General features: G+C 50.2%; 1 protein-coding gene across 1 annotated transcript; it reads right to left on the bottom strand.

The window, feature by feature from the left end:
* Positions 1-35722: 35722 nt before the first annotated feature.
* Tmem132e (transmembrane protein 132E) lies at positions 35723-91756 on the bottom strand. The gene is made up of 9 exons (XM_036196750.1): positions 90255-91756; positions 47043-47973; positions 45421-45567; positions 45003-45195; positions 44141-44284; positions 41488-41693; positions 39309-39597; positions 38457-38648; positions 35723-37764 (listed from the first exon to the last, which is right to left on the bottom strand). Exons 1-9 carry the CDS (start codon positions 90319-90321, stop codon positions 36712-36714), a joined length of 3222 nt encoding a protein of 1073 aa, XP_036052643.1. The 5' UTR covers positions 90322-91756; the 3' UTR covers positions 35723-36711.
* Positions 91757-143125: the final 51369 nt, after the last annotated feature.

The raw sequence follows: 143125 nt of genomic DNA, 5'->3' as shown, positions 1-143125 counted from the left end.
GTGTTGCAGAACCAGGAAGAGTGAACCTATGAGTAGACCTGGCAGTCCCAGGCTGGTGGTCACTTCTGCTTTGGCCTGGATGTCTCATCTTTCCACACGAATAGAGAGAGCAACAGTGTGTGCAAGACCCCTGGCTGGCATGGAGGGCACATTGGTCAGCTGTAGACTAAGTCCTTGACAAGTCTCCAGAGGCTCACACTAAACCCAGCAGAGGGTAGAGTCGGCTGGGTCAATATTCTGCTGATTAGAGGTCAGGGGTGGCGTGTGAGGAGTGGGACTGAGTATTTGAAGTACATTTGCTGCTGGGCTGGGAGAATGCACCACAAAGGCAGGTAGAGAGAGAGAGAGAACACTGGAAATGAGGGCACTATAGGGAACTGGAGTTGAGAAATCAGATTTGGTACCAAATCCTGGACAGTCTTAAATGCTGTGAGGAACTATCAACAGCCTTGTGGGCAGCAGGAGGCAAAGGTCCCAAAGGAAAAACTTGCTCAAAGTCATGCTTCACTGGTCTCTCTGCAGGGTTTGGGGGTGAGGTGGGGCTGAGAAGGAGGCTGGCAGAGGAGCCCTAGAGACTCCTGGCTCTTGATATTATCTGTGGAATGGATAAGGACCCTATTTAAGGAGAGGGTAGATCTTTGGAAGCTGAGGCTACCACAGGGGTAGAGAGGTGCTGATCCCTGGGGCACACAGTTTCTCCTTGTTGGTGCCTTGGAAAGAATAGTCACCTCTATCACTCTGAAGTGGCTCCTGGAGTTTGGAATGGAACTCTAACAGTTCCCACATAGTATTGGAGCAATATGGGTACCCCAAAGAGGTCAAAGACAGCAAGGTGTGTGCCAATGGATGCCTCGTCTAACGAAGATCAGAATCTAGGTAGTCACTGTTGTTCCCCTGGTCTAGCTAAGGCAGTGGATTGTCACAGGCGCAGAGAGCATCTGCTGTACTCTGGGCCATGCTAGAAACTCTCCAGGGTCAAAGCCAGGCTGTAGACAGAGATGCGGGAGAAAAGGCAAGGCTGTGGAGATGGGACCATGGAGAGTGGGGTTTACCAGTAAGTCCAGGAAGGGGAAGAGAGTTAGGCCAGCACAGAGCCAGGGGACTAAGATTTCACAGGTCCTGAGGTCACACTTACAGTCTGAAAGCATCATGGAAGTGCATGTGTCAGCTAAAAAAGGAAGCAAGGAATATAGCCAGGTCAGTGGGGCCACAGGCCCTGGGAGTCATGGGGTCAGGTAATCACTGCAGGGAGCATCTTTCTAAGAACGAAGCTCAAAAACAGTGCCTTCATTTCTCACCAGACAGAGAGCCAAGACTACCTCCCCAGCGTCCACTCACCATTGTGTCTGCAGGGACCAGGTGCCTGCCTCCACCAGCTCGGGCCTGGACCCAGGTACACTATATGCACCTAGCTCCATTTTGATGCCAGGGCCACAACTACTACCCCAGGGTGTGATGCAGGTGGAATGTCCGGTCACCCTTGTCATACACACAGATCTGGGTGTGGTGGGCACCCACTGTAAGTTTCAAATTCTTGTGTCCCCGAATGAAGATTTGGAAAAAGACATGTGGCCAGTAACTGAAAAGGAGATGGTTTATGAAAGGAAACCACTTCTGAGCTTGGAAACAGGCCAGCTCTGGAAAGAAGCCAAGAACTTAAAGAGACAGAGCAGGGGGCAGGCTGGGAACATTAATTTTTTTATGGTTCATTTACATACAGTGTTCTCTTCCTGCACATGCTCTGTTCTGTTATATGGGGTGGTGCGTCCAGTCTTCCTCTGCCATTTGTTTCTTTCCAATTTTAATCTAGATGCCCCTGGATTCCCCCTCTCTACCCTGTTACCCTATTCTCCTGCCTCGCCCTGGCTGTCTGCTGATTTGCATGGCCAGTTTGCTTGGCTGTGGCTGACAGTCTTAACAGATAGCATTTGTTCTCATTCCCCTGTCCCTGTCCTTAACCCCTCTCCTCTTGGCCTCATCCTAAATCAGAGGAAGAGCTTGGGCTCTGTCTGGAGCTAGGCAGTTTCTAGGTCTGGATCCTTACACCTGTTGTGTGACTTAACAAATCCCTGGGTCCCTATGAACATCAGTTTCTATTGATACGTAGAGTGGGCCGACTGCCAGTGATGCCGATCTATGCAACAGCTGGAAGGCTGGGTGTAACAGGCTTGTAAAGGACTGAGATAAACTGGGGTTTTTATTATAGCAGCTGCCGAAATGATGAGGCCCTACTGGGAGCCTGCAATGCCATGGACATGGAGGCAAAGTCCTAGAACCATTAGGACTCAAGGCTCTGTTTAGAGACTGGGGTCTCTGAAGGCAGCTGTGGGCAGCTGTGGTCCCAGCACACCAGGCCAGGCCTCAGCTCTGTGAGCCACACAAGGACAGTCCTCATAACTAAGCCGGTCTCTGTGAGAGCCTGTCTGTCTTGGCGTTGGTTTTCTCCAAGGTGAGGCTGGTTGGTCCAGTCTCCTGCTTTTCCTCTTTAATGCAGAGTTTTGGCAGAGTATAGAAAATGACTTTATGGGGCAGAGTGGAGAGAGTCCAAACATAAGGATGCAGGGCATCCAGGTCCTCACCCCTAACCAGCCTGTTGCCCTTGGGCAATGGCTTCTCCTTCCTGAGTCTGAGCAATAATTTTTTTTTTTTTCCTGAAGCTCTATTCATGGCCCCGAGGACCGGGGGACTTTCTGATTGGAGAAAATCTATTCAGAGGATCAAAAAATAAATCAAAGCCAAATTCCAGTGCCCAAGTTGAAAGCTGCCCATCTGTGAAAGGAAGGTTGAAATTACCCCGTGTTTAAAAAAAGAAGGGGGCAGGGAAACATCAGAAAATCATGGGGCTGACACTAGGGAGCGCAAGCCCACAAAGTCAGCCTGAGAGAGCGGAGGTTGCCAGGAGTGGCAGCCAAGCATGTGGACTCTGTGATCCTACACTGAAAAGGTCTTCTGGGGAGGGATGAGGAGGAAGTGTCAGCAGGGGAGTGGTCTGATCTGAGGACAGGGGTTCTGTTGGAGGTTGGGATGGGAGGAGAAATGTCCTCAGTCTAAATAGAGTGTCAGCTTACAGTAGAAGAGCTGGATAACAAGGTCACCCTGTGAGGTGGTACCGCAGGCCATCCAGGTGCAGCAAGATTCACATTTGGACCCACTCCTCATTCAGTTACTTAGAGCATCCATGCTGGGCATTGGGTAGGGGTAGGAGACAAACTAGGGTGAAGAATGGTATACCAAAGCTAGTGGGGAGGTTTGCTGGTCAGATGGGGGAAAGGTAGGTGGGCACCACTGGATGTGGCCATCATAGTGTAAGGATATGGAAGGGGCCACTAAAAGATGCTTGGGGGTTGATACCCAACAGAGGAATGGAGAAATTACACTACTTGATTTGGGATCACAGAAGGCAGAAGTTTGTGGGGAGGTGTCCCAGGTTGAGGGGACAGAGGCTTTGCAGGCACAGGTGTGCATGAAGAATAAGAGGAGGTCCAGTGTCATCATTCATAAGTTCTAGGCCTGGTACCCACAGCTAGAGAGGCAGAGCCCCAAACAAGGGCAGCCCTAGCTCCATGGGGATCCATGCCTTAAGAGCATAGCCAAAAGTGTCTGGGCCAGAGACTGGGCCAGAAGTGAAGCTAGGCTATGCTAGGCCCATCAGAGCCCTGCATCTGGGAACTAGGGTTCATATCCTGACAATCAGGCAGTGCACAGGTGAGCTGACAGGAAGCTGGGGTGGGGAGGGGGAGCTAGAACCCATGCCAGATAAGGAAAAACTCTTACTAGCTCTGGGGATGAGGACAGGTGGTGTGCACACGGGAGGAAAAGATAGCAAAACTCAGGGACCCCATACCAGGAGTCCCATTGGGTCTTTGTTAGCCTGAGCAAGCTTATATCCTGGTTTGGTGAAGTCTGTGAGGTGGGATGGTCTTCAACATTCAGAAACAAGCCGGAGGAGTTTGGATCACAATCAGGCAGGCCTTGAGGGCCAATCAGGTGAAGTTCACGTGTAAGTTTGTAGGTTAGGGGGAGAGGTGGGGAGAGTCCAGTTGAAATTAGAGCAGCTCTATAAGCCCCAGTGTGGTGGAAAGGAATGGCTTGCCTCAGCTAGGGAGCCCTGAGGATGGGGGACAATTTTGTTATTCAGGGTGCTTCCTGCCAGATAGGGCTTTTTGGACATCTCTAGATTATAGTATGTTTCTTACTTGATGTTGTTCTTGTTGATTGTAGTTCCATTTTGTTTATGTCATTATTCATTATCTCTCCTAGACAATACTTGATAATTGTTCCTATTGTATATAGTTTTGTATTAGATTAGGACTTTCTTATTTAGATAAAAAGGGGAGACGTAGTAGATAGCTGTTTTGATTATGACCTTGAAGCACTGCCCCTAGAGAGGTAGCAGATAACTGTTACATCTGCCTATGACCTTGAAGTACATGCCCCTGGGGCATGGCCTCTTGGGACCCTTAAGATCTGAGATGCCCATATGTGGGCTCTCTTCGCTGCCTCATAGTCTGGATGCTGAGATGGACCAGGCAGATCTTGGATCAGGAAGAAGATTATTAGCATGGACCATAGCTTGGTTTCTCAGGCTGTAGTGAGTTTTATCTTCTAATAAATTCCTTTGCCTGTTATACAGACTCTGTGGATTTCTAGCAACAGGGGCAGACATCCTTTCCTCCAGTATGGTCATTCTTGACTGATGCCCTCATATATGTACCCCAATGCATACCCAGTGAGCACAGGCCATCCACAGGTTCATTCTTGCCCAGTCCAGGACCATAGGAACTCTCCAGCTCCCAACATGGGACATCAAGGGCCCACCATGCAGATCCCCACAGATCTGAAGCAAACTCTGCCTACCATTTATAGCTATGTGAATGAGCAAATCCTTCCAGCTTTTTAAGTTGAGAGTTCCTTATTCATCTACAGCCCATGGCTGGACAACAGTCCTTCCTGGCTCTTCTGTCCAGAATTTCCATGAGTGTTAAGCAAAGTATTGAGTGCCAGGGACCTAGCACATGCCCTGTACACCTCACAGACTTGGTTTACCCCTATAGGTTGGCCTAGCCTATACTGTTCTAAGGTCAGGAGAACAGTATTGAAGCATATCACAGTCACCCTCCTGGTTTCAATAATGTGCCTGGGACCCCATGGATGTTTAGTATGTGCTCAGTGGATAAATGAGAGTATGTGTTTCCCAGAGACCCACCTTCCTTCAGAGGCTGCAGCCTCTATGTACCTCTGAACCTCCAGGCTCCCATATGGAAAGAGTGGTCTGTTCTAGTAGCTGCAGATCTGGCTTCCTATCCTGTCCCATCCTAGTTCTGTGGCCCTAGACTAGTTCCTCAGAGTTTCCCTTACCCTGGTGGCTCCCACATACAGAGGTACAATAGATGTCCTGCTCGGGCCTCACCCAGCTGGCTGAGGGCACAGCTTTACCAACAGCAGTTTAAAGAGCCTGTGAATACCCAGCTGTCCTTGCCTCAAAAGCTCCCAAAGCCCTTGTCTTGGGCTTAGAGCTGGAGCAACCTCAGGGGTTCCACTTCCCTCCTGTTTAGGGTAACAGATGGGAAGGGACAGCAGGACCCTGTTGGGGAATGAGACAGCTCTGAGCAGCCAGCCTGGCCCATTCTCCAGCATCCGCCCCCTTTCTAAGAGAGAAAAAGAACAAAAACAAACCTTGCTGTCATCAAGCAATTAAGTGGCAATCAAATAATCCTGAGGACAGGCAAGCCAATTAATAAAGGAGCAATGAAAGCTAAAAGAACCACAGGGCTGTGTACAAAGGTGAGGGAAAACAAGCGGATGCAAGCAGAAGCAGATCTCAGGGCTGCTGGGTAACTCAAGCCTGCAAGGGGACCAGGCCCTAGCCAAAGGAATGGCATACCATTCTTCACCCTCGTTTACCCCTACGCCCACACCCAGTGCCCCGCATTGATGCACTGAGTAACTCAGTGATGGGGCAGAGCCGATGCAAATGTGAATGCTGCCACCCCTGTCTGGCACCGGTTTCCCCATCTACCCCTGGAAGATTGGGGACGTAAGCTATCTCGGTTTCTCTTCCTGTTGTGAGAAAACAACGACAACAAACGACAAAAAACCTTCACAAAAGCAACCTAAGGGACAAAGGACTTATTCCGGCTTTCAGAAGGACACAGTCCATCATGGCAGGGGAAGTCAATACTGTGGGAGTTTGAAGCAGCTGGTCACATCACACGCAGAGTCAGAAAGAAGAAGGTGATAAGGGAATGCTTGGCTTGCTTTCTCCATTTTGCATAGACCTGCCAGGGACTGGTCCTGCCCATAATTAAGATGGGTCTTCCCACATCATTTCACATAATCAAGAAAATCCCCCACAGGTATACCCAGAGGCCCATCTACTAGGTGATTCTAGACTCTGTCAAGTTGATGATACTCATCACGTGACTACCTCCCCACCCCATACTAGGAATTAACTACCGCAAGCTAGGCAAGTAGTGTTCCGCTGAACTACATCCCCAGCCCTCTTTTAATCTTTATTTTGAGACAAGGATTTGCTAAGTTATCTAGGCTGACCCTGAGTATTCAAACCTCCTGCCTCAGCCTCCCAAGTAGCTGGGATGACAGGTGTGAATTCATATGTATCGTCCATTCAGGTCCCTGAATAATAATAACTCATGTATTAGGAACAAAATCTTCAAGAAAGTCAAGGGACCCCAGAGGAAGCACCCAGAGTGCCAAGTACTCAAGAGTGCCCCACAATGCTCTATTGTACCCAGAGCTGCTGCTCAGAGGCAGAGGGGACAGTGAACAAGCTGGTGGTAGAATCCACATCCAAGGGGATCTCAGTTAATTTGACAGAGTTCAGAATCTGACCTGAGCAAACTTAACAGGGACAAAGAGCTGGTTCTACTTTGGGTGACTCAAGGACCAGGGCTGGGGCCGGAAGGAGTACGTAAATGGTCAGACAAATGGTCCCGTGCAGCTGTTGTTTGGCCAGGGGTTGGAAACCCACATAGTCAACATTGTCTTGGGCTCTGTTAACACAGAGCTAAAAATAATGGACAAGTCAGTCCCTCATCTAAGATTTAGAAAAAAAATTGGAAGAAAGCTAGCTGGGACCCTCAGAGTGGTCTTACTTGGAAAAAGGGTTTGGGGTTAATCCTGAACATCAGGGTATAGACACAGGGATGTGAAATGCCTTATTTAGAAAGCAGCCCAGTCTCCTCAGATCTCTGCAATGGGGGCAAACTGTCACGTCTAAAGGCTGGATGGCATAGAATAACATGGAGACTTAGGCAAGACACAAAGAAGAACTTCTTCATTCCTTAGGAGCACCAAAGGCTCATCTTCCATCAGGCTCGCACACGGGCAGACCATGCATGTGGCTGAGATGCCCAGAGTGTGTCCCTCTCCAGAAGAGAAGAGTGAAGTCCAGGAGGGATGAAGGGCTAGGGGACCCCAGCAGCCACAGCTGCTGTGCTTCCTTTTAATTACTCCTCAGTCTAATTGGTCTTCCAGCCCCCTCACTGCCAGGGAAGAGCTTTTGTCTGCTTCCTGCGTGTTTACTAAGCAAATGGGGTTTAAAAGCTTTCACAGACACAGAGAAGCCATTTAGAAGGCTCGGCGGGTAAAATTATTTATAGAGATGAATGGTTATGCTCTCGTGCCTTCGGGAGATCGGAAGCCATATGCCAGAGCCGCCCAAGCCTCCTCCCTGACCTGCAGAGGCCTGAATCTCTGGTCCCTCCTCCCAGTCCTGCATTCTATCCTTCCCCTTCTGCCCACCTGCCTCTGGGTCTCTCCTAGGGCCCTGTTTTCTCTCTGGCTCCTCACCAACCGTTGCCCACGCCCTTGCTGCTCTCCTCCTCGTGTTTCCTCAAGCTGTCCATGTGCGTTTGTGCACTTTCTGTCTCTGTGCCTTGTTTGCCGTCAGTGGGACTCTCTAACTCACCCCCCAGAAGCTCCCATCTCTATGACTCTCTGTCTCCCTCTCCCTGTCCCTGTCCCTGCTATTTATCTCTCCCCTGAATCATCATCTTAGTAGTACCATTTTTGTTTTGTTTTGTTTGTTTGTTTGTTTGTTTGTTTGTTTGTTTTTTTGAGCTGAGGATCGAACTCAGGGCCTTGTGCTTGCTAGGCAAGCGCTCTGCCACTGAGCTAAATCCCCAACCCTCTGAATCATCATCTTGTAGACATTGTTTTGGGCTCTGGGCTTTCAACCTGTGTCTCCTCTAGTGCCTGAGTGTTCTGGGACTGAGCCTTGGCTGCATCTCTGGATGAGGACACTTACGGACACAGATCCTTGAGGGAGGTCCCTCTGTATCCTCTGCAGAAGTTGAATCCGGAGTAGAGAAGCCTGCTGTTCCAGGCCACTCAGCACTGGAGTGGGGAATAGGAGACACTCCCCAGCTGAGAGCCACAGGACCAAGGGTTTCAGGAGACTCCCAAAAGTTAAGGATCACAGGGACGCTCTTGGGCCCTGGCTAGAATCTGGAGCTTCTCAGAGATCGGGCCCATCAAAGCCTCTCCTACCCTACCTCCTCCCAGCAACCAGCCAACCAAGTATCCCCAGCCCTAATTCAGACCTCTAGTGCAGCGTGGTACAGACCTCCAGAGACCTGAGACCCTTTTTGAGACCCCTGTGTATGAGTAAGCAGCTAGTCTTTATTAAGCAGAGCTGTCACAGGAAGGAGATGGGGACAGGGAGCTCAAAACTGGTAGACCTGGACTCGGGAGGACATGGCCTCCACACTGCTGGAGACCTGGTCCTGGTTAAGGTATTCCTGACTACCAGTGGAGTGCTCTGGCCTAGTCACATTGCCCTCTGGAGCCTTGGTTTCCTTCTCTGGAAAATGCAATTGGTGATAATATAGCTCTGTCTCTGAGTATGGGATTTGAATGCAATGTGACATAGTGATCAGGATCCCAGGCTTTGACAGAAATGCCTGTGGTTCATTTCATAGTACCCTGCTTTCTGGTTATGTGACCTCCTGAAACTTTCTTAACCTCTCTGAGCCAGCATCTTACCATCTAGATAATGATGATACAGAGTCCCTTAGAGTCAGATGTGGTGATACATGCCTATAATCCCAATATTTGGAGACGGAGGCAGAAGGATGGTGAATTTGAGACCTTGTCTTTAAAAAGTTCTTTATACTGTAGAGCTTTAGGAAGAATAATTCAGTGAGGTCTGGTATATGGAGTTCCCAGCTTGGACAAGCTAACTGCTTCACACTTGAGTTTGCTGTTTATAAGATACTGATCATAGGCTGTCTTGCAAGGATGGCTGAAGGGATTAAATGAACAGTGGATGCAAAGTGTGGGGACAAGATGACTGTCACTTGTTACTGTTAGCGAAGTGCCTGGCCTGCAACAGGCTGTAACCCACATCAGTCCCAACCCCTTGGGCTCTGACCCTCTGAGTGCTTCCTGATCCCAGCCAGTGACCCCAGACAGTCTCGAGCCTTCCTATTCTGGCTATCTTCCAGAACTACCTGGGCTGGTCCTATCAGGGAGGAAAGCTGAGGTCTCCTGGGAAGCTTGGTCTGCCCTTCTGTCTGTATATTTCTCCATTTGCTCTTGACCAAGGCTCCATGGAGCTCTCTGAATCCTTGCTTCTGTGCCCAGAGGGCAGACAGGCAAGCATTCTGAAGGGGGATCCCCCAGGAGAGTGCCTCTAAACTCTATACCCCAGGCAGCCTGGAGCCTCAAGCCTCAGCCACAGGAGTACTGGGCTCCCTCACTGTCCTTGTCACTACTCCAAGGTAGACACAAACTGGATACAGGACTCTGATGATGGAGGATGGGGAGGCCTTGGTCACTAGCCTCATCTTCCTGTCCCATCTGCTCATGAGTGATCCTGGCTTTTGTCTTCCATAGGAACTGCTTAGGGAACTTCAAACTCTCGGTAGTGGTGGGGTGGGGACCCCGTTCTTGGTTAGCACACATAAAATATTCGATAAATGCTGGATGTTATGCATGTGGCAGTCAATTAATAATCACACTCTCCCAAACACAAAGAGCTAAGTGAGGCCAGAGTTGTTATTCTCATTATAGACTGGCAAAGTAGGGTCCAGAATGGAAGGAGATTGAAATCATCTCTACATGTAAGGTCAAATACAAAGCCAGAAATCAAGAATGAGGGTCCCTACCTCTAGCCGTTTCTTATCCCCACTCCCCTCCCCTACTCCTACTGAAAGTTCTGAAGTTCCTTCCCTAAAGACAGGCCAGGTCCCCTGAGTTCTGTGGAAATCTTGTTCCCATGAGGAGATGTGTTGGGCAGGGCAGGAATTAGAACCCAAGGCTGTCTTAGTTAAGTTACTGTTGCTGTGTTAAAGACCATGGCCCAAAACAACTTGGAGAGGAAAGGGTCTATTTGGTGTACATGTTCCAATCACAGGGTATCATTGAGGAAAGCCAAGGCAGGAACTTGAGCAGGGCAGAATTTGGAGGCAGTAACTGAAGCAGAGGCAGTGGAATAGTGCTGCTTACTGGCTTGCTCTTCAGAGCTTGCTCAGCCTGCTTTATCCTACAACCCAGGACTACTTGCCCAGTGGTGCCATTGTTCCCAGTGGATTGCATCTTTCTACATCAATCACTAGTCAAGAAGATGCCCTGCAAGACAATCTGATGGGGCCATTTTCTCAACTGAGATTCCCCTTTCCCAGATGACCCTAGCTTGTCTCAGACCCACAAAATAAGCAGCACACAGGACTTCTACAGTTGCCACCTTAGTGACACCAGGGGGAAGGTCAACAGAAGGTGAGGGAGGAGCCTCATACAGTCCTCTACTCAGCAACAACACAGAGCAGATGCTCACTAAACCCCTTCTGATGAATGGCTGGCCAAGGAAGTCATCAGAAGATCTGGGGTCCCCACTGCTGACCTCCAGAGTCTGCTTTGGAGATCCAGGGGTTGCATGTAGCTGGGAAGACCAAGGGCCCTTTGTTCTCAGACTGTGGGTGAAACCCTTTAAGAGAAAACTGGGGAGTGTTTCAGAACAGCTTACAGAAGTACAGTCAAGCACTCCATACAGAAATACAGTGAACATGTGTCAATCAATGTCCTTAACTTGCCCGGTGGTGGTGGCAGCGCATGCCTTTAATCCCAGCACTTGGGAGGCAGAGCCAGGCGGATCTCTGTGAGTTCGAGGCCAGCCTGGTCACCAAAGCGAGTTCCAGGAAAGGTATAAAGCTATACAGAGAAACCCTGTCTTGAAAAACAAACAAATAAAAAGTACTTAACTCAGGAATTACTGAGAGGCCCTGTGGCATGTTACCCATTCAAAGGAGAATTCAGAGCACCTCCCCTAGATCAGCAAATAAGTGATGCTGACATGCACGTACACCCAGGTCCATAAATGGGTCATCTGGTCACTACCTGCAACACAAGGTGGTCGAATTCCCCCCAGAGCAGGTCACAGTTCTGTGGAATCATTTGCATTTGTGCAGTGCAGTTAGGAACTGAATGACAGCAGGGGAGGGGTGTGGGGAAGGGAGGGTCGATCAGAGAGGAGCTGGCGTTTTCTTCTCTACACTGGGGACGCTTCTTAGTGGCGATTCCCATCTTCGGGTGCGGAGGACTGTGCAACGGGGCACTAGTTCCTAGCAGGTTGAACTGGGTGGCTGTTCTGAGATCTGCAGTGGCCGGACCACTGTGTACAGGACACTGAAGTGAGCCTGGGGCCTCACACTGATGGAAGAGGTACCCTCTTTGTCGGGAGTAGAGGTGCTGGCGAGAGTAAGTGGAGGCAGGGCTAAGAAGGGCAGAGGGAGAAGGGGTGTGGGGGTGGGAGTGTGGAGTCCTGGGGTTGCCCAGGCTTGGCAGCATCTATCAGTGTCTTTATCAACAGGTGGGGAAAGGGGGGAAGACCCGTGAAAGACAGAAGAGGAGGTGAGGCAAAGGAACAGTGATCTCAGTGTGAGACTGCGGGCCCAGGCCAGCAATGACTCAGTCTCAGGTCACTGGGGAGGAGTGGGTCCTGTGTACCTCAGCCTCTCACTTGCAAAGAAGGGGTGACATCAGCAAGTTTGCACAGCCCCCCACCCCCCTGGCCCTAAAAGAATGGTGTCGCTGAACTTTATAGGCACTTCTGGACCTGGCTGCTTTGGCATGTGGCTCTCCTGGCTCCAAATGCTTTTCTTTCCAGCTAGTACACCTAGGCTCAAACTGGTCCAAAGCCACCTTCCTGTTAGCATTCCCAGTCACCACTGATGGCTCTTCCTCAGCAGTGGTCATGGGAGAGTGTGGCCAGCGAAGGACAGAAAGTTAGTCAGGTGGCCTGGAACTAACTAGCTCTGCCCCTACCAGCCATGCTCCTGCCTATGTCTAGCATGGTAAGGGGACCCTTTTACTCCAGTACACCAGACCATGATGGTTCTAGAAGTTGGGGCTTCTAAAGCCAAGCCCTGTCCCTGGCAACTGTCAGACTCAATGAAGTTAGCTTTTATTATATACCTGGAGGGAAGGTAACCTCTCATCTGAGAATGCCAGGGTTGGCTCTGCTCACCAGCTCCCGGGTTTGGGGCTCCGTCCCTGCAGACCATAGCAGGCTCTCAGGATCCCTACCAGAGTGTAACCAGAAGACCTAAGTGATGCTGAGATGTGCTTACAGACAGATCTACAAACCAGTCATCTGGACACTACTTGCAACACAAGATGATTGCACACACACACACACACCCCACCCCCGAGCAGATCACAGTTCTGTGGAATCACTTGCATTCACACAGTGCAATTGGGACCTGAATGCCAGTGGGGCAGGGGTATGGAGAAGGGAGGGTCGATTAGAGGGCACCTGGCATAAGTGTAGGGACAGGGAAGGAAAGTCAGGAGGGGAGGCAGGCTGGGCAAGATGTGCAAACCGGAGTTGTCAAGAGTGCAGGCCAGCAAAGGAAGAAGGCTAGGCCCAGTAAGGCCTGCTGCTGGGGGCGGAGCTGGTATCTGGTAGGGAGATTTATCTCTCAGGGCAGGGATACCCTCTAGGTGCAAGAACTCTCCCCAGACTCCCTGGGGGGGAGATGGGTGGGGATACAGGCTGGGCATTCTTTAAAGAGAAGCAAAGAAAATGTGGCATCCATTCCAAGCAGCACCCTCCAGAGCTACTCAATCCTGTTTCTCTGATGGGAATGGGCTTGGGGGAGGGTGGCAGTTGGGCATTATGTTAGTGTCTTCTTAATGTTGCCTAGGGCGCAGAGAGGAGTAACAATATGGCTGAAGTCACACAGCATGATGGCCACATGTGCAATGCATTTCTGGCATGGCCTCATTTACAATCACACAGCTGTGGGAGAGAGGAGAAAAACTTATTATTTTCATGTAATAGATGAGAACAAAGTCAAGCGCCAGCCTACATGGAAGGAGTCAATGATGAGCAGTAGGTTCAAGGTTAAGACTTGCTGGGTCTTAGGTGGGAACTTTATGCTAGGAGTGTTTGCAGTAAAACCTCAGAGCCAGGAGCTCTGTGATGGGATGGATAAGGGACTTCGCTGTCAGGGCTCGGGCAGGGACACCTCAGCCCACTGGTGGCTGGTTGGGCAACGTCCCAGGTTCCTGGGCTTCTCTGGATGTGGAGTTGCCAGAGGCTGCCAGGATGCTTGGCAGAGTGACGGCCACACTCTGGGAATCAGGAGAAGATGGGATTTGGGAAACAGCACTGGGCAGTGGTCCAGCACGCTGGATCTGTTCCTGGCAGGGCCCACCTGGATCCCAGCTGCTGTGAGCCTGTTCTGTCCCCATACATGATCACCATAGCAGCTCACTCCAAGCCTGGACGCTGCCAACAGCAGCCACCTCTTTCCCATCCTCAGCTACCTTGCAGATGGGAGCCACACAGGACCCCAGGCTTCAGCTTCCTCTGCCACTTCTCATCCCTGTCCTAGCTACTTCTTTATACTGAGGTCCCCCACCATCCCTGAACACAAGAAGCCGTGAATCCAGTGAAGGGTGGATAAGCCCCTTGTCAAGCAGTTAGTTCCCAGACTTCCCTAACAGAGGGGTAGAGAGAAAGCTATTGCTCAGCATCATCTGTCACCTGACACTACAGGTCGGCTCTCACTGGAAACCTCAGGAGATCCTTGCACTCTTCCCCTAGGCAAACAAGGCCACCAGCACTCAGGTGGCAGACTTCTTTGGACCCATAGTTAGGAGCTGTGAGTGGAGGTGGTGGAGCTGAGACTCAGGGGCAGTGTGGAGCACATCACCTCTTCCTTCCCCTCCACATTCCTCAGACTTCTTGGTGGGAGGAGGTACAGAGGCAGAGATGCCCACTCAAGAGGGTGCATGCAGGTAGTAAGGACAGATGGGCTCAGATTCAGAAGGGAGACTCCAGGAAAGGTGTGACATGGTAAGGGAGAAAGAGAGGGGGGAGGGGGAAGCATGTGCAGTGGCGGAGAGGCAGGTACAGGAATAACTGTCCCCAGGAGTCCAGGGCTGGCATCATGAGTATGCCTATTTCATTAATATCTGTCTCTTTTACCAGTCTGTGAGCTCCATGAGGTCAGAGGAGAAGGTATCTTGTTGACTCATTTATTTTTGTCACAGGGACTCTAAAATGCAGCATACTGGGCCCACATACTTGGTGCTTGAAAAAGGATTTGTAAAGGCCTGGATGTAGCTCTGTGGTAGAGTGTTTGCTTAGCCTGTATCAGGCTGTGAGTTCAAGCCCCAGCACAGAAACAAACAAACAAATAAGTAGGTAAGCAAATAAATAAGCAAACAAGCTGGGTGTGGTAGTACACATCTACAATCTTAGGCCTGAGGAACTGAGGCAGGAGGCTCACAATGAGTTTGAGACCACCTAAGGCTACAAAGAGATCAAAACAAACAAAGCTAAAGAACAAAACCCGAAACCAACCAGCAAAGGCGTGTTTGGTGTACTGCTGCTTGTCTTGCTGCTGTGGCGATACTCGATGAAAGCAACTGGGTCGGGGAAGGTTTACATTTTGTCTCACAGCTCCAGGATAAGAGGCATTTAGTTAGCTTTGCACCAATAATCAGGAAGCAGAGGGGTGAATGCTGGGGTCCAGCTCTTTTTTTCCTGTAAATTCAGTCCAGGATCCCAGCCCATGAAATGATGCCACCCACATGCAGGGTAGGTCTTCCCAGTCCATTTAACCCAATCTAGACAATCCTTCACAGGCATGCCCCTGTGTCTCTATGGTCATTCTAGATTCTATCACTTGATAATCAAAATTGGCCACCACACATGGATTTGCCAGTCACATAATCTACGCCTGTTTCAGCTGGCCCAGAAGACCCTTCCTTTGTCCTGTTTCATTGGTGTCCAGCTTCTTAGTCCACTCTTGGCTCCTCAGGCAGCTGGGAGGCATTGGCCAGGCTCCTGGGCTGAAACAGAGGCTCTGCTATAGCCCTGGGTTCTTTCCTTGTCCTTCTAGGGCATCCAAGTGTACACAGGTCAAGAGGCAGAGGCATGCAGGTCTCTGAGTTTGAGGCCAGCCTGGTCTACCGAGGGAGTTCCAGGACAGCCAGGACTACATAGAGAAATGCTGTCTTGAAAAACAAAGAACAAAATGGAAAAATCCAACCCAACCAACCAAAACAAAAGTAGAAGAGGTCTGGGGATGTAGCATGATGATAGACTCCTTTCCCAGTGCTCCTGAGACCCAAGGTTCAGGCCCTCATACTACAGACAGACAAACAAGCAAACAATAAAATCCCTCCACAACAATGGAAAACACCTGAAAATTAGTTGCCTGTGGAAATTCAGTTTAACTGCAAAGGATTATGAGGAGGTAGTCTGGGGTGGTGGGGTGTTCTTAACTAAACCGGAATGCTGTAGAATGTATTTGCACTCATCCAACATCCTAGAAGGAAAACATTTTACTATACACAAATTAAACCTCTCACACAGCCAAGCCAAATGATATCAGAATCATGAGAAATTTAGATCTAGTCATTGCTAGGAATCACCCAAGACAAACGTGCACACTGCTTAGATGATCATATACTGACTTCATAATATCAAGTCTGTAATTAAAATTGGAATTTTCATCTGCTTTGTGTTTCACTAATAGTATCTGATCATTCATTCTATAGTAAGCTTGTCCAATGGGACATGTCACAAATGAAGCTAGTTGTCAAGTTGAAATAGTCAAAAGGAACAGCTGACTTGGTTTTAGCAATGTCCTGAGTCAATCGGAAAATCTGAAATGTTATTTCTGCAAGTAATCAACTCAAAGATTATTATTGTTGTTATCATCATTATTTTGAGATAAGGCTCCATGTCTCCCAGACTGGTTTGGAATTTACTATGTAGCTGAGAATGACTTTGAACTCCTGATCCTCCTGCCTTTATCTCCTGAGTGTTAGGATTACTGGCATGCACCATGGTGCCCAGCCAATATGAAGATTATTATCTTTTGTGTGTGTGTGAGAGAGAGAATACAGGTGTGTGTGTGTGTGTGTGTGTGTGTGTGTGTGTGTGTGTGTGTGTGGTGTGTGTGTGTGTCAGAAAGAGAGAGAGAGGAGAGAGAGAGAGAGAGAAACACAGAGAGAAACAGAGAGAGAGAGACAGAGTCAGAGACAGACAGAAAGACAGAGAAGCAGGTGAGTGTGTGTAGTTCTGAGGAGTTCTGAATATTTGGACTTAGATCCTCATGCTTGTATAGCAAATACTTAATAAACCATCATGATAGTCCCAATATAAAAACTTTACTATTTTTAAAGATGTATTTTTATTTGTGTATGCCTATGTGCAGTTAAGCACTGGTGCCCATGGGAGTCAGAAGAGGGTGTCTGATCCCCTGGAGCTGGAATTACAAGTTTATTGTAAGCTACACTACTTGGGTGCTGGGAACTGAACTCTGGTCCTCTGCAAAAGCAGCAAGCTCTCTTAATTGCTGAGCCATCTCTCCAGCCTGAATGTCTTTTTTTAAGCACCAGATTTCTTGACTATGGTAATCCTTTATATTTACGGCATATCTCAGTGCAAACTAGACATATTTCAAATTCTTGATGGTCCATATACAGACAATAAAACCGCAGTGGGTCTCTCAAAGTATAAGAGAATAAAATATCATTTACCCTGTCTCTAAATTTGAATATATTTTTATTAAGTACTTAAGTTCAAGTAATGGTAAAAAAAAACCCACAACTCTCACATATGATTTCAAAACAGAATTCAAAATGAATTATTAAAATTAAAAGGCATAATTTATATTACAAGGAATTAATATAAACCAACTAAGTAAAAGTCATTTATATACAGCTGGCACTTTATTTAAAAAATTTAAAGACTTTTAAATATTATTAAATATTTTAGTAAGATGAAAATGTTCCTAACTCTTGCATTGAAAGTAGGATTTTTTTTTGGTTACTGTAGTAAATCCTGTTTTCTTACATCTAGACCTGTAGACCTAGGCACATCCTATATGATATATGAATTGCTAATGCTCCAAAATGTTCCTTGGCTGCCATGTCAAGGGAGCAGTGCTACAAATAATAATTTGATAACCTGTGAATACTTCCAGAACCACTCATTAGAGCAGGAAGGCAGCCAGAAAATGGACACTTGGCATTACTCGAAAATGATGCTTTGTTTTTCAAGACTGGATTGCATTCCTGCTATGAGCAAGCGAGGATTTGAAAAGCTAATTCATTACTCTTATTTCTTGCCTCTGGGCTTCTGCAGCTCAAACCCTCTCCACATGCTGGAGTGGATGTCACCAGCAGCAGGTCTCCGGAGTAGCTTTGTAGCTTTCTTTCTCTCTCTCTCTCTCTCTCTCTCTCTCTCTCTCTCTCTCTCTCTCTCTCTCTCTCTCTCTCTCTCCTCCCTCCCTCCCTCCCTCCCTCCCTCCCTCCCTCCCTCCCCTCTCTATTTCTCTTTTCCTTTCTGCATTTGAACTCAGTGGTCTTGACTTTAAGAACCTAGACCCAAAGATGGAGAGAACTGTTCCCTGGACTATAAGCAGTGTGAATCATGAGAGCAAACACTTAGGATACTGGATTATACCATGGTAGAGCTGGACCTAACAGCTCTGCATGTTACTGAGGGTGTGTGTGTGTGTGTGTGTGTGTGTGTGTGTGTGTGTGTGTGTGTGTGATGTACATATGTGTATGTAAGCATTCCAGCAGATGGCTGCCTCTTTACAAACAAAGCTCTAGTGGAATACACTCCCATTTCTTCAGGGCTGTGTAAGGCTGCTTTTGCCCTGAAAGGATGGAGAGACTTTAATAGAGACCATGTGACATATTAGCTTGTCCTTTAAGAATCTACTGACCCTGGCCGGGGTCCCTGTTTCCTGGGTCTCCTTTTAAGGGGGTTCTTTGAGTTGAGGCTTTCTGTAAATGGGATTTGGCCAAGCACCTACTTCTGCTGCAGTTGTTGGAAAGGCCTCAGAAGGGGCTGGCAAGGTTCCCTTGCAGGGCTGTGAATTTTGCTTGAAGGCTTCAGTCATTTTCTGTAATAAGTCTGTCTCTGTGGTCATTTGGATGAAATTATTCCCCATACACTCAGTTATTTCAACACAAGGTCCCTAGCTGGTGACACTGTTTGGGGAGGTGATGCAGCCCTGCTGGAGGAAATACCACAGGCTTTGAGAGTTCTTGCTTTTGGTCATGGTGTTTCATCACAGCAACAGGAAAATAACTAATACAGAAGTCAATCTGTATGAGTTCAGGTTCTAGAAATGAACAGAATGCATAGGATGAGAACACACACACACACACACACACACACACACACACACACACTCCCACACACAAAGAGGGAATTTATTAGATCACTTTACAGGATGTGGTCTGGGTAGCCAACAATTGCATTCTTTTACTGGAGAGGCTGAGATTCTGAGAACAGTTGCTCAGTCCATGAGGCAAGATATCTTAGCAGCTGTCTCAGCCTGGCATTGAAGGCCTGGAGGGTTCCTAGAGTTATTCTTGGAATACTGCGTAAGTTGATTTTATTATCAGTGGGAGAATGCTGCAGGATCAAGGTAGATGAACTTGACCACGAGAGTGAAGGCAAGTAGGCAAAAAGCGAAGCTTCCTTCTTTTGCATTCAGAAGATGGACTGCTGCTAGAAGATGCCACCCACATTTAGGATGAGTCTTCCTGCTTTAAATAATCAGATCAAGAAGATCCCTCATAGGGATGCCCAAGAACTCATGTTTCAGTTGTCATAGATGTGGTCAAGTTGACAACCAAGACTAGTCATCACAGTGTCGACATTATTGGGCAATAGTTTTTCACTAATGAATGCAAAGGGAGCAGGTGGTTATGAGAATGGTTCCATTTCCCCTTTCCCCTTATTGTTAGCCTTTCCTTCTCTATAGGAAGATGAAAACAAAAGCCAAAAGAGAATTTCCCACAATCCTCTTCTCTCCTCTCAAGGAGCAATGGTGGTACTGAGTCTTGATTTCCTCTGGTCCCAGTGCCCTGGATGATGATGGGAATGGGAAGGAGGCCAAGGGGAGCGAGGCCCCTTGTTGGTACAGTAGCTCGGCCCATCTGTGGTCAGTGTAGTGTAGATGCTAGGAGGAGATACTTACCCTGTATCCATAGTTACAGGGACAATTTTGTTTGTTTCTGTATCTGTGTGCTCCCTTAGCTACCTCCCTGAGGGCAACAGCCTCAGGGATGCATTCAAAATGAGGCTTCCCAGCTCAGCTTGGAACAATCTAGGGACCTCAATATAGAGGAGATAAAGCCAGCCACTTGTTGAATGAAAATGGAAACAAATGAGGCTCACACTCAGGCTGAGAACCTTAAAAAATGGGGGACGGGAATGTCCCTGAAGTTTTCAATTGAATCCCTGTAAAATGTCCCCCAGAGAAAGCAGGACAAGGGAAGTTAGTGGAGAGAGCAAGCAGGGGAGGACCCACTGAGGCCGGGGACAAATGCCTCCCACTTGCTGTTCCTGCAGAGAAAGCCTGAGCCATAGCCTAGGAAGGCTGCTGATCCGGAGCAGGAGCAAGCAAGATGAGCTGTCGCTGCTCGAGGACAAATCTCTTTTAATTTTGTTCTCTGGAGGAGAGAGTGGGGGTGGGTCAGCATCAGAGAAAGAGATTGGCTCAATAAGTAATGGCCCTGCTGGCTCCACTGACACCCCAGCTGAGGGATGAGAAAGAAGTGTCTCTACTCTTCACTGATGCTGGGCCTAGCCTCCCAGAACAGGAAAAGACCAGTTGCTTCCCCGCTTGGCCATTCCTGGGACACACACTCTGGAAAGGTCCTTAAGAACCTGTGAGTCACTACCCTTTTAGGCGGTTGACTGACCCTTTCACAGGGGTCACGTATCAGGTATCCTGCATATCAGATATTTACATTAGGATTCATAACAGTAGCAAAATTGCAGTTACGAAGTAGTAACAAAAATAATTTTATGGTTGGGGTCACCATGACATGAACTGTATTAAAGGGTCGCATTAGGAAGGTTTCAGACCACTACTGTAGGGAATGTCAATGTGGCCTCTGTGGAGCTTATGGACAGTTTATCTGGGAGGTCTCAGTGAGCCTAGACAAGGACAAGTGGAAGCTGTTTCACCTGAGGAACTAGCAAGGTGAGGAAACTGTGGCTTGTTCTCTGATCTTCCAGCATTCACCCCAATAACTGCCCTCGGGTTTGATTTTATTAATAAGAACCTTTAAGATTCCTACTACATCTGGCGCCCAATGTTTGTGGTACAAATTCATGAAAAAGCCTCTTGCCTGTGGCCTTGTGGGCCCCAGCTCAGGCCCGAGCTACACTTGGCTGGTTGTGGTGGCGCATGCCAGTAGGATTTACTGAAGAAGGCAGAGGCAGGAGGATCCCAAGTTTGAGGCCAGCCTAGGAGGCTTACTAAGGAGAAGCTGTGGCCAGACCAGCCACAAACGTTTGCAGTGGGACCATGGAGGCAGAGGCTGCTGCTCCGAGTTGGCAGCTTCTTCTCATCATGTTGGTGACTGTGGTGATGCTGCTACCTGGGACAAAGCGTTTACCACTGCTTGTTCAGAGAAGAATTGCCAGAACCATGTTACAAGAAAGCATCGACAAATGTCAGTTTGGAAAAGTTTGCCAAGACAAATGGTGGCGAGAAATTGCTGTTAAGATTTTCTTTTCTAGGGAAGAACATTCATGGTTCTGAGAGACAGACATTTATCAGACTCATTGCTCCAAACCACAGAGGAAAAAAAAAGTCTTCAGAGAACCATGACCATAGCTAACAGTGACTTTGAAATCTTCAAAGGGATGACAGGATCCCACAATGATGATTCCACATGTGGACTATGGTAAAGCCATTAGCGCCTTGGAAAGATCGACTTTGGACTACAGACTGCTCAGGACAATTTCGAGATGACTGGCTTAGAGGACACTGCCTGACAGACTACTTGAACAAGGACTCGAAACAAGCCCTGCACTTTCTCATTATGCAGCGGTGAGACAAATGATACAAGACTTGACAATTAACCCAAAAATAGAGTTTTTGTTTAAAAAAGAAAAAGGAGACTATAGATATGAGGTAGATCACTGAATCTACCCTCAGAAAAAAAGATAAAGAAATAATAGGATAAATGGGTAGATCATTGAATCTACACTAAAAAGAAAAAAGGAAAAATATAAAAATAACAAAAGGTAGATTACTAAAGTTATTATGAAAAGAAAAGAGAGAATATGGATATGACCAGGTAAAAAAGGTCAATTATCGGATCTACATTTAAAAAAGAACTACTTGTTTTAAAAAGGATAAGTAATGAAAATTTTTTGTCTGAGTCTATCAAATATTACTGGACTGGACATTGTTATATATTAATGGAGTTTATCTGAATCTGTCAAATGTTAATGGACTAGACATCATTAATGTAATCTTAACTGTGTATATTGTATATACTTATTGGATATAATTTTTCTTGTATTAGTTATAAGCCTTTTTTAAAATTTTTAGACGAAAACAGGGGAAATGTGGTATTGTGTTCCCAAAAATATTGTGCAGGTAATAAACTTATCTGGGGTCAGACAGCCATTAGATACAGAACCACAAATGGTGGCTAGAAAATGGGAAGAGTAAGCCATAGCAGAAGTTGGGCAGTGGTGGTGCACGCCTTTAATCTCAGCACTTGAGAGGCAGAGCCAGGTGGATCTCTATGTGTTCAAGGCCACTTTAGAAACAGCTAAGCAAGGTGACCCACACCTTTAATCCCAGAAACCCAGTCTTTAATCCCAGGGAGTGATGCAGAAAGTAGAAAGATGTATAAGACGAGAAAACCAGGCACCAGGGTTAGTTACGCATTTAGTTAGTTAAGTATTTTGCTGGATTAGCATTCAGGCTTTGGAGCAGAACAGTTCAGCTGAGAGCCATTGGAATGAGGACTCAGAAGCTTCCAGCCTGAGGAAACAGGATCACCTGAGGAACTAGCAAGGTGAGGAAACTGTGGCTTGTTCTGCTTCTCTGATCTTCCAGCATTCACCCCAGTAACTGCCCTCTGGTTTGATTTTATTAATAAGAACCTTGAAGATTCCTACTACAGCTGTTCCCTGGTGTTACCTGCCCAACTTGTAGATAGTTCCATGGTAGAGTCTCCTCCACCCCAAGCAAATGTTCACTGCTTATGTATCTTTGGAGAGAGGTGTAGCATGAATCCCAAATGGTCTTAATAGAAAACCAGAGCCAGATATCGGGTAAGTGCTGAAAGATCAGAGGGACAAAGGAACAAGCCACAGCTACCTCTCACGTCACCAACTCCTCAGCCAAAAAGGAGGAGCTCCTGTCTCCTCCCGCCTTATATTCCTTTCTTTGCCCAGCCACATCACTTCTATCTCAACCTCCCTAGTGTTGGGATTAAAGGTGTGTGTGTGTGCCTCCCAAGTACTGGGGTCAAAGGCATAATAAGATCCCAAGTGCTGGGATTAAAGGTGTGTGCCACCATTGCCTGGCCTCTATGGCTAACTAATGGCTGGCTTTGCCTCTGATTCTCAGACAAGCTTTGTTAGAGCATACATAAAATATCGCCACAGAGAGGCCTTGTGAATCCTTTAGGTTTCATTAGCTTATGGTTCTTATGACCCTCCCTTCCTCTTCTAGGAGTGAATTTTTTAATTCTGAGGAATATAAATACACAACAGCTACCACATAGAGTTGTCTTCCCTGTTCCCTAGAGTCTGCCAACTTAGCCTGATGTCTGAGGGAGCAGTCCCAGAGCTGTGCAAGGATCCTGTCCCTAGGTGGCAAATGCTGGATCTCTACTTAGTCCCCTCAGAAATGATGGGATCAGATCAGAAACAGGCTAGAAAGAGGCTGCAGTGCGGAAAGCCAAGCAGGGAGGACAGGTAGGAGGAGTCATGGATGCTCTGGTGAGCACAGGTGTAGGGAGACAGAGTGAGTGTTGGGGTAAGCCCTGACTTTGGAATGGAGTCAATCCTAGCCCCTCTTTTGACTTCTTGGTCAGGGCCAGGTTCATCTCTGCATCAGTTTCCCTATATGTTCAATGGTGGGGGAGGGGAACAGATTACAAACCTTCGTAAACAAGGCCTAAGGATAAGAGGGTGGGCACAAAAGCACACTGATGCTTGTAGACCACCAAAGGAAGGGCTAGTGATAAGGATTTGAGAAAGGTTCTACAGGGAAGAGATGGTGGTGGGGAGAGCCAAAAGGAGGAGCTGGCAAATGTAATTTGTAGGAAGCCATTGATTTGTAACCAAGCTCCTGTACTGGCCCAATAGACCAAACCAATATGGAGCTGCTCAGGCTAAAGCACGCTAAAGCACTTAGGAGTGCAGTCATGTAACAAACAGCCAGGTCTTGGTCCATTGTAGCAGTTGAGCGTCAGTTACTGCTGGAACTGGCTGATTCAAGTCGGGCTGAAGTCACACCAATTAAGCTTTCTATCTCCCATTTGGATCTCACTTTCTGTCCCCAGATTCTTCCTGACCACATGCAGTGTGGTGTTCTTTAAACCTGCTCTGGTTTCAAGGGCTACTCAACTCTAGAATCATGACTAGGAGATGAGAAAGAACTTTATGCCAAACTTGTTGTAACACTGACTTTGGATGAGTCAAACTCACTTGGTCTCTAAAGATAGTCCAATACTTCTGGTGGCTTGCCGTTCAGTGTCTTCTTGATAGTCTAGATGAGGTACAGATCTATTGGAAAAGCACTTCCTTTCTCTGTCTATGCCTCTGGCTCTCTCTGTCTCTTTCTGAAACAAGATCTCATGTATCCCAGGCTGGCCTTGAACTTACTCTATAGCTGAGGCTGGCCTTGGGCTCCTGATCCTCCTGCCTCACCTTCCAAGCGCTCAGAATATAGGTACGTGCTATGCACCTGACTTACCGGGTCTGGGGAACTAATCCAGACCTTGTACATGCTAGGCAAGTATCAACTGAGCTACAACCCCAACCTGAAACTGGTTTTTGAATTTTAATCTTCGCTCAATCCAGAGACATGACGTGGGACATATTGTCAAGATGATGAACAGAAGCAGTGGGCCAATGCTCCCAGTTAGTCAAGAGATCATCAGGGGACACTAGGCGCCCCCCCCCCCCCCATACGGTGTGCTGGTGTGCTGAGGCAGAACATTTGGTGGATTAAATGCATTTTCATTTTATGAGGTTTTCAGCTTGTGATGGGCTTAACACCACTGTAAATGGAGGATCACTTTCCTGGAAACACAATGCATTTGACATGTGTACTTGACAGTACCTGCTAGGGGGTAGTAGACTTGTGGTACACAAATAGGGAGTTTTATTGTTAGACATGTTCTATCTCAGTCCTGATTGCACTGGGTCCCTCCTTATTTGTGATACCGAGGGGATGGGGGTTCAGTGTGGCTAAGGACTAACGAGATAGCTCAGTGGTTGAGTGTGCTTGCTATTCTTCCAGAGGATCTGAGTTTGGTCCCTAGCACCCATGTCAGGTAGCTCACAACCATCCATCACTTCCAAGAACCCTTTTCTGGCCTCCAAGGCTACCTGAGGTCCACCTGAGTCCTGTCCATCCTGGGCAACCTCTCTGTCCCTGCCTGTTCTGAGACTGCTAAGCTAGGCTGGCTGTACTGCTCTCTGCAAGGCTGCTCTCCTGTTTGCCTGCCGAGCAGATGGATGGCTCGCAGGTCCCATTTTTCTCCCATAGCAGCAGGGAAAATGAATCTCGCCAAGTGTTGCCGACACCATCTTACCAGGTTGCACATCCATCGAAGACTGGGGCCACTGACAGAGCACAGGCCCATCCCTCAGCCCCACACTGAGGCCCAGGGGACAGGCTGGTGAACATTTAGCATCTCTCCCTGCTGCCGTGGCCCTCCCCCATCCTTGCTGACTGCCTGCATAGGCTGGAATGGCCACGATAATTTTGCAAAGAGCTTTTCCAACAAAGGGTAGGTGAAGCTGGGTCTGGCAGAATTGGAGGGATGGCAATGGTCCAGCCCAGCTCACCTCTGTAGACAGCATGGTGAAGGGTGACATCCACTGATTTCTTGAAAGCCAGGTCTGCATAGGGTAGTGGTCAGGAGCCCTAACTTTGAATCCCTGTTTCTTTATACTACCAGTCATTCCAGGCTCAGGGTTTTAGTTTTTTGTTTGTTTGTTTGTTTTGTTTTTTTTTCCAGTACTGGAATGGAATTTTTTCATTGCTTATTCCAGACTAACAGCATGTGGAACATTTAAAAGCAGGACACTGATGGTCCCACTTAGGCAGCATTTGCTGTGTCTGAACTTGTCTGTAAATGACCACTGTCCTCCATAACCACTTAGGGAAAAAGGAGAAAAATCAGCCCTGTTTTATAGATTGGGTACTATAATACAGATTCAAAGCAATGTGTGACAAACAGCAGAACCCAGTGTCAAAGTCCTTTCTTCCTGCTTGGTGACACAATTCTAGCCCTTAGGGAACCTTCCAAAGAGTGAAACATTGAGGCAGGGGACTGGGGAATCTTGAGAGAACCCCTTGGCCTTCTGTTCCCAGACTCAGTCAATACTACCGTGGCCTGGTTTCTAATCCACCCCAATCCTCAATCTTCCCTCCCCACCATGGCCAACTTCCTGAAATCCAGTGGGACACTCTGTTCAAGTGTGTTTAACAAACAGCCTCTGCTGGCACACACTAAGTCGGGATAAAAGCTAAAGTCTTGGTCCTTGCTGGTCTGCCCTGTATCCGGCTTCTGTGACTCTGGTTTGCTCAGTAGCAGAATCTTTGTCCCCTTCTGTAACTCCCCCACGGGCTCTTCTGCCTCTGTTTATTCTCCCCTCCAGGCTGTGAGTCTTCCCTCTGGTGCCTGCCTGTTATCCACAGGAAGTCTGAGCCTTACAATGGCCCTCCCTATACACGCATAGATTTCTTCCTTCCTGATCCGCATTCCTGGGAAGGGCTGCTGGAGAAAAGGTTTAGCTACAGACCAGGGGTGGGTTTTAGTTTTTTGTTTGTTTGTTTGTTTGTTGTTTTTTTTCCAGTACTGGAATGGAATTTTTTCATTGCTTATTCCAGACTAACAGCATGTGGAACATGTGCCTGCAAACCCAGAACTCTGGAAATGAGTCAGAGGATGGAGAGTTTGAAACAATCTGAATATACAATGAGTTTCAGGTCAGCGTCAGATCCATAGAAAGACCCTGACTCAACAAAACACAGCAGGTTAAGTTAATTTTTACAGGAGACAGATGTACAGGTTGTGAATGGCTCTGAGCCAGTTAGGGCAGGATTCAATGTGTGTGTGTGTGTGTGTTTTCACTTGTATGCGGGTGCTTGAGTGTAGGACAACCTAAACTGTCATTCCTCAAGTGTTGTCTACCCTGTTTATTGTTTATATTTGAGATAGAGTCTCTTATTTGCCTGAAACTCACCAAGGCGGCTAGTCTGGCTGGTCAGGGAGCCCCAGCGACCAGTCTCTCCCTCCCAGTGCTGGGATTACAAGTATGCACCACCATTCATGCACCATGCCTGACCTTATGTTTATTTATTTATTTTCATGGGGTAGAACTCAGGTCCTCATGGGTGCAAGTACTTTACTCCCAGCCTAGGGTTCTTTTAATACCCTCTACTGCCACGATGACCACCTAGTGACTGGATTATAGGGGCCAGGAGATCAAGTCCTCATGTCAGAGAGGTGCCTGCAGGAGGCCTTCCAGCCTGCACAGATCCCCCAGAAGAGGGTGCCTTCCTATCGGAAGGGTGGCATAAGTACTGTCTCCCACAGACTCAGCACTGTACCCCACATTGCATTTTATCTGGAGTGCACTGTGGGCTAGCTAGGGCTGGAGGTTTGATTTCATTTGAGATGAGTGGCTTTATTTACTCTTAAAAGAGGTCCCCTTCTTGTGTGACTTGGGATGGGGGGGGGGTTCCTGCTCAGGCCTGGAACTGAGAGGAGGGGGCAAAGGGAGCCTAGGATTTAAATGCTATCATCCCCCTACCTCAAGTTGATCTTTGTGCAGTCTGGACCATTTAAGAATGAAAGGAAGTCTATATGCAAATACTATATACTCCCTTTACAGACCATTTTGGGAGGCTGTGGACTTCTCAAAGCTCATCTCGAGCCTGCCTCGCTTCCCGATGATCTGACAGTGTGGGAGGACTCCTATGCGGTGGGTGATGGGCTGGCCTGGCCTGTTTTCCCAGGGTCCTAGAGCAGTTTAGCAGAAATGGGTTCGTGCTCTCATCTGGGTCTGGAGGAGACAAGCAGAAGACAACTTCCAGAACTGTCTCAGGGACCTTGGGGCTTTGTGGACAGCCTGTGCGCATCTATGGCTAAGGAGCCACAGGCCACTCGGAGGTTCATCCCCAGGAGGAAGGGTTTGTGGGTAACACATGCTCCCTGGTCAGGCCCTGTTTTAGGAAAGAAGCGCACCCCCATACCTACCAGCTCCAGAGCTTTTGGCTTCTGCTCTAGTTCCCTCTCTCCGGAAAGGCCTCTTCAGGAGGACTAAGATGGAGGCTTTGGGAAAGGAGGAGGACGGAAGGATGGAGTTGCAGCCAGCCATCAAGCTGAGTCCTCATCAGCCTGTGAACGTGGCCCAGAGAAAAGCTTGCCCTTATCTGCCCCTCACCCTGCAGTCATCGGTGCCCTTAGAGCTCTGTGCTAGGCTGGAGAGGAGGGGAGGGGAGCTGAGTGTGGTGCAGCATGGTAAACAGCAGCTGGCCTACTGTATCAGAGCACTCTGCTCTAAGCATCCCAGGCCTGCCCTCTCTAAGCACATTGTTTCCTGTGAGATAACCAGGGCTAGGAAGACTGACAGGCTGTCCCTGTTATGAGTTTGGTCCCCTTATTTTAGAGTAGTCCCAGAGGTTGGGGAGCTCAGGGTAAGTAAATCTTGAGGAATGCTTTGAAAGTAGACAACGTCACACCAGCTCATAGCTACCCTGTTGAGTTGCCTGTGATATTCATTACACATACAGACACACACACATACACACATACACACAGACGCACATACACACACACAGACACATGCACACACACACACACATACCTCAGTGTAGTAAAGTGAAATACCTGTGTCTCTCTTTTAGAGACTTCCAATGTCTTCACAGACTGTTCAAGTTCCCTAAGAGATGACACAGGTTAAGAAGGAAGACCTGTCTCAAAATGTCAAGAAAAAAAAAATCGGTAGCATTAGATGGATGTTGAGACTAGACCTCCATGTCACCTCACTTTAGAAAAGCATATTTCTTTGAAAGTTCATAAAATAATAGTTCATGTTTGCTGAGGTGATCTGGAGGCTTAGCCAATCTCTGTTACCCTGACACAGTGAATGACTCATTTAATTCCCATAAGGACCCTCTGAGATGGGTATTTTATCCCTGTTTTATGGATGGGGAACCATAGCTCAAGGAAGAATACGCCGTGCTCCTTCCATGGCCCAGTGAATTGAGCCATACCACCTGGCAGCCTTTCCTTCTGCCAGCCTCACCCGGGGCTCCTCCCAGAATCCTTTCTGACTGTTGTACAAAGGACCAGGCACCCTAAATGAGGGCTTCTGTCCCCAGGTTCCACCTCACCAGGCACCAGCCCTGAGTGAATCATTTCATTAGAGTTAATAACACAGTCCCTTTAACCGCAATGTTTCCAAATAGAGGGCCCTCTAGTCTCTTTAATGAACAGATAAGAATCTTTGTAATTAACTCAGTGATGGCTTGCATGTGAATGGCAGTCTTCTGAATGCTGAGAGAGCTTTTATTTACTGCTGTAAGTATGGGCTGCTTCCACAAGCTCAGCACACATTGGGGCCCCTGAAGGTTATTTACGAAGATGGGCTGCAGGCCCTGTCCACAGAGGAACCTTAGGGGGGCACTGGAGCTTCAAATGCTGCCCAATTCTACTCCACCTCCTCCATTAGGCCCAGGCTTGTACTTACAGCCCTAGTGGCCATTCCTGTGACCTGTACCTTCTCAATTTCAGCTCAGCCCTGATAAAGGGGGGAATAACCGCTGTCTCCTAGCCCTGCATGGGTGCTGTTAGGCTCCAGCTGCCTCCATGCACATGTGCAATTAAGAAGTGTGCGCATCAATAAAGCCAATCCTGTTGGCGGAGGTGTGGGTGAGCCAACTCTGAAGCTGTGAACATGGAAGAGATGTCCCCACTACTCACCTGTCATGTGGCAGCATGGGAGGGAGGGAGATGCCACCCTCCCCTGCCCATCAATTCCTGAAGCAGGTAGGAGAGCTGGCCCTGAGGTCATAAGACAGGACAATCTAGTCTTGTCTATCATATGCTACAGCACTTGGGAGAGTGGCCCCTATGCCATGCCTGGGCAACACAGTAGAGCTGGTCCTAAATGTGTAGGTGTGGGAGATGTGACCCTGAGGACAAGAAAGCAGGAGAACTGTGCCCCCTCCCCCTCCCCCAACACCACCTTGCTCACCCTTACAAAGGGTGAACTCTCCAAGGCAATGCAGGAGAGCTCACCCACGTGGTGAGGACTGGGGAGAGCTAGTGGGCTGACCAACTCTGCAATTACCCAGAACCAGGGTTATGGGTTGCCCCACCCCAATATCCACCCCATCTATGAACAGGTGAAGGGACCAGTCTTGCAGACCCAAAGCTGCAGGATCTCCACGACACAGGACAATATTAGGATAACCAAGAGGAGTCCCAGTGAGGGCCCAGCATTGATATAGTGTAGCAGAAACTGTAGGCCTCAAAACCAGACCAATGACTCTTTGCAATGAACACTTGCAAATAAAGATACATGGACAAAAGGCTTTACTGCATGACTCACTATGTCACAATACAGCTCCCATGACGAGATTTCCCCCCTTTTCTTTTTTCTCTTAAATTTTATGGTGGGGGGGCTGCAAGAGCAGAGGGCAGATACGCATGGACAGGAAATGAATGGGATTGAGATGCATGATGTGAAAGACACAAAGATTAAATAAAAAGAAAGCTTAAAAAAGTGTGCATGGGGGGATTTAGCTCAGTGGTAGAGCACTTGCCTAGCAAGCGCAAGGCCCTGGGTTTGATCCTTAGCTCCAAAAAAAAAAAAAGGTATGGGTACACATGAAGAGTGTGCTGGAGTGTATGAGCTGTGCACATGAGTGGAGCCTGTATAGTTGGCAAGAGGCCTGTATGCACGTGTGAGGGATGTGTACGCATGTCATACAGCAATTTCTGAAATATTGAAACATTTTCTCCTGAAAGGAACAGAGAATCTCAGGTGAGTTAGAAGGTTCTGGAAAACTCTGAGGATTACAAGATCCTCAAGGCTGATGGAAGCAGTAACTGTTATAAGCAAGAAAAGACTCTCCTGCCTGCTGGGCTGCAAGGGGACCTCTGGGGATGGAGCTTTTCAGGGTCGTCACCCACACTGAGGTGGGCTTTTCAGTGACACAGTTGCCTTTGAGCCACCCATGTTCCTGTAAGTAAGCCCATCGAGCTGGGTATGTCTGTTGCTGGTGCCCTGTTTGGGGTGAGTAGGTTATTGTTTACACCTCCCCAGGAAAAGTCACACAGCATCACAAGGGCACATGAGAAGTGTGTGCACCGTGCATAAATGGAATGTGTGTGCTTGTGCATGTGAGGAGCATGTTCACTTGTGGATGCACAAGGAACAGGCATCTGTTGGTGTATCTGCAACTTTGGCGGGTGCTCCGCACCTGTGCTCTGTTGACCAGCAGCCCGTGTGGGGCTGCTATCAAAAGTTGCAGTTTAATCACCTGAACTGGTGGCTTCAAAGTAGAGTTTGCTTAGAGTCATGCATTGCTGGAGATTTCCTGAAGGAGCTACATTGCTGGTATGTTCTCCTCTCTTCAGCCCCCCGGGAGACAGTCCCTGCACAGTGGACTAGCTACAGTCTCACCCTTACCCACTCCATGGCCAGCTCCAGAGGGCAATCTGGACCTGAACCTGGAGAGTATGGGGAAGATACAGTTTCTCTGGTGTGCAAGTGTGTGTCTGTGTGGGCAGAGGGCAGATCAGGGGAAATGGCATTCCAGATTCCTGTCAGCTCTGATGAACCGCATCTCTTCCCCATCTCTGTCTCCTGGAGAGTGGAGTCTGTGCCCAGCAAGGGGGTGGAACTTTCAAGGTAGATAGACGATGAGCTGTCTGGCTCCTCTTACTGAGAAGTGTAAACCTCCCAGGACTGGCTTGCTCTTCTTTCTCTGTTTTTGTCTCCAATCTCTCCAGCTGGCAGGTCCTTCCTATAGAAATAGCCCCAGAGTCCCTGCCCCAACGAATCCTCAGGAAGCCCATTGAGAATTTTTTTTTTTGAAGTAGGAGAATGGTGGTGCCTATCAGGAGGCCCCTCAAGGACATCCTGTCTCTCAGAGGTGGGCCAGACTGGGATGCCCAGGACAATGAAGTCAGGCCCCTGACCACTTCAAGTCTCCTAATGGGTCCTCCTCCAGCACCTTCTTCCATTGGTTTCTCCATCAGGCTGTGAGCCTAGAAGAGATGGGGCCACAACCTCCTCCTCACATCTCTAGAGTGGCATTTTAGCTATCTGTGGACCCTCAATGCTGTCTCCTCTGCTTCAGGCTGCCCTTCTGTGTCAACTGCCTGCCTTCTGTATTTGCTCTCTTCCTTTGCCCTGGGTGTGGAGTATGCACAACCATCCCCATGCACCTCTTCGGAGTCTGTGAAGGCAGGAGGCCATTTCCTTGGGGTGGGGGAAAAGGAAGCAGGGCTGGGTGGGACCTGGGCTTCAAACCTTGGAGCCTGGGGACCATGAAAGGCACTGGAGACCCATCTGGCCCCAGGATTTTAGGGGAGGGTCTTCTCTTTGTACATGTGAGGAGCACCAGTCTCATAAGCACATAGACATCAGTGAAATGTGGATTCCCATCACACCCAAGGACTTCAGTGTGACACTCTGGCCTCTGTCAAAATTACCAAGCTCACAGTTCCTACCCAGGAGGGCCAGTGAAGTAATTTCTCTGGGCCTCAGTTTGGTTATCTCTAAGATGGCTATAACAATACCTAGCTGACCCGGCAGCTGGAAAGTCAATGACACGAGAGCTCTAATGCAGTGAACAGGTAGTGAACCTTCAGGGAATGTCAGTGACAATTTCTTACTCTCATTTCCTCTGTGCCTGCACCATATGGGAGATGTAACAAGGTCTTATAAACACTCTGCACCATTGTGGCAGGGATGGGGGTCCTCAGGGATGCCTTCAACTTCAACCCCCACAGGTTCTCTTGCCTTGCCCCAGGGAAAGGACACATGCAGACCACCCTCAGCTACTTGCGCTGGTATCTATGCTGTGCCACCAGCTCCCCAAATGGGGCACCTGCTCAGGAAAGGCCCTGGGGTACTCTGCTCTGAGGGTTGTGTGGTTGCTGTATATGACAGCCAGCTGAAACTGGGGGCCCCCAGGGAGAGGGAGTATGTCCCCCAGATAGCAGTTCCAACACTTGTCTTCTACTTATGCTTCAAGTGAGGTCCTGCAGCCTTACCCCACTAATGAGCACAGAGGGGTCTTTATCCATCTTTCCCTCCGAGTCCCACCTCCTCCATTGCAATCCTCTCCAGCTTTAACCACTATGCCTGCCAATGCCATCAGTTGCCTCCAGGGGAGGGGTTGCAAAGCTCTCACTAGATCATATCTAAGCTGGAGACCTTGAGCAAATGCCTTGCTCTTCCTGACTCTGTGTCCTCACCTATGATGCAGGAGCAGGGGGTCTCTATTCCCCCATATTCTTGGTAGAAACTTGAGTGTTAGACTCACTGGCCACTTCAGGGAGGCCAGCGGCTACTGTCTGGTAGATACCCATGCTTTCATAAATGGGGAAATGAGGTGCCAGAGCTGGTGATACATTAGCTGAAGTTCACAGCACATGCACAGCTGAGCTGCAGGAGCCCCCAATATCCTGCCTTGGAAAGTTTGTCCCCTTTCAAAAGTTTTGATGTCTCCATTTTTTATGCTTAGTAGTTTCTCCATTTGGCTCCCAGATCAATCACCTTGCCTCCCTAACAGTGTCTAAAAGGGAGCAGATACAATCCAACTTTGCTAGTGAGCTGATTCCTGGGCCCAGCTCCCCAACATTCTTGAAGCATCCCTCTGTCAATAACCATTCTGTACATGATGTCTCCATTCATTTTGGGGGTTGAAGACAGGGTCATGCATAGTGGTTTCTAGTGATTGCTTCTGAGTTCTCCAATGTGGGCAGTGCCAGGGGTGAGGAGAAAGGGTCACAAATTACAGGACAGGATGTCAGGCACAGCTGGGGGCTCAGCTCCAAAGCCTGTGTGGCTTCAGCCTGCTTTGCTTCCATTGAGGACCCTAGTGTCTTGGCTGGCAAGAGTGTGAGCAAAGGCAGGCCTTCCTGCAGCACCCTCAGCTTGGGGAGCTGGGGGAATGAGGTCTCTACAACCAAGCAGCTGCTCATTCTTCTCCCCAATGTCTCTGCATGGGATGAAGCAGTTGGCAGGTCCTGCTTTCGCACACTGCTATGTGCACTGGTTCTGCTCTTCTTGCCTGACTCTGGGTTGTATTCTGTCTGCTGCAGGTATGGTATCATGGTCTGGTTGCCAGCCATCCTTCCTCTACCCAAGCAAAGGAAAACATCTAAATCCCATGTGGGATCATGATGCCCTAACCCATGGAACCCCACAACACTCCTCCTGCCCCCCACCAAACCCCTTTCACAGAGGCTTTTGTTTCCTTATTGTCAATGACTTAGGGCCAACAGGGGCAGAGTGTCTTCTACTGTCCTCTTCCTTTATCCACCCAACGTAAAACTCTATGGCTATCCCAGGTGGCAGTGGAGTCCATGAGGACTGGTCCACATTGCAGCCCAGACATCTGGCAGAGTCCAGTACACGGGAGGAAATGAATGTGTTAAGTAAGTTTAACACTAGTGACTTTCCACCCACAACTCCAACATATTCTTTCTGAGGATGCATCTGTCCCCCCCCCCATCTCTCTCCCTGGGGGCTCTAAGGAGATGCCTTGGACACCTCACTCAAAAAGGTGGTCCAGGAAATCCCAGACTGTTAATGCTGATGCTGGCTATAACACCAGCTACTCAGGAGGCTGAGGTAGGAGGCTTCCAAGTTCAAGGCCTGCTCAGCCTACAAAGTGAGTTCAAGGTCATTCTGGGCTACTTAGTACTTAGTGAGGACACTTTCTCAAAATAATCAAACAAAAAATAAAATAAAACAAAAAACAAAAGGATGAGTGGGTGGCTCGGTGGTGGACGACTGCCTAACATGTGCAAAGTCCTCAGTTCAGTCCCCAGTATGGAAAAAAAAAATCAAGCCCTGGATGAAGAACTGTCACTGAATTGACATTTGAACTTATTTAATTTAGTCAGCAAACATTTGCTGAGCACTTACCAACTCCAGGCACAATGTTAGGCACAAAGGGTTAAAAAAAGTGATGGAGACTCCCACACTCCTCCGAGAGCTAGATAAGGTAGACTGACACACCAAGTGTTTGTGTTCTGAAGAGGAACCCTGACCTGAACTTGAGCCCCACTCTCTGCCACTGGGCTCTGTTGTCAAACACATGATAAGCAAGGGGAACGTCAGTCTCCAGGCTCCCCATTCAGATCACACCTTCCTCAGAAGTTGGACTCTGGTCCTGGTAAACATCCACTCACTGAGACTCTCTCTCCGCTGTGATGTCTGCTAGATAAAGTGACTACCATGGGCACGAGACAGAGCCCTGCCCTGGTTGTGGGACAGGTGGCTATGAAAGCCAGCTGGCTTTCTATGGTGCGTTGAAAAATGTCCTGGCGGTTAGCGTATCCCCAGTTTGCAGCCATGGTCCCTTCCCTCTCCAGATGTGTACGGCTGGCCAGCTACCCTGGCAGCATCTTTTGAATTCAGTGACCACCCTGCCTGGCTTGCTGCCTATGCTAGGGGTAGTCTCTCAAGGACCTGAGGAGACCTGCCAGTGTTCCCAAGCCCAGAGGGGCTCTGCCCATTCCAAGTGAGACCCATATCCAACAGCACTTTCCCACCTGACCTCCAGGTAAGAAAGGCTATACTCCTGCCAAAGTGGATATAAGGAGAGACTTCCACCACATAGACAGAGGAACCTGGGAAGTTCTGGTGGGCATACCAAGTCACACATCTTTCCCTTCTGTCCCCTTCTACCCACAAGACCTCTCTCCTGAGCCAGTCTCGAGGCCAGCTCTTTCTTCCTGGGTTGATCACTGAAGACTCCTGGAGAAGACCCACTTTTTGAAGGCTACCTTTCCAGGGCAGTGGATCTTTTGTGATACAACGTGGGTGTCTCCATGGTACCCAAGTATCTTAAGAAACACTTCATGTAGGGAAGGAGGAGCAGGTCACCAGCCTTAGGTAGCCAGTGTTGCCCCATGTTGTCCTGTGATGAACATAACAGGACTAGACACGGCCGGCCTCTGTACACTGTCTGTTTGCAAGGGAGCTGTTGTCCCCAAGCTAGGCTGATGCCTTCCATTTATTTATGAAAAACTGACACAGTGGTGGGTAGAACCCAAGAGGTGAGGCTAGGGGGATGGGGAAGGCGCAGAGCAACAGCAGCTCCTCTCTGCCTTCACCCACCCAATGGGCCCTTGCAATACTCCCAGGTGGCCTCCTCCATCTCAGGGACGCTGGCTGTGGCTGCCTGCCCTTTGGTGTGGAGGGAAGCAGGAGTGAGCAGAGCCCAGGCTAAGGCGCAGTAGTGTTGACCTTGCTGTGGGGACAGGCTGCACATCACCCACTGCGCTTGCTATGTGGGTGCGAGATATGAAAACCCCTCTCACAGGCGAAAGGGCAGAGGAAGTCATGGGAAAGTGTCTACTTTGCATTGGACCCTCTGCAGTCAGCTCCAGGCTTGGGAGACACCCAGAAACCAGCAGACATCCCAACTGTCCCCCAATACCCACCCAAATGTTTTGTCTGCAGCAAGATCCTTGGCAAGGCAGGCAGCCACCACTTCCCACCCTGCAGGACAGAAATCCCTGAATATCGGTTTAAGAAAAAGTCTTTGTGCAGCCTATGACACAAGACCCCATTCGGGTCCCCTGCACAGGGGGGCACCATTGGGGATGTCAGAGGCATGGCAGGGCACAGTGTGGGCCCACCTGGCCCCAAGTTTGGCCTTGGTGCCTCAATCTTGGGGCGGTGGGGGATGTCTAAGATGGAATGAGGTTTGGAAAGAGTGAACAGGGCTGAACTGTCTCCCTGCTTCACGCTGGGTTTGGAAGGAGCCTTCTGCCTGCGGGGGGGCAGAAGATCAAGGTGGATCTGGCCACAACTGCTCAGACCAAAGCTGCGGTGGCAGGGACTACAAAATCCATTCAGCTGCCCCGAGTCCCTGTGAGCTGCGGGTCCATGCTGAGTCCCAGCAAGAGGTCATCGCGTGTGTGGGGATATCCTGCCACCCCAGGCCACCACTATGCAATATCTTTGATTCTGCGCATGTAATTGTGCAGGTCCGGGGGTGGAGTGGGCCGCGTGGTTCCGGCCACATCTGGACAACCCCAACCCAGGTCCTCTTCGTCCTCCTCTTCCTCTTCACCAGCAGGCACTGAGTCATAGGCCAGCTCCTCTGAGGGCAGTGTGGTAAAGGTTGTGAACTTGACCCTCTTGCGCTTGGAGGTGGGAGAGCTAGCAGGGTCCTCCGTCTGGTCCCTGGCCGAGCCCCCAGAGGAACCGTCCCCACGGCCGTGCACCTGGCTCTGGACGCTGGTCTGCGAACTGCCACTGCTGTGGTGATCACCGTGGCAGCAGGCAGGCACGGTTTCCAGTGCGCTCCCTGCGGGCGGCGACAGCTCACCTTGCACCCGCAGTGGCTGCCCATTGCCCAGAAACACCCAGTGGTGGGAGTGGTCCATGCTGGTCTGCCCCTCGGGAGGGATGCGCTTGTGCCGGTATCGCAGCACGAACACGATGCAGTTGATGAGGAAGACAAGGATGGCGAGGCAGAAGACCCCCAGCAGTGCGTACATACCAATCTCTAGGTCCGTCAGCCCCCGGGGCATCTGCAGGAAGCCGGTGGGCAGCGGTAAGTAGTCCTCTGTAGGTGGCACTGGGCCGGAAGTGCCCAATCCAGGAACCTCACCGGCGGGGATGGCAGTGCCTGGTGGACCAGCTCCTCGGGCCTCATCCTCGCCCCCACCAGGCCCAGGCTGGCTGGGACCCGGGTAGTCATACGTGGGATCCTCGTCTTCCCGCCCAAAGTGTACTCGCAGGCCCACATAGGTAGTGGCCAGCACACTCTTGCGCTTGGTTTTCTGGCAGCCCTCTGAGATGGTGAGCTCTGCACGGAGCAGATCTCCTGACCCCTCCGCCTCCGCCACCACCAGTGGGAAAGCCTTATCTTGGGTCACAGTGGCCACCCGCTCATCCAGGCTGCTCACCAGAAGCCCGTAGTCCCGGGGACTGTACAAAGAGAGTGGGGCTGTGGTTCCATCACTGTAGGAGAGCCACAGACTCAGCAGGGCTTCCTGAAAGTGGAGAGGAGACAGGAGTCAGGGCCAGCCTTACTGTCTTCTCTGATAGATACCACCAGCTCTGCCTGGCTCAGCACCCAAAATGCAAGGTGCTAGGTGGGACTCTAGACCACTCCTGGAGTACAGTGTGAGGCCCCTTGCACTGTGGGGACGGGGAACACAAGGTAGGGTTTCCAGGTCTCACCCACCACCCTGAAGATCCCCCTTCTTCTCTTGACCTGGGTGGATTTACCTTATCAGTCACCAAGGTAAGCCCAGACCTCTATGTCTGACCCTTGGCTAATGAAGCCCAGAGAAAAAAGAGGGATGTGGATCATAGATTAGGGGACAAGGGATCCCTATGGCCTGACACCACCCATCATCTTTCCACTCTGTCCTATAGCCAATACTTATACTATGTAGGTACTGATATACTACAAACTCCCCCAGAGATGAGTTTGGAGGGTGGTAGAGGAGAGAGCCCTCTGAGAATCCAGTAGAGGACCCTCAACGGGGCACTGGACCCCTGCCCAGCCCTGTGAAGGACGGGGTGATAAGATGCAGAGTTCCTTGTGTATCTAAAGGCCTCATCTGAAGATTGATGGCCCCGAGTGGGGCGGAGCCTCCAGGTCCTATTCCATACCTGACATGTTCGCCAGGGGTGGGGTGGGGGTGTTGGGGGGGGGGGGGTTCAGGGAGTCAGTTACCTGCTTGACAAAGCTGAGGGTGGGCTGTGCAGCTGTGGTGGCCAGGATGGTGTGGCTGCTCCCAGGGCTGGGTCGCAGCGACAAGGCGAGGCTGGCCACCACCTGGGCCTGCAGTTGTGTGACACTGACTTTCTCCTCTGTCACTGTCAGTTGAGTCTCCCCCAGCACAGCCTCAGTCAGGGGGGATACAACCTATGGCAGAGCAAAAGGTGGTGGGGGATGGCTGGGAGGCAGCTGCCTTGCTCAGGGCCCCCACCCAGGGAGAACTCCCAGCGTTGATGGGGAGAAGGGCCAGAGAGCACAGGACTCCTGGTTCTCCCACAGGTCTGTAAGGAGGAACAGTGGAGAGGCAGAGGCTCTCAGGGGCCAGGCAGAAACGCAGGTGCCGACGAGAGAACTGAGCAGTGGTCACAGGAACTGGTGTTCAGCTGCGGGATCAATTGTTTTATCAACAAAATACGTCTGTAGGCTGTGGTCATTTATTAGCTCATAGATGGCTGATTTCTACTCGGTCACCCCGCTGTCAGAGAGGAAGGCCAGAGGCTGAATTCTTAGACCACCCATAGGTTCCTTCTTGTGACTCAGCAGCCATTTTCTTTCCACATCCTGGTCCAACCTTCGCCACAGAGAGCTATGGAGGCTGCTGAGGCTTGGCTGAGAACTTCCCCAAGAAGTGGAAAAGAGCGTGATTTTGGAAGGTGCCACCTCAGGTAAGAGGGAAGAAAGTGTTTCAAGGGGGTCACTGGGGTGTCTTTCAGAAGTGAAGGTCCCGGGTACACCTGAATTCTCTATGTGTGGGTAATCCAGGTTCCCAGACTGACTGCTTTGTATCTGAATAGAGCCCTTTCTTACCTTAAAGGGGGTGGTGCCTGGCTCCAGTCCTGCCAGAGTGCTGCTGTCCACCAAGTGGGCCACTCGGGGGTCACCCACCCGCATGAAGTCACCGACCAGGTCGGTGACCTCCACCAGCCAGTCGGGACCTAGCATGGTGACCACCTGGTCAGTGCCCTCAGATGATGTCGTGTGAAATTGGGTGAAGACCTGCAGGGTGGCGTGCTGGTACTGCAGAGTGCAGCCTCGGCTGGCACTCTGTCTCCGTTCCTCTTCCTCTTCCTCCTCATCTTCGCTCTCCCGAGCTGACCTGGGGAATGTTGATGTCAGGACTTGGGGGGTCAATAGCACCCCACCCTGGGTCTCTCTGATTCACACACATCTCTCCCCCTGTAACTGTGCTGCACCTGGAGAGGTTCCTTCCTTCACCTTCCCAACTCATGGCTGCCAAGAGCTGGCATCCCATCCTAACGGTGATGGTGGCCTCTTCTTCAGCACTGAGCATGCACATGACACTGTGGTGAGCCTTAACCTGGAGCAAGAGGGGATCCCTGTAACAAGCTCAGCGGATGTGTCCTATGGTCATATGTGGAGCATGAGTGAGAAGTGATGGAGTCTGATGTTTGGCTGAGGAGATCTCTGAGCCAAGAGTAGGGGTGAAGCCAGTTTCTTCCTAGTGCTTTTATTTATTTGCCCTTTTCAAAAGGCAATGTCTTGCACAGCTCAGGCAAGCTCTCCCATGAACTTCCTGATACTTCTGCCTTAACTTCCCCAACTTCTAGGATTGTGCAGATATTCGCTATCACACCTGGTTTTATGGGGTACTGGGTACTGAGTGGGGATGGGGTTGAACCCAGGGCTTCATGCATGCTAGGCAAGCATTCTATTGCATGAATTACACCCTCAGCCCCCTCCTGTTGCTTAGACTAAGAGGAGGGAGGGAGGGAGGGAGGGAGGGAGGGAGGGAGGGAGGGAGGGAGGGAGGGAGGGAGGGAGAGAGAGAGGGAGGGAGGGAGGGAGGAGAGGAGAGACAGTAAGCAAAAGGGAACCTGAACTTAATGGTTTAGGAAATCCTTAGCCTATGCTGTTTGAAAAAGATGCTGAAATCAGGAGATTCCCTGGCAGGGGGGTGTGCACTAGATAATAAGCTTGCTAGTGCTTTGTTAGAATTAGCTAACTGAAACATCCATTCACATGAAGGCCTCTTTTTATGTGTGTTAACGAATTTATTCCTCACTGCTATCCAGTCAAGTATTCTATTGCCCATTTCTCAGATGAGAAAAATGAGTCAGAGATATGGAATATCATAGGGTTGGTTGCACTACTGGTAAATGACAAAGTCAGGATTTAAACTATGCTACCTGGCTAAAGGGCTTCCTATACCCTCAGCACTCAAAGCAGCATGGGCATTGCTCTGCAGCTGTTTGGCAAAGCAGAGTCCCAGGCTGTGTCCCAGCCCTGAAGCAGAGGCTGAATGTTAACAAAAGCCCCAGCAATGGAAAGGCACATTCAGGCTGGAGGGGCTCTGCTACATACATGCTTTACATGCAGCCTATCTCTTCTTTCCCTCCCTGCTTCTCTCCATATCCCTGGCTTCCCACCGAGCTCTGCTGGGCTCCACTGTGGCAGCTCTGAATGGGTGAGTAGAGCATGGTAAGTATACACACACATGGCCCACAGATGGGCACTGAGGTGTGGAAGCCTGCATCTTGGCCAGGGAGCTTGTGTGTACCTGTGTACTGTGGTAAATCTGTTCTTGGTGCTCAGCTGGGGCCTGAGGAAAGAGTTTGTGTGCTGATATTTGTGTGGGTATCCCTGGCTGGGGGACACAGGTGCAGTGTGTGCCACTGTGTTCAAGGGTGTGTCCAGCCCCCTGGATCCTATGGGTCCCCAGCTGACCCCTGTCCACTTGTACTTTAAGACTTAACTCATCTTTTCCAGGAAGCTTGGCTTTATTTCTGGAGAAAGAGGGACTCCCTCCTTCATGCTCTTTCATTTCCTGCCCACAGAGAGCTTCCCACCATGCTCTGGGATGTGTGCATGTCTTCTCACCCTGCTGGACTGAAAGCCTGGCTGGTCACACTATTTCCCCATCTCAAATACCTGCCAGTGTCTGCCCACAGACTGTGTCCACCAAGGGCCTTACACGCATGCAGATCAGACTACTGTCCCATCTTTGCACTATGTGCTGGGGCTGTACCTTCGGTCGGGAAGGATAGGTACCCTCCATCCCTTCACTTGGCTGAGGCGAGCATCTGAGAGCTCGATGTGCAGAGGTAGCTTGGGGACCCAGACTGTCATTTCCAGGGGGGCACTGAGGACATCATAGCGGAAGGTGACTCTGGCGTTCATGGACCCTCGAGACTCCTTCCCGCTCACAAACACATAGTCACAGCTGCTGGATACCTGGGGAAAGGCAGGAACATATAGCATGGGCATGGCTTGCCTTCCAGGTCCTCCTGCTGGGCGGTTCAGGGTCTGATGACAGGGCCAGCAAGCCTGCTGGAGAGCAAGTGGAGAGGCCTGCTAGCCGAGGGGCTTCCCAGGGCTGCTCTCTACTGCAGCATACTTAGGGCTCTGGAACTAGGTGTCTGCCAGATGGACTTCTCCAACCTGCAGGGGCTGTTTGACTGGGCAGGAGGAGACAGAGGAGCTGGAGTAAGGAACAGGTTCCTGCCTCCTCCATGCCACAGCAGCATGACTTGGTAGGTGTGTGGGCAGCTAGTTAATTCCAAATGGAATATGGAGGAGAGGGAATGGGGGAGAACAATTTGGGATCAGAGAAGCCTGAGCACAGGTGGGTGGCTGGTGGCCACCGATATGTATTATTTATGCAAATGTGTGCCCACCTGGCTAGCAACACTATGCCTAGAGGCTCCCTCACGGAACCCACACGCCTACTGAGGATATGTTGCTGGAAGCAGTGTTCGATTCTTCTCAGGGGGCCACTGCCAAGGCTTCAGGGTAGGTGCAGGTGTCTTGAGTGTGCTTTGGGTGTTCATGCACACACCTGACACACCCTAGGGTGGATCCCATGTAGACACACACCTGGACAATCTCTGCCAGAACAGAACACTTTGGGACACCTCCATGAGTCTTGGAGAAGTAACCATGTGACCAGTGAGCTGGACACACCCCAAAGCCTCTGTAGTGATGGGGGTGCTGGATTATACCTTGTGGTGGTGTGAATGAGAACGGCCCTCATAGACTCATGTATTTGAAAACTTGGTCCCCAGTTGGTGGCACTGTTTGGGAAGGACTAGGGGGTGTGTCAGTGGGGCAAGCTTTGAGGTATCAAAAGGCTACAACATTCCCAGTGTGCTCTCTCTGCCTCCTGCTTTGGATCATATGTGAGCTTTCTGCTACTGCTACAGCATCAGGCCGGCCTACCTGTTGCCATACTTACTACCATGGTGGTCATGGGCTAACCTTCTGCAACCTTAGTCCCAAATTAGATGTTTTTCTTTTTTTTAAGTATCCCTGGTTATCATGTTTTGTCATGGCAATAAAAAACTAGGGCATCTCCCAATAAATCCCAATAAACTCTTCTGTAAGTTGTCTTGGTCATGGTATGTGAGCACAGCAATAGAAGAGTAACATAGAAATGTGTCATCCACATATATGGACCCCTGGACTACCCCAAACCCTTGGCTGTTGGTTCCTTGTGTCCTCTTAAAGGTGAGGTGGAAGGAAACAGGAATGCACCTATCCCACCCAGGAAGGCATAGGCTGGCATGTTCTACTTGAAGGCTAGCAGCCTCCATTTAAAAAGCTGTATTTCACAGAGATTTACAGCAGTTCATTTAGAACCCTCTGAGTCCTGCTGGCATCTTAGCCATCACAGGATGGGAAAATGTGGCGGAGAAAGCACTACACGAAGGCTCTTGGGAGCAGCTGAATCTGGTCCCATCCCAGCCACAGGATTGGACAGAGGGAATGGAGGAGGGAGCCAAATTCTGTTCCATCTCCCTGAAAGACATGATGCCTGGGACAGGGGTGGACAACGTCTCCTCGGGCTCCCTAGACCCAGGGAAAACAGAGGCAGAGTGCAGACTGAGCAAGTGAGTGGTAGGATGGTACATCCAGCCCCCCACTCTTCTAAGTGGAGTAGCCAGGGAAGCAGGAGACAGACCCAGCTGTCCAGGCACTTGCTTCCATCTTACTAGAGGCTAGCCCACCCCATGGGCACCATGGCTGCGTCACATTGCCACCTGTCCACTGCCTCCTGTCCCATCTTTCCTCTTGAAAACCAGGGAAAGAACAAGCCAGGAATCTCCCGGGTGGGGTGGTGGCAATGTGGGCCATCAAGTCAGATGAATGCTCTGTGTCCTGGGCTAAGGAGGAGATGGATGGAGCTAGTCTCTGGAGAGCATCTGGGGGTGGGAGGGAGTCACAGCTGGGAGGGTCACAGGGAGTTTTAGGTGCTGGGGTGTGTCGGGATCCTCTATTCCTGAAGCTGCCTTCCTTAGCTCCAGTTTCTCCACCCTGTTCCCCTCCTGCCCAGGATTCAGGGAAAATCTATCCATCCTTCTGCCGTATTTGAGTCTGTCTTATACAGGGCTCAACAGTGACTTGCTGGGTTGGGGTTAAATTGTTAACACTGCCCATCCCCTTTGGCCTGCCTTACTCTGCCAGGACACCCATCAGGTCTGGATGGAGTAGTCCTTTGGACTAGCAGAGGGACTATGAGTCTGCATGGAGGTATCCACGCATGTGGGCCTGAGTTGTTCCAGACCTTGGGGTGCTGCTTAGGATGGCAGAGAGGAGGGGCAGCTGCTGGTCCACAGCAGGGCAGATGCATGCCCTCTTCAAGGACGACCTGGAAGAGCTTGGGGGCTCTCCCAAAGACCCACCTTGATGATGTCCTCATTGTCAGACTGGCACTCCACCAGGGCAGAAACATCCAGGACAAGGCCAGTCACCTCAATGGCTATGACCTTGACGGGAATGGCCACAGTCCTGCCTGTCAGGATGGCAGTGTTGATGATCTCTGTGTCCTGCAGGGAGACAGGGGTGGGTGGTAGGTGCTCTGCTGCATGCTTCTCTCCAGGGACATGTCTGTCACCCACTGCCCTGGTTCCTGGCTGCTGCCACTCCTCAGATATCCATTTCCTCTGGGGAAATGGCACATGTGTGCAGGGGCCTGCCTCTGCTCGGCCTCGGGCTCCTCCTCAGATGAAGTCCTTCCCTGCTTCCAAGGAACATCCTTTCCCCTGAGCCAAAGCTCTCAGAGTGACATCAGCACATTCTCATAGCCAATCACAGTGCTCTGGGTGGGTCACCAGCCCTCCACTCCAGTATGCTGGCTGCATCCACTGCCCCTTTGAAAAAGCACCCAAATTCCTCTCCATGTGCTTTTTCCTATGGGAGCTGGGTCCTTCTGGAGCACACTCCTCTCTTCGTCTCAGATGGGATGACTGCCTCCTCTCTGATGGCTTCCAAAAACTGAAGGAGACAGCCCTTTCTAGAAGAGCTCCCCTAAGCAGCCCCTTTCCAGAGAATTCGTCTATGGTGATTTCACCAGGGCCAGAGCTGTGCTTGCTTCCTGTGGGTGGGCACATGCCCAGGTCCACAGGCATCGTCTCAGAAGTGGTCCTTCTTCTCTGCTCCCCACACCACCCCATCCACATGTATAGATGCTCAGCCCTGCCCAGTCCCACTACACACATGTGAACTCATGGAGCGGGGTGGGGTGCTCGGACAAGGCCTGCTTACCATGGCCAAGGGCAGAATGGCCTGCACATCCCTCTGGATGACCGTCAGTTCGGTGACAACTCGCTCCAAGTCAGTCATGGCACTGTGGCCTCGGTAATCAATGTGCCACATGATTCTCCGCTTCACAGACTGGCTGGTGAAGTTCTCCATCTCAAAGTCCAGCTGCAAGATCTCCAGGGGTCCCTGACCCTCCCTTCAAGGTAAAACAGGAATGGGGGAGACAGAGATTGAGGGGGATGCAGGAATGCACCTCTTATTAATAGCTACTCTCCTCAGCCCACCTTAGTAACCCAACTCCAGAATCTCACTTCTGATTCCTGGAAATGGGACTGTCCCCCAGCACTCTGGAAATCTATCTTTCTCCATGGAAGCTAGCTACCCAGCCCCCAGGTACCTTATCTGCAGAAGGTGAACTCACCAGGGGGGTAGGGGTGTGCCCTGGGCCCAGGCCACATCCACAGTGGCTGTGGAATGCTTTGCCCCAGTCAGCAGCTCGGAGGTCACATGCCACAGGCCACTTCGAGACTTGGTGCCTAGGAGGGTCACTCCCTTCTTGGCCTTCACCCTGGAACAAAAGTGAGGAAGAAGAGGTGGAGGGTCAGGCTTTGATGCAAAACTTGTTCACCTGGCCACCAGCCCTAGGCTGGAGCTGGGGATGGGGGAAGTAAGTGATCTGAACTACCGTGGGTCTACACTTAACATCTGGGTGATCAGTTCTCTAAAGCTGAAGCTTTGGACACTGTCATCCCTTCTGTCTTGGCTCTGGCCTATCCTCTACTCAGTCTCTTCATACACTAGTAACACAATGTCTATACACCTCAGGTTCTTCTCAGGAAGCCCATTAAAACTCACAGAAGCCCATAGAACACACCCTCTGCCTTTTCTAACGACAGGATCTTATACAGCCCAGGCTGATCTCCAACTTTCTATGTAGCCACAGATGACCCTGTATGCAAGGTCATGGGTATGCCATGTATCACCCCTGATCTTCACTGTGACAGCTCTTGAGACAGCAAGAAGTGGAGGTCTCCTCTGAGTCTACAGCTCCAGACATTCCCATTGCTTTTTACCATGGCTTCAGATGGACTCACAGCCTCATCACCCTCTTCTGGATGTATGTGAGATGCATCCCTTAGTAAATAAGCTTCGGCTGTGCCTTAATTACTGCTGACTAAAAGCAGGTTGATGATCACCTCCCTTACATCTACGTGCTCTACTACTGTTAATGCAGCCCAAAACTCATTCACATTCAAGTCTCCATCACTGAATCAGGTAGACACCCTGTGGGAATTTGTGAGCTTTGTGGGTGTGTGCTTAGAGGAGTTTGGAAATAAGTTGCAAGGCTGATGGTGATAATTCAGTTTCTAGACATGTTGCTTGTGCAGGGAAGCAGTTTGGTGGGGCATATTTAATGTCCTCAGAATCCCTGGCCTGACTCAAACCATGATTTCCTACTGAAAAAAAAAAATATGTCAAGTAGGGATGGGATGATCTAGGCATCTGTGAGTGGCTGTGCTTTATACAGAAAGGGCCAGACATCCTTACTCCATGTTCTGGACTCATCTGTGAAATTTGGGTGAGCTACACCAGCTTGTGTCTAAGCACCTTCCCAGCCCAGATTCTGTCCTCACAGCCATGCTTGTAAAAAGGCTCATATTCACTCCTGTTGCAAATCTTTTTCTATGTGATACAAAGCAAGAGAAAGAGGCCGTGGTCGGAAACTGGAGGGATATGGTTCAGTGGGTAGAGGTCTTTGTCATCAAGCCTGACTTGAGTTGGATCCCTGGGATCTACATAATGAACAGAGAAAACCAACTCCTGAGAGTTGCCCTCTAACCTCCACAAGAGGGCCATACCAGGCAGGCCTCACTCATACAGAACAAAACAAACAAATGTAATTTTAAAAGAGAAATTGTGTAGACAGTCAGGACAAACAGTTGCTCTGGCAAAGTGTTCCTGGAGGAGGATGCTGAGGCCCTGAAGGGTCAGAGATGCACTTGACCTGGGCTAGGGAGCCCCTCGCATTCCCAGGTCTCTTACCTGAGTGTGAAGTGCTCCACGCTAGGGTTGGCAGCTGAGGAGGAGTTGGGTGCCAGGTAGAGGAGGATGCTGAGCACCTCGCCCGGCCTGAGCGGCCTGTCAGGCAGTCGGATCATCAGGTTGCTGTCCAGCCTATGCTCCTGAACCGCCCTACGCGGCGGCGGCCGGAACAGGCTGATGCTGCCTATGCGCAGCAGCGGGTGCTGCGTGGGACTTTCAGCGCGCGCGGCCGCTCCGGGCCCGGGGCCGCGCCGCGCGCTCCCGCAGCCGCCCGCTGCATCGGGGGCGTGCAGTGTGTAGTAGAGTTCTACCTGCTGGCTCTCAGCCGCCGCCTCCGGCTCCAGTCCGTCGGGGGACTTGCGGCGAGCGCTGGGCGGCGCGGCTGGGGCTGGGGGTCCGAACCAGGCCAGGGGCAGCTCCGCGCGCACCAAGCAGGTGGCTAAGCTCCCGCCAAGGCGACACGAGCTTCGCACCTCGCGTGCGTCGCGGAAAGCGTGCAGGCGGACACAGGGCAGCCGCTCGGTGACCCCGAAGTCGTCCCAGTCGCGGCCGGCCACATAGAAGAGCACCTGAGCCACAGGCTGCGAGACGGGCACGCGGGTGCGCACGATGAAGGCGCGCACCTTCCAGTTGACCGTCAGGCGCTCGGGGATGTCCAGGGTGCTGGACGGTTGCAGAAGCTCCCGCACCACCACTTGGCTGGTGCTGAAGGGTCCCAGGGACACGTTGAGGACCGGAAGCTCCTTGGTCTGGAACACCACGAAGGGCTCTGAGCGCTGCAGGGAGCCGTTGATTGCGGCTGGCGGCGGGGGCCGCGCCTCCTTCAGGAAGAAGGCTAGCCGAGTGTGCGACAGGCGGTAGCTGACCGGCAGCACAGGGCTGGCTTGGGGTCCTGGGGGGCTGGGGCTGGCCGGGTGGGAGCGGCTGGCAGCTATGGGCAGAAAACAGAGGTCCGGGACGGTCAGAAGAGGCCTCTGGGGACCTCATTGCACTGCCCCCCAACCCTCACTAATCCATCCATCCATCCCATCTCCGACAGAGAGCCTTCAGTGAAGTTGTCCTGGTGTCCTGAAAACCTGCAAAATGATGGGTTCTCAAGATGGCTCAGTGGATAAAGGCACTTAAGGCACAGCCTGACAACCTGAGTTGTGTCTCTTGGATCCACACGGTGGAAGGAGAGAACTGACTCCTGCAAATTGTCCTCTGACCCACAGCTTATGCTGTGGCATAAGCTCTCCCCTTACTCCCCCCCCCCCCAAAAAAAAACCCTGCAAAATGAGTAAAGGGTTGCTACCTTAAAGTGTGGATTTGAGGACCTGCCAAAGTCCTGTGCACAAAAGGTGATTGCTCAGGCTCTGCATCGGCACAGGAGGGCTGACTTAGGTGATCTTTGCCACAGTATGCTGGGCTAGCATTGGCACTTAGCAAGTTTTAAAGTGTTTGCTCTCCAGATCAGTTTTAGGAATGGAACTGTGATCTCTAAATAGTCAGTCACTTACATCTTACAGATGAAGGATTGAAGGCAAAGGGCACATATCACTGAAAAGCCCAGGAGAAAATTCAAATCCCAAATGGTATAGGATCCCACGAGTCCGTTATCCCAATTCCCTTTCACCACACACTCTATAACACAGAACTTTGTTCCCAGTCTCCTTATCCTAAATGCATTTCCTCCTACAAACCACCAAGGAAGCTTCTAACAATTTTGTCTCGATCACTGCTATATGTGGTGATATATTGTGTACCCCCAATATACTGTGTACCCTAATAGACTTATCTGGGGATCAGAGGACAGAGCCAGCCACTAGATTAGACATAGAGGCCAGAGAATGGTGACACACACCCTTAATCCTATCACTTGGAAGGCAGAGATCTGTCTGGATCTCTGTGAGTTCAAGGCCACACTGAGAACAGAGTCAGGCAGTGGTGGCACATGCCTTTAATCCCAGAATTTGAGATCTTTTGTGTTTGCTTGGAAAGCACATACAGCAGCAGTTCAGCTGAAACCCTCAGGGGTGAGGACTCAGAGGCTTTCAGTTTGAGGATTCATGGAAACAGGATCAGCTGAGAAGTTGGCAAGGTGAGGCTTGTTCTGTTTCTCTGATCTTTCATCGTTCACCCCAATATCTGGTTCTGGTTTTTTTGTTTGTTTGTTTTTGTTTTTGTTTTTGTTTTAGTATGACCTTTTAAAATTGGTGGTGTTACATTTGGCTTGTCCCCCTTTCCCAGTGCTGGCCTCATTTTGTACTGATAATGACCGACCTAAAACTGCTCAACTGGGTTCCCCTTCCTCCCCTCATCCTTTCTGACTTTACCCCTTCTCCTGGGCACAGATGAGACCTTCGTGTCCTTCCTTGCTCAACTCCTGGGACAAGGAAGGTCTGTGTAGATAAAGGCCTATGGTTGGAAGTCCTAATGTGTGTCTTTCTGCCAGCTTTCTGAGTCTTGTTCCTTTCAACTTGAATCCAAGTAGTAATAATGCCAATCCAGCCAGGTGCCATTTGCCATTTGTGTTTGAGAATTACATTTAAAAATAAACGGAATTTATGCAACATGACACAAACCTGTTTAGGTATTAAAGAGTCTCTCACCCGCTCTCACAATAAAATCCCAACCCATCAGGTACCTTACTGTGACATTCAGGGTCTCTGACATGTGGCATCAGGGGCCCCTTGGCCCTGAGACTCTTTCCTAGCCACACCTTGTAATGGGACATCTCACGGTCACCCCTCTCCCTTACTGCTCCTCTGTGTTCATGTTTTGCTCTTTCACCCAATTCTCTCTTTACACAAGCAGGGTCTAGCTTCAATGCCACCCTCTCCAGGAATCCTGCCAGGATGCACCCTCCACCCGGTGAGATTTTCCTTCTCCGAGGGGTGCTCTCATCTCTTGCCTTACGTGGTAGTTACTTATGGGGCCTAGCCTCAAGGGAGCCTCTAGCCAGTCCACGTACTCTATCATGGCAGTACTTGGCATTCCATGCATTCCACCTGTATTCATTATTTCATCAATGTCATTTAGACCTTGCCAGACTCACAAACATACATACTGATTCCTCACAAAGGCTGTGGAGTCCAAGTCCTCTGCTCTTGTGAGGTGCCAGTGTCTCTAACCTACTTAAAACCTGCAGTCTAATTCCCTAACTCAAAGGCTAGGGTGAGGCCGGGGAGGTGGCTCAGTAGCTAAAGTACTTGCCATGCAAGCATGAGGACCAGAGTTCGAATCCCCAGAACCCATACAAATGCTCAGTGGGCAGGCCAACCCACCTTAGAATTCCAATTCCAGCCTTGGAAGGTGAGGATGGGACCCTCAGAGCAAGCTGGCTAGTGAGACTAACCTTATGGGTGAGTTGTGGGTTTGACTGAGAGGATAAGGTGGACGTGTGAGGGACCCACTCTTCCACAAGTGTTTGCACACATGCAAACATGCATATACACACATGGATATCACACCCACGTGAAAATGGAAAAGGAAAAATTAAGGTAACTGAATCTGATGTGATGGCTATAATCCTAGCACATAGGAGAGGCTGAGGCTGGAGGATGGCAAGTTTGGGGTCAGCTTGGCCTACATAGGGACACTGATTCAAAGCAAACGAACTGGAAAACAAAACTTAAAGCAATGGATCCTTGTTGGGTCCCAGAATCCATTGTGGTATGAGGGGTACTTGATCTCACTTCATTGTTTTCTCTCCAGCAGCTCACGAGGTCTTCCAGGGATGCCATGGGTCCCTGGAGCCAGGGGTTTCCCCACCACGCTGCCTTCCTCTGCTCTCAGGGCTCTACTGCTCCCTACAAGAGGACCTGGTGAACACTGGAATGGAGAAGAACAAGATAGGGTCTGGAAGGTGTCTGTGGGGATGTAGAGAGCCCTTCTGCCTGGCCCGGTCCCCTCTCCTTTGTCCCCTCAAACAGAGCAGCTTCAGGGCTATCCTCTAAGCAGTGTGGAAACTCAGGGTGACAGCCCAATTCAGGAGGGCACAGCAGCCAGTCAGCTCTGAGAGTAAGCATCGGGAGGCCAGTGAGCAGATACCGGCTTAGACTCTACGCCAAGGCCTTCCCTTGCACAAATGGCTTCCTACTCTGAGCCTCTATTTCCACCTAAATTGCAGAGATGACATCAGCTGCAGCCCTTACAGGAATCCTGAGAGTAAGGAGAGCAGGCTTGGGAGTATGGACGCACTGCTGTCTGTGAAGGGCTGTGAATACTGTGGCTGTGGTGAGGATGCACCGTGCTTGTCCCTCTGGCTTGGAGAAGCAGCAGCGGTCAGTGGGCTGTGTTCTGTATGCAGACATGGAGAGTCAGGCAGGGCAGAAGGTCAAAATCCTGACCTTGCCCCTGCCCTCACCAACAGTCCCCAAGAGCCTCCTGGATGCTTCTTAGTGGCACTTAGCTCCATTTGCCCCTATACTCTCTTTATGGCTGACCATCTGGACCCTTTGGAGGCAGCCTGGGAGTGGAGGCCACCCAATGGGCATTGGATTCTAATAAGGGATGTGAAGGAAGTCACAGGGCCCCTCTGCCTCCTGGGGTAAGGCTAGCCTGAAAAAGTCAAACTATCAGATCTTCCATATCACCTTCTGTACCCCATTATCTGAGAAGCCCTTTCTGCCTGGGGCCACCTGGGCTGTTTCCTGGAGCCCTCTCCCCTGATAGCTCGCTTTCTTCCTCTTTCCTACAGTTGTGTAACACTTCCTCCCAAGTAAAAAACAAAACAAAACAAAACCCCCCAAAACCCGTTCCATCCTGCAGGGGAGCTCCTTAAGCAGGAGGTAAACAACTGAAATAAAACAAAAACCTTCAAGAACTCCCTGAAACTGACCAGATTCTCTAGGTCCCTCCCTGACAGAGTAAACAATAAAAGATGAGAGCCCCTCTTGGAGGAAAAAAAAGCTGCCCTGACAAGACTCAGACAGGCTAAGCTGCTAAGAAGATTCAGAGGAGAGCTGCAAAGACTGAGACCTAAGCCTGGAAGAAGCAGAAACCTGCTGAGCTGGGAAGAGGTTTAGACCAGAGTCACTTGGAAAGGACACTCTCCAACCTGTTGAGCTGCCAGCAGCCTGTGCACTGTGCCCCAGGTTCCCAGCTCTGTGAGCTGTCACCCATGCTGGGGTGGACACAGCTGTCTTTGAGTCATTTCTGCTCCTCTAAGTAACCCCTAACCTACATTCCTGTAAGTCACCCCAATGAAACTCAGGTTCACCAAGTTGGACTTGGGTGGTGTCTGTACTTTGATCTCTAGTGAGTTCCCTATGTGGAGTTGAGTCTCCCTAGGTAAAGTTTTATCACACAACACCTATGTTTGGTCAAGGGTATCTTCCCCGAGTGACCATGACATCAATGCCACCTCTCCAGTCATTCTAGGCTCCCCCCACCTTTTGAGGTTGGGGCTCATGTAGCCCTGATAGCTTAAGACTTGCTTTGCAGCAGAGGATGACCCTGAACTCTTGATCTTCCTGCCTCTAATTCTGGTGTGCTGGGATTGCAGGCCTGCAACAGATACCATTTCTGGGTTTTGTTTGTTTGTTTGAGGTACTGAGCATAGAATCAAAGGGCTTCCTGCATGCTAAGCAAACACTTCACTAATGGAGCTACAGAAAACTAGAGAGCCTGCCTTGTTCTAATTCCCTCAAGGGACTACCACTCAACTAGGTGCACTGTGCAGGAATCTGCGGTTTCTGCCCACCAGAACTTTGATCCCCCAGGACAACGACATCGACGAGTGTCCTGTATTACTCAAGCACTTAGGACATGGCTGACACACAGTAGACCCTCAACCAATATTCACTGAAAGGATGAAGTTCTCTGAGCGGTAATGAGCTTCTCCTTGGTGTGGCCTCCAGAGGAGCCTGGATGGGCCCTGGGGGAAGGCTTGTGGCTCTGAGCCTTGCAGTGGCTTTTATCCTCTTTCAGTGACCTTGCAGACAGGGACACTAAGCTTCTGAAAGGGAGTGCTTGCTCTAAGCAAACAGCCAGTATTCAAGCTGATTAGAGTACTGCCCCTTTTCCTGTTTGTGGGATGGTGGCCACAGCAGCCCTTCCCTCTCTGAATCTGTCTCTCTGTCTCTTTCTGTGTCTCTGTCTCTTTCTGTGTCTCTCTCTGTCTCTTTCTCTGTCTCTCTCTCTCTCTCTCTCACTCTCACACACACACACACACACACACACACACACCCCACACCCCACCAAGGGGAGACTCCAAGTCACTGTATCCTGCTGGGCCCTAAGGTCTCCTCCGTGATGAACAGGGTTGGTCTCTGGCTTGGATCCTGTGTCTTTAGCCAAAAGGAAGCTGCTTGGCCTCTAGAGGCTCTGAACATTTTCTTGGGTGGCTGGATAGTGCAGGAAGTAGGGCTGATAGGGTCAGTAGAGGTCACTCAGAGGCTGCGGTTTCAGAGCTAGTGGACACGTGCCTGAGTGTACATGCCCTGAGACTTTAGCACACAGCTGTGAACAATGAACTTGATCGAGCAAGGTGCAGTCCTAGGGATATGAAACATCTAGAAGTCTCAGTTTCTCTGTTGCTGTCTGTCTGCCTGTGTCTCTCTCTATGTGTATTTAAGACGGTCTCACTATGTAACCCAGGCTGGCTTTGAACTTGGGATCCTTCTGTCTCAGATACCCGAGTTCTGGGACCGCATACATTTGGACTCCTTTATCTGCTTTGGAAGGTTGCTGAATACAGACAAGTGTAGGGTAGTTGCAGGGGATCCACATGAAGATGGAGGTCAGGGCATGTCAGTGGTGGGAGCATAAGAAGTGTTTTAGGGGTGAGGCAGGGTGGTAAGGACAGCTGGGATAAGCCTTGGCATACTCACACACAGCAGCTGCCTGTGACCTGCCTATGGCCTGGAAGCCAACCCATGCCTTATGCAAGCATGCACATGTAGAATTCCACTCGTGTCTGCTCAGCACCCCCCTCACCCCAGCAGGATGACCACCGTAGTTCTCTGGCATGACCCTAGGCTCCAAGGTCACCTGGCTCTTCCTTTGTGTGGGTAGTTTCCTTCTGCTTTGGGCCTCTGGCCACATTTTGATGCATGGGTCTCTTTTCCTGGTTGGCATCTCCCGCACGAGGGGATTCTCTGTCTTTTTTGTCTTCTGATGGGTGTCATGAGCTGGACCGTGTCTTCCTGGTTCACACCACCAAAATCTCAGCATGCAGCTGTTTGCAGAAAAGGTCTCTAAAGAGGCTCTATAAGTATGATGAAAATGTGGGTCCAGCGTGACAAGATGTCTTTATAAGGAAGGAGACAGCAGACATACCCAGAGGCAAGATGACATGAGACAGGAGAGGCCAGCAGGAAGAGGTCCTCACTGCACTAGACTCTGCCCTCTCCTCTGTCTGCTCTCAGAACTGTGAGATGACATGTCTCAGGTGCCCAAGCCACCCACCTGCTACACCTTTTCATGGTGTCCCTGGCAAATGACTATTTGAGAACTGGCTGCTTCTGCCTCTCACAGCCTCAGTTTCCTCTAGGAAGGGATTACACAAGTGTGATGGAGGAAGACAACGTGCTGGGACTCTCCATCTTTTGCACTTGGGATAGGGACAGACATTCAGCGGGCGGGGAGGGGGGCATCCCAACCCCTTCCAGATTACGTTTAGCAAGGGAATCTCATCCCCTTCCAGACCATGCCTAGCAAGAGACACTTCCTGTAAGGGCTGGGCAAGGTCTCTCCTCCTCATCCCTGGAAAGACGAAGGGCATCCTACCTACCAGGACCCATTGCCCATGGGAAGGGCAGCTGGGGATGATGCATTCCCTCAAGCTTGGCAATCCCCAGCCCCCGAAGCTCTTCTTGCCTCTCATCTCTCTGTACAGCTCCAGCTCTGGAGCCAGTGTGAAGCAGATAGATCATCAAAGAACTCCCACATTAGCTACTTCAGTGATGATTTCCCTGGGACCAGAGGATGCTGGATCACATGTCAATTGGCCTTTGACCTCTTCCACCGTCAGACCTATGAGCCTGCATTTTGATGCATCTGCCTTTGCAACTGAGCTGGGATATGACAGACGGACTGGACAGGCTTCGTGCAGAACAGAGAGGCTCCCAGTAGATGCTTGACAAATAGTAGTCACACTCCTTTAAGATGCTGGGGACACGTGCAAGGAGGAGGTGGGTGGACAGAGTTCCCGCCCTCTGCCTTTCGGACTGGCCTTAGGCATGTGAGATAACTGGGTGCAGAGGCTAGTCCTTCCCTTTCTTTATCAAATGCATAAATAAATCTTCCTGGAAACGCAGGGTTGGGGACACTGGCCACCTCCCTGCATCTAATCAGAATCAGATGCCTCCTGCCTCTACCTCTAATTGTCCCTAAATTAAAACTAATCACTTTCAAATCAGAAAAAAAAAAAAAAGCATCATTAGCTTTGGTGAATTTGAGGCAAAGGAGCCCAGCTGTGCTCATGGGTGCTGGTCTGTGTGCTAGGAGATAGCTGTGTGTGTGTGTGTGTGTGTACACACGCACACCCAGACACACGTGGATCATATGGAAGGCTGGTGTCTGGGGACCCTTCAGTTCCTGCTTCTGAGCTGGAATGAAGCATCAGAGCAGACAGGAACTTGAGACCCAGGCAGTCTGACACAGTTGGAATCCCAAAGGAGAGAGTTCTGGACGTCTGTGTCCACTGGCACCCTGGATACATGTAGTTATTATCACAGAAGTTTAATTGGAAGAGGGTGAGGCCACCAAAGGGGCAGGTTCTCACGGTCTAAAGATGGCAGTGATGACAATTTATGACGACATATATCCAGAGCCCATCACAGTGCCTGGACTACAAGTGCCAAAGGAAGCCTGTGCGTCATACCAGTGAACGGATATGTGCATGGATGGACAAATCCGTGCATGGGTGAATGAACCAATGAGAGGGGGCAAGAACCATGACGGAGGCAGGTGATTGGCTTCCAGGGGCCATGTAGTCCATGTTCAGGGTCCATCCTGCCACCCCTCTCCAACTCTACGCTGTGGAGAAAGTTAAAGCTGGCATGGCAGAGGGCTCTGCTCCCAGGGAGCAGTGAACCCAAGCTTGCTCTCCTAGGGCTGAGTAGTGGGTCTGGCTTGGTATGCTGTTTTCTGCCCCCTGTGACCTATGACCCAGCAGGCAAAAGGAAACTCAATAACCAATGGCAACCAGTGTCCCTGTGGGGCAGACTGCCATGGGGGAAAGCCTGCTTTGGAGGAGGCTCTTTTAGAGAATAAACAAACAAATGACATCCACTGTTTGCAAGTGTTAAAGAGACAGGGTGTTCCCTTCACCCCACAGCAACAGCACCAACTACACAAACTGTCTAGGAAGCAATTTCAAAATATGTGCCCTGTCCCTGCCCCCACCAGGGTTCAGGACCCAACAAAGGGCCTGGGCCTGGTGTGAATTGCCTGCTGCTGAGCAACACTTTAGCCTTAAAATGTGTCATCAAGGGCCTGGGCAAGGGATACCACTCACAGCCCAGCTTAGTGCAAGCAAGGCCCCGGGTTGAATCCTCAATCTCTCTCTCTCTCTCTCTCTCTCTCTCTCTCTCTCTCTCTCTCTCTCTCACACACACACACACACACACACACACACACACACACATGCACACGCAGACTCACATGTACAAATGACCCCCACACACAGACTATTTTAAAGGACTTGAAACTATTCACACCTTTTTCTCAGCAAACCCTCCCTTGGGAGAGTAATAAGCAGGAACATGACAGAGGATTAGTGCAGAAAGATGCTCTGCAGCCGTGAGGTGCTTCTCAGAGTAAACAAGAAACAACTTAAAATGTCTGAAAGGAGGGCTGGGTTAAAAATGCAGAGGTATGAAAGTGAATACCTGATCTGGTGTGGCTGATGTTTGCAAAGGGGAGGTGACCCAGAGAAGGCGCTCAGGCTGTTAAGGACCAGGGAGCAATGTGGTTTGTGTGCAGATGCAGACCACGTAGGGGGGTGCATCAAGACGCTAATGGTGTTATTTTGGGGGCCGGGTTTGGGTGATTGTCATCTTTTTACTTTATCCTTTTATGAATTTCTTAGTTGTCTACAGTGAACATGTATGGCTTATAAAATTGAAAACAATAAATGCCTTTTTAAATGAAGAAAAGTGGTAGAGGCTGTTCTAAGAATAAAAATAAAGGACTTTTAAAAAGGAAGGAAGGACGGAAAGGAAGAAAACCCATAGGGCTTTGGTGTTGCACAAACTTATATTTCCATGACTGCTCTGACCCGTCTAGCTGTGTGACCTTTGGCAAGTTGCTTAATTTCTCTGAGCCTCCATTTCTTACACCTGTAAAATGAGATTCCCAGTCTCGTTCACAAAGTCATTGTAAGTAAACTCAGGGATGGAGCTGGTGCACACATTCATTTCTTCCTGTGTGTCTTCAACAACACTCAGTGGTCATTTAGTCAAGAGGAGGGAAATGCTGACCTGGTTTCCTCAGCACTCAGGGCACTGTGTGGCCAATGGTAAGTGTCCTGTCAGTTTCTGTTAGGTTAAGTGGGAGAAGTTAAGAGGTGACAGGTACATAACACAGGGTCCCAAGAGGCACAGAGACCGGGAGGAGTACCAGCTGTTGAGGCCTAGAAGCCAGCCAAGAGGCCCTGCCAGTGGCCTGCTGTGTGGCCTGTGTTGGGGGAGGCCCCCTGCCTTCTCCTAGCATGGAAGAAGTAAGTCCTTGCCCTATGCCACCTGGGTGAGCCAGGGAGACCTGTCTGGACAAAGTGGAGCTCAGAGCGATAAAGCACTGGTAGCTGGTCCCCTCCTCCCAGGAAGGGTCTCTGTGTCTAGGGTGAAGGTCCCTGGCTCAAGCCCGGGAACCAATTAGATCCAGCTTTGCTTACCTACCCAGTGACTAGCAGACTAGCAAGAGGTTGCTTTTGAATGTTTCTGTGCTACGATCATACCAATCCCTAGAGGCTGGTTCCCACTGCACGTCGGGGTAGGTGGGAGAAGGAAGAGTAGAGAAGCTTCTAGCAGCCCAGAGCTCCCAGATGTATCAGTAGCCTCCCTCTCCCCCTAGATCCAGAAGCAGACCCCAAAGACTAACACCCCCTACTCTCCACCCCCACCCATGCTGGCCAGAACCCAAGGCTTCAGAGTGTCCTGCGGGTTGGGATGCAGGACAGGTTCCCTTCTCTGCTGATCTAACCCTTTCAGGAGCCCCACGCCCCCATCTCTCCACTGAAAGTGCATCAAGAAGAGGATGCGGGTCATGAGGGCTGTGGTCAGTAGGCTCAGCTATTATCCGCTGTGTGGTCCTGAGGAGGGGCCTCTGCATGCCACCTTGGGCTCCCTCCCACTCGGTAAAATGGAGTGCGAACAGCATCTCTTTCAAGAGGATGCTTCAAATAGTCTAATGAAGGACTGCCCACAGGCTGTCCCCAGCCGGGCTGATGCTTGAATGTGGCTCTCACTGCCATTCCCTGCATCCCCACCACATGGCCTCGAGGGTCAGTACCCAGGGGTCCTCCAAGACCCAACTACTGAATGTCCTCCCTCCCATGTGGAACCTCAACACTAGTGCTCCTTTGCTGACAGTGGGGGTTGGTTTCTACTTTGGTCAGGCCCAGCTGTTTCCTTGATTTCCTGGCACCCAGCACAAAGTCTTGTACCAGTTTCCTGCTGAATGGAGGAAGGAAGGAAGGAAGGGAGGGAGGGAGGGAGGGAGGGAGGGAGGGAGGGAGGGAGGAAGGAAGGAAGGAAGGAAGGAAGGAAGGAAGGAAGGAAGGAAGGAAGGCAGGCGGTCTTAGGAGGCTGTGCCAGCTAACATATATGTACGTGCACAGCCTCAGTACCTCTGCCAGGCTTTCTTCCATCTCTTTCTTGGTTCATCCATCCTGAGCTGGCTACTCCTTTTGGTTGCTATCCACAACCCTCCACCAGTGAGAGAGCAACCCAGACAGGGCATGAGGACTGCGTCTGAGAGCCTGGAAGAGAACCAGGTACCCAAGGTCAGGTGACCACGGGCCCACAGTGCGCTTGATTTTTAGAACCATCTAGACAAATCTGACTTAGGGAATTCAAGGCCCAGTGAGTACAGACTTGCTCACAGCCTACAGCCACCACAATATCAGAACCAGAGCTTCCTGGGTCCCTGCCTGCCAGCCCAGAACCTCACCCCCAGACCAGGGTTACCTCCAGAGGCCTGTGAAGACAGGAGGCATTGTGCTTCCAGCTCAGCTCATGCTCTGGAGCTGCTATTGTGGAAGGTCCAGCAGTCCTGAGCTCCCATGTGAGGGCCCTTCTGAGATGGGGGTGGGCAGGAATAGAGGAAGTGGGGTCAAGGGTTTGTAGGTCTTGGGCCTGGGGTCAGTTAGTGGGTGTACATCTAGAGATGAAAGGAATCCTTCAGACTCTGGTACCAGCCCTTTGTCCCTAATGGTCTCCTTACTACCTGAAGCCCCTGCCCAGGCCAGTCTCCGGGGCATGAAAAGCTGCCTGTCCAACCATCACTATTTGAGACCCCTATCACCACCAGCCACAGGGAAAGGTTTCTAGAGTCTGAAGTAAGCATGAGTGCCTTAGTTAGGTTTCTCCAGCTATGATAAAACATCGGGACCAAAAGCAGCTCAGGGAGGAAAGGGTTTATTTCACCTCTCAGGTTGCAGTCCATCATCAGAAGAAACTGAGGCAGGAAGCTGGAGGCAGGGACTGAAGCAGAGGCCATGGGAGAACACTGCTTACTGGCTTGCTCAGCAGCTTATTATATAGTCCAGGACTACCCACCCAGCGACAATCAATTGTTAGTCAAGAAAATGCCCCCCCACATTTGCCTACAGGCCAGTCTGATGCAGGCCATTCCTCAGTTGAGACCCCTTCTTCCTAGATAGGTCTAGATTTGTGTCGAGTGACAAAAAGCAACCAGCCCAGCGATGAAACCAGCCACTGGGACAAGGCTCTGAAGGGCCTTTGGAGACCAAGTTTTCCTTGGCCAGCCAGGAAGGGGCATACAGCAGCAAGGCGGGCAATGTGGGAGGGGCAGGCTGAGGGAGGGGCTGACACTATCCCCTACAGGTCTCTGACTTACCCAGCGGGCTAGGTGGGGCCTGGGGAGGGAAAGAGACCTGAAGGAAGACAGACTGAGAAGAGGCTGTTGGGAAGGCCTGAGAGAGGGTGGTGAGCACAGCGGCTGCTGTGAGGAGAAGGAGGGAGGAGGGAGCTCGGGCAGGAGGAGGGCTGGGGAGGACTGAGAAGGAGGCCAGTACCTGTGCTAAGCTGCATGCCTGGGCTGGAGCTGAGCCGGCGGGGGAGGGCGGGGGAGGGCGCAGCGCCCGAGTTCCACTAAATGACTAATGTGCATTATCCTAATTATAGCGGAGCAAGCTGAGCCCCCCCACCAGCGTGGGCCGCCTGCGTGCATCTCCTAATAAACAATTAGCCCCAAACAACAGAAAAGGAAAAGTGTGTGCGTGCGTGCGTGCGTGTGTGTGTGTGTGTGTGTGTGTGTGTGTGAGAGAGAGAGAGAGAGAGGGGGGGGATAGGTAGATATATGCAAGGAGCAAGAAGGAAGGGAAGGAGGGGGGAGGGAGGGAGAATGAGAGAACCTGTATGCTAGCTGCTGGGGTAAGGGGCCTGGGCTTGGTAGGGAAGCTCTGGAGAGAGCTAGGGAGGCAAGTCACCCCCGCCCCCAGCCTGTTGATGAAGGCTCAGCAGAGATAAGGACTACAGCCAACAGCAGGGCCCTACCTGTATAGGGGTAGGGTACATGGGCTCTAACTAGCCTTCAAAATTGCATCTGTAGTGCTAGGCACTGGGCCATACCCCTGGCCTTCACCATAACCCCTGGGGAGAACACTAGCATTCCTAGTCTTGCCAACCGAAATCAAGTTCAGAGAGGCTAGGAGGGATGCTCAAGGCCACACAGCTGGAGGGAAGAAGGCCCATCAACCATTTCCCCAGTTGGGTGTCATTAGCGGCTCCCTTGCCCATGAATGGAATGGAAGTCTGGACAGTGGTACTGAGGGTGAGACTGGTCCTCACTGTGACTGCAGCCTGGAGACTGCTCTACCAAGGTTCCAGAGAGGAGGTGCAGAATGAGATCTGACTTGCCCAGCTCTGGGGGGGGGGGGGACGGGACTCTCCAGGGGCTCTGGAGTGTGCACAGAAGCCAAGGACTGCTGGAGACAGCCAAAGTTGGAGGAGAGTGAACTTTGGGAGTCCCAGCAGGCCGTTTTCCTTGCCCCTAGGCATTCCCCTGTACTAAGCTCCTCACTTTCCAAGAGTCTCAAGTCGCTCCCAGTTTGGGCCAGGTCACTAGAAGCTGGAAAACATGATGCTTGGAACAGAAAGCCCAGGTGTGTGCACCATGAAAGGCAAAGAAACTCTAGGGGACCTTGCCACCTTCAAGAGGGACTTGGACCTGTTTGCAGCTTGTAGAATGAGGAAGGTGACCGACCAACGTGTCCCAGATTACCTGAGACTGTCAAGGGCTTGATACCTAGTGCTCTCAGGCAGGGGCAAATCCAGACAACTGATCACCTGCAGAACGAGGTAAACCAACTTTTCTTTCTCTCCTACAGGGTGGTAGGTAGGGTCTAAAGAGGTCTGCAGTGGCTGCATCGTACAAGTCGATGGCCTGGGCCAGTTTCCCATGTAGGAAGGGGAATTGGGAGTCCTTGAGAATCATCTACCTATGGATGAGTCAAAATTATAGCATTGGATTTCAGCCACTTCCTGGTTGAGCCTCAACTCTTTATCAGCAAAATAGATAGACAGCTAGCTTCAACAGTCAACTTGACATTGCCCAGATTCTTCTGAGGGAGTCTCAGTTGAGGGACTGCCCAGATCAGATGTGGAGGTCCACACAGCATGCTTTGCATATACCCTGGCCCACAAGAAGCTCCTGCCTGCTGCCTTACTCCTCCACTCCTCATGGAGTGGGTTGGCTCACCCTCCTCCAGCCACCCCTCAAAGCCAAGTTCTGCAGCACCAGGTTTTCTAGGTACCATGCAGATGGACCGACAGTGGCGGGCTCCTATATTCTCAGCATCTCTAACTTGGCTTTAACTGTCCACTTTACAGACGCCAAGATGGGTCCAGAGAGGAGGAAAACCCTGCTAGGATCTCATGGGGCTTTTCCCTCACTGCAGCTCTCTCCTCCCTGCCAAGCTGCTGACTTTCTGTGCCCTGGTCAACATTCCCAAATGCCCTGAGTCCCCTCAGTGCCCTGGAGCATCAGCCCCTACCCATCTTCTGTCTGCTCTTTCTGTAACCTCACCTTTCCCAACCCATACCCCCTAAGCAACCCCTAGCCATCATTCCCAGGCCTCCATGCCTCACACTTGCTACTTTTTCTGTCTGTTGAGCTGTGTTCCATACATCCCACCCTCCTGGGCTTCACTTGTCCTCGATTTCTTGCAGACCTTGTCTCCTCCACAGTGCTTTCCTTGACTCCTCCCCAGGAGTGGGTTAGGTCCTGTTCTCTGAGCTGCGGGCACCCACCTCTCTGTGATTCTTCTCTACTCTGCTGAGGCTGGTTTGTTGTTTCCAATTTCTCATAGATTGTGGCCTTGCAGTAGACGGGGTGGCTGAGATTTCATGGAGCAGCCGGCCTGGAGTGCCTTGTGAAATATTAGGGTTTGTAGCTGACTTTCGCAGACGTTCACCAAATAAATATTTATCCAGCTTAGCTCTTCTTTGGAGACCCTGCTGGGAACCGCTGGGAGAGAGGGCTACAGAAGGTAGAGTCCGCCCTTAAGGAATTTGCTGGCTAACAGGGAGGCCAGACAAGTACATAAATAACGTGCTAAAAGGTGGGAAGTGTTGTGAGCCTTCACGGGAGTGCCTGGCTCTAGCGCCAGCAGCCCACACAGAGAAAGAACCAGAAACATGGCGCGGCGGGGACATGGGGTTTGGGGACTTGTGAATGCTGAGGGCCTGGGTGGGGTCAGAGACATTTCAAGAAGGGAGAACAGAGTCACAAGTGTGGTCAGGGTTACAAGGCAGTTTGGAAGCCATGTGGTAAAGATATGCAGGGTGCCAAGCCCAGAGGAGGCAGCATGTCCTTGAATGTCAGGCTAAGGAGTTGAGAACGATTCTGAAGGTTCTCCAACATTCCCTGGAGCCCCAGGGCTCTGCAGAGGGGCCTCACTCCCAGGGGCAGCTTCATCATAGATTTTCACACAGGATCTACCTGTTCTAGTCCCTTAATAATGTTTATCTATTGAGCCACAGCATTGGGCAGCCACTTGAGCACCTGAGCAGGAGAATGGAACTTTGTTCTAGAGCATGTCCCTGCCCATACGTGCAAAAGAGCAGCAGGGGGAAATGAGGGACACTGGATGCTGCTCCCAGGGCCACTGGGAGGCCAGAGAAGTGTGTGCTGTGATAGATATCCAGAGCTCATCACCGGTGAAGTCAGCTGGGCAAGGAGGCAAGGCTCCCCACCTTGGGCTCTGTTGGCATGGGATGCAAAGTGACTCCCACTGCCCTCTGGGTAAAGGTGTACCCCTATCTGTCTCACTCCACTTGCTCTCCCACATTTCTGCCCTGACCTACTTCTACTATGGGGTCCTGGAAGCCCAGCATGGGGGCACATTTTGGGGTTTAGGCACAGACCTGAATTCAGAACTTCCCCAGACATCCCAAACTCCTAGAATATACTTCCTCACTCCTACTTAATGTAATTCACACACCATTTGAAAACGTTTGGAGGTGCCTCTGCCTTCAGGAAGCCTGCCCTGATTGCACGGCTGGGCTGGCTCACTGCACAAGTCAAGCTAGTTCACAGATTATTTTTCTTTTCCATTCCAAGAAGCCCAAGATGACAGCAATTCAGATTGGACCCCATCTTGGGGGAGACAGAAAGCTGTAACTCTTGAGTGGTGCCTGCTGTGAGGCCCATGTAGGAATGAGGCCAGCTCCATCATACCTCTACAGACTTCATCCCCCAGACATCCAAATGTTGGATGGAGCACTCAACTAAACATTTTTTGAGGTCCTCTGAAGCCCACAGCTTCTGAAAAGACCACATAAAGCTCCTACGTCCTCTTCATCGCTAAGGCCACCTGCTCCCCAGGCTGGACCTAACAAGATAACTCCTGTGTTCTGCATGTTTGAAGTGCCTGCTGTTGGCTCTGGTTGCCAAGCATCAGGTCCTCCGTTGTGGGAAGACACAGAGGGCAGAGAAGTTGGCAGTCAACACTCCCAACTCAGGGGCAGTGAAAAGGTCCCACTCAGAAGGCCACAGTTGGGCTGGGATGTAGCTGGGTGGCAGATTGCTTGCCTAACAGCTGGGTTAAAAAAGAAAAGGTCAAAGTTGAACCTCCCAAGTGCAACTGTGCAGTGCAAGCTCCATCCTGGGGCCCTGTTAGCAGTGATGACAAGACAGTAGCATCAAGCCCAAGAAGGGCCTCATGACTTCTGCCCTATATCCCTTCCGACCACAGCCATGATCTCAACCTGGGGCAGAGGATGCAGCAGCTCAGCCACATCCTAGGCTCCAGATTTAGGGCTCTGGTCCAGGTCTACTGTCCTGGGGAAGAGTGACACTGTGACTTAAGATATGTCTGTGTAGTCTCTGTTCCCTTAGGGACTGTCCAGACTCTGGAGTTCCTCTGGGAAGGGTGAGAGGAGCAGGGTTTGACAATCACAGAAGATCCTTCCCTTGAGCTTATTATGCCAATGTGCTGATATGGGGAGGGTACTTTGATTGGCAAAAGAACCAACCACAGGCCTGGAGAATTGAAACTTTTACCTCCACCCACCGGCCCTAGGCACTTTGGAAATTGGAGTCTGGGCTGAACACCAACAGCTCAGGGACTTCACCCATTGTGTCTACTTCGGGGACCCTCCATTAGAAGCCTGCAGTGAGGGGAAAGTGAAACTACTGGCTTGGCAAACACATGTGACAGGACAGTGATGCGCCTCAGACTCCAAGGAGCAGCTGCCACTCTGCACACCCCTTCACAGGGCTGTTGGCTGTGCTCTTTCTACATTCTAACAGCAGCTGGAAATAGTGAGTAGCTGCCCTGAGTTCTTTGAGCGGCTGTATCAGTAAGCTGCAGAAGCAAAGGATGAGTCATGGTACCCAAGGGGCCTAGAAGTGTGGAAACCTTGGGTACATCCTACTTGCAGCTGGAATACAGAAGTGGGAGTGGCTTTCTGGCACCAAGTCCTTTGTCTGTGAGGTCTGCATGTCTCTAGAAGTTAGTGAGAACCTTACTGAGTTGTAGGGCATCTTTTAGGTGTCTTCAGGAAACTAGTATTACTCACTTGAGCTCTCTGTCTCTGTCTATGTATAAAGTACACATCTGGAGTGTGTGTAATGTACAATTTGTTGGTGTGTGTGTAATGCACACATTTGGTGTGTGTGTGTGTGTGTGTGTGTGTGTGTGTGTGTGTGTGTGTTTAAGATGTACACATTGGGGATCCAGAGTAACAGACTTTCCCTTAGCAAAAGAGGTGTTTGCAGCCCATCTAGGATGAGAAGTCAGTCCTCTTCAGGACAATCGTGGGCCCATCTTTCTCCCATCTAAACACCTTCCCCTCACACCATGTTCCTACATCAGTCTGCTTCCATGGTCTGAGGGCCACAGGGACCCTTATCTCTCCACAGCTCCACCTGGTATGTCTTAGGATCTCCCTAAATCCTACTTGAGCTGGCCAGACAACAGGACATCAGGGAAGTAGTCTTGGAGTTAGAAATAGATTAGTAATTTCTCAGGTTAAAAATGTCTAGCAATACCAAGGGCTGCCTCACGTGAGCTCCCCAATCCCCAGGAGGATCCCAGACATGGGAAGCCCCTGAGCCTTCACTGAGGAAGTTTCCCAGCCTGGGTGATCTTCCATCTGTGTGGCTGCTGCTCAGAGTCCTCTGCTTCGTCTGGGTGTGGGGTACAGCTGGACAGGAGAGGAAAATGGAACCAGCAATCTTTCTGTTCATTAAGAGGTTCACGGGATCCAGAGTGGCTATGATTTTGGTCTTGTGGTAATTTCAAGGACAGTCCTCAGCCTGGCACTATTAGGAAGATGGCGGGGCCTTTCGGAGGTGTGGCTCAGCAGGGTCTCAGCTCACTGGGGAAGGGTCCTTGAAACATTTAATGGGACTTCAGCCCCCCTTCACCTTCTGACTTGGAAAGGGAGTGGTTTTACTCTGCCATGCACTTCCACCAGAGGCCTAAAGGCAATGGATTCACTCTACCACAGACTGGGGCTGGTAAAGTCACGACTGAAAAGCAGCCTATTCTCTTCTGAAGATGATGATGTTGGCTACTTGCTCTAGCTGCTAGGGGACAGGACAGGAAGGATGGGTGGGGACATTGCTATCCTAGTCTCTGCTGTATAGACACACTTGTACTCCACAGTAAGAAGGCGTCATGTACACACTGTTACGGTTTGCTGGTTCTATTGACCCCCACTCACACCAGCCCACATACTCCTGAAGTATGTAGTACAAGTTAATTCTAGCAGGCACCAACTAGACATGGTATTTTTGAAGTGCATGAACACAGATATGCAGAGAGGAAAGTACAAGGGATGATAAGAAGGGGGCACTGTCTTAGGGCTTCTATGGCTGTGAAGAGACACCGTGACCAAGGCAACACTTATAAGGAAAACATTTAATTGAGGGGGGGCTCACTTACAGCTTCAGGGGTTCAGTCCATTACCATCACGGCCAAGAGCATGGCAGTGTGCAGGCAGATGTGGTGCTGGAGGAGTAGCTGAGAGTCTTACATCTTCCAGGTAACAGGAAGTCAACTGAGACACTGAGTGGTATTCTGAACATAGGAAACCTCAAAGCCCACCCCCACAGTGACACATTTCCTCCATCAAGGTCATACCCACTCCAACAAAGCCATGCCTGTTAGTACCACTGCCTATGAGATTATGGGAGGCAATTACATTCAAACTACCACAGGCACATATCTTCAGTCTCAGAAACGCGTCTAACCACCCGCCCAGAGGAACGAGGCTGACTGTCTACCTTTACTCAACTCCCTCCCCTAATTGTCTATAAAGCCTGCTGGCAGAGATGTTAATTTGCTGCCTTCTCTGGTGGCAGGCTCTCTGAATACAGCACAGTTTAAAGATCCAAGTCCCACCTCTGTTCATTGCCTCTGCAGGACAGGCAGCACGGCACAAGCTGTGGCATTCTCATTACTAGTCATTACTAGTGACGGTGACTGACACACTGGTAGTACATGGTTCTAGGATAGGACCCTTTTCTAGCAGTCTGGGAGGCAGCAGACAGGCAGAGCCCACAGGGCACAATGAATCTAGGACAGACAGGCAGAGTCTGGGGCACACCAAATCCAGGACCAGACTGGTGGTTCTTCTGTTCTGTCCAGTCCTGCTTTGTGACTCATGTCTTTTCCTGTCCCTGGACTTCAGTTCCTTTGCTAGTGGCTGTTGAAGCTCTTTCCAGTTCTAACCTCTGGCCTGCTCTGCTGCTGGCCAATAGAGACACTACTGGTCCCAATTATTTAGGCTCTCACATAGCAGGACAAGCTACAGCCTGGTCCTAGCCTGTGGGAGAGAACATCATCCTCTTTGGACTTGGGAGTGCTTGGGCTGGTAGCTGGTAGTATTTTCTTTCACCCACAGGGCACCTACCCACAGAGGCTTGCAAGACAGCATTTTCAACAAGAGAAGACTATACTATACCGTTAGTCGGGCCAGGCATATGAAGGATGGGAAAGCCAGGTGTGGCAGTACAGGACTGTCACTTCAGCATTTGAGAGGCTGAGGCCGAAGGACACACATACATTGCTGGCCTCAGATACACAGCAGGTTCACGGACTAGACTACATGAGACACTGTCACACCAAACAAGATCGAAGAAGTAGCCATTAAAAGTAACCTACAGACAGCCCAGTGTGGTGGCACAGACCTGCAATCTCAGCTACTCAGAAGACTGAGGTAGGGGGGGTCACAAGTTAAAGACCTTCCTGGAATGTCAAAAGAGTTCAAGGTAGTCTGGGAAACTTACTGAGGTCCCAAAATAAGTAAGTAAAAAGAAGGCCGGGAGGTTTGCAAGATGGCTCAACAGATACATGTGCTTGTTACACAAGTTCAACAAGCTGAGTTCAACCACCAGATCCCGGGATGGGGGTGGGGAGGAGAGAGAACTGAACCCTGAAAGTTGTTCGCCGACTTCCACACATACGCTGTGGCATGCATGTGTGAGCACATGCTCACATACAAAGAAAATATTTTTAATGCAATTGTGACTCAGCAGCAGAGAACTTATTTAGCTTGTTGAAGACCTTTGGCTCATTCCCCAGCAACCCCCCCCAACACACACTCACATACACATTTCATACAGCACACACAGATACGCACACATACACACAAGATACATAGACACAGATGGGTAGACACACACACACACACACACACACACACACACACACACACTGCGAGAAACATAGCCAGAAAACTCCCAGTCCAGCAGACAAAGCCCAGGCCCTTATAGCCAAGCGCTTTGGGCACCCGTTGACTTTCCTTGCTTCAGATCATGAGATTTCTTGAGTGTGTAGAATGTGTATGTATAGAGGGTATGTGTTAGGTAGCACTTCTGTGACAATGTGTGACTAACACATCTTTCATAGATGTGTGGAGGAGCTTCTGGAAGTCACCCCTCCCTCCCTCTGCCCATAGGGAAGGCCATAGCTTAGGGTTTGTGCCTCAGCACAGGGCTCTGTCATCTTCTGCTTGTATGGGACACAGGCCCTGTCTGGGGAGTCCTAAGGCTGGGGCAGATTGGCTTCAGCAGAGGAAGGCCTTTGATAGGTGTTGGCGTTCAAACACTCCCTACATGACCCCATCCACTGCAGACTGGGTGCTGGGGGAATCTACCCTCTATCCTAAAGGGGCTGCTTTGCTGCGCCCAGCCTTGACTCATAGAACGGCTTCTCAGCTGGGCCCACCCTCACTTGTCATACAGTTCATGCCCTGAGGGCCTCAAGCGACCATGCAGTTGAGAGCAAGGGACCTGTGTCTGCTCACTTAAGAAGTCACAGCTGATCACATAAGGAAATGCAGGTGCTTTCCAGGTAGTAGAGGTCCAGCACAGGCTGCTTTTGCAACTTCCGAATGTTCTGGTTCTTCCCAGGCTACCTGGTTCCCTCAGCCACACAGGACAGCTGGCTCCCAGAGCCTCAAGCTTCCCTTCTGCACTCGGAGAAGGTGGTTTCTAATTCTAGTCCAGCCTCTTTCCTGCTGTGGGACTTTTAGCAATCTGCTTAACCTCTTGGGGCTTAGTCACCTGTCACAGTGCCCACCACCTTCCCATCTTCCTCTTGGGCTGACAGTGAGGAGAACGAGGCCTGGTCCAGCACTGACTTGGTAGGGAAGGCTGAAGGCTGCTGAAAATAGGAATCTTTTACCCAACTCACCGGGCTTTCTCTCCTCAGAGCGCATCTACTCTTTTGTTTCCTTCCTTCCAGGCCCTGCTGAGTGTCAGGGGGTTCATAGGGAGAGGTCACCACTGGTCTCTGCGAGGACAAACCTCCAAACAACTAACAAAGCTGCCTCATCATAAGGCAGAGGGGAGAAGCTCCATCCAGGAGGCCTGAGCAGAGCCTCCAGTGAGGAGAACACCGAGGGATTAACTAGGAAGCTAGGTGGGATAGTGTCGACCCACAATCCCAGCACTCTGGGACGGATGCAGGGGGACTGCAGTGAGTTCTAGGTCATCCTGGGTCATACACCGAGGTCCCGTCTCAAAACACAAAGCAAGCAGCGACAAACAACAAAAATACAGTCAGGAAGAGCGAGTGGGTGATGGTCAGAGCGAGAACTCCGATCCCCAGGATTCTGAGTTCTGATGTCACTGGTCATTTGTGTGGGGTGAGGCACATGTGTGTTTGGGGGAGTAAGGAAATGTGTGATACACAGAAGGCCTGATGAGGTCAGAAAACAGGGCAATGGGGGTCACTAGCTGGGAGCTGGGAGCACCTCCTCTCCTCATGGGTGCCAGAAGGTGGTGGGGTCAGGTCCACTGACCACGTGAAAAAGAGCTCAGAGAGCAGGCTGCAGGAAAAAGACCCTGAAGAGGGCGCTCTAAGGATGCAGTTGCCCAGGTCTAGCTGAGTGACATTTCCTGAACATGAAGAGTAACAGGAGAGACCCTTCCTGAGAGATCTCTGAGAAGCACAGACTCCAGAGTCTATCTGCTGAGCTTGGCCTGGCTCCAAACTGACAAGGGCTATTTGGCCCTGAGCAAGTTCTGGCCATTTCTGGGCCAGTAACGTACTGCTGCTGCTGCTGCTGCTGCTATGTGTGTGTGTGTGTGGGGGGGGGCATTTATAAATGAATTAAACATGAAAAGCTCCCAGGTCAGGGCCCAGGACCATCTGGGCACATGGTACGTGGTGCTTACTGTCATTTGAGGTATTGACTTCCCGGAAAGAGAGTCCAGACACCAGGTGGGCTCCGGCCAGATGTGGAGAGAGGGTTGGGAAGGGAGGGATGCAGGACCACAGTTATGGCTCCTATCTGACATTTGACTAAAGGGAGGGGCAACATGGAGTCCAGCCTAGGGGAAGGGTGTAGATGTAACTGTCTGGTTAAAGAAGAAACACAAAGCCAAGAGGTCAGAGCAATAGCTAAGAGCTGAAAACCTTACCCTTCACTGCTGCTGCCGCCTTTCCTCTCTGCAAGAGGCCTACTTCCTGTGTCCTGTCTTTTTTATAGACTTTCTGTTCTGCCTTCTCATTGGTTGTAAACCCAACCACATGACCTTGTCACTGCCTGTCTGTACAGACCTCCAGGTCTTCTATGGTTGGTATTGAGATTAAAGGCGTGTGTTTCCATGCTGGCTGTATCCTTGAACACACAGAGATCCCACTGCCCAGCTTCTGCAATAGCTTGCTCTGACCCCAAGGCAACTTTATTAACATACAAATAAAACCACATCGCAGTACAAATAAAATATCACCATAGAAGGGCAGAGTTGAGGGTCTACAGATCATTCAAGGGGTGTCCGCTGAATCTTGAGGCTCCAAGCACAGGTCGGGTACCCAGGAAGGGACATCAGCCAGGGGGACAGGCACTGTAGAGGAGCCTTAGGGAAGTGGGAAGGCATAGCCTGGGAGCCCAGAAACACTCCCAGGAAAAGGCTGGCTGGTAGGGGACCTTGTCATGATCATACCTGGGGAAGGAGAAACCGTGAAGGGCCCTGCATGGTCTAGGCCAATGTGCCCTCGGTCTCATTATATACACCCATCTGACAGGCCCCTATGCAGGCAAACCACCACACACTTCCCTTTCTTCCTGGGTACCCAGAACAGCAGGAGTGTCCATTCAGCATGAGCAAGGAGACTGCTGGGTCTGGGAACCATGGGCTGCTTCCATGGCATGCATCTGCACAGCTTTCTGGCTAGGAACCCCCAGGGTCTCCGTGTCTATACTAGCAATAAGAGAAGGGACTGAGCCATTCCCTTAGGTCCCTGGGGGACTCTGAGTTGTCCATGAGCCTATCAGCTTTTAGCTTCACATTCTTAGTACTGATGCCTATGCAGGTGAGCATATCACACATCGATGTGCCTCATGAGCTTAGCCTTTAGGAGGGCACTTGGTGGGGGGGGGGCACAGATCTCTTGTACTGCCACTATTCTGTGCCTTAGCCCCTCGCTTCTGTCCACCTAGATTCATCCACTCATAGAAGCACTTAGGACTTAGCCATGGAGACCACTGGACCCACATGAAAGAGCTCAGACTGAGGGCCACAGCTTATGAGAAGGTGTCCTTGATGCCACACAGCACAAGTCCAGTGAGCTGTGTTTAGGGAGAGAGCACTCCAAGTGATGGACTCATACCTCAACTTATTTCTGTCCGCCTCTGACCTGTTCCCATCTTCGCCTGGCACAGGGTAGGCTAAGGAAGCCATTCTCTGTGTGTGGAAGGGACAGAGGCATGGCTAATCCCATGAGTGCATGGTTGGGACTGATCCTGCCAAGCTCTGTCCCCTGGTTGTTCTCTCCCCAGAGACAGCTGCTCCTTCCCTCCATGACCCACTACCCTGGGCGGTACCCTGCCTCCACTGATTCTGTGGAGATGACACATCTTCTTCAGAGGACACAAGGGAACTCTGTGTCTTCTTGGTCCCCATGCATCTATATATATGACACTTGCCCAGAGTGGAGAAAGAGGTAATGCTACATTTCCTAGGCAGGAACAAGAGAAAACTACCCATTATACCCCACTACCTCTAGGCCTACCCTTCAAATATGAGAGCTATAGGGGCCCAGGCCAACCATCTTCCTATGCCTGCAGAACTAGGCATAGGTAAACTGAGGTCCAAGAGATGAAGAGGCATGCCAGGGCTCACAGCAAGAGACAGAGCTGTATGGCAGTCTGGCCTCTGACCTTTGGTTACCTAATCCCATGGCCAGGAACACTCTCAGGAGCATGCCCAGTAACAGGCAGCACTCTTCCCTCCAAAGCCATCAATTTTTGAGCCTTTTTCCTTTCTTTTGTGCAAGGTGGAACCTGATACCTCAGAAGTGAGTTTCCGAGGAAACCTGGAGAGGGGTTTTCCTAGCAGCAGGGCCAGACCCCACAGTAAGCATCTTGGGGCGAGTACAGAGGTCAGAAGGTACTGGTGGATGAATACTGGGCCTGGAACCACACGGTTCCCTTCTGAGCTGACTTTGAGCGGTTCATATCACTCCGCTGTGGGATGAGGTGAAGTCTGGGGCAACTGCCGGACGAGGCTGCTGACAACACCCCCCGGACAATGCGAAGGTCACAAGGTTCCAGAAGCCCCCTGAGCCCAGGGCTTTGGGGTGTCGTGGGAGCGGGAAGAGAAGAGCCTTGTAGTCAGGAGACTCCTCCTCCCCATTTTTTCCTCCCAGGTCCCAGAGGGGCCAAAGCCATTACAGAGAAGGGACATCCAGTCAACAAAGACAAATTGGCTTAATTGACCCAAATTAGCAGCAGGGAGGGCCCGATGGCCCAGCTGCTAGTGTATTTAATCACTGTCACCCTGTGTGGCCAGGGACAGCCCCTCCCCCAAGGCCACCAGGGTCATCTCCCCTGTGTGAATGGCTGCCTCTCTGAGTCTTCCATCCTCAGGAAGCAGGGCTGGGGCTTTGGGGACAAAAACAGTCTCTGGGTAAAGACCACCGCTCCCCACAGAACAGCTTTGGTGGGGACCCCAGTCCCCTTATTCTGAAGTCAATGGCAACCCCTGGGAGCAGGGAAAGTGGGGCTCCCTAGACACCTTGCACCGGATCTTTGCAGTTTCAGCCTCTGAGAGGACAACAGAAACAAAACAACAACAAAAAAAACCAGGCTCCTCCCAGGCCGGGGGTGCTACTCTGTTTTCCTCTCTTAGCAACTTTCTGTCTCCTCACTAATGAAGAGGCAAGTTAACTGGGGCCCCCCCTGAATGCCTATAGAAAAAGACAGGCCACAGACCCCTGAGCAGCTTTGTTCACAAGATGTGTATCTTTGCCAGAATTCTATGCTTCAAGAAGGCAGACAGGATGCCGGGAGGAGGCAGTGCAAGCCTTTAATCCCAGTCCTAGGGAGGCAGAGGCTGGTGAATTTCTGAGTTCGAGGCCATCCTTCCTGGTTTACAGAGCAGGGTCCAGGACAGCCAGGGCTACACAGAGAAACCTTGTCTCAAAAATAAATGAATGAATGAATGAATTAAATAAGGAAGAGGAAGAGGGCGAGATGAGGAGGATGAGGAAGGAGGATGAAACAGCGGCAGACAGGCTACTTGTCCATCGATCTCCATCATCTAACCTGGAGATCTTTTCTCTGCCACAGTGAACAGCCATGGGAGCCCCTGTGGAGCTAGGGCTGATGTATGTTTCCCAGCTCCCACAGACCTCCTGGCCTGGCCTCACAGTTCCCCCTCTCCAGCTGCACACCTCCTTTTCTTGCTTGGAATCTGACTTATGAGAGTTGTTTTCTTGGGCTCCCCTTCCAGGCCTCAAGAAAAGCGCCCCCCTCCCATGCTCTGTGCATTCCCAGCTCCACCCTGTTGGCTCAGGGCCAGGTCTGCCCCTCACCTGTCAGCTCTTCTCTAGTCTTGGCTCCTTCTCCTTGGCCCCGACCCCTGTGCCAGCCAGGGTGATAAGGCAACCCCTCAGAGAAGACCCTCAAGGGACTCCTGCTACAATGGGTCAAATAGAGTATGTCGGTCTAATCCCACCCCAAATTCATGTTCCATCCAGATCCTTCAACTTTTAAGTGTGCTGCTTATGAACAGTTTATTAGAAATTGGCAAGTGGAGCCTGGAAACATTTCTCAGGGCCAGAAAGGTCTTGAATTTCAGGTTCTTTTCAGTTTGAGACATTTTAGAGAGGGGACCCAAGAGTAAACACGAAACTCATTTATGTCTTGTTCAAATATGTAGCTTGGCAGTTATTATATATATATATGATTTCTAATGCATCTACATTTTGACTGTGGCCTATTTAATGAGGTGCGGTGTGGAATTTTCCACTTGGGGGCTTCCCATCTGTGCTCAAAATGTTTCTGAGTTTGGAGCATTTCGGGTTTCAGATCTTCAGACTGTGGTGTCATTACTCACATTCCAAGGCTAGACCATCAAACACATACATAGTTCATGCAGTGAATAGCCCCATCTACACATACAGTGAGACTCAACAGTGGCTCTGGGAAGCCTGTCTTGAGCTCTTAGGCCCAGAACAGAGACCCAAGTGAGAGGTAAGGGCCGCAGAAGCAAACAGGAAATGAAAATAGTTTTCCTCCAAATCATTAGAAGGTAGGTCTGGGATTGACCTGAGGTGCTTCCATTGGTTAAGTGATTATTGTGCAAATACAGAGACCATATAGAAAGCTGGGTGTAGTGTCACGCCCCTGTAGTCCCAGCACTCGGGAGGCAGAGGCAGAGTCCCTGAGGCTTTCAGGCCAGTCAGCCTAGCCAATACAGTGAGCTCCAAAGCCAGAAAGAGACCAACAAGGCAGAGAGTGGTCAAGGAAAACATCTAACATGGACCTTTGAATTATACATGTACGTGCACATACGTGCACAAACCTGTACACACACACACACACACACACACACACACACACACACACACACACCAATAGCACAGGCCCATCACAACACACTTTCTTCTACTCTCCAAGCCCTGTCCTCTGACCCTAACAGCCTCCCAGATCTCCTGCCCACCAGGTCTCTCAGCATTGGGGAACCTCCTTAGACCAATCTCAGTGCCAGGAGTGATATGCAATGCTGGCTTCTGGGCCCCGGCTCTTCTCCACTCTCTGCCTTGCTTTGGCATTGGATTACCCCAAGAATTACCTAGGAGAAAATTCAGATGCTAAGTTGGACAGCAGACCCTAGTGTGTGGCCAAGATCCACATCCTTTGACTGAGCAGCTCCTGAATCCAGACAACCCCGGATCCCAGACAACTTCAATTCCACCCAAGTCCTCATCACACAGTTGCAAAGGGACTTGCCATTTGCTTTGTGTCTGTCACTAATGAGGTCTTTCTACCCTCAAAGCCTAGAGCCTTGCACCAAACAAACCACCCCACCACGGTACCGCTGACGGGGACAGTGGGTATGAGTGATGACAGCAAATGCCTATGGGGCGCAGGGTGCTCACTGCCAGGGCTTCTAGGACACTCCCTAAAGTGAGCCATTTGTCTTCCACGCTCTGATTCTCTATAGACCTGTCCTTGCTCCCTCTGTCAGGAGAGACCGACTGTAGACTGTCCCAGGAGCACACCCCCTTCCTTAGAAAGCTTATGCCTAAGGCTTTTGATGTTCCAGCTGGGTTCCTCTCATTGTCCTTGGTGGCATCCATCTCTCTGCCTCGATTTTCTTCCTATGTATGTGTGCCACTTATGAGGGGCGTGCTCCCAAGAGCAAGTATGTATGAGCTCGGGGCTAGTGAGCCACGCCTGGCATAGAGGCAATCTAGCAGGGTGTGAATGTCTGAGCAGAGGCTGAAGCCTGGATGCATTACTCTACTGGAGCAGCCATGGGCTGGGGCAGGGGCTGGCTGAGTTTTATGGCAACTGGGAGAGAGGGAGACTAGGGAGCTCTGGAGGTCAACACACCCCACTGTGGGAATCCAAGTGCTAGGCCAAGTCTGTCTCTAGAGAGGCCTGTGGCTCATGCTGTGTGCAGGCCACATCCCCAAGCTGTGGAAGGTGATTTCACATTTGTAACAATTATTCACTTAATTGGGTACCAATTAAGTGGGAGAAGGAGCGGAGGCTGTGTCTCTGTGAGCCCTCCTTCCTGCTCGGCACATCAAAGGGAGCACAAGATGACAAATGGCCGTTCTGTGGCATCTGGAAGAGTTTGCCCGCTGGGAAGGTGGACAGGACTGGTGTTTGCTATCACCCAAACCTTTCTGGTGCCTGTGTTTGGAATCCCACTGGACTCCATCCAGTGCCCATGGGTGCTGGAGCTAGCCCATCGCCCTGGGGTTCACCTCCATTGGGAAACAGAGTAGGGTCTCAGGGAAAGGGAGCATGGAGGTCTGCAGATGCCCCCACCAGCAGTGCCCTGTGGGTTCTCTGTGGCATGGTGACCGCAGATTCAGTGACTGTCTATTGGCTTCATGGATGTGTTTCAGGGCTGCCAAGGGGTCTTGGGGAAAGTGGGACTCATGAGACCTTAGGAAACCTCTCTACCTTCCTTCATCCAGATGCTGGCTTTTATCTGTGTCACCTGCCATCTGTGTATGTGTATGAAGATGTTACAATGTGTTGTGCATCATGGATGGCATACATTTCCCTGCCTAAAATTATTGTAGAAAAATCACTGATTTCGTCCAATCTTATTACATTTCACATAAAGAAACTGGCCTGGGCAAACGAAAAGGACTTAAGGCTACAGGGTTATGGCAGAGCTGGCAATACCAGGCAATGGTGATACTTTAGCAAGTGTGCTGAACACACAGGAAAAGATGCTGGAAGAAGGAGGCCAAGAATTCTCCAGAGCTGCATGCCCCTACCCTGGCCCTCTGGTCACAACAGAGCTGTGGTCATGATGGCATGGGGGTGGTAGGGTGGTGGTGGTAGGTGGTGGTGGTGGTGGTCTGGACTGAGCCTAGGTCCAAGGCCATAGGGGTGGCTTCCATGCTGGGCCTCTAGTGTAGGCCCTGCCCCAGGAGAGCCAGGTCACACGCAGGGCCTGGGTCTAGATCTCCTAAGGGGCTGTGCTTGCAGGAGGAAGAAACCAACCACCATCTTATTGGGTTTAAGTTCCTCTTCACCAGATGGAATTCAAACGTGGTACAGTTAACAGAAACAGGAACCCATCCTGGATAGGCCAACGGCCTCAGGAGTGAGCCTACTACCTACTATTATTTTGTTAAATGGACACAGTATCAAACTGCCTCTAAATCTTTATCTTTATACCCACAGAATAGCGCCGCTCTCAGACCTCAGCAGCAAAGCTCCATTTTGAAGGCTCTGACACACAGCAGGTGCTGGGGAATGCTTTGCAGGGTGAATGAGGATCAAATCATCTAGCACGTGCTTGAGGGAACCAGTGCCTGAGGTCTCAGTCTGGGAACTAGCCTGTGCTGTCTGAGCTATGGTGGAAGAAACCAGGCCCTAGAGGGGATCCTGATGTTCCCCACCTTGCCTAGAGGGAATCCTTATCCCTCTGTGACAGGCAGGCCCTGCCTTGTCCAGGAAGCCCCTAAACTGACAAGAGGGGCAGTTCCTCCTGAAGAGTGGCAGACTGACAAGGGAGGTACACATGCCCAGAGAGATCTGGAGTGGCAGGGACAGCAGGGCGGCTGGGTGGGTGGGTGGGGTGGACTACTTCCTGTCTGATGGTCACCTCCTGCCTGAGAGGGGAGGTATGGTTTGGGTTTTGTGATACCCTGTGGGAAGGAACAGGTTGGAGGCAGGAGAGGCACTGAGGAGAGGCATCGACATTCTGATCAGGCAGCCAGCACTGACATTATTATCTATTTCTTTTTCTCTTCCTCTTTTCCTTCTTTCCTTTTTTTTTTTTTTTCCTACTTAGAGCAATTTACAGAAATCATTTAGGGGCTGTTTAGAGAAAAGATGAAGACTTTTAAAGGCAAGACCCAGGGATAGTGTTATGCAAACCATCTTGCAGGGCCTTAGAGCAGGACTGTGATCTTGGGGTTGGGGCCATAGGCTATGGTAACCTAGCACAGCGCAGGGGACCAGAGGGAACGGCGGCGGACGAAGAAAGAGGAAGCAAAGAGGAGAGACAGGGAGGAAGGAGGTAGTCATGCCAAGCCTCAGCTCCGCCTTTTTGTTGAGATGCCCATAAGACGCCTCACATCTGCTTCTGGAGCCTTAGCTCCTACTGGTTCCCTGACTCCCAGGATTCCCTATTCATGGATTAGAAGGTTGAAGCCAGGGTACAGTAGTGTGTCCCCCAGTGTGGTGCAGAGCTGAAACACACCCTGACCCCTGCCCTCCTCAGAGTACTCCTTCCTGCATGCTATATGGCATGAGCAAGCTCCAGTCAAATCCCCGCCCCCCACCACACACACACACACAACATGCTCCTGCTTAGTACAGAGTCTGGCAGCTGTGGCTTCAATGAAAGAGAGCCACCACTGGCCCTCTCCAAAGCCCAGGTGAGACCAGGTGTTCTGTGGGCACCTCTGCCACCTGGCATTAACTGCACTGCACCAAACCTTCTTGCACACTTGCCCTGGGCCAACCTGTGGCTGCTGTATGTATGTTCGGTGTGCGATCCATGCTCAGCATAGAGAAAGCCTTCAACAGCATTGAGTTAACAATAGCTGCCGTTTATTGAGCATGTAGCACAAGCCAAACCTTCTTCCGGGCCCACATTATCTCACTTCATCCACTGTAATGACTTCACGAGGATCCTACCGCTAGTACCCCATGATGCAAATGAGGAAACCAAGCACAGAGAAGGTAAGCCGTTTCTCTAGAATCACACAGCTAGGGTTTGCCAGACGAATGTGTGAATGAGTAAGCGAAGGAAGGAATAGCTTCTCCACCTCTGGCTCCTGCCGCCCCCCATTTAATGACTGGTTTGTTTCTGCAGCAGTTCTCTGGGTAGGCGGAGTGAGAGGACAGACAGGTGGGGGCCACACCTGCGAGAATCCCTGCACTGGGCCCTGGTCCAGGGGCTGGGTACCACGCTCAACAAAACCAATGGGTTTTCTGCTGGCAGGGCCCTCCCTTCAGCTGGGGGCTCAACCTCTTAGCAAGTAAACACATACCTCTGTACTACGTCGTAGGAGAAATCCCAGCACCGAGGGAGTGGATAGAGCTGACCAGAGAAGGCTGTAGTAGTAAGAAGTACTTGAGAGATAAAAGGTCCGAGGGACCCGAAGACCAAGCCTCTGAGGCACACTAAGGACAGGTGGGAAGCCAGGGTGACTAGAACTGAGAGGACAGAGGCGGAGTGGGGAGAAATGACAGTCCGGGTAGGCTTGGGTACTCCTGCCAAGGACTCTGGCTTTCTCTACTAGTGAGGGAGGGGACGCGGAGCAGAAGGGTGACTGCATTTGCCCTTCATGTCCAGAATCTGGCAGTGGTCAGGGTGAGGTGCAGGAGCTCCAGGTACAGCTGCTTCTAAGAGGGGTCACCATCCCTAGCCACCATGAATCACCCCAGCTGGGAGAGGCAGAGCCAGCTCTAAGTGGGCAGGGGATTTTCAAGAGTCAAGAGGAGCTGTCCAGGACTAGTGGGGCCCTCAAAAAGTAGGCCTTGGAAGTGCCTCTGAGGGGAAAAGGTCTTGGATGCACCCAGCCAGCAGGGTGAGACATGGGTGGTTTGGAGCTGGTGTGGGTGCCTGGGGGCGGGGTTCGGAGTGGAACTGAGCCTGCTGCTGGCAGAATGGAAGGCCAGAATTCTGAGGCTGTGACTCTGACAGAAGGAAACGGGAACTCCAAACGTCCAATCACAGCTTCCTATGGGCTTCCACGAGGAAACAACCATCTTTTGAACAGATGGATTGGAATATATTGTTAAAATTACTTTGCGGCAGACACACATGGCTTCTGCTATACTACTGTTGGGCAATAAAGTCAGGGAGCCCTAAGCCCCGCCCCCAAGCCCTAGGAGGATGGGTTTGAACATCCATGCCATCTCTAGCTGATGGGCAAAGAAAACAGTAGGAAGAAGAAACATGCAGGCGGTGGGAGCAGGAGTGGGTGTGGGGGCCACTGGGACAGACCTGCGTGAGTTGGCTGCTGAGGGTTCCCTGGTGCCAGGGACACCACTAAAAACAGCAGCTGCATGACTTTGTCACAAGATCTGTAGGTGCCATGAGGGGCATGTGGCTCTAACTACCCACCTTCAAGGACTCTATAGGATGGATAAGATTTTCTTTCCATTGTAGACATGTAGCGGTACACGTAAGGGTAATGAGTCCTCAGAGACTCATTCTGTGATGTCCCTGTGAGCTTTCAGGCTGCAGGATCTGGGAGACCAGGGCCCTGACTGTGGGGGTGGAGGTCACCCTCTGTCCACCTTGGGGATTGCTTGATAGGGATGTGAATCTCAGAAGGTCAAGACCCCTGCAGGCAAGTGTCATGCTTGTGCTATGGCAGAGTCAGAGGCAGGGACCTGGGCTGCTTCAGAGATCTGCGGGTGGGGGAGAGCATTGAGATAGCTACTGTGGTCCTAAATCCCAACAGTGAGCTGCTAGGAGGCATTAAGGCTTGAAAAAAAGGACTCCAACAGAACAAAACAAAAACTCCAATCACTAGACAACTGCTCTCCGGGAAGCCTTTTGGCACATCTTGAACATGCTTTCTGGCAGACAGAGGCTTGACTCTGGGCAAGAAAGAAAAAAAGAAACCTGTGTTTACTAAGCCCTGAGGCAGGTGCCTGCTATTGGTTCTGGGTGCTTCCACGGTGGGCTCTGCCCCTGCACAGCTTCCTGAGACATGGCTCCATTGCTCCCAGGCTGCAGGTGGGAAAACTGAGGCTCTGTGGACCAGTCTTCCGAAGTCCCTAGCTCTCCGACCACCTGACTTCACCGTGGTAGGAAGGGTTGGAACAGGCTGGGGTGCTGTGGCATGATCCCAATACTTCCCCATCATTTGACTGGCTCCTGAGACCTCCCTGCAGGCCATAGGCTCTCAGAAGCCCTGAGTAGATATGTCTCCTCTGGCTTTGGCTGATGGAAGGGGTGTGAAATGAGGCTGACTGGGCAGTTGGAGTCTCTGGGATTGGGTTCTGATGTGTTGTGTTGTCTAGGAATCTATAATGCAAGTGCCTCCAGGAACTCTGGGCCTTGACAGGTCCATGTCCTGAGTCTTGGGCCACAGGCTCCCCACTTTCCATTTGCACATTTGCAGACTGACATTTGTAGATAGAGACCCAGCACTTCCAGCTCCCCAGCCAGCCACAGAGGCAGCGCTCACCCACAAATCCGGTTTTGAAAGTGGGCTTTCCACCATCCCAGGTGGTACTAGAGATGACCGCAAATGGTCACTTCCCATGTCAAGACCCACAATTCCAGATGGTAGCACTACACCTTCCTTCCACTCTGGACAGATGTGCGGTTTGTCCCGACCTGGCCATTGTTAGGAATGCTGCTGTGTAGTAACATCCTCCCTCTCCTCAACTCTCAATGGCTTCTGAGCACTTTGTGGAACATAAGGTCACAGCTTTGAGAGATCTCTAGACAGAAAATCTTGGTAAGGAATGGCTATGCACATGCCTAGCATTTAGCTTCCCGCACTGTTTCCTAGCATGCAGCCTCAGTTTACCTGTTCACCTCACTCCTAGGCTCTGAGCACTAGACCAGTGGCCATCTTGCACTGGTTCTGTCTTCCCTGGGGAAGGAGACACTGACTGCCTCACCTTCAGAACAACATTCTGGAACCTGACCAGGGCTCCTAAACCATCTCTTCCCAGATGCCTCCCATGATCTCTCTAAGTTACGGGATTCTCCCTCCTGTCTCCCTACATTGCTCCTAGTACCTTCTATGGCAGCTCCAATTGTTTGGGGACCATCCTTGCAGACAGGTCTCCTCTCTCTAGAACATCGCATTAGAAACCTCTTTAAGAACAGATTAGCACTGGGCGGCGGCGGCGGCGGCGGCGGCGGCGGCGGCGGCGGCGGCGGCGGCGGCGCACACCTTTAATCTCAGCACTAGGGAGGCAGAGCCAGGCGGATCTCTGTGAGCTCGAGGTCAGCCTGGGCTACAGAGCAAGATCCAGGACAGGCACCAAAACTACACGGAGAAACCCTGTCTGGAAAGAAAGAACAGATTATCAGGGACAGATAGCTTCATCTTCACACTCAACACGGCTCCTGGCGCACACTAATAACATTAGTAATGATAATATTGACAACTGTCATTTCTGCGAGTTTGCTCTGTGCTGGATGCGATCTACTGAAATAGTTGGCATGAAATAGCTCATTGAATCATCACAACAAACCCCGCAAATGGAACGCTTTGATCATCCCCCTTTGCAGATGAGAAGCTTAAGCAGAGAGTGGTTAAGTAACTTGGCCCAAATCACACAAGGGGCGATGGAGTCAGGGAGTTTGATGCTGAGCGCAGGAAAAGAGTGGGTGGAGGAGGGAAGCTCTGAATGTCATAGCCCAGTAGGAACAGAACAGGGTCCTCTGCTGGCTCCAGGGGATGACTCAATGCCTGATACCAACTGAAGGGCACAATCAGTGCTCAGCAGACAGAGCGATGGCTGCCCAACACAGGTATGTGGTCAGCAGGGGCTAAGGTCGGGAGTGGGGAGAGAATGTACCAGGAAGGGCTGTTAGTGCCCCAGTTGGGGGCTAAGCTCCATCGCCGCCTGTCTTCCCTACCCTCTTACCCATGCGCTGGCTACTGGCAGCTTTTACCTGTCTGAAAACAGCCACAGAAAATTGAGATCATTTTTCCGCTGTGTGGAAGCAGAGAAAAATGACCATTTTTTCCTCCAATGGAAGAGTTTCTTCCCATTAGACAAAGGCCCCAAACACCTATGGCACCAGAGGAAGAACAAGGCAGGAGACAGATGAACCCCTGGCTGAGATGCGCGCACCACGGACAATCAGTGGCTAGTGTCTGGCAGTGGGAGGTTAGGCCAACACCAAGACACTTGCAGGTCAGTGATGAGGCAGGCAGAGAGGTCCCAGAGCAGATGATCTGGAACCACTGCAGGCTGCTCAGAGACTTACAGGAAGCAGGCTCTGTAGTCACTGAATGCTGGCAGAGCCTCCACCACTTGATTACGACACCCCAAATCACAGAGGTATGAAATCAGGCCAAGTGAGTACATGACATGCCCAGGTCCCAGGGAGCAGGGTTTTTGCAAAGTTAGACAATTAGTCAAAAGATGAGGTGTAGAGAAGAAAGGGAATGCTGCATGGCACCCTGGGGTCTTGTGAGGGTGAGGACACTGGCATCTGGCCTAGGGATGCCAGGTGGCTCCTCTCTCTGCCAGACTCCAGTCTTGTGGGCCTCCCACATTCTCAAGTAGCCAGGCCTACCCAGGGCTCTTCCCCATGCTTCCTCTGTGAAGGCTTGTAGATACCGATGGTCTCACGTTCATCTCCTCACTCCTTGAAGCTGATACTTAACGATGGATGACCCATTCAGCCGGAGCTCACTTTGCTATGACAAACCGCTCAGCCACTCTAGAACTCCCTACTCTCCCTACAGGACTTTTGTCTCTGACAAGCACAGCATACCCGATGAATGTGTACTCCTATGGCCTGACTGCACCCGAGGACAGCTAGCTATCCAGCAACCTGAGGAGTTTCACTCCAAAACTGTTTGGGATGATGTCTGGCCCCATGCATTATCAGTAAGCACCAACTGAATAATTTCTGAGTGCTGAAGACGGTGTCTGTGTGTGCGTGGATATACACAAGGGTTTGTGCACTGGTTCATTTAAACCATTATTAAATATCCACTGGGTGCCAGGGTGCCCCTGGGGACATAAGGATGGCAATGGCAGGGAAGGGGTCATATGGCATCCAGGCACGTTTATGATCGCGGCTAGGAGGGAAGCCAGGCAGTGTGCCATTTAAATGGCAGGCCAATCAGTATGGGTGGCAGTGGTAGTGAGTCCTCTGGCATCTGAGAATCAGGGTGGATGTCCCGGTTAGTTTGATGTCAACTTGACACAATCTAGAGTGATCAGAGGGGGGGGGGGGGCTCAATTCAGAAAATGCTCCCATAGGCAAGCCTGTGGTCCCCCAGTTAGTAATTGATGTGGGAGTGCTCAGCTCATGTGGGTGGGGCCACCCGGGGCTGGTGGGGCCACCCGGGACTGGTGGTCCTAGGTTCTATAAGAAAGCATGCTGAGCAAGCCACGCAGAGCAAGCCAGCAAGCACCCCTCCATGGTCTCTGCATCAGCTCCTGCCTCCAGGTTCCTTCCCCATTTAGGTTCCTGTCCTGGTTTCCTTTGAATATGGAAGTGTAAGCCAAATGAACGCTTGCTGTTTGGTCATGGTGTTTCATCAGAGAACAGAAACCCCAACTAAGACAGTGGCTTTCTGGGCGAAAGGAGTGGATTGCTCTCTCTTGACGACTAGGTTCAGGAGGAAGAGTGTCCTAGTCAGAGGGAATGACATGAGAGAGTGTAAGCCACTAAGAGCTGGACACACCTAAGAGATCGAGGGAGAGGGACTCTCACGCAGCCTAGTGGATTCACAGGCTCCCACTTTCTCTACCCATGCCATTGCTGTCCCTGATGGCACCAGAGCTCCAGGGACAGTATTAGAAAGCCTGGTTTTAGAGTTGGCATGGCCAGAACTGCTCACAGGGAAGTGGCTTCACATGATGGCCACCTGGCAACACAGTGGGGTCACTGATCTCAAGGGTAGGTAGGAGGGAAGGAGTCTTGTGTCCCTGCTCCTCAGGTTCCACTGTGTTCATGTGTGGGACTGGTGTTGGAGATGTCGGAGAATCTCGACCATTGTAAGAGCTACCCATTCATCCTGATGTCCCTGGGCACGTCATTCTCCCAGGCCCAAAGACAGGGCCAGGTAAATAAAGATACGCTGACAGGCTCTACAAACCAAGTATGTAACTTACTGGCTCTTTGGCCTGAACTGGGAAAGCCATTTGAGTGAAGACAGCAAACTATTCACCTACTCTCATGAACCAAAAAATTTGAGGGAGAGAATGCAACAGGCAGGGACTCAGGTTTGATTTAAAAAAGGGGGGGAGACTTTCTACAAGGAAATTATTTCTACAATAATTTCCTAAATAATTTAGTAAAAAAAGCAAAAAGCAAAAACAAAAGATTTTTTTCAATTACCTTTTCTTCTTCTTCTTTTTTTTTTTTTTGCAGCAAATTACTCATTTTTGCATCCATTCATTCATGCAACAAGCACTGAATTATCTAGGTAATTGCTTCCATTTCCCACTCACCCTGCTGGGTGCTGAGAGCCAACAAGGCCTGGTGTGTTGTTGTTGTACGTGTGTGTGTGTATATGTAAGGAAGGGGAGCCAAAGGGACAAAGGGTAAGACATGGCAGTGACTTACAAGCTCCGAGGCCGTGGGTGATGGGCTACCCTGAATGCTGGCTTGCCTCTGCTGCCCCACTGGCTTCACCTGTCCCCTCTCTAAAGTCCCATTTATTGACAACATTTGGCTGGCTGAGCCTTGGCGCTGGCTTGGGTGGGTATGTGGCCCAACCATGGGCATAGCTAGGCAGAGCACAGACGGCTTGAACTGATGGCCAGGCATGCTCACTTTGCTTTTCAGCTCCAAGGACAGAGCAGGAAAATAGAAAACGACATTTATTTTCTTAAAAATACACACACACACACACCTGGCTCATTAATTTCTTATTAAAATTCTGCGTTGAGCTCAAGCAGGGAAGGAGGGAGGATTGCCAGGGATGGGGCAGAGGAGCAGGGAGGGCAATCAGAGCCGCGTGCTGGCATTTGCTGCCGGTGGAGGGGTGGAAGGGGGGCAGAGAACTAGGAGGTTAAGAATGGCGGAGGAGGAAAATGGACTCAGGAGGAAAGGACTTCCCTGGGCCAAGGTATCTGAGTGCCCTGCAACCTGCGGACTCTGAGTCCAAACTGCCTTACAAAACTGTCTTGGTGGTGCTGGAGGGAGCCAAACCCATGGCCCTGCACAGGGTAAATAAGCATTGTGCCCTAGATTTCTCTTTGACTTTTTTGAGACAGTTGTCCAAGCTGGCCTTGAACTTGATCTGTAGCCCAAACAGGTCTTGGATTTGGGTTCCTTCAGTCTCTGTCCTCTAAGAAGCTGGACTGATGAAGAATCTGGATACAAAGTGCCTTGAGGGAGAACAAGGTGGGGAATCTTTGGGCTCTGGGGCTGGGCTGGGCGGTCCAGGAGAGTGAGACTCAGCCCTGAGGTTCTATCGGCTGCCCTGTGGTATGTGCCCAGGGGCATTAGGGAAGGCTAATTAGGACTGACTGTCAGGATGGCTGACCACTGTGGGCTAGCTTGGGACTTGCAGAATATCTTGGGATGGCAGGTGCAGTAAAACCTGCCTAGGGGCTTTGGGCTAAACCAGGAACCCCATTTAGGCTCCAGGGATGGTTTAATGTTCAGCATTACTTTGCTGCACAAGTCCCGGGCCTTTTTCTGCCATGTCTAATTCCTCTCCCAAGCATACTAGAAGGCTGGATTTGGCTATCCTGGGGTCTCCTCTTTCAGTGTTGGAAGCTGACAAGGCCAGACCCTGCCCAGGTTGGTGGATGGTTGGAGCCTGTGCTTGTAGCCTTCTGCCTACCCCCGCTCCCGGAAACCTCATGGGTGCCTTTGCAGGGCCCAATCCCAGCCCTGGCCTTCCACAGAGCCTCATGTAGCTGGAGCCCAACACCCAGCCGGCCTCAGGCTGCATTCCAGCAAAGCTCATTTTCTGCCACCAAGTTTAGAACACACCCCCACCTACTGGCCTCACACATTAACAGAGCTGAGCTCCACAACCACCATGGGCCTTCCTCCAGGCCTGCTGCTTGCCCAGTCCTCCAGAAAGACACGGTAGGGGTGACAGACATAACACGCAGGAGAAAGTCTTGGGGTGTGTCAGACAGCCTGTAGTCTCCCAAGACCATGGCCCAGTGTGCCCCCTGGGAGGTTCGGCCTGAAGGAGTCACTCAAGGAGTATGGCCTGGGCCTGCTCCTGCTTCTTCCTCTCCTAGAGGCTGAGCCTGTATCTTTCCCTGCCCTCTTCTGTCCTTACCCCACTGAGCCTGCTTCCCCTCACCCATGACTTCTGTCTGACCCACTGCTGTGTGTGTGTAGCACTGGGGATGAGGGTAACATGAGAGTGTGTGTTAGCCATAGGGCTGGGGCAAAGGGGCTTAAGGCCTATATGAAACAGCTTTGAACTGGGCACAAAAGCAGCCAGCGGGAAGTGTCAGGAGAGCATTCAAGAAAGGGCCTTGAGGAGCTAGGGCTGGTCTAAGAGTCCCTAGTGCTGTTGGATCTGGGCTTTGAAGGCTAGGTAAGGGTTTCTGGAGGGAGGTAAGGTGCCGACCACGGAGGCCTGGGAAGTGAGACAGGGCACATAAGGCACATGGAGGGAGGAAGGGGAGAGGTCAGGAGCACTGTTGGGGAAGATGCACACTGGAGCAAGATCAGGAAGGACCCTGATGCCAGGGCAGAGAATTGCTCTTTGGTCCCATCAGCAATGGGCAGCCAATAAAGGTTACTGAGAGCAGACCCAGTCAGCTCACCAACAGGTTCACCACCACCCTGACCCCCTAGACTCCTGCTCAAACTAAAAATAAAGGATTGTCACCCAAAAGACAGACACTAGAAAACGACCTCCTTAGCTCTTCTTCAGGGGTGTTCTTGAGACTGGAAACAGGGCAAGAGAGAGCCAAACACCCCACCCTGCCCACCCTGCAGGGTTGAGCTGGGCTCTGAAGGGGTGTGCTCTGTCCATACAAGGGCTCTGCTGGCCGGTCTAGCAGCACTTGAGGAAGGGACTTGTGGGCCAGAGACCACATGCTGTGGCTGGGGGGAGGGGGACACGCCACTAGGGAGGCAGCCCAAGGTCACCCTGCCCAATGGCGCCATAGTCAGACAGAAGCCCAGGCTGCTTGGCCTCCAGTCTGGCTGTGTGGTCAGAACTCTGGTCTCAGTCGCCTGCCAGGCATTGTATACTGCAGCAGTGTGCCCCCACCCCCATCCCCTGCTCCCCAGCAACCTAGAACAGCCTTGAAAACCTATTGAAAGTTGGCCTAAGTGACAGTCATTCCATGTACCTTCCTCAAATGGGGGTGGGGGCAGGTGTGGGGTGTGGGGCGGCGCTAGGTAGGAGAGGGTCCTAGGCAGTCCTGTAGGATGAAGACCTGGGGCTCAGACTAGCTTCATTTTCACAAGATGCATTTCTTTCATTTTGCTCTTGCTTTTTGGGGTATGTCCAAGTTTTAAAAGTAAAACTGAGGCATGGGCTGACAAAGAGATGTTAGAGCTCAGAGAAGGACTCAGAAAAGGAGCCACCAGGAGTAGGGCCAATAGGGCGCTGTCCACCTCCTCCACTGTCTTTTCCCCACGAGTCAGTCAGCCCTTATGAGTGAGCCCTTAGTCCTAAGCATGCAAGTACTGTGCTAGCATTGTGTGCAGACAGGTTAAGGACAGCAGTCCCTGCTCAGAGCTGCTGGACACCCTGGGCTCAGAGACAGCATGGAGCCCTAGCTAAGGCTCACAGCAGGCAGGACACTCCAGAAGGCCTGCCTAGGGCAGAGACTTAGGAAGCAGATAGCTCTGGCAGGCCAGGAAGGGGAACAGTTCTCTACTGCCAGGCCAGAGAATATGCAATGGGTAGCAGGGGCAGAGACAGCAACTGCACTGCCCAGGGGCCAAGGCTGAGCTGGTAATGGAACTCAAGCAGAGCTAAGAGCCATTCCTAATCAGAAGCCTGCTAGGTTGAGTTCCTGGTCACCACCAGTCCACACAACTGTCTTACCCTTACCCACTGTCAATCTCTCCCAGGGATGAAGGTTCTTCTCCTAGGTCCCCCGCTATACCCTATTCCTGCTCATTGCTCCCGTGAAAAAACAAGAGACTAGCAATCTCCATGGAACCAAAGGCAAAACAGCTCACCCCACAGCAGGAGGAACTCAGCCACCAGAGGGGGGTCAACTTATTTCTCTCTGCCTCCTCGCCCTTGGACGCTACAATTCCTAGAAGCCATACTTTGTTACTCTTTCAACCTTGAGAATGCACCCTAGTCAGGGTGAGCAATGCCTCTGGTTAAAGACCCCGGGTGGGTTCACAGCCGGCTCAATCAAGCTCCCAGGGAGTGCACAGATTCGGGCAAAAGCTGACCACCATACATGGTGGGTTATCTAAAACCTCCAGATGGCCAGCTCCACCAAGGCCCTCTCCAGTTCTGTCCTTGGCTCACCCCTCAGAGCGGGGCATCAGAGTGCCCCACCGGTAGCGGGTCCTTTGCTGGTTTAAAAAAAAAATGTCCTGGGTCAGCTGCTTCCACGTTGGGCGCAGCAGAGGGCTATACCTTCACCGGCTTCCACAGCTCCCTCCCTTCCCTCCAGCCTAGGTCAGCGCCCTTCGCCTCCTGGAGCATCTCCAGCTTGCGGAAGCCGCCACAGCGTCCTCCTGGCTCATCTGAGTTCCCACTCTGGGTGGGGAAGGCTGTCCTAAGACACCTCCCCCACTCCGTCTCCAACCTGCATCCTCGCTGTCTCATTGCCTGGGTGCGCCACCCCAGGCCCCTCCCTCCGTCACCCCTTTCCAGCGGAGCCCGGAGCCCGGGGCGAGCGAGCCTGGGGAGCAGACGCAACAGATTGCAGAACGCGGGAGCGCGGCCCCGTTGCCTCCGCGCGCCGCTACTCTCCCGGCCCGTGCCCGCTGCCCAGACCCCCGCCCGCCTTGCTCCGCGAGCCGGCCGGCCATTGAGATGCAGCTCACAAGCCTCCCGGGCCCCTACCGTGCGCGTCCCTGGCCGAGGCCCGACGCAGGAAGCTAGGCAGCGGGCCGCACGGCCCCGCACCCGCCCGCACGCCGGGGCCCAGAAGCCGAGATCCCGTGGGTCCCAGTAGTCCCCAGCCTCGCGGGCTGCACGGGGAGACGTGGCCGGGTGCCGGGGACCCAATCTAGCTGATTTCTAGCATCCCTCTAGATATCCGTGGGCGGACACGCCCCCAGGGTCTCGGGTAGGACCCTGCATTCTAACTCGGAGACCACGGGAAAGACCCCCTCCTCTAATCTCCCCTGGACCGACCTAGGTCCCTTCAGCAGGCTCCCGCGGCAGCCGGGGACGCCGTGCTGGTAGCGCCGGCGGAGAGTCCAGGGGAGCAGCAGGATGAGGGTGCTCCTTCCTCCGATTCTCCCTCCGCCCCCTCCAGGGGCGCCCGCTGCATCTTTACCCCGAGTCTGCGCCGCGACACTTACCGTGGGCGAGCAGCGCGGAGAGGCAGAGCAGGGCGGCGCCTCGGCGGCCCGACAACCCTGGGGCCATGGCAGAGGTGGGGGCGGGAGGGGTCCTAGGGGGCAGCGGTCCACGGCGACTTGGTTTCAGGCTGGGCTCGGTCGCCTCCAACTCACCGTGGAGCCCAGCTGTCTCTGCTGTGTCTTCAGGGACCAGAGAGCGCAATTTGGGGACACTTTGAGGGGAGGGGGTGTCCCGGGCACCACCGGCTACACCCTTGGAGCCAGTGGGGGCGCAGCTCCGGGCCGGAGAAGTCTCCACCTCCCGGGGCTGGTGCCCCCTGCAGGATCTGAGAGGCGAGGGGGGAGCCGCACGTGCGGTCCAGGGGCCCAGTGGCCACCGGCGTCCCGGGGGCTGCCGAGAGCTGCGTGCCGAAACCCTTGGTCTCGCCGCGCCTCTCCGATCCGTACACGTTCGAAGGTGCAGATCCCCAATGCGAACCCGGATCGCTTTGGTTTCGGTGGTAACCCCACACACACAGCGCAGCTTTCTTCCTCTTCCAAGCGCCCTGCAGCAGCCCGGAAAATCCCAGGCCGGGAGCAAACGAACGATTTCTTTCGCAAAGAAAGAGAAAATCCAGGCAACTTTAATCCATCCGGGGAAGGAAAAGTTTCCTTGCAGGGATGAGACAGGCGACGCAGGTCGCCACCACCCTAGGCGACGCCCAGATAGAACGCCTGAGGTGGGTGACCAGATGTTTGTCCCTTCGTAGAGCTCGGTCTTGGACTCCAGCGTGCTCTCTCCAGTTTCGACTCAGGTCTGTGCTAGCACAGGCCGACTCGGCGCCGCCTGGCCAGGCTGGGGCTCAATGGCTGGAGCAAGGGTGGAGCTGTAGGAGCTGTAGGAGCTGTAGGCACCGCTGCCCCATAGAGATAGGGCTTTGGAGAAGCGAGGGAGCGGGAAAGCCAGCTAAGGCGCCTCAGCTCGGGCCATTTCTTCTCGGAGCGTCTCCTCCAGTATCCAGCCCCTGAGCGTTGTAGGATGGGAAAAAGGGGTGGTCAGCCCGCGGCAGCACTGGGCTACCCTCTCTCTCCGTCTCGGGTGGGATGTCGCTGTCTCAGCAGAGAGGTGCCCTGCCCTGCCTCGCACCGCTCCTCGCCTTCCCTGGGGGGAGCTGCACAAACCTTGAACTTTTCCGGGGTTCAGAGTCTCCGACGCCTCGTCCTCCCCATCACCCCCGCCTTGCTTCTGGACGCCCGCTTGCCCGTTGCCTTGGTGCGGCAGGGAATAGGCTGTAGCTCTTTCGGAGTCAGTTTGGGCGAGCGGATCGCCGCTCCAGTCCCGGTTGCGGATGGAGAGAAGCGGGAGCGCGGCCAGGGGGCTAAGGCATCGGCACCTGCGCGGCCCCTGGCCGAGGAGGCAGCAGCTGGTGCCTAGGAGGCCGAACGAAGAGGAGAAAGATGCCTGCAGGGGGGCAGCTCTCCTTGGACGTAGGGTGGGGGGGAGAAGAAGAATCAAGGAGCAGGGGGAAAAAAAAGAGGCGCGGGGGGGGGGGGGGGAGCCACAGTTGCCCGAAGCAGTAGCCACCGCCTCCACGGCGCTCCTCCGTAAACGATTCCAGAAAGAGGGACACACACACTGATGCTCGCCACCCTCCTCCTTGGTCCGGCATTCAGCGCCCACCCGGACCGTAGCGGGCAGGCGCCCAGCTTGGCGCGCTCGCTCCCTTCTCCTTCCTCCCTCCCCTCCCAGATTCCCCGTGATCACGTGGCCCCGGAGCGCGCGGCCCACGGCTCGCGCGCCACGGAGACTCCCCCCTCCTCCGGCTCCCCTGTCTGTCCACGTGTCCATTCCGCATTCCCAGCCTGGGGGCGCGCGCGCCTCCTTAATGAGAGTCAGCCCAGGGCTGGCCTCACCGTTCAGTTCTGCTCCGCTTTACATTAAAAAATTTTTTTTCCTTAGCGATTCAGGTTGGTGCTGGGATCCGAGTGGGGCCGACCCGCTGCTGCGACTGTGGTTCTCCTGGGTAGACGCCACCACAGACGCTGCCGATGTCCCTTTTCGAAGGATGCCAGCTCCCCGCCGGGTGCCGAAGATATTTTCAGCGGCTCTACCCGAGGCGCGGGTAGGGGGCAGCCTCCCACAGCCTCTGAGTCCGCGTAGGTCTCTGCAGGGCACCCGATGGGAATCAGCTTTGCTGCCGCGCCCAGCTCCTCTGGTTGGAGCTCCTCGGGCAGGGATGAGCAAGGGGCGCCGCGCCTCTGGGGGCAGAGGAGGGATTTGCCTCTGCCTACAGGTTGTTTTTCCAAGCCTCTGGAGGGTTTGGAAGGATATGAGAAACTGTCCCCCTGTACTCCACCTAGTCATCAGCTGAAGAGGAAGGGGTGTGGGGGCGTTCATTCACTCCCACCACCGCACCTCTTCCATTAGAACGCAACCCAAAGCAGACTAGACAGTCGGACATGGGGTCAATGGCAGTCATCTGACAGAATTATTGGATGTCATGAGGGGATCCTGAGAGGTTTGATCTCAATCGGCCCTATTCGGGAGGGGCAGTCTCCAATCCCATGGACATAGCCACTACGAGAGGATGGAGCTTTTTGAGTCGTCCTTCTATACCAGATAGAGTATGCGGCTATGAGGTCAGAGCAAAGTTGGTGGACGCTCTGTCCACACCTTGTCTACCATACTCAGGTCCTAGCCCTACAGATCCTGTGAGTTACCTTTTCCTCCAGAAAGGGTCATTTTGGGGGAAATGGGCTTGAGTGGCTATGGGAACCCTCTTCCTCCTAGCCGCTGATTGTCCCTGTTTGGGATTCCTATTGGAACCTGCCTTCCTCTTCTTGCCCCTCCCCCATGGCTGTCTGATTGGACTCAGGGGTGCACTGGGGAGGGCTAACAGGCTCATTGGAGGCCCTGGGGACAGACGATGCTGGAGTAGTCAAAGAAGATCATTCTCATTAGGTTCTTAGTGCCTGGTGGCAATTAATGTCACCTAAGGGCTTATCAACCATCCCAAGGAGAGGCAAGCCAGCAATCAGCTGCATGTGCCCCCCACCTCGTGTGTGTGTGTGTGTGTGTGTGTGTGTGTGTGTGTGTGTGTTAGGGTGAGGAGTACAGGGTCCACTCCTGAGGTAGGAGATGGTTCTGTGAAAACAAGAATACAAGCCAGACCTTTGTCCCAGCTCACCAGTGCCGTGGGGACCCAGAACTTAGAGATGGCCAGAGGAAAGAGACACACTTCCCCCAAGATGCTGTCTAGGTTGCTCTTCTCCACAGCTTCTGTATCTGACTCAGGAGTCAGAGAGGCTGAGGGCTCACCCTACTTTCTTGGCCCTCGCTGGAAATAGCATAGTGTGCTGGGCAGGTTGCTAGTGACATGGACATGGATTTCTTTTTACCCTAACTCAGCTTCCCCTTCTTCCACCCCACCTTTGTCATGGGGCCAACCACGAGGAAGGGAGAGTTAGCTCTTGTTCCCCTAGACCTTCTGTTCTGGACAGGAAGGTGGATGCTACTAAGTGTATGAGCCAGACAGTGGGAATACCTGATCATACTTGCTTTTTACTCCTGGAGAAGATGGAGGCTGTCTCAGGAAGGCTGAGGGGCCCTACCATCATTTTTGTGTGTGTTTGTGTGGGTGTACATAGGCCTATGGAAAACAGAGGTCAATGTGAAGTCTCTTCCTCAATCTCTCTCTCTTTCTCCATCATCATCATCATCATCATCATCAGTCTCTCACCAAGGATCTGTCTCTGCCTCCTCTACATGGGGGTTAATAGACACACTCCGCTATGCCTAACTCTTACACATTTCCCCGTTGATCTGAACACAAGTCCCTATGCTTGTGTTACACGTACTTTACTGACTGAGCTATCTTGCTGGTCCATGGTCCTGTCATCCTCACAGAGTGGAGTTCTTTTCTTCAGCCCTATTTTCCTGCCTACTATGGGGATATGCCCTTCATGGGCCAGAAACTGCCTGTCAGGTCCCCAAGTGCCACATGTCCCTCTTCTCCACCTCAGGAGTGAAGGACTGTTTACTTCATCTGGAAAGAAAACTACCCAAAGAATCCCAGTTCTGCTGCTTGGGGACTTTTCATCTTGGCAGCCACATTCTGGGGTTCAGGGAAGAAGATATTGGTGTAAAATAGGTTTATCCAGGTGTCCTTATCCCAACTTCCCTGGAGAGAGAATAGTTCCACTCTATCTTCTGGACCATGTGACAAGCTGCTCTTGGTCTCACCAAGAAGTCTTGGTTATGGGTTCCTGGTGAGCGGTGCCACTGGGACCTAGATGGCAGGGGTCAGGTGGGACAGTGGCTAGAGAGAGGGCTGGTATGCATAGGTGTGTCTGGCCCAGGCACATCTTGTTTCCTTCTTGCTTTTCCTGTCTGAGCATCTTTCTGGATGGAGCTTTGGCAGTAGCTGGGGCTGCCTCTATTGCCAGCTCCTTTGCGATGCCTGGAACAGATAACAAGGAATAAGGGGAGGGGAGGGAGGGTGGCTCTGCCCCAGCACCCTGTGCAAGTGCTCAACAAGACCCAGTCCAGAGCCAGCATGGCTTCCTCTCTGCCTAAGGAGCCCCTTTGAGTGTGTCCTGGCTTTCAGAATGTCCACCCACTAAGAGGATACAGGCCAGGGCAGGCATTCTCAAGAGGGTATTCCTGGGACTTCCTGAGAATCCTCTTCAGATTCCCTAAGTTAGCCCTCATTCTTGTTATTGCAAACATCACAGCCTGTTAACTCTGCCATTTCATTTTTTTGACTATTTTGACTTTGTGAGTGTGTGGTATATGCACGTGCATTGGGTACACTTACCCCTCAACCCTGTGTGTGTGTGTGTGTGTGTGTGTGTGTGTGTGTGTGTGTGTGTGTGTATGGCCCGTGTAGGCTGCAGGTTGAGTTTAGGCATCTTCTACAGTGCTCCAGATTTATTTATTTCCTTCCTTCCTTCTTTCCTTCCTTCCTTCCTTCCTTCCTTCCTTCCTTTACTTCCTTCGGAGTAAATCCCTTTTATTGAGTGTTGTGCTGGGGCTCAGAATGAATAGGCTGAGCAAGATAATGCCCAGATGGTAGAAGTTAGAGAGCCTCCAAAAACACATCTGGGACTCAATGGCACTGAAACCTAATAGCAGGAGTGCTCCTGATGTGCCAGGCACTGTGCTTGGGATTTTGCATACATTATGTGGTTCCTTGCCACACCCCTGTTAAATGCATACTGTTAATATTGCCATATCCAATTGAGGGCCAGAGAAGGGACGTTTCTTGACTAGGGTCACTCGACTAGAAAGCAGCAGCACCAAGCCAAATGTGTGATTCCAGAGATCAGATGTGTAGTCCATCTGATCATTTCACTCCACTGGGCTCCATGGACAGCAGGCCACTGTCTCTCCCTGGTTGTGCTTATGGCCAGGAGGGTTCTAGGAATACACAGAACTTCCAGTCCAGAGAAGCCACTGGGGCAAAGGAAGTTGGTTCTGGGTGTCTGGGAGCAAGGGACCGCTGTTTCCTGTGGCTCTGCCCACCACAGCTTAGCCTGTCACACCCCTCCACACCCCCAGCACCGACTCACAACTAAGCATTCAATCTATGTGGAGTCTAGCCCATGGTCACATGTGCAGAGGATTATCATCACCATCACCCAGCCTCTGGCCTGCAGGCACCTCACCTCCCCCTGCCTGATGGGCTCCTAGCTAAGATTCTAGGGCCATTACTAATCTCTGTTCCGGAGGATGTCAGCAGCTAATTGCAGAGACTTTCTTCCAGTTCTGTAAGGCAAGGCAACTTCCTAGTCCCTTCCAACTTCTGTAATAAAATGTCACCGGCTGGGTGAATTAACACATTTACTTCTCTTGCTGAAGGCTGGAAGTCCAATATGAAGGTGTTGGCAGGGTTGCATCTTTGGAGGGCAGATGGAGGTCTTCTGTGTGGTCATATGGCCACTTCCCTGTGTTCATGAATCCTAGGTTTCTTTTATTTTAGTATGGACACCAGTCCTTTGGATGAGAGCCCCATGCCAAAGGTCCCATTTCAACTTACTCATCTGTTTAGAGACCTTGTCTCCAAACACAGCTACCTTCTGTTACTTAGAGGCAAAACTTCATTGTGTCCATTTTAAGAGTTCACAGTTCAGCTCCTAACAACGACTTGTTACTCCTCTCTCTCGTGGCCCACACTGGGCTGTTTTCGAGAGGAAGACCAGTACTAAGAACAGTGATCTCAGAGCAGCAGCTGTATATGACACTCCAGGAGCAAGGGAAAGCAGAGCGCTGGCTTCTAACATCCAGGCCCCATCACTCACCTGCTGGCCTTGTTTTAAGGCTCAGTCCCTCCTGTGTGCTGAGCATTTTGCCCTGCTCAGTTCCCCTTTCTAGCTGGTCATCATCACTACCTGGTGAACCCCAGCCCCACCCCCACAAAACAGAGTCATGTGACCAGTTGAATACTGTAGTTCAGAATCTGCCTTCTTTTTTTGTTGTCATTTTTTCCCCCAAAGCTGGGACTGGAACGAACAGCTTTGTACAGGCTAGGCCAGTGCTCTACCACAGAGCTCAAGCCCCAGCCCTCATTTATTTATTTATTTATTTATTTATTTATTTATTTATTTATTATTTTTTGGTTTTTTGAGACAGGGTTTCTCTGTGTAGCTTTGTGCCTTTCCTGGAACTCACTTTGGAGATCAGGCTGGCCTCGAACTCACAGAGATCCACCTGGCTCTGCCTCCTGAGTGCTGGGATTAAAGGCGTGCACTGCCACCACTACCCGGCCTCGTTTTTATTTTTAAGGACAAGAAAACCAAGATGCACAGAGAGCTAGTGATGAACCTGAAGTCCCACAGTATTTACATAACAGTCAAGGGATCCCTACAAGAGGACAAACCTGGCTCTTGATTTTCAATGAACCCATTGTGACACACGAGTGTCCCTGCTGGCTTAGCTACACAACAGACTTGGGAGCTGATCATCTCTTCCCTGGGTAGCATGAGGTTCCCTGTCTCATTGTTCCAGATGCAGCCCTGGCTCAGCTCAGATCTTGGACTGAAATACCAATAATTTGTTTGCACATACTCACTCTGGGTGTGTCTTCCTCTGTGAAGCCCTCCCAGTCACCTCCCAGGCTCTGCCCTGTGCCATGAATCATCTAAGACCCCAAGCTTCCTGCAGCCGCGGGTCTTTGGGGTCACATTGATCTGTCTGACTTTCCCTGCAGAGAGGAGACCCAGGAACGTGAGCCATCTGTGTTGTTCCCTACAGGGTGTCTGTCCTTTGCCTGATGTTTCAGTGAGTGGCCACTAAGTTATTGAACTGTTACTGCCCCGCCCCAGCATGTGTTCAGAGCTTCGATAGATGTGAAACATGGTCGCTGCCCTTAATAGACCCACCCAGTGAAGGCATCATACGCCAGAGTTTCAGTGTTCTTGATAGTGAGTACCACTTCAGAGGGAGGCCCAGAGCCCTTAGGAATCAGGCAGCTGAGGGAAGGCTCCCTGGGGGAGGTGGCCTGACACCGCACTGAAGGAAGGGTGAGTTGATATGGAAAGGCCTGGCAAAGAGAGGAGGTGATACCAGGAAAAAATGAGTCTTTTTTTTAAAACAGGAGTTTGGGGGTTCCAGAGAGTTCTCAGAACTGAGAATTTCATCGTGCCTGGGGCCCTGGATTCAGTGGAGGGGACAGGAAGCTGAAGAGGCCAACAGATGCAAAAGTATGTGCCTATGAGAATGTACAGTTGGAATGATCACATTCATTTATGCGGAACTTCACAAAGAAGGACAAAAGCATCACGACACTACATGATATGTGTGATGACGTGTCCATGCATCCGCCCTCAATATATAGCATATACATCCTCTTTGCAAAATGAGGTACCCCCAGAACCATCTGTTTAAAGACCCTGGGGCTCACATTTTCCTAGAATCTTCACTTTGTTCCTCTCTTCACATTCACTCCTTCCAGCCCTTATCCATGCCTGGCTGTCCCCTCCCTTCCTCCCTTGAATACACATGGCCAGTAAGCTAGGACCACCCTGGGCTCCCAGCCAAGAAAGGATTTGGATTTGGGCCAGGCAGGCTGGACTCTGGGCTCCCCCTTTCCTTCCCACTCTGCACAGCCTCATTTAATTCCAAGGCAAAGTGGTGGTCGTGTGTGTGTGTGTGTGTGTGTGTGTGTGTGTGTGTGTGTGTAAAACAGAGATAGACAACACTGTGTGTATAGAGGGACAGAGAGGAGACACATGCAGAGAACACTGTGTGTATAAGAGAAAGAGACAGAGACACAGAAAACACCGTGTGTGAGTGTGTGTGTGTGTGTGTGTGTGTGTGTGTGTGTAACAGAGAGACAGAAAAACACCCTATCCGTGTCCCAGCCCAGCAGCTAAGTAGCAGTTAATGCTGAGAGAGGAAGAGCAGGAGCCTCGGGTTTCATGATGACCTCCATTGCTCCTGTGCCTCAAGGGGCTGTCCATCCAGCACTCCCTGGCTCTGGGCTTGGCACAGCCAAGTCTTCCTGCCTTGAGAGTGAATTTCAGTCTGGGCTGCTGCAGAGGCAGGACTGGGAAGAAGCTCCTCACTGCAGACTGTATGTCTAGACAGCCACTAGAGGACTCGTGTGTGCTAGGAGGGGAAGACAAACCTTGGACTTGCAGGTTCCTCTCCTGATTTCATAGAGGGTCTGGGTTCAGACCCGAAGTAGAACCCAGAATTTCCTTCCTGTTCCCCTGAGGTGGACGTTCTTGTTTCAGGTTCCCAACCTACCTCCTACATCTTAATTCTCAGATTCCTGTGTCTTACTTGTCCTGGATGACATCTATGGCTCCCCCTTGCCTGCAGGATCAATTTCAACCTCACATTTAGGGCTTGACAGACCACCTATAACTGGCCGCCATCCCTTGCTTGGCCACAATTGTGTTCTCCCCATCTCCAGTGGCTTTTCTGAAAAGGCTGTTTCTTCTACCGTAGATAGATTTAGTCCCTATTTCCTAGTAAGAATTCATCCAGCCTCTATCTTAGTTTCCTGTATTCACTTGTAAAATCCTTAAGACAAAAGCTATGTCTCATCTGCCTTTAAGTCTCTCATAACTCTGAATACAGTTTCATATGTAGAGCTGTGGTTCTAGGCATCTACTAATCAAATGAGTACATGAATGAATGGCAAATGAATGAAGGGCACACAAGGCAACAGTTTAGATGCAAGCGCTTGGCACCTTGTTTGGCACTTTCTATTTGTCACTCCTTTGCATCATCTCTAGACTCCAAGTGTCATGCACCTACCATCTCCACTTAGACAAGAGGTGGCTGAGCTCAGTGGGACAAAGCCATGTGTTCTAGGTTACAACAGCTAGAAGTGGCAGAGCCAGGGTTCAACCCCGAGTCTGTTGGCTCCCCAGTAAAGCCTCCTTGCTCAGAATACATCTAATTATAAATGCCTTGGAAGCTGAACTTCCTGGGATTCCTCAAGCCCACTTCACAATCCTCCAACAGGAGAAAGACGGGGCTATGGGAGTCCCTACCAGCCTGTCAGCCTAGCAATTAAGTAGCTTGAGGGAGAAAGAACAGGGACCTCAGTGTCTCCCTGAAACTCAGAGGGGACAAGGACCTCATTTGGAGATACCCTCATTTGGAGGCCCCACTGCTTTCCTTGGGCCAGATGAAACCATCAATATTCTAAGCTCAGGAGACATAGCAAAACAAGGTATCCGTGGTCCCAGGGGCCACATTTCTACCTCAGCCCTGTCTCACTGGGGCATCTCAGTGGTTCTCAGACAATGTTTACTGTGCAATTTGAACTCAAGCTCTGGATCCAGGTTACCAAGTTCAAATCTTAGCTCGCTAGCTTTTGTGACCCGGCACGGCTCCCTTACTGTGTCTCTGCCCAGGTCTGCATTGTCCCATGGGCCTATCAGCAGCACTCTCCTTTAGCGTGGCAGTGTGTTGTGGTAGTGGCTGGCCCCAGTGCTCTGTTTAGCTTGCCAGAGCTGGTTCATCTTCTACACCAGGCTCACCTAGACACAAGGCCTCAGGGGCCTACCCTGACCTTCTGCACCTCGTCTGGGTGTATTGGACAGGCCTCTGCACTCTCTGGGCCTCCCATGTAAGGCAAAGAAACACAATTGGGCTGAGAGAACAGCTCGAAGGAAAGCCAAATCAAAGTGACTTTTGTGGTGACAAATGCTTAATAATAACTTTACAAATCTAGTTGAATTACTATGAATAACAGCCTCCCTTTTCCTTCTTCTCTTTGTATGGATACGGCTCCCGTCTCCCAGAGAGCGCACAGCTACAACCCTGAAATTCACCCAAAAGAATCATTACTGGGAAAACAAACTAAAAATAGCTGCAGAGGAAACAGCGCCAGCTCAGAAGCAGTTCTTTGGAGGTGGGGGTGAATAAGGCAACTTTTTGGTTGCTCCTGGGATAATAGAGTCTAATGTTTAAATGTGAGGCTGATTGATCATGTGTCCTGTCTCCAACCCTGCAGTCTGGGCCCCCAGATAATCTTTGGGGTTCCTCTGAGGCATCTAATCCATTCCTGGAAGTCTAGTCCTGTGAATTAGCCTGACCCAGACCTGTCATTTTCCACCGAGGATCTCCCATGTTCCAGGTAGTCTGCTCGGCTTTTCTCCCCCATGCCTCCAGGCAGGTCCTGTTCACCCCAGGTAAAGAAAGGAGACTCAGAGAGGGTGGATGACTGATTTAAGAACACACAGGAATGTGAACTCAGGTCAGGTTGGCCCAAGGGCAAAGATCACAAAGGCTGCTCTGGGTCTCCAGGTTCCCAGCGGATGCAGGAAGGTTGCTAGTGACTGGCAGAGGTCATGCTTCTCCTTCAGGGGCAGCATCCCAAGGCAGGCACTTTGTATCTGTGGTTGGGGGAGGGACTTATATCACCTGTCACTCAGTCTGGGCTCTCTACAAGTCAAGGATGATTCTCCATTAGAAAGCAGGTACCCAGGGGTGGAACATCTCCCTGATGTGGCTGCTCCTCTTACAGTTTGGAATCCTGAGGCAGAGGCCTCTCTACATTCTCAGATTGCCTTCTGGAAGGGCTGAATGTCCCCTATCAGGCAAGGGCCACTTGCCATGGGCCATGCCCTTGGCGTCTCTTCCCTGCACTTGCCACCTGGATTCCAGACTTTCAGGTTAGTGGTGACAGATGACTGATGGGATGGGCCGTGGGATAAATGTGGGATGCCCTTTGGCAGGGACCAAGGCTGTTTGTCTCCTCCACAGAGATGGATGCCTGTCCCTGAGGAGGCTGACGGCTCTCTCCTGGAGCATACTGCAATTCCCTATGATTGAAATGTGTTCTCAGGGTGCTGAGACCAGCTCTGGGGCTGTGTGGTTGCTGGCCCCTCTGTCTGCCTCATGGGCTCCCTCTGTCTGTCTGTCTGTCTGCCCATCTATCTGTCCATCCATCCAGCAAAGATAGATGGTGTTATTGTAAGCCGGGATGGTGCAACCAAGGTCAGAGGGAAGTGTTTAATTGGAATGTCAGAGGCTGGGGATTGCTCTGCTGGTGTGATTGATTCCCCAGAGGTCCTGTCAACCACAGGGTCACTGCAGGGGAGGAGTTAGGGGGAAGCTGGGGAGGACCTGGGGGAGGCCAGGGTAGAAAGAGGCTACCAGGCTTTACCTGCTTCTTCAGGAGGGCTACCCAATAGACTTCTGTCACGGTCATTGGCTGACTGGAGGCACAGAAGGGAGGCTCTGCACTTGACCTTTGGTTGTCTGGCTGTTTTGTTTCCTTCCTCCCTCTTATCCTCCTGGGTCCCCTTGTAGGTGCTGTGCTGAGTGAAGAAAAGAGGAAGTGGCTGTTTCTGGTCACAGAAGGCTCACTGTCTGTCCACAACCTTTCTGCTCTGGCTGCAACCCAATCAGGATTGGCTGGGTGGCAGAAAGGCTTAAGAAGCTGATGTTGCCCCATCTATGCACTGCATAGGTCCCAGAGATACATGTTGTGTTTCTCTGCTCTACCATAACCTCATCACCATGATGGACTGAACCCTTTAAAATCATGACAAGGGACAAATTATTTCTCCACAAAGTAACTCCCTTGGGGGGAAACTGAGGCAGAGAGTTTGGCTTGGTATCTCCCTGCCCCAAGGAAGGAGAAAGAGTTGCTGTGGCAGTAGCAGGGCTATGTCCTGCTGCCTCTTGACAAGCTGGCTGTGGGTGGAGCTAAGTATACTGAAGCCTAGGCAAGGACTGTGGGGAGCTCCTAGGGACCAAGAGCTGTAGTGAGTGTGCTCATGTTTCTTGCCTGGGTAAGAGTGAGTTGAGGGGGAGAACAAGGGTGTATAAGTGTGTGTTGGGGGCAGGGTTAGTCAGGGCAGGGCGCTAAGGATGCAGAGGCAGAAGCTTGATACACATACAAGCTTGATACAGGGTGGCCCCTTCAGGGAAGAGCTTGGAGGAGATGGCTAAGGGGGCTAGAACCAGGCTATGAGCTCTGGGGTGCTGTCAGGGGGTTGGGAGTCCTGGGTTGGTCCAGACAGGTGGAACGTTCTCAGTGTGTGTGATGGAGGAATTGCTGTTCCCTAAGCATTCCCACTACTTCTTGGCTCAGTGCTGGCGCTTTGTTCAGGGATTCACTGTGTTATTGTAAACATGAACAACAACACTGACAGCATCCCCATTGCTACCATCATCAGTGTTACCCTCACCACCACCAATATTACCACAGTTACCATGATGACTGCCTCACCATCATCACTACCGCAATTGTCCTCATCACCATAACTACCACCATTATCACATCACATCACCACAACACCATTCTATCACCATGACCACACCATCATCACTATCACCATGACCATCATTGCCTTCATCACCACGGCCACCACCATTATCATCACAACACCACCACCATCACTATCATCATGCCACCACTACCATGATTGTCATTATCACCGTACCATCACCATCATAATCACCACCACTGCCTTTATCACCATAACCACCATCATCACACCACTACTACTACTATCATCATCACTATAGCCACCATTGTTAGCATCACTATATTCACCATTATCAACAGCACCAGCACCAGCTCCACCACCACCATCCTTGTTCACCCTCACTGGCATCAGTCACTGTCCTTTCTCGTTCTCTATTCTTTCATGATGGCTTATATATTTTTTTTTTTATCTCAAAGCATCTCCATATCCATCCTCAAATAAGAAATCACCCAGAGGTTTGCAAAGCAGGCAGAGGTGCTCCCATCATATCACATCTTCATTCCACAAAAGAGGAAACAGGTTCAGAGATGGAAGGCGATATGTTCAAGGTTAAACAGCATATTGATGGACAAGCTATCTCCAGAGTTGCCTCCTACCCTGCTAGTCTGGAGCTCGTCTTCCTGTGCCTCACTACTGTGGGCTCACCTTTGTCCTTCTCACCCTACTTCTCTTCCTTCTCCCAGGAAGCAGCACAAACTAATGAGAAATCCTAGTTTGGGGAAAATAAGCATGCTTTCAACCATAGCTGAATGAAACAATGTGTATGCTCACAAACAAGTGAGGTCTTTTTCATTGTTTGGCCCCAATTCCTCACAGTGCAAGTCTGGGCCCAGTAGAGCTGTGCCTTTTCTCATTGTCTAGTCTGTGACAGAGCTATAGAAAGAGTTGTAGAAACAGGGAACAAGATAGAAAAAGAGACACAGATGTAGACACTTGGCAAGCAAGGCAGGAACCTAGAGAGAACTGGAAAGACCCAGACAGAAGATTCATTAAGATCCAGGCAGATACAGAGTGGAATAGACAGAGATCAGGATGGAGAGCAGCAAGGGAGCTCCCACCTGCCAGTGAGGACATGGAAGAGGCAAAGCAACAGAAAGGGATGGAAGTGTGCAAACAGGACTGGGGCCTACTGTTCTGTGTTCTGGATGATGGTCTTGACTCGGGACCCTATCTTGCTTGATGGAGGAAGAACTAGCTAGAAATAGTCAGCTGTGGGGATAGAGATGCAGCTTAGTCGCTAGAGTGCTCACCTACCATGAACAAAGCCCTGGGTGAATCCCAGTGTTCCATAAACCAGGTATGATGGCTTATTCCTATAATCCCAGCACTCAGGAGATTGAGGCAAGATGGTCAGAAGTTCAGGATCATCCTCAGCCACAGTGTGTGATTTGAAAGCTAGCCAAGGCTACATTAAGCCCTGTTTAAAAAAGAAAGGAAGGAAAGGAAGAAAGAAAATCTAGAAACAAACAGACTAAATCTAAAACAGTAGGCCTTATGGCATCGCGGTATTTATGAAGGGCTGGGCTGAAATGGCAGTGCCTGTGGTTTGTGGGTACGTGTGGATTTCCACGTTTGTGCTGTGGGCTTCAGAGTACTTTTGTTAAGATACTGGGGAGGATGTCAGGGCCTCTTTCAGAATCCTTGTCTCCCTGTTTCAGAACTCCTGTCTCCCCTACCTCGTGACCTCCCAGGCTTCCCTGTTGCCTGGCCCTCCCAGCAGTGAGCTTGCCAGTTCCATGCAGAATGTTTGGAAAAATGTGGGGTGAAGGAAGTGGGGCTCCAGGTTTCAGCTGCATCCATCAGGCCACCATGATGGCAGCACTCTTGGAAATTGACCCTCTCCTTCTGTCGTGGCTCTTTGCTAGCTTCCAGTGACAAAGACTCAGCCACAGTAGATTAGAGACTGGGCCCAAGCGCATCAAGGGTCCTCCAACAGTGACCTTGAGTAAGGTTCCTGCCCCTGTCCACAGGAGAAGGTGGAGGATGGGTGAGCACTGCCTTCTGTGAAACTAGGAAGTGGGATGAGCCCCTTTCTTCCTTGCTCCAGAGTCCCAGGTTTCCAGGATTGCTTCCATACACCCAGGTAGAGCCCACACTTCCAAGCACTCATTACATCTTCCTGTTACCTGTTCCTTCTAGCTTTTCCTCCCCCTGTTTAGGAACAGTGGATGCCACTCTCCTCAGAAGGAAGTCCAAGGGCTTCCTCTGGTGCCTTAGCCACCTGCTACAGCACACATTGGAAGGTAGAGGGTTTATCAAACTCCCCCTGCAACTCGGCTAACCCCACTCTAACAGGCAGCCATGAGCCTCCTTGGGGGCTAGTTGCTGGCCCTGGGTTGGACTTGACTCAAGGCTGGTGACCCTTGGCTGCAGGAGGAGGAGAGTTTATAGAAGAGACTGGAGGGATGAAGAGGGGGTGGGCTTTAGGGGTCAATGTTGGGACTAGGCTGCAGCTGAGAGGAAGCAGAAGCAGCCTGGCCTGGTAAAAGGTCTCTCACTGGTCTTTGCTAGGGGTCTCTGTGGAGTCCCTGGCTCCTTGGAAAGAGAGTTCTTTCTGACTGTATTGCAGGAAGCTGTTAGTTGCTGTTCCTTGTGTGGTGTACCCCTCCCACCTGTTCTGAGACCTGTCCCCCATTAGGTTGCCTCCCTGGAGAGTATTCCTAATTACCTCTGCCTAACCTGCAGGGCTCATCACGGCTGTGTTCCCACACACCCCTGCAATTGCCCACAGAGCTCCTCTGCCTTCCACTTGACACTGAGAACTTGCCAAAGGCAGAGAGCAGGCCTTTCATCTCAGTATCCCCAGCTCCTGGAACAGTGCCTGCTCCAGAGGGGGGCATTGAAGTCATGTTGAATGTATGCGCAGCTTCAGATACTCATATGTAGACATTGTGAATGTGGGAAGACCATGTGGGGTGAGAGAGAAGATGAGTTAGGCTTGGGCTGGCTAACACACACACACACACACACACACACACACACACACACACACACACTCACAGGCCTAGCAACAAGCAGGATCACTCTCATCATTGCTCCATCTTTCTGGGGCCTACAGATGATCTTGCGGGGTGTACCTTGCTGCCAAGGGATGGAAATATGAGGTGAGCAAGATATAGCATAGACTTCGGGCACAGAGATTTGGGGTGCTTATTTGTTACTGCATTGTAACACAGCCAATCCTGACCAAGATGTAACTTGTTCTTATTGCCAGAAAAGTCACAGGCTAGTGTGCTTCTGAGATTCTGTCTTGAGGGCTCCCAGGCTGTCCCATCTATGAGCATATTGTTTAGGACTCTGAGACTTTAAACATTACCAGCAAGGCAAAGCAGAGGCTCAGGTGGTGTTCTGAGCAGGGAACCTGACAGCCAAAGCTTCAGTGAGTGACCCAGGCCCCTGATGCTGCTCTCAGCATCTGTGGAGAGCTACCTTAGTTTTTCTAAAGCCAGCCACTGCTTTTGCAGATGTCTGTGCTTACACCAGCTCCTGTGAGGGTCACACAGTCTTTCCCACTTCACAGATTTCCAAGAAAAATGCATGCCTGAGAAGAGTTCCTGCTACCTTCAGAAAAAAAAAAACCGGCTCCTGTGGATGGAGAAAGTAGGAGTCCTAAAGATAAACCCTAATATGACTAGAGGATTCTGGAGTCCAGATGGAAGTTGTTGGGGGCAGGATGTTGTCTGAGTATAACATTGTAACTTAAGGACTCTGGAACCAACTCCTGTTTTCTTCTTACCTGGTAGGCAACCCCAGGCAAGTAGGTTAACATTTTCATGCCCCAGTTTCAGTGTGTAGGTGATATGCTATTTGCAGTGCATGTTTGGTCCTTGTATGAGATCTTGCACACTCTCCCTGTGTGTGATATTGTTTCATCTACAGTGACTGGTCTCTGAGGGCTTCCACACAATTCTTGCATACACTTGTTGGTGGTGCTATGTAAGCCAGTTGTTATCATGTGAGTTGTGGGGGCCACTGTGGATGTTTCCATTAATATGGGTCTGTTTAGGTATGGTGGCAGTGTGGCTGGTATGTGTGTGTGTGTGTGGGTGGTGGTGGTGGCCCACAGCCTGTCACTTGCTTTTTTGTGTATGTGTGGCATATGTATGTGCTCATGTGGGTGTGAGTATATGTGTGAGTGGATATGCTCACCCATGCATACGTGCATGGAGGACAGAGGTCGATGTTGGTTCCTCCTCACCTTGTTTTTTTGAGACAATCTCTCACTGAGCTTGGAGCACATGGATTTGATTAGCATGGCCAGTGAGCTCCAGGGTTCTGAATGTCTCCACATATCCTGGTTTTCCAAACCAAGATTATACATTCACACTGTTGTGACTGGCTTTTATATGGTTCTAGAGATTTGAACTCAGGTCCTCAGGTTGTGCAGCTGGCACTTTACCCACTGAGCCATCCCTCCAACCCCCAACTATCTGCTAGTGCTGGGTGTGTGCCTGCGGTATGTGTCCAGGTACTGTGTGTGTGGCTTCATATGTTTAGGAACCAATGAGCTGTGTGTATGTGTCTAGTTAAGTCTCCATATGCTGATCTGTGAGCATGTGTGCCAGTGGGCTGTGCACCCTGGAACTAACTCAAAGCATCAGGATGCTGGTGCTCTGTGGGAGAGCATGAGTAGGAAGACTCACCAGCCTTCTCTGCTGTCCTAGTCCAACTGCACCTTTCCCTGCAGACCATGCCTAGCAGATGCTCTGAGTCTTACCGACATAGAGACAGTCCTCTGGATGTTTACTCACAAACCTGGTGGAACAGCCTGCTTCCCTCCCCATCTCTGATCCATGTATAGAGTCCCAAATATGAGTGCTTGGCTTTCTTCCTGTTCCTTGGGCTTGGTAGCCCCAGGGCTTCTTCTGGCCTCCCAGGAGTTAGCAGAGAGCAGAATGCCAGGATGCCCGAAGCTAGCCTTGTGCTCTTCTAGCCGGTGCCCACTTGGCTGCCCTCATGCCTGTCTCATCACTCCTGGGCACTTGCCGCTCACTCACCTCACAAGTATGTTCAAAATTACTTCAATTCACTGTCTCACCCAGGATACACAATGTACCAAAGAGGCCTGGCCTGGCACCTTCACAATCCTCTCACCTTCATTTTGTCCTCAGTTTCCCCCAATCGCATCCACGAGGGCCCTCTTCCACCTTTATTGATCCCTGGAGCCAATAAATGGACTGCCCTCCTTGGCTCAGAGCAGGAGGTCCTTCCCTCCAGGCCCTGAGACTCTGTCCATGGTCCTGACTGAACCCTGCTTCTGACAGGCACAAAGCCCGGGGACTATGATTGAATCTCTCCCTGTCTCTGTCGTCTGTCTGTCTGTCTGTTCCCCCACCCCAGAATGCATGGACACACGCATGCAGAATGATAGATGAAGGAGAGATAAAATTATAAAGAGACAAAGATGAGTAGTGACAAAGAACCCCAAGCCCCAGAGGTGTAGAGAGACATAGAGAAGAGACACAAGAGACAGTGACAGAGGCAGAGAGACAGGCAGACACACAGACAGTGGGCAGGCAGGAGATATCACTGGGATGACAAAAACTCTATAAGATTTCAGAGAAGAAGAAAAAAGACTTTTGTTTTGACATCACATTCAAATAATTCTACTTGCTAAAAAGACAATTTTTCCCCTTCTGGGAAGCTAGGGGAGTATATGCCCCCAACCCGCCCCCCACCCCATTCTCCATGATGTAGCAGCAACCCTTAGATGTTGCAACTCCCTGTGGGAACCTGAGACACTTTCAAAAGGAGGAGCCAACAGATATCAGATTTAGGATCCAGAATGTGATCTGGTGTCTGCCCTCAGCAAGGGCTGGAGTCTTGGTGGAGACTGTGTCTGCCACTTGCGTCCTGTGCCATGCAGGCTTGCTGATCCCTCACATCCCCATTTGGCCCAGCTAAACAGAACTCTGAGGCTTGATGTCATTGCAGGAGAGAGCTAGGAGCAGGTATACCCTCAAGGCATGGGAGGCAAGTGTGCAGACACCACTCACTGGCTCATTCCTCTTTCAACTCTGCTGGTTCCTCTCACCTGTGCACATGGCCCTAGGGATCACTCTCCTGCCTCAAGAAGGAGAGGAACTCTGCCTGGCACAGAAATTACAATTACAGATAATTCAGGTAAAGTACAGAGCAATTAAGTCACTTACCTAAAGCCTCACAGCTAGTAAATAGCTAGGTTCAAATATAGACAGATGGCCTGACCTCTTTTGAGACAGTTTCCCCAAAGACTGTGTGTGCCACTTCCCCACTGGCAGCCCTGTGAGGGTGGCACTATGTGGTTGTAAAGCCAGCATGGTCTCTCAGTGTGGAATCCCAGAGATGGTGAGCATTGGGGTTTCCATATGTACTGGAAAGATTCAGCTGGGTTCCTCCTTGGGTCATGGGCAAGGGACCTGAGGATTTCAGGAAAGGGAGGTGGGAGTAGCATTTTGGCCTAGGCAGGCTGAGTGGGTTCAGCCAACCATAAAATGGCACAGCCTCTGGCTGCAAATGCCTCTGGCCAGAGTGGCTAGGCTGCCTGGCAGGGTGGGAGCCAGGCTAATGGCCATGTTTATATCTCAAAGCATTATTAGCTCTTAGGAGTGCTCAGCTCTCGCTTGCTGTCAACAGCTGAGCTTATTGATTGAGTGAGTTGATGTTTTTGCTTATTAAGTGCCCAGAGTGTAGGCAGATTTGAGCCAGCCTTGGCTGGGTAGCGGAGGGAGTGTGAGTCGGGGAGGCATCTGCTTGTGGGCACTTCCAACTCTGCCCAGCATCACAGCTCAGCTCACATCAGTTACACTCCCGACAGGTGTGTAGTGTCCCAGCTCTCCCCAATCCTGCCTTGTGGTTGGGTCCTGACTCCCAAAATTCATTCTCCCCAGGTGGCAATCAAAACCACAAAGCACTAAGAAGCACACACATATACTTGCCCCTACACACACATGCATGCTGAACAAATGTGTGTGCTTCTTAGTGCTTTGAGCTGGAACTTGGATTGGAACCGTCTGGCTTTGGATGTTGGCTTTAGCTTTCCTTGCTATGAGCTTGGGCAAATCCTCAACTCGAGCCAATGTGAACCTTGGATTCAGTATCTGGAAAATGGAGATTAAAATAATACTGGCTCTGTCTACCTTTGAGGGAAATATCAATGAAGAGCAGCAGTTTCTAAACTGTAAAGCACACTACACACCTGTCGGGAGTGTAACTGCTATGAGCTGAGCTGTGATGCTGCTGGTAGGTTTGTGTGAGGAGGCCAGTGGAGAGACAGAAAACGAGCCAGCCAGCCAGCGTGAGACCCCAGGGGAGTGTGAATGCCCCATCTCTGGGGTTCTGGAACCTGCCTTCACTGCTCACATTTTGGGGACTCCTGGGACTGGGCTCAGGAGACTCAGGTTCTGCGTCTAATTGTGCATTAAAGTGCTGTGTAGCTTCAGGATAGTCACTTTCCTTCTCTGGGGTTTCCCTTTGTTTGTCATAAGACAGACTTGGGGAAACGGCTCAGTGGGGAAGTACTTGCTGTACAGCATGAGGGCTTGAGTTTGGATCTTCAGTACTCATAAAAAGCCAGACATGGCAGTATGTGCCTGCCATGCAGTGCTGAGAGGCAGCGACAGGAGGATTCCTCCAGGGCCTCATTGACCAGCCAAGCTAGCCAGTTAGTGAGCTCCAGGTCAGCAAAAGATCACATTACAGGGCAACAACAGGATATCCAAGAAGAGTCCCAGTGAGAGCCCAGCATTGATAGTGTAGTAGAAACCAGAGACTCGAACCCTTTGCCATGGGAAACACCTGCAAGTAAAGATATATAGACAAAGGGGTTAACCGCGTGACTCACTGTGTCATACTGCAGCCTCTCTGATGAGATATTTATTTTTTCCTTTTTTTTCTCTTAAATTTTGTTTTATTTGTGTGTTTGGGGGGAGCGTTGCAGGGGCAGAGGATGGATGCAAAGGGATTGGGGAAATGAATGGGATCAAGATGCATGATGTGAAAGACACACAGAATAAATAAAAAGGAAGTTAAAAAAAGAAATCACTACATCCAGTCTGTGTGTACATATGTGAATGCACATTGCCTCCAGCAAATCTGCAAAGTATTTTCTCCTCCATTATCCCCAGCCTTTTCTTCTCCCAATGAATTAAAACTTCTCTTTGGGGAAAGGAGGAAAGCCTTGCTATAATCTCTTCATACTTCTATATCTGGCCAAATTTTCTACTAGCTGCTTATAACATAAAAATAAATGACTAATGCACACACACAAAAATAAAATGGAGCATAACCAAAGATGACACCTGATATTCATTTCTGACTTCCACAGGCATGCATGCACAAATATGTGCACCACCATGTTTATTTACATACATCATACATACATATGCACACACACCTACATACCAGTTTTAAAAATTAGGGGAAAAGAGGATTGGATTCATTGTTCTCAAGGGCTGTTTTCAGCTCCTCGTATCTCTGAATACAGGAGTCACTGGTTCCTTCTGCTCATCTGTGTGGACTTTAGTGGGGTTTGTATTCAAATGTCTTGAGCTTGAGTCTCTGCTCCCATATTTCTGACCTCTCTCTCTGTCTCTGTCTGTCTCTCTGTTTCTCTTTGTCTGTCTCTGTCTCTGTCTCTGTCTCTCTCTCTCTCTCTCTCTGTGTGTGTGTGTGTAGCTAGTACTTGTGAGTGAATAGCCCTGCTTCCTCCAGTGCCTGCACACATATATGTGCACCCTTGTTAAAGCTGAGGGCCTTGGAAATCGGCAACCTCTCTGGGTGCCAGCAGCTAATGGGCGAGCCCATTTTAGTAGCTGATAACAAGATGGGCCCATTAAAAGAACAAATTAACTGCAAGCCCAGAGATTACTTCTGTTCTGGAGCTCAGCGAAGAGCTGTTGGATGCTAGCTCCATTTGTTAAAGACCCACACCCTTGCTTTAGAGGAATGGCTGCTGCCTAGCCTCGCTGGTCTGGCTATCCTCACCCCGTCAGCAATTTCTTCATGCCCTATTACAAATGGTTTCTCCCAGCTACTTCCTCAGTGAGAACCTCATCATACTTCCTCTCTGGTTGGAGGAAACCCAGCCCCTTTCCTCCTTGCTCCAGCACTCAGAACCTGAGGATGAGGCTGGCCACACCTGGGCTGGTTCCAACCCTGTGTCTTCCCTTTTGATTCTGCCTCCCAAGGAACAGTATCTTTTTGTGGGTTACATGACTTATCAACACTTTAACTGATGTATTATGTGGTCCCACTGCATGCCAGGGTGTGACTCTAGGCCCAGGATCTGCTTTAGAAGGAAGAAGGAGTTGAGTGTGCAGAGCAGGGAGTAGTATTGCATACAGAGGCTGAGCAGAACCTTTCAGAAGACATGGTATCAGTGTCATCTCAAAGTGGCTGCTGGGCAGTGAAGAGGTAGTGTCTGGGTGGGTCTCAGAGTGGAGGAGGTGAGAGAGTATAGATGGAAACATGGGCAGGAAGGAAAATCTCCTGGAGAGTGTCAGGCCCCGCTTCTGTCTGTCTTCCCTCAGGTCAGCATCCCATGGTATAGGATCAGCAAACACTGACAAGACATACTTTTGCAATGGAGCAGGTGCAGACCAGAAGGCTATAACAGTGCAAATAAGAAGCTGTCACTCCATCCTTTCATGCATGTATTCTTATTTAACCCATCATTTCAGCCCATTTCTTTCCTGATGCTCAGAGAGGGCCAGGGTGTTGCACAGCTCATGCTAGAAGAGGCAGAGTTAGTGGTCTGATCTACCGACACCCCATCCCTTCTTGTCTTTCATGCCCACGGTTGGGAACCAAAGGCTATTAGGGCCTCTGAGCTCTGCACCTCAGCACAGCTGCAGACATGATGTTTGCTGACCCCAACACTGAAGACTCCACCAGCATGGTACAATCAGCCCTGCTTCCTGCATTCTAGGGCTGCTCTAGCATGCAGCTCCAAACTCTTCAACATTGCTCCCACAAACCAGTTCCAAGGGCCTGCTAGCTGCATGGTCAGGCTCATCACAGCAAAGATCCACTCCTGTGTATTTCTGCTTATGTTATTTTTCTTATCACTGTGACCAAATCTCTGACAAAAACAGCCCATAGTGTGAAGGTACGGTACACTGTGGCAGAGGTCAGTGAGAAGTGATGGGTCACATCATATTCATATTTGGAAGCAAGGGTGGATGCTGGTATTCAGTTTCTTTCTTCCTTTGCTCTTTTCAGCCCAGAACCCCAGCCCATAGGACGGTTCTGCCCATTTTCAGGGTGAGTCTTCCCTTCTCTATTAAACCTCTGCAGAAACCCCTTGCCGACGTGTCCAGAGGCATGTCTCTCAGGCAGTTCTGAAGCCAGTCAAGTTGACAACCAAACTTAACCATCACAGCTGCATTGCAGCCATGCCACCCTCTACCCAAACCTCCCCCATGGAGTCTCTACCTCAGAATGAAGTCCAGAGTCTTCAGTGTGGTTCAAACAGCCCTGCAATGGTCAGGCCCCCCTTTCCCTCTTACCCCCTATTCTTCCAGCCCAGTTCTGGTCTCCACTCCCACCAAACTCTCCTCAGCCTTTGAACACATCAGCCCCCTCATTGCTTCGTCTTACACATGCTGTTCCTTGAGTTGGACATACTGCCCTGCAGTTACTGTCACTCACCACTGCCCAGGGCCAGGCTCTGTTACTTGGTCACCCTTCAGGACCTAACTTCAACTTCAAGACACTTCCTCCTGGACACCTCTGTGAATCCTGCCCTTATCTACCCGGACCCCTGTGGGAACCCTGAGTAGGTCTCATAGGAACCAGAACCATATGTCATTTGTCCCTTTGGCGTTCAGCTCCTAGACAGCAAGGATTTTGCTTCTGACTACCCCCAGGCACTGTAGGTACTTGATACACATTTAAAGTAGGGGGGAAAATCTTTAAAGAATGAATAAATGGATGGGGTAGCATTTGTTTATGTTCCGTCACTTATTCATCCACTCATTTATACTCAACTCACTCATTCACTGATTTGTTTGCATCCATTTAGTCATTCTTTTATTTCACTCGTTTATTCACTCATCTCATCTCATTCATTCATTCATCCATCCATTCATTCATCAAGCTGATTATCTGATAGAAGTCAGAAGCAGAAGATATAGACTTACGGTGGCAGGAAGTCCTCGCCCATAGGGTGAGAGCTTTGGCGTCTCAGTTGTTTCTTCCATCAGAATCATTGAGAAATCTTCCTGAGATAGGAAAATAAGACTTGTGCTTCTAGGGCTAGGGGTAGAGCTGGGTGGGGACCTGCTGGCCCATAGTGTGAGGGTACAGTACGCCATGGCCCCAGCCTGACCCTAAGGTCATCCTGAACCATCTCCTCTTCCTCTCCTCTCCCCTCCCTCAACCCATCTATTTCTATCCAGGGAGCTTAACTCAATCTTCTGGGTTGAGCTTTTAATTTGGTTTTATTGCTGGCCACGATTGTTTGTTAAACAAACTCTGGGTGATTATTAAAATGTGATGCTCATGGTCTGTTGCCTTGCTGTGGTCCTCTGTGGGTGTCATGCTGTTGAAAGTAGCAAATTCCCTGTGAAACAGAGGGTCCTCTCCTTCCTACCCGTCACACCTCCAGGAGAAGGTGGCAGTGGCAGTGACATTGCTGAGGCAGGATATGGCCGGGTGCAGTGACGAGACAGAAGAAGATCCAACCCAGCACCTGGTTCTGATGTCATTCAAAACTTGCCTAGGCTTCAGGTCCCTCACCTAAAAATCAGAGTTGTTTGGACCAGTGCTCTGAGAGCTGACACTGGAGGCTGGGGGGACACCACTGTGTTTGAGCCAGAACATTCTGACCTGGAGGGCAGACAAAACGCCCTTTACACCCCCAATTTGGCTACACTGATGTAACCCCCCTGTGACAGGGTAAGCGGCTCTTGGTTGCAGGGGCCAGACAATCCTGGGACAAAGGTGCAGCCGTGGAGAGGAAGACCAGTCCCCACCTGAGAGCTAGAGCCCTGGGTTCCAATCCTGCTCTGCCCCTGAGCAGCTACGATCGCTCTCTCCTTCAGGCCTCAGTTTCCTCTTTTGCTAACTAAAGGGGTGGGCTCTCCGGTGACTTGTGAGCTTTAAAAATGAACCACTTCCTTTGTTTTAAGCAGAACTTTCAGCAGCAGCCAAGAGACGGCTGGTAACAGGAGCTGTTGGAACCCCAGAGAGGGAGCCCTGATGGACCCTCTCTTGGCTCTTAGAGGCCATTGCCAGGGACAAAGGCACTTGGTCCTCTTTGTGTAGAACTCTTACCTTTTGAGACAGTCTTACATACCCCAGGCAGTCTTACATACCCCAGGCAGTCTTACATACCCCAGGCAGTCTTACATACCCCAGGCAGTCTTACATACCCCAGGCAGTCTTACATACCCCAGGCAGTCTTACATACCCCAGGCCGTCTTACATACCCCAGGCAGTCTTACATACCCCAGGCAGTCTTACATACCCCAGGCAGTCTTACATACCCCAGGCAGTCTTACATACCCCAGGCAGTCTTACATACCCCAGGCAGTCTTACATACCCCAGGCAGTCTTACATACCCCAATCCCTGTGTAACCAAGAATGACCTTGAAGTTCTGACCCTCTTTCCTCCACCTCCAGAGTGCTGGGATCACAAGTGTGTGGATCCCAGGTCTGGTTGATGAGATAGAGGCTGGGGATGAACCCTGAACTCTGTATATATTAGTCAAGCTCTCTACCACTGTTGAGCTACACCTTCAACAACCCCTTCCGTTAGTTTTAATCACTACCTTGTAGAGTATGGGCCACCCATTACCTCACTGATCTTCCTGTATCCAAGAAGGAAGGGCTGGTGGCTGGGACTTCCTCTGGGGAGGCAGGACTCATCCCTGTCTTCGGGCCCTCTCACCTAGTGGGCTTCAGAGGTTGATGATGAGATCTTGGCAGAGCCCCAGTGCCTCTCCTGGTGCCCTCCAGCCCTGCGGCCTTCTGTTCTTCTGCCTCCCTCCTGGGCACTGCCCTTCCCACAGATGTTTGTGCCAATCCTAAGCCTGATGAATCTTTGATGAGTTCTGAGTAAAGGCACTTTTACAAAAATTCAGAAAGATGGGGAGATGCAGGGAAGGGAGAAGGTGAGATGATTCTGTCCCCATTCCATCTGTTGACAAGGCCAGAGCCTCGTGTGTGGCTAGCAGAGGTAGGCAGAACCCACCAGAAGCCCCAGGCTAAGGAATTTGTCCTGTAAAATGAGCTGAGTCCAGCTTCTCTGACACAAGTGAACAGACTCCAGCAGCAAACCAAAGTGCATTAGAGGAAGAAAAGACTTGAAACAGCATCTGAGCCAGCCTCTTTGTGTTGAGGGGATGTTATGTACTGGATGAAAGTCATGTGCGCACTGTTGGGTTCAATATGGACAAGAGAAGACTAGAATTCCGTTCCTCTGGCTCTCAGTCAAGCTGATTCTCCCCTCCCCGTCCCTACAGGCTCTAGTGGTGCCATCAGCAGGATGTCTATGACCCAGGGTACATGTTCATGGATCTCCAAGACCTGGAAGGACAGAGACCCAGGACATAGGATGAGGAGGTGGGTCAGCTCAGCTTCTGGTTTTCACTGTGGAGGCATGGCAGTCACATCCCCTTAACCAATCCCATTCTTAAGGTTTCCATGCCTGAATTAACTTTTCCCATGTGCCCTAAATGGCTCTTCCAGACAGGTTTGTCCTGGATAAACTCATATCCAAATCTGTTCAGGGTCCTCCCAGCTGTTCACTACATAGGGGAGGGGCTGGCATTCATCACTGCTCTTGCCCTACCCTGACTAGCTGTGTGACCATGGATAAGTCAACTCTCTTCCAGCTTCTCTCCTTATCATTTACACAGGAGATGCTGGGGATCAAGGAAGCCAATGGGGGGAGGACCTAGCAAAGTGGTTCTCTTCCATCTTCCTTCTACAGCCTGGCTCCAGGTTTCAGGAAAGTTTGGCTGTTTCCCACATTCTTTGTCAACATCCTCCTCAATGCCCACAATTTTCCATCTCTTTAGAAATCCACAGAATGCAGAGGAGGTAGGGAGCCTGGCACACTGTATGACTTGGTGCCAACCCTCAGCGCTCTGAGTGAGTGGAGCCCTAGGGTGGGGGCTCTGTGTGCTGCCCTGGTAGGATCCCTGGTATCTGGGAGCTGTAGGGTGGCTGTCTTGGGCTGAACCTCCCTGCCTTTCTCTTCATAGTGATACCTTACCTCATCTGCTTGCTGTGACTCCAGACATCTCTCTAGATGGAGCTTTTAACTCAGTCTCCAAAATTCAGACTTCGGCTTCTGGAATGGTTTCTCCCTTCACCAGGGCATCTTGCTTTGGTTTCCAAGCACGTAGGATTCTTGAGACACATTTTTTGGTCTATTTCAATCGCACATTCATAGGACTTGTAAACATAAAAGAGGCAGTAAACTGGGAGAGGCTGGGTAACAGTCTCAAAAACAACGCGTTTTATATCAGCACCTGAAGGGGAGTCCCTAAAGCAGGCATCTGGGCTTGTGTCCTCCCAATCTTCAGATCTAAGGTAAGAGTCTGATGTGCTTCAAGAGGTGCCTGGCGGGTTATAGTGTGCAGACTCAGAGCCCTGCTGTATACGCGAATGTACACTGGCATTTTGAGCCCTGGCATACCACTTACCGGTGTGTCTATACTGCTTAGACACATCACAAGCCTCTCCAAGGCCTGATTTCCTGGTACCTTTCTATCCACCTCCAAGAGCTGATACATCTGTAGAATGACCACAGTAATCTATACTCTGAAACATTCCTCTTGGTCCCTTCCAGTCACAGAAGAGAAGTTATAGTTGCCAAAGTACGTTCCAGCAGCTGAGATCCATACCTCCATCTGGTTAACTCTGAAGTTCCACAGTTCACTTCCTAGCCTTACTTGACTGTAAATGGATTCACCATGTATATATATATACATACATACATACATACATGTATATATTCATTGTGGTAAGAGACACGTAACACAGGATTTGACTTTCAAATAATTTCTTTCTTTTGAACAGTTTGTGTTTTTGGGTGTACATAGGTGCGTGCGTGTTTGTGTGTGTGTGTGTGTGTGTGTGTGTGTGTGTGTGTGTACATTTGCTGCAACAAGAGTGTAGAGATCAGAAGACATCTTGCAGCAGTCAGTTTTATCCTTCTGCCGTGTGGTTCAGGCAGGTCTTCAAGCTTGGCAGCAAGCACCTTTACCCTCTGAATCATCCTGGGAGCCCAATTTTTTATTACTTTTATTTTTGCCATATTCCCAAACCATGAATCATTTCTAAGTGTGCCGAGTACAACCATCATTACCACCCACCTCCAGAACTTTCTCATTTTTCCCAAATGAAAGCTATACCCATTTAACAAGGACTCCTCATTGCCCTCCCTCCAAGCCTGACAAACACTATTCCACTTCCTCTATGATGACTGTGCTAAGTACCTCATCTAGGCTTGGTCCTTTAGTGACTAGCTCATTTCACTTCCTAGACTATCCTCAAAGTTGAAACCTGGGTCAGAATTTCTTGCATTTTTAAAGGCTGAATACTGTTCTGTGTATGGATGTACCACAGTGTGTTTCAGTGAAGATGCCTGTGATGGATTTGGTACCCAGGAGTTTCCATTCATATTATATTGTCACTTAACTTACTCAGTTGTCTGATTCTTAGAAACATCTGCTACAAAATCCAGTTCTTCAATAGTGTGAATAACAATATTGAGATTGATGGCATGGTAAATATAGGAGTCTTCCTTTTGATTCCATCTCCAGCTCTCCCTCACCCTGGAGATTAAACTTCGTTTATTCCCAGCATCTCTCCATCATCTGAGTGCTCATAGTGCCTCTAGCTTCCTGAATTCTGCTGAGGAGGGTGTTAGTATCATTCTTATGATCTTTCACCTTTTGCTGACCAGCTGTCCTTAGGTATCTGGAAAGATGAAATGAGACCAAAGCTAGCAGGATGCAAGGTCAGGGGTCGGAAGCCAGTTGTTCCCATGCAGCTGTTACCAGACTGCAGCCTCTGGCTTTGCCATTGGCTTACTGAGCACTTCCATGCTGGGCAAGTTCTTGGTGCTTCCTACGGAAATGCCAGGTGTTAGAACTATCTCCTCAGATCTGACCCTCAGTTAGAAATGAGTATCTTGGGCTGGGGGTTTTGGCTCAAGGATGGTGTTGTTAGTGGTCTCGGTGAGCTGGTTGGGTGGGGTTCTTGGCTTACCATTCATCTGGAAGGGTTCCCAGCACTCTCTTCCATAGGAAGCAGGCAGAGTACTTAACTCAGAGCCCTCCTATTACCCTTCCCTACCAAAGTCCATCTTTGCTCTGTATAGGTGTTCTGTCCCATTCCTGACACTGGGAGTTCAGATGAAAGTCAGTAGTGGGGATACTGTGAACACGCAGCACTTTTAGCTTCTCTTTGGACGAATGCAAAGGGGAGTTGATGGTTCTTTGGTGACTAGCTCATTTCACATCCTAGAATAGCCTCAACCGTGGGATACTTGGAAGCTGCCTTGGCCTTACAACCAAGTCTGTCTGCCTGAGGGTGCCTGCATAGTCAGCCCCCTGAGAGGCCTCCTTCATCCTGTCAGAGCAGATGTTCCTGGCCCTGAGGCATGCTGTAGATCCCATCTTGCTTGGCGTGGAGATCATTGCTCATTCATCCCATTGCTAATGGGTGAGGGTTTTTTTTTTGTTTGTTTGTTTGTTTGTTTTTGTTTTTCCTTTTTGAGAGGTGGTAAGTGGCTGAAATCTCAAGTAGATTGATTTGTTCATGTTACAAAAGTAGAGTTAAATGGTACACTACAGTGTCTTCACAAAACCATATTTTTAACCCAATAGTCTTGTTTAAGAACTCTGAGATGTCCTGTGAGGTACAGCCCTGAGTGAGGTGTGTTTGTTGGGTTGGTGTGGGGATCAGCAACTGAAGTAAGGCTGTGGGCATGTGGAAGGGTTCAGGATGAAGTGAGGCACCTCTTCTCTGTCTTCTGCTGCCCAGCGTTCCTTTGGGACTTAAAATTGGGAGTCCTGATTAACGTTCACAATGGTGCATTCTACTTTTACTGGAAAAATTGTGTCACTTTTAAGTTAATAGTTTTGGAAAAAGGAAAAAGTCAGTTAAAATTAAATGGCTTCTCAAAATGGTCCTCCCATACCTTGCCACCAATGTTCCTCTGAATTCTCTCCTATGACTTTGTCTCTGCCCAGGGACAAGACACAGACAGAAGCCAACAGGCATAGACAAAATTGTCAAATAACTTTTGGCAGTTGACACAGGTTAAGATGCCCCTAAGTGGCCATGGTTGTCTGTTGGGTGCATCCTCAGCTCTAAGCCAGAATCCCTATTTCTTTCTAGTTGTTCCTCATATGTCCAATTTGACCACCCAAGGTTAAATGTCCATTGGCTGACATTTGTAGAGAACCTCTGTGCTGTGTATATCATGCTCCTGAAGGCACAATTTGAAATAGTACTGTCCTGTTGGAGGCAAGTATTTCTGGGAGTACCTGGAACCATGGTTTTCCAAATGGAGACTTAAACATTGAATTTTTGAACAATTTGAAGTTTACAAGTGTTGCACAGGAAGTCTTCCTCCATTTCTCTAAGCCTAGAGGATTTTATGGGATGTGGGTGAAGCGGAAATTCTCTGGGGTCCCAGTTCAGGATGGCTTGTGTATCTTGAGTTACCCCTGTGCTTTCTCTTCAGGAAATCTGTACATTTTACAACTCCAATGATTTCTTCCTTTGTATTGACTACTACTAGGAAGCTCCCATGCAAATACATGGCTGACTTCTACCAAAAGCCTCGGTACTCTTGGCAAATATATTGAGTGCTAGCTAACTTGGGCATGCTCTCATCTTATTCCTCCTCCATCATTTCCTTGTCCTTATCTACGTCATTCTCACTTTGAGCTCTACTGGCCTTTTCAAATCATTTTTGGAACAAGGTGGGGGCGCTTATAACTGGGTAAGCAAATAGATACTTCCTGTGTCCCCAAGGTGCCCACTTCTATTTTAGCATTTGTCACAGTTGTTGTAATTGCTTGTTTACACATTTGACTCCTCCACTGGGCCACCTGGTTTCCCTGCAGCAGGGTGCCTCTGTGTGACTGAACACCCCAGGGTGGGCTGCTGCACCACTAACAGCCTACACCTGTCCTACATTCTGGCACAGTGCATGGGCTCAGAGCCAGCTGTAGCATTTTCCAGCACCTCGCCTGCCCTGGGTGATGTTATCCATAGACCACATTGAGGCATAGGCAGACAGGGCCAGTCAAGAACACCAGGAGCTAGAGTGCACCCACATTTGCATGAGGAAGGCCCTAGAACTGGAGAAGGAATGCCAGTACATGCTGCCCAGTCTCAGTGATTTCTACTGGCTTTGCTCTTGGTCCCTTCCAAGTTCCCTGTCTTAGTTAGGGTTTTTATTTCTGGGGAGAGACACCATGACCAAAGCAAGTCTTTTTTGTTTTGTTTTGTTGTTTTTTTTCAAGACAGGATTTCTCTGTGTAGCTTGTGGAGCCTGTCCTGGAACTCACTTTGTAGGCCAGGTTGTCCTCGAACTCATGTGCACCATGGTGCACATGTGGAGGTCAGAGGACAACTTGCAGGAGTTTATTCTCCTATCATATGAGTCCCGAAAATGAAACTCAGGTTGGCTGGTTTGGCTACAAGCACCTTTACTCACAGAACCATCTTGCTGCCCCCCCTCAATCTTTGTTTGTTTGTTTTTTAATGGGCTGGAGTTAACTCAATGGTAAAGTGCTTGCCTAGTATGTGTAGGGTCCTGGGTAAAATCCACAGTACCACAAAACAAACAAACACACAAATAAAACCCCAAGCACCACCACTCCCAAAATCAAGCAAACTAACCCAAACAAACAAATAACAAATCAAAAGGCAAGGCTGCATAGGCTCTTCTCTGGGCTCTGAGAGAATCAGGCACTAAAGCATATGGTTGGGGAGGGGGAGGGGAAGTGGGGGAACCTCTCCCAGTGTCCAGCTGGAGGTCATTCTGCATCTCTAGGTAATTCCCCTGCTCTCTGCCCCTGCCCTCCTGAAAACAGGTAGAGAGTTTGCTTTGATGGAAGAAAAAAGAATAGGGAGGGAGGCTGGGCATGTGTGAGAGGAAACTGCAAACTGGCTCAGGTAATTCTGATGCAAGAGAGAGGAGCCCAGAATGTCCAGAGCAGGAACCACACACCTATTGTCATCAGAGACTATGTCCCAAGATGAGGACATCTTTAGGGGCCCCTAACCTTTTAACCTTGTATTACAATGTTGCCAGTTACAGAGTTCATGCTAGAGAAGTGCCCAAATGCCTTACAAAAAATACTCCCCAAATTACCTCTTGATGCTAGATCCATTCACTATTCTGTTGTAGGCGGCATTCATAGCTTTCCCAGGCCTCACAGGGTCTACAGCAATGTGCACTGGCCGCCTAGCATGGCTGCCCTGGAGACTGAGGCTGCAAGATGCCAGCTCTTCCAGGATTTTATTTCTCAAGAGAGGCTTGAAACTCCGTGTTTATGTGAAATCTAGATTTGCACATGTTGACAACTAATTCAAAAATTTAGAAGCTGTGTGAATACAACATGTAGATTTTATTTGGATCCTTATTTAAACCACCAGCTTTAAGAAAAAAAGAGAGATTTTAGAGACAATTAGGAGAATTTAAACTCATACAAGGTAGTAGACACTAATAAGGAGTGATGCCTCGTTTTGTTAGGGTGATAATGGTTTTGAGGCTGTTTTGTAAAAAAAAAGAAATCCTTCTCTGTTAGAGAGATATACTGAAGAATTTATGGGTGGAATAATAGGATGTCTAGATGTGCTTTAAAGTATTTCAGAAACAAAGAGATGTGTGTCAGGGGACAGATGACATGGGCTGACAAGAATGGTGATGGTTATTGGAGCTGGCTGGTGGATGCACACAGGCTCATCACTCCCATATCTTCTCTAGGATGTCTTTGCAAATTTCAATAAAGAATCAGGGCCCTGTTTGGGCTGAGTGAAATCTTGCCAACTATTGGGATCCTTCCTCAAGCCACCATTTTCTACTTCTAGCCATACAGAAGTTTCAGAGCATCAAGGATGTGAGAGACCCCAGAGATCATGTAGGTCAGGGTTTGGACAACTTCTACTGGGGAGTCAAAGCTGCCCTCTCTCATATATAGTCAATAAAGCTTTATGTGTGTTTATCCACATATTGTCTATGGCAGCTTTGGGGACAATAGTAGCAGAGTGTAGTGAAGACTTCTTCTCCCTTTAGAGTTGGGGTCTGCTGACTCTAGAGCCAGGTCAGTAGGCAACCACCTCTAGCATGAGCTCCTTATGCCAGGCTTCTAAGCTTGGGAAGATGGGAGTGGAAGAAAGCAGGCACTACTGATAGGAGAGAGGAGAGCTGGGGAGCAGATTGACACACAAGGAGTAGTAGGGCAGGATGGGATGTTTGAGGGTTTATGACAAAGCATGCTGGCATTCCAGTGGGTATCAAGAACTTCTGTGACTAAGACGCAGGATAGAGTCTGGTAGGCCTCATGCTCAAGCATGATCACACCTGTGCCTTGGTTCTCAAACAAACAAAACAAAACAAAACAAACCAGAGTCCTTGTGGGTGGGATTGGAGGTGCTGACAAAGAGAGTGTCGCCAACCATAGGTGCTTAATAAATGATACGGATTATGTTACTATGCCCCTGTGATACCATCATTGAGATTTTGGATCGTAAAGAGCCAATGTTTCTAAAGTTTATTGTTAACCTCAGAAAGCTCCTCTTAATAAAAGGAGACAAATGCTGATAGCAGAGAATTCACACAACTTCTGTGAAAGGCGAAACAAGGTGTTTATTGATCTCCTAAGAGAAAGCAAAGAAGGAAAGTGCACTCTTTGCACATCTGAAAACGATCTGCCTCCAGTTGGGCGAAAAACTAGATGCTCAGGTCAGGTGCCAGCCACTAGCAAAGTTTACCAGAAGTCCCGTTATGTCACTGCTCTTGATGTGGTTCAGTTCCTGTGGCATTGGGTCAGATTCTGGAAGCACCACGTGTGTCCATTACCTGCCAATGTCACTGACGATTACATGCCTGGTCCATACTTTATCTATCTAAGAATCAAAAGCTAGAGTGGTTTTGGAGATAAACACATTAGCTACTTCTCCTGTTGTTGTTTCAAAAATACCTGACCATACTACCTAAGGAAGAGACAGTTTACTTGGGTCTGCAGGTTGGGAATACAGTCCATCATGATGGGGAGGTCACAGTGGGAATATGAGATAGCTGCTCACATTGTATTCATAGTCAGGAAGTGGAGAGGCAGGAAAGCCCATGCTCAGCTTGCTTTCTCCTTTTTATTATGTCTGCGACCTTGACCCATGGAATGGTATCGTCTGTAGTTTAGGTGGGTCTTCCCAACTTACTCTAGAAACTCCTTTACAGTTATGCAATGCCCAAGGGCTAACCTGATTTAGATAATCCTTCACAGGGATGCCAAGGTTGTCAATCAAGATTAACATTAAATGGGAAATCATCTTATAAAGTGCCTCACTTGGTGTATGTGGACCTTAAGAGGTATCCATAAGTCTTAATCCCATGGAGCCCTCTGTCCTTCCCTTTCAAAGCGCCATGCCTTTCATTTGGTTTATGTGGCTCATAGTTCATTTTTGCCTCTGTGTATCATTCACCATGCCTGAATCATTTTAAACCATGCTTTTCCAATACCGAGTTTTCCTTGATAAACCTGAGAAGCAAGTGCCTGGGTCAGGCCGAACCCAAGTCATGCTTTAAATAGCAGGGGTATGGGGCAGGGTTTCATGCTGCATCACTGGGGACATTTTAAACCAGATCATTCTTTGTCATGGGCTGTCTGTTCTGTGCATTGTAGGCATTCAGCAGCACCCCAGCCTCTATTGACTCCTGGCGACATCCTTCTAGCTGGGACTACATTGTCTGTAGACATCACTGGGTGGAAAATGGAATCAGCCCGAGTTGAGAGCAAAAATCATAGAGAATAATCTGTCCCCAGGCAAGCACAGGAACCACAGAATTATTTGCAGGCACAGTCAAGTATTGTATAATGAAGTTTTGGTCAGTAATGGACTTCACATGCAGACCTCACATGCAACAGACTAAAGATTTTATCCCATAAAATTTTGTATCTCTTGGGGATGTTGAGGCCTCCTTCCTTGGTGCAAGTACCCTCCAGTATTCCCACAGCAAAATTACCTGATGATGCATTTCCCAGATCCACGTTGCTAAGTGACATGTGACTGAAGTCTTGTCAGTTACCATATGCAATCAAACATTAAATACCAAGGTGTTGATGATGATGGTGGTGGTGATTATGACAATGATGATGGCAATGCTGGTGGGGTGTCAACGAGGGAATCTTAGACTGAGCTCTATTTCCTGAGCTTGGTTTTAGTAGTCCCACCTCCTTAAGGACCCCCAAAGGTCCAGCTTACTGTATGCTCCAGCTCATTTTCTGTTGCTATCATAAAATATCAGGGGATAGGTAATTAAGAACAGAAGTTTATTTAGCCAATAGTTCTAGAATCCATGAAGTTCAAGACCATGGCCCTGGCATCTACTGGCTTCTGGGAAGGAACTTCTTGTGACACAACACAGTGAAGGACCTTGAACAGGGATAGAGGGAATGTATTCCATCCAGCTCCTTGGACGAAAGCCACCAAAGGCCGTATTTGAAACCTACCATCCTCATGACATCTTTGAATTCTGTTACTCTCCAAAGGTCTTGCCTCCAAAAACAATGAATATATGGATTTGGGGATTTCATGGCCAATTCCATGAACTTTTGGGTGGCCTTCATTGAGGATCCACCCCTAGAATCCGTTGGGGTCTTCTGTAGACATTCGAGTCATCATTTGGTGTTTACATTTCTATCAAGTATGCCCCCAGGATAACAAGAGCTGGCATATATGGACTGTTGTTTAAAGTATTTTACATGAATTGATCTACTATTCCTGCTACATCATTATGGAATATGATGCACAAGGAAACTGAGGCACAGAGGCTTCTAGAGTTGCTAAGTAGGACAGTGAGGATTCCAAGTCAGCTTGGCATTTATGTTGCCTCATGAGACTTGGAAATAAAGCCTCCTGCACTGTCATTTTGTCAGCACGGAGTCCAAGGACATGGCCATTAGTGGCCAGAGACACCATGAATGTGTCTATTCTGCAGGAGTGGACTGTTGCCCATAAGCCATTCAAACTGGTGGGGACACCTGCCAGCCTGTGAGGTAGGAGACAGTTCCTCTGCACAAGCCTTCAGAGCCTTCTCAGGTGTGGAGACTGAATGGCAGGTGTATGAGCTCATTAGCCTCCTAATGAATGCTTCAGCCTCTTTCCAGGGAGAGCCTGCCCGCCAAAGGATGGTAGGGAACAGAGAGGTAGAAGAACCTCCTTCAGAAACTTCCAGTCTCTGTCAGCAAGCCCAGGGAACGCACTTGTACAGACAGATAAAGCACAATGCCAGCTGGCTGATGGTCTCCAGCAAGACTGTGGAGGAGGAGAGATGGTGTACCACTTGGATTTATAATTTGAACCTCAACTCAGCTACTTTCTAGCTTGGTGGATTTGGGTAACCTACTTGGCCTCTCTGAGTTCCAGTTAATTTTCTATAGAATGTGGTGCTAAGACCTGTCTTGGGCATTCAGCAAACAGAAAAGATAGATGCTGCAAAAAGCCACCCTGAGGCAGGCCCTGGGAGCCCTGGGATGCTTCTTGGGAAAGTTGGCAAGCTAAATCTTGGAGCCACTTAGTAGGCTCTCCTGTGTGAGGACACAGCTCCCCACCTCTGTGGAAGTTACCCTCTTCCATTCCATGAAGATTGAAAGGAATGTTAAGCCTAGGATTATGGACTCATTTCAAGCTCAGGGTGGGATCAAACTGTGAGATTCCAAGCCTGAGAGTCTGTCTCAGGACAGTCAGGCAGAAAACTGTCCCTATCCTTTGAGGTGACTAAATTTGATGCATTTAAAATCTAGAACTCTGCTTATTCTTTTGTCAAACCTATCTGGCTCCACAGAGAGCCTGTCTGAGCAGGAAGGAAACACAGACAGAGCCACACATTCATATGAAAGGGACTTAACTGGTTTTACCTGCTCCCACCCCAACTTCTCTATCAAACGAATCATGAAAGTCTCCTTCAGCTTCCGCTCTCTTGAGTTGAGTTTTTAACCACAGTTATCCCTAAGAAAACTGACTCTGACATAGGAGGTCTTCTGAGAGATTTTGGAAAGCTACAGAGAGCATTTAGCCAAAATTAAGAGGATCCAAAGCCAAAGACAAGAGGGTCCAAAGCCAGGGAAAGGCTAACCTCAAGTGAGTCTCCCAGTTCATTCCCAGTGTTCTCAATGGCATCCATGGCTCACATCTTCCCTGCCTTTCATTGTAGAGCATTCTACAGCCCTGCTGTTGTATTCTGAGGAGCCTTAGACATCCACGGCTTGGATTCCATATCAAGAAGGGTGCTCTACTTGGGGAGGTGAGGACCGCCAGGAGAGCTATAGCAGGCCTGGAGGATGGTTTTGTTCCCCCCTCCTATAAAATGTTGACACAAGCTTTTTAGCAAAGTGGCAGTTGCATATTCAGCTGCTGTACAGATGAATAAATATATTTTATTTCAGACTTAGTGCTCACAAAAAAAAGAAGGGTGCTCTAAAGCCAGGCGGTGGTGGCACATGCCTTTAATCCCAGCACTCGAGGCAGAGGCAGGCAGATCTCTGTGAGTTCGAGGACAGCCTGGTCTCCAAGCGAGTTCCAGGAAAGGTGCAAAGCTACACAGAGAAACCCTGTCTCGGAAAAAAAAAAAAAAAAAAAAAGAAGGGTGCTCTAACTCTCCTTGGTGGGCCTTATTGACAGGTTCTTGGTACTGGACAAGATGTCCAGGACTGAAGGTGTAACCCCAGCGCCAAGCCATCAACATCTCCTTGATTGGATGTGAGCTTCCAGGACCTCCTGGACTATACAGCTGAGCAGGATGTCAACAGTTTGCAAGGGGATGTGAAGTGAAGGGTCTAACACAAGAGAAGGCCCCCAATCTCTTTAAAGGGACAAGCCAGTGAGTGAGGTGTCCTGTGGCCCTTAGGATGACCCCCTCAGTGCCAAGGAGTGTTTTGATGGGAGAATCTTCTGTACACCATGTGACACGAATCAGGGAAAGGAGTTCTGCCCTGGATCCAGAGAAAGAGCAGCAAGAGGAATTTCATGAAGCAGTAACAAAAGCTTGGGGTTAAGGACACAGATTTGTGAACAAGGAAAGAGGAAGTGATATTTCTTTTGACCACATGTGAGACACCTTCTGAGTGAAGCTAGAGACTGGGGGGTGGGGGTGAGGCTGTGGGATAACAAAGATGCTTTAGAAAACACAGGCAGTTCCTTACATGGTTCACCCTACAATTCTATGCCTAGGTGCATACTTAAGATGATGGTACAGGTCTCCATAAAGACTTGTGCATGTATATTTACGTTTCATTATTCATGATAGTCAAAAGCAGGAATAAGGGCGGGGAAGATGGTTCATTTGGTGGAGTGCTTGCCACACACACATAAAGACTTGCTTTGATCCCAAGATAAGTTGGTTTGATGGCACATGTTTATATCCCCAGAGCTGAGGAGGCAGAGAAAGGAGGATCCTTGAAGCTCACTAGTGAGCCTGTCTAGCCAAATTGACAAGCTCTGGGTTCGAGACCCTGCCTTATAACAATAAACAATAGAGGAAGGCACTGAACATTAACTTGGGGCCTCCACAGGCGCGCGCACACACACATACACACACACACACACACACACACACACACACACACACACACACACACACAGAGAGAGAGAGAGAGAGAGAGAGAGAGAGAGAGAGAGACCCCATGAAGATATATACACAGAAAGAAAGTGAAAATAACCCAAATATCTATCAACTGAAGGAATATAGTAAAATACTGTATAGCTATTTCATGCCAGGTATGATATAGGTGAAGCTTGAAAGTGTTATTCTAAAGGATAGAAGCCAGTCATAAAGGCTCATATACTATATGGTACCATTTATATTGTTATGCTCAGATCATGGGGACCCCAAAAAGACCACTACAGAGACCGAATCCTGTATGTAAATTAAAGAGCCTTTATTTTCAATCTCAGAGCTTGGACTCTGTCCAATGCAGTGGTGAGAGCAGAGTCCGGAGCCCAAGCAGGGTGGAGTTTTTTAAATTATAGCAGAGGTTGGGGGGAGGGAATTTCCAGGGTTCAGGACCCTGATTGGCTGACATTTATCTAGGGGTATAGAGAATGTTTGGAATGTCAGGTATGTCCCCCTGGGGCCAGGTAGGCCCCACTGGTTGGGGTCAGCTTATGGCTTTTCCTAGGTCAGGTGCTTCCTGCCTGCCAGAAGCTGTGTCTGGGCCTCTAAGCCTGTCATGGCAGCTGAGTGGTCAAGCTGTTTTTCCCCCCACCCCCACACACTATGATGGTTCAGAATAAGCATGTCTGTAGAGACAAAGCAGGTTGCTCCGTGAGAACCAATGGGTCAGGGCTGGCCTGGGAGTAAGGGGATGAGGAGCTGGGAATTGATAGCAGAGGATGTGAGAATTTCCATGGGAGTCATGACAGTGATCTGGAACTGATGGCAGTGATGAATGGGGAAGTCTGAGGATACACTAAAAGCCACCGAACCATGCATTGTAAGTGGGAGATTTGTGTGATATGTGGGCTGTGTCCTAACGAAGCTGTTCAAAGTGTTCATCTTAGAGAAAAGATAGGATGTCTCTTACAGCCCTGTGACTCCAGCTGTGAGCATGTGTGACACAGCAGAAACCAGAAACTAGAATTAAAATCACACAGCAATCTTTAAAAGAAGGGAGCAGTCTTGTCATGTACTATTATCCACTACTCAGTGGAAGAGGCTGAGATTGAGACATGACAGTTTACTACAGGCCAAGTTGCTAACAAATGGAGGACCCAGAATCAGCACTCCTGCCAGTTTGATTGCTAATCGTTAGACAGTTTTAGGGGCCTCTGTAAGGGGGATCTGCAGGTTCCTTACATCTGTGGGGTACTATAAAAGGGCAGTGGGCAAGCAACGTGGATCTTTTCCAGCCAACACACCCCTCCGTATTAGCTCTAGTGATTTGCAAAGCCATAGATCTGCTGACTGTAAGGATGCTCCACATCCTGTACTGCCCTGGCTGGTATAGGATGCAGAGGTAACAGGAAGGCATCATCCTCACTACTCAAAGGTTCCCCTTTGGATTTCTTTTTCTTTCTTTCTTTCTTTCTTTCTTTCTTTCTTTCTTTCTTTCTTTCTTTCTTTCTTTTTCTTCTTCTTCTTCTTCTTCTTCTTCTTCTTCTTCTTCTTCTTCTTTTTGCGAACCAGTGAGTCTTTATTGGGGGTTATTTGTAGAAGCAGGTATGACTCAAAGACAGATGTGTAACCATAATCCCACTTCAGATAATGGAAGCTGGAACCCTGAAGCTCACTTACCATGCTGTTTGCAGATACTTGGAAAGGTCAGAGAATGTCTCTTCCTGGCAGTTCAGCTCACCAGAACCTCTTACAGATGGCTCAGGTAGAGAAGCAAGTTCACCCAAAGCCCCCCAAGACTCAGGGAATTCTAAAGGGAAATAAAATGTTCAACCCCTTTGGATTTCTGCTGCTGCGACCTTGCTGGCTTCAAAAGGATGCTGACTCTTTGGTGACACTCTGGCCCCATCTTGGACCAATAAACCATCTCTTAGACCATGGCAGAGTGCAGGAGAGACACGATGATATTTAGTAAAGATTAGAGAGCAGTGGTTCTCAACATGTGGGTTGTGGCCCATTTGGGGGGTTGAGTGACATATCAGATAGACTTCTATAAGATGCTTATATTTGATTCATAACAGTAGCAAAATTGCAGTTACGAATTGGTGATGAAAATAATTTTATGGTTGGGGGTAAGCACAACACGAGGAACTGTATTAAAGGGTCACAGTGTTAGGAAGGTTGAGAGCCACTGTTGTAGAGGCTCTCCAGCTCAGGGAAAGAAGGAAAAAGGCTCAACTACTTGAACTCGAGCAGGTCACAACATAGTTCCAAATCTCTGTTTTTCAACTGTGCAATGGGAATGAGAAGGCCAAGGTTACAATAGTACCACACATGGGAGTGGGAGCCTACATTAGCTATCCCTGTGTAGTTGTGAGATAAATCTTGATGGGAACAACCCAAAGGAAGAGTATAGGGGGAAGTTTCTATCCTGACAGCAACTCCCAAATACCTAGCTGCTGCTTCCCAAATTACCACACAGAGGCTTATATGAATTATAAATTATCAGCCAATAGCTCAGGCTTATTACTAACTAGCTCATACATCTTAAGTTAACCCATATTCTTTATTTATTCTCTGCTACATGGTGGTACCTTTATTACTATGGCATGTTCATCTCCTGCTCCCCCTATGTCTGACTAGTGACTCCTGACTGCCCTTCTCCTTCCCATCATCCTTAGTTTGGTTGCTCTACCTATACTTCCTGCCTGGCTACTGGCCAATCAGCATTTTATTAAACTGATTCAAGTGATAAATCTTTACAGTGTACAGGAGGATGATCCCACAGCAGGAGAGGTTGATTCTGGCTCATGGTTTTGGAGGGTGGGGAAGACACAGTAGAGCTGCTCAAATCATGGCCAAGGGGGCACATAGCAAAGTCTGTTCACAAATTCTAGACCAGAAGGCACAGAGTGAGGCCAGGAGTGGCTAGGGATAACATATCCTTCAGGACCAGTAATTTTGTCTCCCCAAGTTTCCATAGCCTATTCAAATGGAGCCACCAGCTGGGGACCAAATATTCAAAATGCAAGCCTGTGAAGGGCATTTCATTTTTAAACCATAACAACTCACAGCGTCTTTGTGTCCTTATGACCATGCTGCTGGATTGGGGTGAGGAGGATAATGGTAGTCTCTCAGTTTTGAGTTGTCTTAATGGGCCATTTCTCAGAAATGGTTTGGACGCTACGCTGCCTGGGGCTAAGTGAAGGCTCTCAGGAGCTCTTCTGCCTTGGTATACTTCTCAGTAGCTTCTCTGAAGGGAACCACCTTGAACAATGGCATCTTTCTCACATTGGTCTTGTGAGGAGGGCTAGAGAGGTTGTCCTGGAGCATGGTCATCAGTCTGAACCTACTGGCCAGCATCAGGTCTGCCTTCCAGTATGCACTCAAGAAATAGATTTAAGGATGGGAAATAGAATGTCAAAGCCAAAAGCAGGCCTCAGAGGACAGCCAATATAGTAATTCTCCATTTATTTTTAACCTCAAAACCCTGACTTCAAAGAGAAACATTAAGCAGAGACTAGGCATATATATAGATAAGAGCTGAGCCATGCTGACTGTGGTGGGGGTGGAGTGGGCCTCAACATGCTGAGGCCTTGGGGAAACGCTCAAGACAACCCAGAACAGAACTGGGAGCTCATCCCTGACATCTTAGCAGCTCATTGTACAGGTGGGAAAACTAAGGCTTCAGAGGAGGATGGGGTGTATTCTCTTCAAGTTGTAGAGAGTGAGTTCCAAGTCTGCCACCAGGCTCCTGTCCTGGAGGTTGCAGACTTTTTTGCTGGCCTGGGTGCCTCAGTTACAGCAATGACCTGGACTTGCTTGACACCAGGCTTCTGAATGTACAGAGATGGAGAAAGAGAGGAAGTGGGTACCCCTCAGGGGCCCACATGAGTATCTCTCATGCCTCTCTGTGTCAATCAAACACCATGCAGAATCTTTGTTTTTATTTTCTTTGTTAACAACAACAACAACAACAACAACAAAAATTGGGAAATTTTTAACCCTGTCCTAGAGCAGGCCGACTTGAGTTTCAGACATCAGGTTCCCATAAGCAAGCCCAGGCCCTTGAGACAGTCAATTTTGCTTTTCTGATCCTGACCATCCTCTTTCCCTAGGGAGTAGGGCTCTGGATGGTTTTCTGACTTCCTCCTGGGCAAGACAGGAAGTTCCCTGAGAGCAAGAACAAGATCTTCTTTCTGTCTATTTCCCCACCCCCTCCAGTGCCCTGCACGACCCATAGAATGAGGTGGGGCTTAAGCAGGGCTTGTTGAATTGAATTATTGAGCAGACAGGCTTCCAAAGGGAAACAAACAAACAAAAGAATGCCCCCTGTGACTCAAAGCTGCAGCAACCTGTCATTTGCAGATTAAATCGCAGGCTCACTTCTGGTGTGCTGGGGGGTCATACTCAGCCCTCCAACTGCCCCTCAAGGAGGTAACGTGGAGAGTGGAGATGGCTCCTGAGGGCTTGTCCTGAGTGTCCCTTTCCCTCCCAGTCAGCCCTGAGCTGGTGTTGCTGAGACACCCCTCGTGCCTCCCAGGAACAGACTGCAACCCCTGACTTCCTGATGAGATTAAACAAAGACTGAGGAAACAAATACTTCTCTGCTGTGGCTCTGGTCCCCTTACTGGCCCTTTTGTTAAAGAGAAAGTGGAAGTATTTGATCCAGGGTTCTGTAGCCAACCTCTGTGATCTTCAGTTACTTTGGAGGGAGTTTTGCCCTTTGGGCCTTTATGTATAGCTGGACTCCATGTCCTAAGAGTCTCATTCTCCAAAACCAATGCTACCAGTTGGGGACCAAAGCCTGTGGGTAACATTTTGCATTCCAAGCCCAACAGGACCTGGTGTAGTTCTTATCACCCTCTTTGCTAGAGTCAGGAACATGTGCTGTGGTGACAAGGTGGTGGCCGGGTGACATCCACCATCTCACTGAATTCTCAGAGCAGTCTCATCAAGGAGCTGCCGCTAACATCATTCCCACCTCAGAGACCGGAAAACTGAGGCCGGCACCTTTCCAGGACCACACTAGAAGATGCAGGACCATAGTTCTGACAGTGACTCTGGTTTCCCTTTGTTCTGTGACCTTGATCCCCAGGTCAGGCTGTGCCATTCTACAGACCAGAGATGAGACGCCACAAGGCCTGGAGGGGAGAAACAGCCAGGCTGGTGACCCTGCAGGTCTGTGTAGTGGAGATCTTATTTCCAAAGTGACAAAATGGGAAGCAGTTTCAAGATGGTAAGAAGCGGCCTTGCTGTCAAGTGAGACTTTTGTGTTGTGTGCAAAGGAAACTAATTAAAAGAAGCTTCCTGTAAAGTATATCGGACAGAGACATTTCCACTTTGGCCCAGCAAGCCAATCCAGTTCCAATCCAGTTTGAAAACTTAGTGTGAAGCCTGAATTATCAACGCACATGGGGAAAACGATCTGCCTGTTTGCTTTAGAACATTGTGGCCCTGGAGCAGGATTTGTCACATCTCTTGAGGATTTTGGCAGGAGTGGGGTGGGCTAGCATAGAGCCTGTGAAGGCCATGGGAGGATCTTCTGAATCTCACACCATAAGCTGGGCCGTTATGGGGGCAGCCTGTTCAGATTGCTGTGGTGGTTTTTAAATGTTTGGTGTTTTTTTTAAGATTTATTTTTATTATTTTGGATTAATAATAAAATAACTATTTTATTATTGTGTGCTTGTGTGTGTGTGTGTGTGTGTGTGTGTGTGTGTGTGTGTGTGTGTGTTGGAATGTTGTACATGCATATGTGTAAGTAGGTGTTCAGAGAGGCCAGAGGCGCTAAGTCATCTGAGGCTGGGGTTATAGGCACTAGTGAGCCTCCAGATGTGGGTGCTGGGACTCAAACTCTGTTCCACTACCAAGAACGTTATCAGTATGCGCTCTAACGGCCCAGCCATCTCTCCTGCTCCTCGTGGAAGCAAACTTTAAAGGGCAATTTTCGCAGCTAACACACTCAGTACAGCCTTACTGACTCCCGCTACAGTTAACGGTTTTGTTAAACAGTCAGCAGCTCCAGGTCTCCCAGGCTGCTGGAACCCATCAAGGAATCATGTTAGTGTAGGGAGATCTTACAGAACTCCGCCGTGGCCTCAGGACTGCCAGGGATAGATGAGCTCATGTTATCCACACCCAGAACTGTGGGAATGGAGGGCTGGTGTGGAGCAGTGATAGACACGGGACTTGCAGAGCCTGAGTAGGAAGCAGCCCCATGTCATGTGCCTTCTGTTCTCTGGAAGTCCAGTGCTGTGGACTGGGGAGCCCATGGTAGCCTGGGCCTGAGCTGGTTTGCCTGTATTCATTACTCTTCTCATTGTTGTGTACAGTACATGACAAAGACAACTTCTTATTGGTTCACAGGTTAAGGAGATAGAGTCCATCATGGTGGTCGTAGGGCATGAGGTCAAGGGTCACATCTTGTTTGCATTCACATCTGTAGTCAGGAAGTAGAGAGCAATGAATGAATGCTGGCTCATGCTCAGCTCCATGTCACCTTTTTATTGTCTGGGATCTCTGCCTCTAGAACAGTGCTACCATATTTAGGGTGGGTCTTCCCATCTCAATGAATCCAATCTAAAAATTCCTCATACACATGCTCAGAGACTTTTCTCTTGGTTCTAGATCCCACTGATAACCAATATTAAGCACAACCTGGTGTTGGGAATGGTATTGACTGTCTATTTCTTGTTTTTGTTTTTGTTTTTGTTTTGTTTTGAGGCAAGGTCTCACTCTATAGTCCAAGCCGGTAGCCTTAAACTTATGATCCTCCTGCCTCAGCCTCCTGTGTGCTAGGATTACAGGTTTATACCACTATGCTTAATGGCTTTCTGTCTCAAGACAGGGTTTCTCTGGGTAACAGAACCCTGGCTGTCCTGGAATTTGCTTTGTAGACCTGGCTGGCCTTGAACTCACAGGGATCTGCCTGCCTCTGCCTCCTAAGTGCAGGCAGTACCACCACTGCCCTGCATGTCTTATCTTCCAAAAAAATTGTGTTGTGTTGTACATATGTGATATATGAGGTATGTGTCCATGTCTGTATGCTTATGGGGAACCAAAGGTTAACTCTGGTATCTTCCTCAATTAGCCCACCTTAGTTTTTTGAGACTATGTCTCTTGCTGGACCTGGAGCTTACTAATTTGGCTAGACTGCCTAGGCAGTGAGACCCCAGGATTCTCCTGTCTTCATCACCTGGGGTTACAGATGTGATCTATAATGCACAGTTTTGTATGTAACTCCAGTTTCAGGGGATTTGATACCCACTTCTGGCCTCCATGTGTGCACACATGCATGCACACATGAGCATCACATACATACACAGAAATTTTAACAATTAAAAAAAATTTAAATACTGGAGGAACCTGCATCTGGTTAAAACAGATTGTGTTCCCCAACCCAGAACTTCCAGGGGCTTCCCATTCCAATTGCATCCATATGACTTACTACAGTCCATAGTCTATGACGCTGTATGTGCTCTACCCTGTCTCCCTTTTCAGCCTCTTGTTCTAACCACCAAACTCCTGACTCCAGCAACCTCCCCTCCATTGCGTCCTCCATGATAAGCTCCTTTCTCCTCAGCACTTTGCACGGCAGCTCTGTTTGTTCATCCCCTTGGGTGGCTGTTCCCCTGTAGCGCTGAAAGCTCATCTCCAGTGCCACCTTTCTGACCCCTCTGAATACGCAGTGCCCTGCCACTGGCTACTCTCTCCTCCAGCATGCTTCCACTGCTCCTGCCACTGCCATACTTGTCTGCCATACTCTAGATTCTCTCTGTGTTGACCTTGACGTGGCTGATCTCCTTCACAGGAATGCACGAGTGCTCAGGGTAGGATCTTGTCTGTTCATTAGACATACGAAGCAGATTGAGAGCTGACTCTGGCATATTTGCTGCCTGGCTAAATGTTTATATGGAGACCGTGGCCTAGCCAGGATGTTCCAGCTCAGGCAGCCTGCTGGATGAGGAGTCTATGACCCCGCCTCCACCCTTTCCTAGCTGGGGCTCCCCTCCTGCCCTACAACCAGCTGGGCACTGCTTTCTCCTTTCTGCAGCAGGGCCCAGAAAAGCTGGCTGAGCTGATACATTCAGCTGGGCAGCCACAGGAGCAGTCCAAGAAGCAAGAGCACTCTTGATTCAGAGGGAGAATTAAACTCCTGGCTTCCGGGGGCAGGTGAGAACTAAGCGATTGTTTCAGCCTGGGCAGGAGGATGCAGTCCTCTGGGGCTGTTGATGGATAGGAAGCAGATCTCAGAACAACATGCTCTGTGAACCACACTCCAGGGCTACCCTGTACAGAGTGGCCAGCTCCAGGAAAGCTGCTCGCTGGGGGAGTGCCTGGCGTACTGGCTCAGTCGCTTTCTCCCACGCTGGATTTATGATGCTGCCCTTGAGCCAGAGTCTCTGACGGAGATCTATGGGCTTACTGATCTGCAGGGAGTCGGGCCTCCAGTGACTCTCAGCAGCCACTGTAGCAATGCCACATGGGAGGCAGAGATCTACAGCCTCCTCCTTGGCGGGAACTCCTCCCTCCACTCTCCTGCTGAGCTGGTCATAACCACTTAGCTGGGAGAGGAAGGAAGGCCCCTTTCCCAGTGCAGTGATAACATTTGGTTGCTAAGAGGGACCTTGCTCCTACTTGGCTCCTGGGAATATGTCTGGCTGCCTGTCAAGGTGACCCTGAGTGGTTGGATGTTATCGACCCCATCAGCTGACTTTGCAGTGTTCTCAGCCCTGCAAGTTCTGAAGTGAACTAGACATGGAATCCTGGAGTTTAGGACTCGCTGTCACCATCTGTGTAATGGGAACATGCTTGCATTCATTCCACAAACACATGGATGCTCTATCTTACAAGAAACTCACAGGACTCCAGGCTGAGCAGGCAGGCAGGGAGCACAGGTGTTGGCCGCACTGAGAGCTACCTGCAGTTCGTTCCCTTAATCATCTCCCTCAGTCCTCTCAGCACCTGAGAGAAGTGAAAGCTATTAACTTTTCCTTTTACAGGCGCAAGACTGAGAGCCCAGAGGGGAGACTTGGAGCACTGCTGGCTGAACACTGTGTGATAGCCTCCACGTAAGTCTCATGGTGAGCCTGAGAAGTGGGCATGGTCACTGCCACACGGAGACTAGGAGTTTATGGGGACAGAGACTGGGGATGATTACTGAGTCCCCTCCACCACCACAGGCTAGACACTGCTCCATTTTCTACATGTGACTTAGAAGCCACCACCCCTAAGAAGAGGCCCTAAGAAGTTGGCAAGTACTGAGGTAGGTTTTAAGGGTGGAGGGGGAGCCTTCCTCTTGCTGCACACTGTGGTTTTTTCCACTTTTTAGATCATATCAGTTGCAGGGGCAGGGCTGAGCGGCGTTCCTTCTTTTTCAAGTTCAGGGCCATCTTTGTCCTTCTGAGATAGTACCTCTGTCCTTCTCAGGCCATGGAAATGTAATGGGAACCAGTCTCCTTGAGGGTTTTCCCCTGGATGCTGCCTCTCAAGCTCTTCTCCTTTCTTTACGCTGAAGCAGTCTTGGGAGAGTTAGGGGTGGGCGTCTAGATTGCAAGGGTCCAGGTGCAAGACCATGTGTTTGCCACTCCCCTTTGGAGAGAGCCGAATCTCCTCTTCCTCCTGGTCACCTTGACTTTGCTTCTCCCCATCATTACGGGAGTCAACATCAGAGATTTGTCCTTTAGAGATACTTGTCCACTCCCCTTCCCTTGTTGAGAGTGAGGAAACTGAGGCCTAGGTGGAGTGTTAGTTGTTTTTTTTGTCCCATGGTTTACCAGTGACAGAGATGAGACTGGGGTTTTGAATGCTATTTTCTAGGCTATATCAGTTACTTTTCCACCACTGTGATAAAACACTGTAACCCAAAACAACTTACATAAGAAAGAGGCTTTTGGGTTGTTTTTTGTTTTGTTTTGTTTTGTTTTGTTTGTTGTTTGTTTTGGCTTATGGTTCCAGAGGGATAAGAATCCATCATGGCAGGGAAGCATGGCTGAAAACAACAGGAGCAGATGCTGAGCGATCACGTCCTGAACCACACATAGGAAGCAGGGAGAGAAGTAAACATGGAGAGAGGCTTTATTCCCCAAGCTCCTCTAGTGATGTGCTTTGTCCCACAAAGCCTGTGTCTTAAGGCTTCTCCCTCAACTGCTGCCACTAGCTGGGGAAAGAATTCACATGCATGAGCCCATGGGGACACTTCTCAGGGAGGGTTTACTTCATGGGGAAACAGCTAAGAACACAGACTGTGGATCTAGGCAAACCCTGGCCCCCTGTTGTGTGACCTGAGGCTTGCAGCTCAGCCTCTGTGCTTCCTCTTTGGCTGTACATGGTGGTACTATTCTAAAGCCTATATGAGACAGTCGGGCGCCTATGGACAGTTGGGAATGCCCATTGTTGCTGTTATTGTCACTGCTGTTAATAGGGCACCTGGCTCTGTCTTAGGGGCCTCATCCTAGTCTTATTTCTATTTCTGTGATTAAAAAGAAAGAAGTCTCAACAAACAGTGGCTTAGGAGAGGAAGGTGCTTGTTTCAGTTTATGATTCCCGGTTATATTCCATCATTGTGGGGGAAGTCAAGGCAGAAACTTAGAAGAGATAGTGACAGAATATCCACAGTCAAGAGCATAGAGAGAAATGAATGCACACACGCCTGCCTCTGCTCAGCTCTGTTTCTCCACTCTTACACAGCTCAGGACTCCTTGCCTAGGGAATGGTGTCACCCACAGTGGACTGTATCTTCCCATATCAATGAACTCAGTTAAGACAGTCTTCCACAGCCATGCCCACAGGACCGACCCAAGGTCGACAGTTCCCTCACTGAGTCTCTTCACAGGTGTTTCTAGGTTATGGTAAGTTGACAATCACAGTTCAGTGCCCTAGACCTGGACTTTCTACTACCACTGAGCTTCCAGGAGGGCAGATACCATAATCTCCTGGAACGCTAACAATACCATTGGTGGAGAGGAATGATCCCCATTTAATGGATAGAACCAAAAGAACAAGCTTTAGAAAGTTAGTGTCACTTGCCCTGGTTCTCTGGTGAGACTAGGAAGGATTCGAACCCTCATCTCTTTGGATGTTCCTACTCTGCTGTGGTTTCTGAGTCTAGCCTCGACTTCAGTGCTGTCTGTATGGGAAGGGTAAGGGATGAGCTGAGGCAGAAGCCTCATGCCCTGGTCTGGGTAGGTCCCCCTTCTCAGGCTAAGCTTTGTCCAGCTTCGGCCAACAGAGGGAGCCACTGCCCTGGCTCTCTGGTCATTGAGGTGGCCCACCAGGGGCTGTTTCATTTTCATGGAGGCAGGATGGTTGCTCTGGGGTGGACACACACCAACCCTACCCTGCCTCTGCCTCTGTAGGCCTCACTAAAGCTCTTGACTCCACTCCCTCCAGGCTGTGATTTGAGCATAACCCAAACAGAGCAGAATGGCAGATATCGTAAATTACCTTAATTTTTATGGCACTCTGCACCTTGTTTCCTGATAAAGTGACTCTATTTAGCTTGCAAGTGGAGTGCTTCTCTGTGGACACTTTAGCTCTTCAGCCCCAGGCCTTCCTCTCTTCTATGCCCTCAGGCCCTCCTCTGTTCCTGTCTCTCTCTAACTGCTCACTATACCTCAGAGAGGATTCCCAGACACCATAAGGTCCCCGGAATGTCCTGGACTTCCAGAGGGGTGACAGTGGTGGCTGGCACCCAGAGGCAGGACTCTATTAAGGACCTTTCTCATGGGTTGTCCAAAGACTGGCAACAATTTGGACCTAAGAATGGGGACACCAGAGCTCAGAGTGAGCAGGGACCCAGTACAGACCCTAGTGGCTGGCTTTGCCCCCAACTTGCATTTGCTAGAGTGAAAGGTGGGAGACCAGTCTTTCCACACTCCCTGCCCCCAGGGACCATCCTTTTGGATACACTGTCTCCTGTCTTTTATTCTTAAAGCTAACACTTACTGGGAAGAAGAACCTGTGAGATCTTCATTGGGGTTCTTTGTGAGCGCAGATCTTCATAGGAAGCTGGGGGTTGTGGGATAGCTCTCCTAAGAAGATAGGTAAATACCTTGGGAAAACATGCTGGGAAAGAGAAGCATCAAGCAGCGGGAGTTTCCTGAGCCCCTGTGGCTGCATCCCAAGCCTCACCTGCAGCTAAGGCAGTTTGCTAAATGACACAAGGACTTGCAAACTTGGCCTTGTAGGTGCATAGATGCTCCTTCATCCCTGGGAGCCTGTCAAAGACACAGAGCCTGGGCACACCCAGCTCTGCTAAGCAGTGTGATCCTTCCCAGGGATGGTCAGGGAACAGATTCAGAAGTGGCTGTGCCTGGGGAGAGCTGCTGGTAGCCACACGATGAAGTGTAGATTCAATTCTTCCTGAAGCCCAGGACTGTGAGGATGGGGGCAGGGGGTGTTCTATTGAGACGACATGGGGCACCAGGGAACAAGGGCCATTGGGTGGAAGAGTCTGCTTGAGTGTGGAGGTGGTGGAAGGAGGGGATGTGGCGGTGGGGGCTCCAGAAGCAGGGTAGAACTTTGGAAAGCCATCTTGGCTCTTGTCTGGCCAGGAGTAGAGTGTGCTCTGAAGTTGACTTGTAGGGGCTCATGACCCGCCTAGTAGATCTGCACTGCAGAAGAAGCCCCATGACCGTCTAAAGGCATTTGTCCTTGAGTGTTAGGTGTGCCCTTGAGGTATCCTTCTGATGGCTCTGAAGCCTTCTCTATTTCTGGTGTCAAATCAGTGTTGTCTAGTGCAAGACGCTTGGGCGAGAGGCAGGTGGACAGGTCCAAGAGGCAGAACTTGGAGCACACAAAGACACGTGGAGACAGTGGGAGGAGCCTGAGACTGAGCAAGGAACAGGGTTCATAAGCTCCAAGACATCTCTTCCACAGCAGAAGGCCCTGCAGTGTCTTCATCTTGGTCTTAGAGGCTTGATTACAGTTGCTGGGCCACCTTGAGCCACCTTTGTAGATATACTTTGATGTGTAACAGCTCTTCCTGAGGCATGAGGCTAGAAATAAACTCCCTTCCTGTTCTGCCTGATGAGAGCAGGAAAACAGACCTTCTGTCTCCTCTCTGGATCTGGACACTCAGCACCTGGTAATTGGACCTGACTGGGTCACTTAACAGTGGGTTGGTGATAGCAAGTGTTGGCATCAAGCACTGTGGAAGAAGCAGCAAGAGTCTCCATCTCAGCCATTCCTGTCCTGAGCTCAGTCTTTCCCCTCCAGTGACCTCATCTTCACCAAGCCCTTCCCAGCATCTTCCCAGCTGATGTCAGCCTAGAAAGGTCAAATGGCTTGCCCCAGATCACAAGCAAGCAGGAGGGAATCCAGGCTCTTGACTTTGAGCTTATAGCTCTCACCTTAGAATCTGAGGGCTTTTTAGATCATGAGGTCCTGGGCTCAAAAAATGGGTCTGGTGTCTGGTCTGTGCTTGGTGCTGGACACTGGGGTAAGTGCTCAGTACTTCCATGTGCCTGAGTTCTTTGTCTTCCAGATCAAGAGTCCCCGAGGAAAGCTGCCTTTCTACCCCTCTGATCTTCATTCACCCCTCATGGGTACCCAGAACCTTACTCAAAAGCTAACATAGTGACTGAGATGGAGTGGACTACCTGACTTCTTTTCTTCTGCTCCTTCATTTTCAGAACCTCCTGATCTTCTTGTTTTGTCTAGTACCACCACCTTTTCTGACCCAAGATCCTCTTTCTGACACAGAGCTAGAAGTCCTGTGTTATCCATACAGGATAAGACCACTACCCTCAGTAGTGCCTCCAGCCTCTCTGCTCTCAGGGTCAGTCTGTCCTTTAGTGTGGGGCAGCCTAGGGTGAAAAGGCACTGGCTTGTGGTCTATTGGTCTACTATGAGTTGAATATGAAGTATCCTCTCAAAAGGCTCATGCATTGAAAATTTGGTTTCCAAAGAGCAGGACTCAAAGGTGGGGTGGAGCTTTGTGGCAGTGCTTTACCCCTGGATTAACCCCTGCCAGGTTCATGGGGGAAGGCATTCTTAGCAGGCAAGACCTTGTTAGAGGAAGGTCACAGTAGGTGTGCCTTTGAGGTAGCTTGTCCTTTTCTCCTTTTCTCTCTGGCTCTGATTCCTGGCTGTCACGAGGTTTTGCTCTACCTTGCCTGTTCTGATAACACCACCATGGACAGAGCCCTCTAAAACCATGAGCTCAAATAAGTAATTCCCCTTTGAAGTGGTTCTCTCAGGTGCTTGTCGCTGTGACATAAAGTCCGATTGTCACACTCACCGAGCAGCTTGCATAGATAGGCGTGGGCAAGTACTCTGGAGGAAGCTTAGCCTCCATTCTGATTGTGATTCCCATTAGCTGTGTGGCCTGGAATCAGTCAGTGGAGTCTTTGAGCCCCA

The sequence above is a fragment of the Onychomys torridus genome, chromosome 8 (genome assembly GCF_903995425.1).
Source record: "Onychomys torridus chromosome 8, mOncTor1.1, whole genome shotgun sequence".
Taxonomy (NCBI): domain Eukaryota; kingdom Metazoa; phylum Chordata; class Mammalia; order Rodentia; family Cricetidae; genus Onychomys; species Onychomys torridus.
Note: the sequence above shows the minus strand (reverse complement) of the source record. Positions and strands in the feature narration are given on the sequence as shown.

What these genes read in the sequence shown, in the direction of transcription:
- Tmem132e (XM_036196750.1), bottom strand. Translation starts at nt 90,321, where the DNA reads ATGGCCCCAGGGTTGTCGGGCCGCCGAGGCGCCGCCCTGCTCTGCCTC. An exon ending in GGCACACCCCTACCCCCCTG is followed by an intron (nt 45,196 to 45,420) that starts GTGAGTTCACCT and finishes TTTACCTTGAAG; the next exon opens with GGAGGGTCAGGGACCCCTGG. An exon ending in ACAATGAGGACATCATCAAG is followed by an intron (nt 41,694 to 44,140) that starts GTGGGTCTTTGG and finishes GCCTTTCCCCAG; the next exon opens with GTATCCAGCAGCTGTGACTA.